This window comes from Ostrinia furnacalis, unplaced genomic scaffold (assembly GCF_004193835.3).
Source record: "Ostrinia furnacalis isolate ACB-3 unplaced genomic scaffold, ASM419383v2 OfSCF0867, whole genome shotgun sequence".
Taxonomy (NCBI): domain Eukaryota; kingdom Metazoa; phylum Arthropoda; class Insecta; order Lepidoptera; family Crambidae; genus Ostrinia; species Ostrinia furnacalis.
The window spans coordinates 264,639-404,886 of NW_021131106.1; the positions used below are offsets into that span (position 1 = coordinate 264,639).

At 36.8% G+C, this 140,248-nt stretch overlaps 10 protein-coding genes and 1 non-coding gene across 17 annotated transcripts; 6 read left to right on the top strand and 5 right to left on the bottom strand.

Annotated features, from left to right (window-relative positions):
* The first annotated feature begins 7,919 nt into the window (after positions 1-7,919).
* On the top strand, positions 7,920-21,821 carry LOC114350327 (odorant receptor 2a-like). 2 transcript variants are annotated; one of them, XM_028301082.1, is made up of 9 exons: positions 8,046-8,201; positions 9,497-9,629; positions 12,698-12,902; positions 12,978-13,229; positions 13,417-13,516; positions 19,906-20,010; positions 20,696-20,848; positions 21,270-21,377; positions 21,557-21,821. In XM_028301082.1, the coding sequence occupies exons 1-8, from the start codon at positions 8,046-8,048 to the stop codon at positions 21,321-21,323; spliced, it is 1,158 nt and encodes a 385-aa protein (XP_028156883.1). In that variant the 3' UTR covers positions 21,324-21,377; positions 21,557-21,821. The 2 variants fall into 2 exon arrangements, with proteins under 2 accessions (XP_028156884.1, XP_028156883.1); XM_028301083.1 differs by lacking the exon at positions 21,557-21,821 and having other exon boundaries at positions 7,920-8,201; positions 21,270-21,323.
* A 2,253-nt stretch (positions 21,822-24,074) lies between these two features.
* On the bottom strand, positions 24,075-24,158 carry TRNAL-UAA (transfer RNA leucine (anticodon UAA)). The gene has a single exon. It is a non-coding gene; the product is annotated as a tRNA-Leu (tRNA).
* A 5,465-nt stretch (positions 24,159-29,623) lies between these two features.
* Positions 29,624-29,986, bottom strand: LOC114350322 (uncharacterized mitochondrial protein AtMg00820-like). The gene has a single exon (XM_028301076.1). The coding sequence runs from the start codon at positions 29,984-29,986 to the stop codon at positions 29,624-29,626; it is 363 nt and encodes a 120-aa protein (XP_028156877.1).
* Positions 29,987-37,774: 7,788 nt separating this feature from the next.
* LOC114350326 (uncharacterized) lies at positions 37,775-40,806 on the bottom strand. Its single transcript, XM_028301081.1, has 3 exons — positions 40,498-40,806; positions 39,817-39,987; positions 37,775-38,012 (listed from the first exon to the last, which is right to left on the bottom strand). The coding sequence occupies exons 1-3, from the start codon at positions 40,544-40,546 to the stop codon at positions 37,798-37,800; spliced, it is 435 nt and encodes a 144-aa protein (XP_028156882.1). The 5' UTR covers positions 40,547-40,806; the 3' UTR covers positions 37,775-37,797.
* A 2,335-nt stretch (positions 40,807-43,141) lies between these two features.
* On the bottom strand, positions 43,142-46,032 carry LOC114350335 (uncharacterized). The gene is made up of 3 exons (XM_028301093.1): positions 45,841-46,032; positions 45,078-45,239; positions 43,142-43,461 (listed from the first exon to the last, which is right to left on the bottom strand). The coding sequence occupies exons 1-3, from the start codon at positions 45,902-45,904 to the stop codon at positions 43,232-43,234; spliced, it is 456 nt and encodes a 151-aa protein (XP_028156894.1). The 5' UTR covers positions 45,905-46,032; the 3' UTR covers positions 43,142-43,231.
* Positions 46,033-51,907: 5,875 nt separating this feature from the next.
* LOC114350331 (uncharacterized) lies at positions 51,908-56,834 on the top strand. Of its 2 annotated transcripts, none has more exons than XM_028301088.1 (4): positions 51,908-52,168; positions 54,427-54,632; positions 55,163-55,377; positions 56,439-56,834. In XM_028301088.1, the coding sequence occupies exons 1-3, from the start codon at positions 52,114-52,116 to the stop codon at positions 55,298-55,300; spliced, it is 399 nt and encodes a 132-aa protein (XP_028156889.1). In that variant the 5' UTR covers positions 51,908-52,113; the 3' UTR covers positions 55,301-55,377; positions 56,439-56,834. The 2 variants fall into 2 exon arrangements, with proteins under 2 accessions (XP_028156889.1, XP_028156888.1); XM_028301087.1 differs by having other exon boundaries at positions 55,163-55,373; positions 56,435-56,734.
* A 150-nt stretch (positions 56,835-56,984) lies between these two features.
* Positions 56,985-60,979, top strand: LOC114350330 (uncharacterized). The gene is made up of 3 exons (XM_028301085.1): positions 56,985-57,186; positions 58,593-58,813; positions 60,706-60,979. Exons 1-3 carry the CDS (start codon positions 57,135-57,137, stop codon positions 60,850-60,852), a joined length of 420 nt encoding a protein of 139 aa, XP_028156886.1. The 5' UTR covers positions 56,985-57,134; the 3' UTR covers positions 60,853-60,979.
* Positions 60,980-62,427: 1,448 nt separating this feature from the next.
* Positions 62,428-68,281, top strand: mtsh (mitoshell). 2 transcript variants are annotated; one of them, XM_028301095.1, is made up of 6 exons: positions 62,428-62,693; positions 63,333-63,480; positions 63,617-63,722; positions 63,791-66,500; positions 66,575-66,718; positions 66,802-68,281. In XM_028301095.1, exons 2-6 carry the CDS (start codon positions 63,348-63,350, stop codon positions 67,048-67,050), a joined length of 3,342 nt encoding a protein of 1,113 aa, XP_028156896.1. In that variant the 5' UTR covers positions 62,428-62,693; positions 63,333-63,347; the 3' UTR covers positions 67,051-68,281. The 2 variants fall into 2 exon arrangements, with proteins under 2 accessions (XP_028156896.1, XP_028156897.1); XM_028301096.1 differs by having other exon boundaries at positions 63,821-66,500.
* Positions 68,282-70,230: 1,949 nt separating this feature from the next.
* On the top strand, positions 70,231-87,303 carry LOC114350334 (uncharacterized). 2 transcript variants are annotated; one of them, XM_028301092.1, is made up of 5 exons: positions 70,231-70,383; positions 81,759-81,937; positions 82,450-82,988; positions 86,562-86,683; positions 87,230-87,303. In XM_028301092.1, exons 2-5 carry the CDS (start codon positions 81,759-81,761, stop codon positions 87,245-87,247), a joined length of 858 nt encoding a protein of 285 aa, XP_028156893.1. In that variant the 5' UTR covers positions 70,231-70,383; the 3' UTR covers positions 87,248-87,303. The 2 variants fall into 2 exon arrangements, with proteins under 2 accessions (XP_028156893.1, XP_028156892.1); XM_028301091.1 differs by lacking the exon at positions 70,231-70,383 and adding an exon at positions 75,976-76,073.
* Positions 87,304-91,730: 4,427 nt separating this feature from the next.
* On the bottom strand, positions 91,731-106,454 carry nmd (no mitochondrial derivative). 3 transcript variants are annotated; one of them, XM_028301078.1, is made up of 8 exons: positions 106,136-106,452; positions 105,533-105,629; positions 103,889-104,033; positions 101,172-101,339; positions 100,286-100,414; positions 98,361-98,500; positions 96,765-96,896; positions 91,731-93,266 (listed from the first exon to the last, which is right to left on the bottom strand). In XM_028301078.1, exons 1-8 carry the CDS (start codon positions 106,306-106,308, stop codon positions 93,102-93,104), a joined length of 1,149 nt encoding a protein of 382 aa, XP_028156879.1. In that variant the 5' UTR covers positions 106,309-106,452; the 3' UTR covers positions 91,731-93,101. The 3 variants fall into 3 exon arrangements, with proteins under 3 accessions (XP_028156879.1, XP_028156878.1, XP_028156880.1); XM_028301077.1 differs by having other exon boundaries at positions 105,533-105,641; positions 106,136-106,308; XM_028301079.1 differs by lacking the exons at positions 91,731-93,266; positions 96,765-96,896 and adding an exon at positions 97,416-98,335 and having other exon boundaries at positions 98,469-98,500; positions 105,533-105,641; positions 106,136-106,454.
* A 194-nt stretch (positions 106,455-106,648) lies between these two features.
* Positions 106,649-121,466, top strand: LOC114350325 (nucleolar MIF4G domain-containing protein 1 homolog). Its single transcript, XM_028301080.1, has 13 exons — positions 106,649-106,926; positions 107,133-107,361; positions 108,472-108,804; positions 108,922-109,247; positions 109,328-109,418; positions 109,823-110,035; positions 110,739-110,860; positions 111,924-112,120; positions 112,632-112,807; positions 116,132-116,313; positions 119,429-119,593; positions 120,402-120,533; positions 121,144-121,466. The coding sequence occupies exons 1-13, from the start codon at positions 106,717-106,719 to the stop codon at positions 121,438-121,440; spliced, it is 2,673 nt and encodes an 890-aa protein (XP_028156881.1). The 5' UTR covers positions 106,649-106,716; the 3' UTR covers positions 121,441-121,466.
* The last annotated feature ends 18,782 nt before the right edge of the window (positions 121,467-140,248 follow it).

Consider the following 140,248-nt stretch of genomic DNA (forward strand, 5'->3'; position numbering starts at 1 on the left):
CATTTATCATTGCTGATCCAACGTGTTTTTTTAAATTATTGCTTTCTTATAATAAACCTCGCTTAACATTTTGGTCTTATTGCTAGACTATTCTTATTTCCAAATCCATAAGGTAGTTTGAAAGTCAGTTCCAGTTCCAAAAACCTTTTTCAATTCACTGGTCAAGATTTTCTTATCGCACAAATACAAACGAAATTGATTTCGAATGGAAAATAAATTGAAGGAACAATTGAAAATAATTCCATCGCTTTTGTAAGACAACGGACGGTTAATTAAAACCCCCGAATGATAGACAAATTAAAAGATACCAATGCTTATTTACAATACAACACAATATGAAATGTAAATTTTATAGCATTCGTCAATTTAAGGAATGTTAGCAGAAATATTGGGCAGATTTAAGTATATCATCTATATCTGTATCTAGAGTACAACGGGTACAAAATAAACTAAGTATTGCACATTAACCTAGCTTTATTTGTTTTGTACCATGGTGGAAAACGATACATACCTAACTAAATAATATAATAGCTAATCACCCTAACTCCCAACAGGACTCGAACCCGCAACCGTACCCGAATAAATCTACTTCTAAACGCAAAATAAATTATTAATCCACGATTAATTAACCTACAGCAAACTTTCTTGTTAATACACGAAGATTCATAATTAATGTTTGTGTTTCGAAAGCAAGAATATAATGATGTTGGTAATAGTTTTCATCGCAAACTAAATGAAACTTCAGGTCTGACTCGAACAACCACAATTTGTGAATACTCGGACAGCGCTATTATTCCGTTAAACTCCTGAAATTGTTTCATCTAGTCGGGGACAATCTCGGAATTGTTTTTCGTGGAGCTTTCATTTTGACGTTTTTTATGCGACTGCTGCCGTTCCTAATCATTGTGAATAAAATGGCATTGTGTTGGTTAAGACGTTCGTTATTCGGCCTTGATTGAATTTTAAACGGTTTATGTGATCTTTGACCTTTTTTTTCGTAAGTTGAGTGGGTACGTGAGTTTGTTTCTAAGATTTAGGTACTCGAGACTTTCCACGTATTAAATCATTACAGTAGATAATACAAGCAAAGACTCAATTAAAGACTAAAATGTTTCCCAGTAAATCCTGTGAATCTTGAGTACAGCTCACAGCGAGAGGGTATTTAGCTGTAATATTCCTTTTATTTTAACTTCAGTCCACGTCTTTGCTGAATGAAATCTTGACACAGACACAGATTAGCTCCTTGATTTAGTTTTTCAAGTTACGTTGTATACTAGCATGGACCGCCTAGTTTATTATTTACTTAATGAAAAGGTGATACATTAAACAGGACAGGTATGCACGAACGAACACGACTGTGGTTCGTATGTGGAAGTACGAGTATAACGATGATAACAAAAATAATACGAGTGTAGTTTAACTCCGAATTAGCTCAGTTTAATCAATACTTACTATCCTACAATATTCTCTACATTGCTACTTACATCTAAATTAAAATACCGGGAACAAGAAGGACAACAAACGTAATAAAAGAAACATCCAAACACAAGGAAGTCAAGGCAAACGAAATCCGATACAAAACATTAACAGTTCGATCGAGACGTCTTTCGAAAGACATCGAAGTGTCAATGTTGACCCGGGGGAACAGAAATCGACACAAATCCCCGTCGTGCTCGTTCCTACGCATTCGTCAGTTGAGTTTGATAGTGATTAACGAAATCTTTTTCTTCGATCGCCTGTCTGGCGTCTAATTTTATGAGCAGCCAGCTCTTAGCTTTATCGAATCGACAGGTTTACGTTTCTTTTTATCGAATTTAAATGTGGGGCTTTTTATTCACGCCTTCAATATTAAGCCCAAACTGGGTCTAATAAAGTATCTCTCTGAAGTGCACCGGAACCCTGAACTGAAGCAGTTGCACTAGAATTTTCATATATTTTCGTATCTATCTATTCGTGATACTCCTATTATAGCGAGATGTTAGTAAGAGTGACAGCGTAAAATAGATACATATTTTATGTATAGTCAGGAAGAGGCCCCGCTGCAAAAATATACACTTATTGTTAAAAGCTTCTACGAAAAACAGTTAACGTAAATTGTCAAAAATGTTCCTTAGGGAAACAAAGTGTCAAACTAAAATCCACGCAAATGCACGCGCGGCGGCCAGGGACTACTTTCGATATTTTTCTGAACTAAAGTTAACCAAAAGGAAGGTAACTATGCACTGACAAACATTACGTATAGACCTACCTAGTTCTGCTGTAAGGTAAAGTTGGCATTTTTGTTGTAGCGCACGTGTAGATAGTAGTCCCATGATGGATTTCCCAAAAAAACATTAAAAAAGTAATGTAGGTAGGTATACCTACAGCAGAACTAGATTTCCGACGCAGATTGGTTATTTCATTCAAGTCTTTTAAGTAAGTACCTTCCTACTTATTTTTTGTACTTACAAAACGTATACTACCGCACCTGTATTTCTAATCACACACATAGAGGTAAGCCAAATTGATCCATAACACTGTTTTTGCTGTAACTACCTATCTCCTACAGGTTCGGATTTCTCCGCACTGATGTAGCGAATAGGTTAAAAAAACACTTTTTATAACATCTCCGTGAAGAGGGGGAAGGCATCGCAAGTGTCAATGTTGACCCTGGGGAGGCAAGGGGGAGGGGGAGGATAAATCGAGCTGCAAATCCCCGCTCATGCTCGTTAGGAGGTTGAATAGGCATCTACAGCCAGGAACAAAAATGTTTGTCTACACACAGATCGATTGAAAACATTTTGATAACGTAAAAATACAGGTTGGAAATGCTATGAATGGGTGAACTGATTCAGTGAGTGTTACATAAGTGAAAATAATTTTATACGTTTCATCGAATCGTCTAGTTACTTTAGCGTCTTATTGGTTCTTATTATTTCACCTACGTGATAATACAAATTAAGGCTTATAATTATTTGCATATTAAGTATTTGCTGGAATGTCATTCTTATCATTTCTTTATGGAGCTACTGTAAACAAATCTTTAATTAGCTTTAAAACGATCCACGAATTTGAATCTATCCCCACCTACAGACTCTACCCAGTTTTCACTGCACTTAAGATCGCACTCGAACTAAACTTCCAAAAGTCAATGACCCAGAAACTAACAAATAACGTCCAAAGTTACAAGCTCAGGATAAATCGTCGGCCGGGTTAGTAATTCGGCTCGTTAAGAGCTCTCCGTAAGTAGACAGCAGTTAAGAGCACTCCTTAAGTCGCAGTTAGATCCGCGGTCACAAATCGCGAACTGCTCTGGAGGCACAATGGAGGTCGACGGCGCCACTTGTAACTTCGATAATTTCCTGCGTCTTGCAATCAATACCTGACACCACTGTTTGTAGTGTTTTTGTCGAACCAAAATTTTACTGTGACTATAATTGCGATAGAAATAGGAAAATGAATCTGTTTCATTGGATCATTAGGGTATCATATCCAAAGAACTTGTTCAGTTATCACCTCAATAAGCACACATTGTCAAATGACAGATAAACATAGATCCATAATAACATAGTACCTACCTACTTTGACATAAAAAACGAATGAGTCGAATCACAATATGATTTCTTTTAGCAGTTATCCAATATTATTACAGTAAACTTATTTGAAACGTAACTCAATATTCGTAGCTATTCCTGTAATACAGTGAATCTCATTCGCTTAATTTTTCTTTTCCTTCTTCGCTTTTGTAATTAGCCAGCTTACCAACAAGATAATAATAAAATTCCGTCGAAATAATTTAGAATTTTTCATGGAATACTTTTTCATCCCTCTGAAAATGAATTCCGTAACAATATTAAGTAAGAGACCGCGAAGATTATCCACTTATAATCCATTTAATTCACGTCCGTGACGTCTCATCCACGGCAATAAAAAGCTTTGTTCCGCAACAATTAGGCCCAAGTTATTGTATCTACTTAATTGAATAAACTCATCACTGGCTCTTAATTACGTATTAATTATAGTGCTGCACGTGGAATTTTAATTGAAAACGCTCGAACTTTTAATGAAGGGAGGTGAAAAAAGTTGCAAATGAAGGCAGGGCGCCCTCTTGTCTTAATTAAGACGAAGTTTTAACTATTTCCCCGCGCCTTTGTTTATTTAAACAGTTTTCTGTTCGCGACGCCTTGGCAGGTATTTGAAAGAGATTTCGCCAGCGATAAGGTATAATGGGGACTTTTATTAAAAACGATAAAAAATATATAACGTAGCTCCTCGCGCGCGGTTATCGAGAAATAAGCTGAGTGAACATAATCTTAGACCTTGTCTGAGTAAACTTTTTTATGGTATTCCCTATTGTGGTTTGTAATACGCCACGCATTGAGGAAGCGAGATAAGTAATATTCCGCGGCGTAATCTGGCGGCTGTGTTTGCTGATAAAATAAAAAATAATTTTCCTTCAGGTTACTCGTTTTAACGCAATATTGCTTTGGTATGGAGATTAAAATAAAAACTGAACGATAGCGAGAATTGATTTAAACTTGTGCTTTTAACCCGTATTGTGGATTTTGCCACAACATAACATTATACGCTTTGGAAATCATTAGAGCAGACTCTTAATTTTGAATCTACTGAAACACAACCGGGTAGCTGAAAACTACTTACCTATTATGAAAGCAGAACAACTTACATATGATTTATTGTATAATAAACTCTTATACTGAGTTTATTACAAATAACAGTACGAGTATATTCGCAAAACAGTATTATGCAAGCAAGAAAACGTTAATTTAAGGCACTAAACATTTTCACTTCTCGATGTAGGTAGATATTTATCTAACTATAGGTACTTATTCAGGTTATAGCTCGAACATTTCTGATCTTAGCCATTATCGACTTGCTATTCAAAAGTTAAATATTAGCACATAATAAATGTTTACTTTGTTAAGCCCTAGTTAGTTCCCGATTTGTTTAAACTCCTGAGCGCCATAAAGCTAAGAAGCTAGACCAATGTATACCTACCGAAGGCAAATAAAAGAGCAATCGATTCTATTGTTAAATTACGAATTCCACTTATTCCAGTTTCTTATGAAACAAAAGACTCGACACAATCCGAACGCAAATGATATGAAAATATCAAAGTGAATAAATCTGTCCCGGGCCTAAGCAAACAGGAGGCCTTTCCAATTTCCCTGGAACGAAACCAAACATAATACTTATTTAAACTTTATCCATTTCCTTCAAGTATCCCTCAAGGGCCACGCGCAAATATAATCTGGCCACCTGAGTGACGCGCGCGCAATTATTTGAACAGGTCATCTCGCGCAACAACGCGCACTCATCAGTCTCGCGATCCACGTTACATCGATACATATCAAAAAGCTAAATTATATTTTAAAATTTACATGTAGAGGCAACGCACATCAAATTAAATGATGGCCTCTTTATGTCCAATAAGACACAAATAACTTACCTTTTTTCAGTTTTGTATGATTAAGCTCTAGCATCGCCTGATCATCCAAAAATATATATGTTACGGTTAATGTGATAAATTTAAAATTATTAATAATAACCGGTTATTATGAATAATTACCGACAGTCGCGGTAAAAGTGATAAATTAATCACATTTAACAGTGATTATTTAGTAATTCAACCTTAGTACTAACAAATTTCATAAAAGAGAACAACATCTTGTGTACATGCTCCTGTACAGCCAAACTTTTGAACGTTTTCATATATCATATATTAATATAATTTGGCATAATAAGTTTGGAATGTTTTTTGCATAATATTACTTTTCCATGATGCCTATAACATAATGTTTTGATTTAAAGTGAAAAATAGGTTAAGGTGCGGCGGGGGTGGCCCTCGGGCCACCCCTAAGGCCCAGTTTTTTGATTCATAGTTAAAATAACTAATAGTCAAATTTGACAGATGTCAAATGACAAGTGGTTAAATATCGGAAAAAAATGTTTTTCGAACAATGGTTAGCTTGACGTTTAGTACATTTTTTTAACTATTTGTTTACATTTTGTTAATATTTAACCATTAGTAGCAAAATTTAACAATTAGTTATTTTAACTATGAATCAAAAAACTGGGCCTAAGCCGCCTATTTAGTTTTATACACACATAAAATGACCTCATATTAATCACATTTACCAAATCATGCGGTAATTATTCATAATAACCGGCGATTATTCATAATTTTCAAAGGACATTGTCAGAAACCGCCTTAGATTCCTGAGCACAGCAGTAATGTATCAAAATTAANAAATGAAAAATACTTGCGGATCAAAAGTACTCAATCATACTACAATTTACGAAAAAATCACGCGTGACGCATATACGTCAGTGGGCAGTCAACTGACATAGACCCGGCGTCTACGAGTGCCAAAGCACGACTGATTTATGCCATTTGATGCACCCGATTTTATAGTATTTTCAAATTAATTTTTCATTTGAAGATTGAAGATGGATATTTTTTCTTTTTCACACAATAATAGTAGGGGAGAGGGGGGCAGCTTTGAACAATTTTCATACTTTATTAAATATCTTCCAAATTTGAACGATTTCATTAATTTTTTCTTCCTAGATAGAGGTCATGGTTATCACACAACAAAATAATGATGTTTTTCTTAATTATTCATGAACGCTTATTAAGATATTTAGATTTTTGCACAGACCTGTAAACGTTCAAAACTGCAACGTAGTCGGGGCAGCCTTGAACACGCCTGGGGCAGNAGTGCTCATAGCACAAGACATGCGTCAACTTCAGCTGCCAAAAGACTTGGTGTAAATATAGATCTAATTAAGAAAACTGTGTGCTGGACATCTGTACGGACATCTGTACGGCTAGCACGAAAAACTTTCGAGTTCAAATCGTTTGCGTATTCGAATCGCCATCAAAAGATTTAGTACGAAAACTGCAACAGCACCCTTGTGAACGTGTCGTAAAGACGTGAACTTTAGTATGAGAAATGGTTGCACGAAACTTATTTTGAGAATCAAAACTATCACGTTATCGTTTAATTCGAAGATTGAGCATCGAATTTTGTCGAATACGCAAACGATTCGAAGACGAAAGTTGTTCATGCTAGAGGTACTGGTTCCAGTGCATTCGCTAGATTTTATAATAGAGAAATATCGAACGATGGTACAGAGGTATTTGCGCGTTCTCTTTGTGGTATAGCCTCAACAATATCAAATGATATGCCTAATTAATGTAGATTGACACATTACATTGATTTATAAGTAGATTCCTTGTATCCATACCTAAGAGTGTTATTTATTGTTATTTTTGCTGTAATTTTTATAATTTAAAAATACATCAGATTGACAAGAAAATGTATTATTATCATTCCACTTCCATTTGGATGCTATTTTGTGCACTTTAAACATCTACAAGTGAATATAATGTAATTTCGAAGGGCGAATCACAGAGTTTAATAGTAAAACAAACGAACTTACCTAAGTGACGTTCGATGATTATTAAACGATGTGATTCGCCCGAAGAAATTACATCCCTCCCTATCCCTGACACAATCGTGTCTTGCCCAGAGAGCACAAAATAGATGTGGATGGGCCGATTGGTCTCAACGTGTATGAAGCCAGCGCAGGAGCGGGATCCGCAGGCAGTTTTTTGTTTTAGTTTACTTTGAACGTGTGTAGATGGCAGCACCAACTCGTGCTACTACAAGTAAATATAATGTAATTTCTTCGGGCGAATCACATCGTTTAATAATCATCGAACGTCACTTAGGTAAGTTCGTCTGATTTTCTATAATACCCGCCGGCGCGGGGCGCTTCGCTGTAGGTAAATTATCGGATGTACCGCGCGGAGTGAGCCAGGCCTTCCTACACATACAATGTTAACTTAATTAAATAATTACATGGTGACTTAACGTTTTTCTTTGTCGAGGTGAATAAATTATGAACTGAATAATTGCACTGGCTATTAACTAAAAAAATAAAAACATTTTTATTCATTCTCATAAAGTAATGGTCAGTTATTTCTGCAATACGATTTTAATAAAATTATTGTGTCTATCATTACTAGGACCGAGAAAATGGATGAATTGAGGCTCAAAGTGATGGTGTGGAGTGGAATCTACAAGTTACATACTAAAAATCGCCTTCTGGGTATATGCCACGACGTGTACAGAGTTCTAATGATATTATACATGTCGATATACACTGCCCAGCATTGCGTTTTCTTCTACATGGTAAGAAAATATGATTTGGGAAGTTTATTTATCACAAACACTGAAACTAATAAATGTATTTAGTAATTACATAATTTTATTTATCGCTTTTTAGTCAACTTACCTTGATGTTACAACTGAACGTGGTCAGTACATTTGTAAATAATGTTCTTACAAAATACAGGTTACTGTGTACTGCAACCTAAAAGTACTTCGACTTCAAAAAGTCGGTTTAGAAAACGGGATCATGTCAAATAGATTAACAAACCTTAAGGATTTAGACACAATTCACGTAGTAAAACGATTGAAATTATTCCGATTCAGGTTCAAAATACTTAAACTCATAAAACTCATTTTATTTTTGCAAGTAGGCTTTTAGAAAGCACTTTTATGAGAGTTTCCTTGATGACAATTTCTAATATTTTTAATTTATTGGAATACCTCAAAGGATGATGGGCATATTGGGCGTTAAACCAACAGAAACAAAAAGTATACTAAATTAAAGCTCAATACTAGTACTTCATTTTATAGTATGACAACAATCCTGAAATACGCGGGGATACGGAGATAGAGGTCGTTGAATATGCAAAGTTTCTATAGTATTTCACATCACATTAGGGTAATAAAAATAGTATTAGGTCAATTACATTGCTTTTATCGATCATATTGAGAGTATTGTATCATATCTTACTATCGATTCTATCGATTTAGTAAGTATGTATACCGAATAAATCATAAACGATTATTCGATTGAAATAATCGATTATATTGCTGAAAATAAGGAATTGAATTAATATAATCAAATGATTGTAATGATGGTAATAAATAAAATCGATTAATCGATAAATCGTTATTTGGCAATATCGATTAATAATCGATCCGTGATCGATTATGCGACAACACTAAAGCTTAACTGGTAGAAATCCCATTGAAACATGACTGTGTTCATTTCATTTCTCTAAATGGTACCTACGAGTAGTTGTGGTCCTACGCACGGAATGTAGAACTTGGACTTATTTTATACAATTTGTTGGCCCCACTCCTTAACTGTTGGACATAATAATTGATAAATAACTTAATGTATCAATGTAGGTATATTAATTGATTATATTTTTTGTTTGCGCAATAAAACACCTATGACTATTATACATTATGTCAATTTCCAAGCAAACCCGGGAGTTTTTGGTAGTTATTTATATGAAAAAATATTTCTGATACTAAGTCCTAACAAATAATAGTAATTACATTTCTGTTGGTTTTACGCCCAGATTCCATAGAAAAGTGCCCATCATCCTTTATTTAGATTATTTTTGCAGAATGTTACACGTGGGGACGTAATTAACTGGCAAGTGGCCGTATTCAGTCTAACAATGTTAAACATGGTTGTTAAAGTCATCACAATTTACATGCACCCTGAGAGCATAGATGAAATACATGATTTAATTAAAGGTGAGTGGTTTTCAATGGTAGTGGTTGACAGTGCAGCATAGGACGTCCACCCACAAGGTATACCGACCGACGACCTCATAAAGATACCAGCAGAGTTAATACAAATGAGTAGGTCATCTTCATAGAAACGCACGGGTGCGGTTTGTATGTGAGCGCGCCAACACGTATGTGGCGCGCACGCACACACTGACAAAATTTAGCGGGGATTAGCTAGCGGGGAGCCAGTCGTGGCACAAGTCGTGGTTGCGCCGAATTTTGTCAATGCGTGCGTGCGCGCCGCATACGTACATATTGGTGCGCTCACACACAAACCGCGCTTGGTGCGATTCTATGAAGATGACCTACTCATTTGCATTTACTCTGGTACCAGGAAGGCACTGGATGCAGTCATACCAACCGGCCATTACGAAAATCATTGGGAGAAGCCTAGGGTAGAGGGTTCAGCAGTAGACGTCCTATGGCTGAAATGATGAGTGGTTCTCCATAGTTTAGATATCGATACCTCTGGGCTCAAAGGTCGTAAAGGACAAAGTACGACTTTTCAGGAGAAGCAAAAAACGTTTTTTTATTTTTTTTATTCGACGATAACTTTTTTGTTTTTTGAGCTATTAAATTATGACTTATGAAGAAAGTGCTTAGAATTCACAACATTTTCCGAAGAGGTATTGAAAAACTGGACTAGACCTGTATTTACTGAGATACATTTCCTTTACGCCCTCAAAATTACAATAAAAAGACCTTTACGCCCCTCAAATATTCGTCCTAGGCAAGTTACTCAGGACGTAAGTCTATTTTTATTTCACAAAACTACAAAACTAAGGTAATAAATGACAATTTACATAGTTTTGTAGGTTTTCATAGGTCGTAACGGGACACCCAGGTAAGGTATTATGAAAGGGTAAATTGATGATTTAGCTTAAATATTTAATATTTTATGGTATTTCATATGTCATATGCCATTTCTTCACATATTTTTAATGAATTATGGTCTTTTAAATGAAATAAAATGATTTCCCGTAGGTTCATAATTTAATGCACACAATTTATGAAACTATTTAAGTAGAAGTTTTGATATCTTCGAACTAGAAGAAACTATTTCCGATATAAAAACGAAATTACAAAATAAATATTATGACGCTTTTAAATAAAACTTCATATATGTCTACTTTATAGGAAAAACTGAAACCAATTTCACTTTATTTATTTATTTAATCATTTTATTGTTTCGAAAAACTACAAATAGCGGACTTAATTCCATAGGGCAGTCTGTCCACCAGTTGATCTTATGATAATGCAGATAGAATAGAATTATTAAGGACAAACGAAAAACTATAATTATTTTAAATTCTAAATAGATTAAACATTATTAATTCATAGTAGTTTAAAATTATGTCATTGTACTTGGTATAAAAGTAGAAAAGTTAGGTAAGAAAGAAAGAAAGAAAGAAAAAAAGTAGGAAGGTTTTCATTTCATTAAAGTACATCCACTTACTTTACTCCTACATAATACCGTTTTTAAAAGCCAATAATTTTTAATAAAAAACTGCATTCATGCTTTTTAGTAGATTAAGTCTCAACATATATTTTCCCATGTTGTGGAAATATTTTTCCTACTAGTTATACTCTATAAGCTGATCCAAATAACTTTAGAAACTATACTAATTTATTATAATTGTAACAGTCAAAGCTCAAAAGTGGTTTTGACCAAGGGCGTTAGTCAAAAAAAAAAACATACATAAAGTCGAACATATAACCTCCTCCTTTTTTGACTCGGTTAATTACTAGGAAATCATTAAAAATAATTGTAAAGTGTAGCATTTGTGTGATTTGTGCATACAAAGAATGACACCTAAGGTACTACAGTAAGGTGACTTTTTTACTCATAATATTTTTAACAAATCTAGCTTTTTCATTTTTCAATTTTTATGATGACTATTTTAACAACTTAATTAGGTAATACGTTATTTAATAATAATAATAAAAATGTTTATTTGGCACGGAACAAGCAATTATTTATATATATTTTGTAGCATGTTTTTATTTTCTTGAATCATCTTTTAATAATTATCTTTTACCTGACAAATACCTAGTTTCTTCAAATATGAGAAATAATAAAAAGCAACATTACTTTACCCGATGTGGGTAGATGTCATCATTTTATATGTACAAATCACATAAACGTTACACTCTAAAATAGTTTTATTACATATTTTTGATGATTTTTTAGGTTCTTTCGTTTGTTCCAAATGCACATACTTAAATACTATAAGAAACGTCTATAAAATTTACCTTCACAGTTATTTTAATATTCTCACTGTGTAGATTTTTAAAATATTTGTTTAGATAATCTAAGGGCGTAAAGGACAAATTATTTAGACGTGGGTATGAAAATGTAAGGTTGTATAGGACAATAGATATACTACGTGTACATTATACGCCCAAAAATTTGTGTTTACTTGTTCTTTACTACCATGGTAACTGTACTAAAAAATCAAATGGTATTTACATCCCAATTTTCACGATAAATTCTGTTTAGCTTATCAAATATGATGGGTCGTAAAGGCACTTTTTTTGGGAATTTCGACAAACTAAATATACAGATCGATAGAGAATTAAATTCTGAGTAAAACTGTATAAATAACTCATTTTCGGTATTTTGTCCTTTACGACCTTTGAGCCCAGAGGTATCGATATTGTAGTATGAAGTATTCTATTTGTAATTGCTTTTAAATTAAGTGTATTCCTAACTGAGATATGTGTTTCACCACTGTAAATCTAATTAGCTACTTTTTACTCAAGTTACTAGAAATTGTAATTAAAAATAAATTTTAATAACTTGCTTCAGTATGGTCGTCCATTTTTCATCATTATGGGTGCTTATTGCATTCGGTTATTTATCAATGGTAATTACCCTTAACCTACTAAGTTTTAGCTTAATTACAATGATAGTTAAGTTTTTATTGGCGATCAAGCTATAGATCCTGGCTACACCGGAGTTGCAGTGGTGGGAACGAGAGGTGGGAAAAGTGCTTGTAATATTTTTATTCAACATTTAATTCCGTTCCTAGATCCTATGTTTGCTGCAACATGTAAGGAAGATGAAGATGTCATCAAGAAAAATGAACATCACATTGGTTTGTATATAAAAATCACGTACCTAGCGGTGATTGCATGCTTGTTTTTTTGGGTGGCTTTAATTATTGTCACCAGAGTTGTGGATGACACTGCTATACCCCCATCGTATTTTCCGTTTGCTACTAATCCGTGGCCACAGTAAGTTTCTTATATCGGACTAAATAGTACTTCGTGTTTTTGTTCTGTTTTTAACCAAATCATTCATATTAATAGGTACATAATCGCTACATTTGTGGAAACTGTGGGATCCACCTTCTGGGCTGGATTCGGGCACATGAGTATAGACTGCAGTGTAGCGTGCTACTACGCCCGTGCTACAGCTCAGCTGAGAATTATAAGATACCACTTGGAGCATTTGTTTGACAACGGTGGAGCTCAGGGTCGTTTTCAATATAAAGATGTTCTAGACAGAAGTTTAGACGAGAAATTCGTTTACTATATTCGGCGCTATCAATATGTCAATAGGTAATTAACAAAAAATATAAATTAAATATAAATTAAGTATAATCCTGCCAATGTATTATGCATGCTAATCTGCAACAAGGAAATCCATTTAAAAATTTGCATTTTAATAATATGTTTTATACATTTAAAGTAAGTAATTTTATGTGATAATTATTACACATTTTCATCTTTAAGTGACTGGTTTCAGGATGATTGATAGCGTGAGTGACGGTTTTAACTGGGGTATAGCATTTCATATATGTAGCGTGACAACCGGCATCAGTATGTGTGTCTTTGTAATGAGCACCGTAAGTACAATTAATTAAAAAAAAACAAGAAAATTAATAAAACTCTTTCAGATGTTCATCTGCCTGTTATTTGAAGCGTAAGTATCTATTACAATAGGCTTTTCGCCTAAATTTCAATAATTAGTTAATAATATACCTTGATGCCTATTTTATACAAATGCGCTCTTATTTTGGAAAAAAATCTCATCTCCAAGGATTATTTTGCATTTTAAATAATATTTGACATAAAGCCCTCAAAAACGCTCACGACCGTCATGGCGTCTTGAGTGACGTCACGCCTTGCAAAACACAGCTGTTTTAGTACGGAAATTGTAAAGTTATTTTTATTACAAATTATTTATTTATTATTTATTTATTATAATTATACGTACCAAACAATCAGCAGATACGTAAAAAGTGGCTGACACTCGCAAGAAAATATGATGCCCATAACAAAATCAAGGATGTATTTTTGTAAAGATCATTTCAATGTAAGATAATAATATTACACAACATAATCTGATATCATGAACTACCTACATAAATAATGAAATTGTTGAACTTTGTTTAAGAATAACGTTAACAACAAAATGAGGTTAGGAATTATTCATGACATTTTTACCAACAAACAAAGACTTCACTTTTTTTTTAATTTCACGGCTCTGGGTCAAAACTTCACATGAAGAAAAGTGTTCATTTAAAATATGATTTACTATTTTTTTTTTTAAATCCTTTGGTAAAATTCCAAACAAATTGATGTGTACAATTTAACCGACTAGGTGATAGTGCTTTTAAAAAATCGGTAAAAAATATAGCTTATTTATACCGAAAAATGTTTCAAATAATCGTAATCCACACTAATTTACGCTTTTAATTAATAAATTAGAAACACTGTGTGATTAAATTTAACAAAATTACAAATTAAATATGCATTCGCAAAAGTTACTTGAAAACACTATAAAAAACTTTTCATAATAAAACACAAGTGTTAATTGTCACGGCAAAAACCATATGGCCAATATTCAATGAATTTAGTTGTGTATCGCTGAGTGTTGCAATTACAGACATTCAATAAATATGAGGGTGGTACAATTTACCCGGCGGTACAATATACCGAACTCTCCCCTATATAATTTAATAAAGTAGATAAGCATGCAGAGCATGCAGCATGAAAGCAAGCATGCAGCATGCATTGGTATCTCCTCGTCTCCGACGCTGCGGGATGTGCAGCCCTTCCGCCCTTGCGTAACGAGGCTCAGGCACGTTTCTGTCACGTCAGTTTTGTGGCACAAAATATTGTCTGTTTTGTACCATTTCAAATTAATTTAATGTTAAAATACGATTTAATACGAATATAGACATCATGATTTTCAGTAATATGGATAAATACAGTTATGAATAAAAAATTTATGAAAAGAAATATTAGGATACATCACATTTATGAATATTATAATTATTTATTCGAATGATTATGAGTTTCGATCATTAGTATATAAAAATATATGAATACAAATATTAGTAAAAATTAAGTGTATGAAGTGTATGATTAGTGATATTATGAATGTGGAAAACGGAACGTTGATGAGTGAGTGAAAGGTTTGAATGAATGTAAGAATGGAACGAATGGATATACCTACCTAAATTCAAATAAATTTATTTATTTAAGATGGCGAGACTCTGATTTTTGCTGCAAAGACGAGCGTGTAGTGTGGTTTTCAAATAAAAGACGATAATATTTTCCAAAATCAAGTGTTCATATTTCGTTCACAAGACGATCCCACAACATTTTTGGGGGCTCGTCCGGGATCTCTCAAGAATATTGGCGACGGTATTCCTTGAGCGTGAACGAAAAGTACGTGAACAACTTGTGCACGACGACGGCGGCCGGCACGTGGTGCGAGTCACCGCGAAATTTTCATTGTGGCGACCAGGACGCTCGATTTTCTGCTGCGACGGGTATCCGGCGACTTCCTTACGATTAAAAACGATGACGACGACGACGACGAATGCAAGGAGGAACCTGTTTCAAGTCGGAGCAGTGAAACCGACCACGAGGACGACCACGCGCACGACGGTTACGACGATTACGACGATCACCAGACGACGATTAGTAAGCAGACGACGACGCCAAGCAAAATGAATTCAGGTGCAGTAAACCTAATGTTCGTGGAAGAAGCCATACCGAAATTCTGTGGCACCGACAAAACCTACTCCGTCTCAAGATGGGCGCAGGAGATTGAAGACAATACTGAAATATTCGGATTGACGTCAACACAGCAGCTTCTGATTGCTAGAAGGTCGCTCACTGGCACGGCGGCAACGTGGCTACGATCAGAAAAACCCTTCAAAACCTACGATGACCTGAAAACGGCCCTAACCAGAGAGTTTCCAGACACCACGAACACTAAAGAGATCCACAAATTAATGGCGAGTAGAAAGAAGAGGAAGGATGAAAAGTGCTACGATTATATGCTTGACATGAAAGCTATTGGGAAAAAAGGCAAGCTGGCCGATTATGTTGCAATCCAGTACATAATCCAAGTTATAGTAGATTCAGAGTCGAACAAAATCATGCTATACGGAGTCAAGACGTACTCAGAGCTGAAAGAGAAGCTACAGCTGTACGAAGCCTTCAAGGAGAAGTCTCGAAACAACTACGCGGCCAATAGACGTCAAGAAGAGCGAGATATGAACGCAACACCAAGAAGAGGGTCGAGTGTACGCTGTTTCAACTGTGGCGAGTGGGATCATACATCGAGTGCGTGTCCTCATCGTTCAAAAGGACTCAAGTGTTTCCGTTATAATTCGTAAGGATATATTGCTGCGCAGTGCAATAGCAACGAGCACCCAAAATTGTGTCGATGTAAACAACAATTTAAAGACTCTAATGAATTATTCAAGGTTTAACTTTTAAACGTTTGCTTGATAGAGGTAGTGATGTAAATTTAATAACATGTAAAGCATTGTTCACTTTAGGAATTACGAAGTTTACCCAAGAAAATGTAATGGTTACTGGGCTCGGAAAGAAACAAGTAAGTTCTTTTGGCAAATTCACTGCACCAATTGAGGTAGACAATCATAAATTTCAATGCATATTTCACATTATTCCCGATGACGTAATACCCTACGATGTAATTTTAGGGTGAGTTCTTGCGAGACGTGGTTATGAGTAAGAGGTCAATCAAGGTTTTTTCCAAAGCTGAAAGTAACACTGACGATTGGTTAGGGCAAATATCGTGTGTTGTAGGCTACGAATCCCCATGCTATGCTTCTAACCCACAGGTCAGACAGGAAGTTGATGATTTGGTAAACAGTTATGTCCCAGTGCAATCCAAGGAGGCACCCATCGAGATGAAGATCATACTTAAGGACGATATTCCAGTTGCTCAGCGACCGAGACGATTATCTGTGATGGAGACCAAGGAAGTAGACAACCAAATAGGTGAGTGGCTCAACGATGGGATAATAATACCTAGTTTTTCAGAATATGCTAGCCCGCTTGTTTTGGTAAAGAACAAAAAAAAGGATGTGGTGCATGCATTGATGCATACAGATGCATCAATGCATGCATATGCAGCCATACTAATGCAACTATGCCCAAACGACGGAAAGATGCATCCAGTTTATTATTCCAGCTGCAAGACTACTGACAGTGAGAAGTACACCAGTTACGAGTTGGAAGCATTGGCAGTTGGTCAAGTAGTGAAGAAGTTCCGCAAATACTTGCTTGGGATTCCCTTCAAGATTGTCACCGACTGTGCTGCTTTCGAGATGACCCTAAAGAAGAAAGATCTGGTCACTAGAGTCGCGCGCTGGGTACTGCTGCTACAAGAGTACGATTACACAGTGGAACACCGACCTGGAACTAAAATGAGGCATGAGGGCGCATTGAGCAGAGTGCAGTACTTCACAGGAATGATAACTAGACAACTACACGAGCGAATCAAGAGAGCACAAGAAAATGATGAAGGGCTGAAGGCCATCATTGAAGTATCGAAGAAGGAACCATACTTAGACTATTATATAGAGAATGACTTACTCTATAAAACTCAACAAAAGCTGCTAGTTATACCAAAAGATATGGAAACTGAAATTATCAGCAAAGCACATAGTATTTTGGCAAAAGAAAGATGATTGATTACATAAGCAAAGACTGCTACATAAACAAGACTTGACAAAAAAGATAGAAGACTTTATTTTAACTTGCATACCATACATTTTAGCTACGAAGAAGGAAGGAAAACAAGAAGGTTTCCTTAATCCTATCCACAAAGAAGGTATACCATTGTCTGCATTGCACATAGATCACATAGGACCGCTCACTGAAACAAAAAAGCAGTACAACTACATTTTGACAGTCATCGACGCTTTCACGAAGTTTGTATGGATCTATCCTGTAAAAAGTACGATAGCAAAAGAAACTTTAGACAAGCTCAAGATTCACCAGCAATGTTTTGGCAACCCCTCGAGAATTATAAGCGACAGAGGTACCGCCTTTACGAGCAATGACTTCAATGATTACTGTGACGCAGAGAACATTCAACATGTGACCATCACAACAGGAGTTCCACGAGGAAATGGGCAAGTAGAGAGGGTACATCGAGTAATTGTGTCTGTACTTACCAAACTGTGCATTGAAGAGCCAGGACATAGGTACAAGCATGTTAGTAAGTTGCAAAGAGCATTGAACTGTACTTACCAGAGAAGTATTTCCACCACCCCATTTGAACTGATGATTGGCATGAAAATGAAGATGAAAGAAGATACACAGATAATAGATTTGTTGGAAAAAGAAAATCATGAAGAATTTATCAAGCAAAGAGAAGACTTAATAGATGCCGCGAAGATACAAATTTTAAAAATTCAGGAAGAAAATATGCGAAGCTACAATAGAAAGAAGAAGCAGAGCAAGAAGTATCAGGTTGGAGACCTAGTTGCTATTAAGAGAACCCAGTTTGGTACGCATTCTAAATTAAAGTCCAAGTTTTTAGGACCTTACAAGGTGGTAAGTATCAAGGGAAGGGATCGTTATGATGTCTCAAAGTTGCATAGCATGGTGGAGGGTCCCCACAACACTTTTAGTTCAGCAGACTTTATGAAACCGTGACCGGAACCTTGATTGATTCTTTTTTTTCATATTCGCAGGTATCTTTTTGACTTAACTTAAACAAGACTTAAAATTATTTTATGTTAAACTAAAGCGTTATTTATATATTTCTCCATAACAACAGTAGTGGTAAGAGTAAAATATCTATATTTGTATAATTTAATAAAATTGCATAATGATGTGTCAAGTGATACTTATCTTGTAACATTTCTACATTTGATAAAATGTTATTGTTTGGTATTGTATACTGAATTAAAGTCGTTTTCGATTTGAAAGGTGGTAATTTACCAAAGTTATTGTATGAACTTACTAATTTTAGTTAATCAAAGTATAATGTAACAGTGCGCAGTAGTAGCACTTGAAAGTAAAGTTTAGTACAATAAGTGTAAGATTGTATAATTGCATTATAGCTTCACTAGCTTTCCGCCCGCGGCTTCGCCCGCGTGGAATTTTGTCTGTCACAGAAAAACTTTATCGCGCGCGTCCCTGTTTCAAAAACCGGGATAAAAACTATCCTATGTTCTTTCCCGGGACTCAAACTATCTCTATGCCAAATTTCATCAAAATCGGTTGCGAGGTTTAAGCGGGAAAGCGTAACAGACAGACAGACAGACAGACAGACAGACAGACAGACAGACAGACAGACAGACAGACAGACAGAGTTACTTTCGCATTTATAATATTAGTTGGGATAAGCATTCTGCAATTGTTTTAGGTGTGAATGACGATGATGAATGATCTGCCCCCCTAGACAAAACGCACTTTTTGATCGAATCGAAAATCGAATCCGTCAAAACTCCATACAAGAAATGGGCTTTTCGACCACTTTGCGACTGGTTTGCGATTATAATTTGCACTTTGTCTAGACCCACTGGTATGACTGAGGACAGTCAGCGAGCAGGATGGCCGTATGTGGGAAACGGAACGTTGATGAGTGAGTGAAAGGTTTGAATCAATGTAAGAATGGAACGAATGGATATAAATTCAAATAATTTAAGATGGCGAAACTCTGATTTTTGCTGCAAAGACGAGCGTGTGGTTTTCAAATAAAAGACGATATTTTCCAAAATCAAGTGTTCATATTTCGTTCACAAGATCCCACATGAATTTCAATGATTATTATGTTTTTAAATATGTAGTTTTTTAAATTTTATGAAGAATGATCATTATGGTTATGAGAAATATTTTCGGACCTCCAATGATAGGAATTGAAAAGTTATGTAAGAAAATTGTTACTTTAGTTTAGATTGAAACATATTTTAAAATTTGATCTGTTTAAATCCTACTTTTGTTTTGGTTTCAGAGAGACATCTTCTCATTGGATATGTTATTCATGGTTACCATATTTGTCCTTCTTCTATTAGGAAATTTTATGTACTGTTACTGCGGAGACTTGGTGAAAAGCGAGGTATGAGCATCTACTTGAAGTTAGGTACCTATCAATAACTAAGTATTATTCCTATGAATATTTAATTTTTGTTTGACAGTGGAATAGCTTTTAGTTTTCGTGTCTTTAATTTTTCAATATCTTGGTGGGGGCACTGCCGTGCCCCCGCCAAGTCCAGGCCAGGAAATCTTTAACGTTTTACATAAATATATTGACTTGGCCATCGCATGAAAACACGTGTAAATTAAATTATTTAGTGCGATGGCCAAGTCAATATATGTATGTAAAACGTTAAAGATTTCCTGGCCTGGACTTGGTATTACATGGATCTCACAACTTTTTACCGTAGAACAACTGAGTTGCGAGACTTGTTTTTTTTGACAAGTATTGTTTTTGATGGGATACCTAATTTCCAAAACCAAAAGACGTCCAATACTGGCTGCTGTTTCATTTATTATTTTTCACATTTTTTTTGTCTGTTTCTTATTATTTGGGCTAAATTCTCCCCAACCCGCCTGGGGAGTGTAGGCAAAATCCTCCATTTGCTGTAAAGTAACGGTCGCTTCGTGCTCTTGCCTTAGTTAGAGACTAAATGACTTGGTGATGGTGATGTTAGTACCTACTTAGAAATTACGTAAAAATTTTTTGTTAAGGTTAAAGAAATGTATTAATATTAATGGTTGTTTTATGTTATTTCTGATTTTAGAGCGATCAGGTGTGCACGTCAATGTACTTCAGTGATTGGACAGTAGTGTCGCCGCGGTTCCGGCGTATGATGCTGATAGCAATGCCTCGCTGGGCGCGTCCGATCGAGCCTCGTGTGACCATTGTACCCATCTCGCTTACTACATTCGCATCGGTATGAGTAGTTTGATTTTTTTTTATTTTACGAATTTATTACCACCTCAACCTAGACAGACGGATTGTAAACCTTTTCTATTTACCTCTGTCAAAAAAAAAGGTTGTGCTTTTGTAGCAAAACTAAATGAGCTGATGGTGATGATAATACATTTGAACAGACTTCTTGATAAGGCCAGCAGTAGAGTACCTAACCAGTGTTACCAACATCAACACCATGCTTCGTAAAAATCTTTTTTTAGTATAATCAATGTCATTGCTGTCTAAATGTTATACGAAAGACGTACCTATTTCTCCAAAATTTCGCCTGTCTTGCCTGTTATACTGGAATAGTTACTGATTTTATATTAAAGAAATAATATCTGCTAAGTGGTCATGTTCTAACTTCAATAACAATTGCTAATAATATTGTTTTGTTCCAGATTTTACGTTTCTCATACACATTGTACACCATGATGAGAACTAGAACGATGTAGAAATTGAGATTCTTAATTAGTATTTGCACTATTAATTTTCCTGATCTATGTATAACTAGCTGACCCGGCGAACTTTGTTCCGCCTTAATGGCAATAAATAACGGGATAAGAAGTATCCTATGTCCTTCTCCTGGCTCTAAACTACCTCCCTGACAATTTTCAGCTAAATCAGTTCAGCCGTTCTTGAGTTATAACTGGAGTAACTAACACGACTTTCTTTTATATAATAGAAGATGTAATCCATGTTTTACATTACCATGTTGATTTTTAATCCTTTCTTTTAATTATAAGGCACATACAATAATACTGAATCTCTATCATAACATTCTCGCAAAAATGCATTCATTTACACATCTTGTATTTTCTGTTCCTGTTTACTCACACTTGAAAAGCAATATTCTATGTACAAATATTTGTGAAAACTTTTTTGCAAATATTAGGTTTAATTTTTGTAATTCTTGTACTGAATAACATGCACAACAATAAAATAAAATAAAAATGTTTTTTTTTTTCAATTCCATACTTTTAGTTTTCGAGTTATACCACTAGCTCAAGACGCTGGTAAATATAAGAGAGTCGTGCTCCTGCAGTGGAGACTATCTATATTATACAGGGTGTTTGGCGCATCGTGTGCCAAAATGATTTGGCGGATAGAATGGGTCATTTCCTATATTTTCAGCCCTCATAACACGTTCCATGTCAGGCGGCTACTTTTATATCAAGTTTTTTAGTAATTTCACCAAAATACCCAAATCGCATCATTTAATTTCGATTTAAAAAAAAACTACTAAGCGTAGCCTCAAAGTAAATATTTTGTTTTGACGTGCATTGATATAGGGTTGCATCAAATCTAAATTTACTGGCAAATATCATCTAGTTTTTTTTTAATTCAGCTTTGAACTTTTCCGAAAAGTTAAAAATGGACTGAACATTTAAGTTTACATTATTTTACACTAGACATGAAGAGTATGGTCTCAATGTACTGCCTACCTTCAGTGGTAACATCAAGGTAATAATTAGTTAACTAAAAAGCAATAAATAAGTAAAATTTTATAAAAAAAAATAAAACCGACTCCAAAAAACCTACATTAAAAAGTAGAAAAATAATTACTAATAATACTTATTTATTAGGACGAATTAAAATTTATGTAGGTATACCAGGATTGATACTTTTGGAGTCGGTGCAGGCAAACTTTACATGTTTCATAATCTTGGCACCGACTCCAGAAGTATCAATCATGGTATACCTACATAAATTTTAATTCGTCCTAATAAATAAGTAGGTTATTAGTAATTATTTTTCTACTTTTTAATGTAGGTTTTTTGTTTCTTTTTGAGGTGCCGAACTGCCGAACCCTAAAAAAAGCTAGATTAAATCGAACTAAGTAGTGACAAACGGAATACCTAATAAAAGCATTGAAAATGTTCACGCGCAGACCACGCGGGGAAACCCTGCCCAAGAATTATTTTTACCGTGCGAACTCGTCACAGAAACACGTCATACATTTTTTATTAAACATTCTTGTGGTCTAGAAAAAAATAAAATCTTTTAAACGGAACGAAAGTAACCTGCGAAAAACGCCAGAGCGAAGCAATATCGGAATTGCAACTGTCACATTTGTGAATTTGTTCTCATTATCATCATCATCTCAGCCATAGGACTGCTGTCCACTGCTGAACATAGGCCTCCCCCCCAGCCCCCCAATGCTTTCCATGTTGCCCGGTTGGTAGCAGCCTGTGTCCAGCGCCTTCCTGCTACCTCTATGATGTCGTCGGTCCACCTTGTGGGTAGACGTCCCACGCTGCGTTACTGGTACGCGGCCTCCACTCCAGAACCTTGCTACCCCATCGGCCGTTAGTTCTGCGTACTATGTGCCCTGCCCCTTGCCACTTCAGCTTGCTAATCCGTCGGGCTATGTCAGCGACTTTAGTTCGTTTAAGGATCTCCTCATTTCTGATTAGATCTCGTAAGAGCAGTTCTACTTCGGTGTAATTTTTAGTATTGTCAAATCTACTTTAGTATTGTAACTGGGATGACGACAGCCCTCGAAGGATGCAGACAATGGCTCTATAAATAATGCTATAGAGTCGAAATTCGGCCAGCATCACTCGATAATGGCTTTGGGGTGAACATGGGGGCTGATGAGGGTTACGTACAAACTCACAGCATAATGCCATAATATTTGGTAAGAAATTCTTATTTATGCTTAGTACATGTCGTGTAACTATTTTTATTTTATGAAGGATGAGTTTAAGTGAAAATTTATTTCAAGTAGGTAGATCCAATGTGCTTGGCCCATTTATAACAATTGCTACGGTAATCGGTGAATACTGTAGTAACATAAGTAGATAAATACTAGGTGTTATTTTGCAACGAAAAGAAGAAAATAAAACTGTCGAATGTACTTACTACGATTGCAATGTAGCGATTGCGAAGCTGCAATGTATTACATTTTACCATACATAGTTAGCTATTAAAATTATATTATTTTATATATACCCGTATATCTGTCATTTATGAATAAAGGGTTAATACTTGACTTTCTTCCCAGTTACAACATTTTTTTTTAATATCACCAACATCTTTTAATTTATAATTCCTGCTAAATTTATATTTGATGGTGCAAAAAAATTAAAAACAAGTTTTCTTTCTCTTAACCAATGCGTATTTATAACTATAAAAACATTATTATTTATCAGCAATCGGCTATAAAAGTAAAAACGCATACAATAAATAAAAAAATAATCGTTTGTCAGGTGTGGGGTTCGAACCCACGCTCCCTCTCGGGAACCAGAGCTTAAATCTGGCGCCTTAGACCACTCGGCCAACCTGACTTGACAAAAGCGGTCGAATTGTCAGTGTAGTTCTAATAACAATACCTTGAATATGGATTAATTCGAATTTTTCAAACATTGGTATATTTTTAACGCTTTTTTCTATGTATTTCATAACCAAGATTATAATTTACCCTTTAACATCAGAAGAAAATGAACATATTATTCTTGGTAAGTACTGGCATGGTTCCTATAGAATTCAATAACCAAGTGTTAACTTCTAATAAAATTCGATCTTAAAACTGATCTTATCCCGTAATTCCAATCTTTGAAACACTATGTTTATGCAATTTAATAAATTATTTATTTAATTTTATCAATGTCACAACAATATAACAAACGCCATCTATTGAGATTTTACTGCACCAACACTGTTCAGCGACACCAACGGGTTTACCTTAGCGTTCATAGATGTCGCTAAATGTAATTTATACGCTGCTGACTTTAGTTTAATAAATCAAACCATTTTATATTCTTATTTTAAGTTATTTTTATTTCATTTTAGTGTTTTTGTTTTTTAGTTCTTTGCTAAGTAGATACGTGCTTTACGGTGGCGGCGCCACAGTTCAAATACGATAATCCTACTACCGCTCATGCTCACCAGATGGCGCTACTGTCTTTGCCATATGCGAGTGACCCCAATAGAGAACAATAAAAACAACATAAATAATGAAGTTCTAGATGTTCATAACAGACTCCTCAATCATTTGAAAAATCTTAACTATCCTACATTGTTGCTACATTACAATCGAAGGACGAATTGGAATGTAAAAAAAAACAACGTAGGTACTAGCTAACGTTTTTTTTATGAGATGTACGGTGACTGGCTGTGTTGCAGTCGCTGCTGTTATAATACTGGCAGTCGCTATATTTAAAACAAAGAGGTAAAAAAATGTCAGTCTTGCTACGTCTGTAATGTTCACGTCATAAGTATGTCCAATGAAAGAAATAAAAAGAACAATGAATCTTATCGATTTTTCCAACGCCTTCAACACAGTTGATCATGAAGTCCTCCTATCGATGCTATCCCGTTACAATTTGTCACCGGTTGTTATGGATTGGTTCGCCTCTTACCTCTGCGGGCGCCAACAGGCGGTACGCATTGATAAAACTGTTTCCCACTGGCGTGACCTTCTGACCGGTGTCCCGCAGGGTGGCATACTTTCACCTTTACTTTTCTCTATTTTTATTAACTCTATTACCCACAATATTGGCTCATCTCACCTCCGCCTCGACAACGTATACACTCATGACATCTTCGACTGTTGTCGTATGCAGCCTCATTTCTCTTTTTATTACTATAAAGGCGTTTTCTATTCGTTGTTGTAGTTCTTCTAATGTTTGAACTTCCGTTACGTACACCAGTTCATTACCTCGTCCCCAGACGTAAAAATCTAACGGAGTTAGGTCTGGGGAACGTGCAGGCCACTGTATAGGACCAGTCTAAATTAGAAGAAGATGTCGTTACTTAGTGTATATGTTGCCGAGGCGGACATTTTGAACAAAATTTGTAATAATTAATAAACGATCAAAATATTTATTTTCGTCTTTAATTTCAAGGAATCCATATTGAAAAACGATAGAGAATAGGTTTTTTACATTGCATAAGATAAATATTTTTTACCTGCTAATTCAGCTTTGTGAATTAAAAAAAAACTAGATGATATTTGCCAGTAAATTAAGATTTGATGCAACCCTATGTCAATGCACGTCAAAACAAAATATTTACTTTGAGGCTACGCTTAGTAGTTTTTTTTAAATCGAAATTAAATGATGCGATTTGGGTATTTTGGTGAAGTCACTAAAAAACTTAATATAAAAGTAGCCGCCTGACATGGAACGTGTTATGGGGGCTGAAAATATAGGAAATGACCCATTCTATCCGCCAAATCATTTTGGCACACGATGCGCCAAACACCCTGTATATGTTACAGGAAATGTATGAATTCTAGGAATTGTATACTATTCCTAGGAAATGTATACAATTCCGAAGCTAGTTAGGAAATGTATAAAATATTGCTTCAGAGATTTTTTAATACGCACATATCCTAGGAAATGTAGGTATACTTTTCCTAGGAATTTTATAGAATTCCAATATTGTATTAGGAAATGTATAAAACTAAGCGGCACAAGCGCGGTCGCGTGGTCGGGTGTCCGCCTAAAATTTCATTTAGCCAAACCACATTGGCCGATAGATACTTTTAACTCACAATTATTATTGTTTATCCTGACAGTTGTTTTCGCACTATTATACTTTGGTCGAAAAAAATATTTGCCTAAAATTTATTGGCATACCTTTCTTTCGGCATCACGCATATTACGCTGAAGTATTGGAAATCCCTAATTTTAACATCTCTTTTATTAAACTATTATTGACATGAAGGTTTTAGTACTCCTGTAGCTGGATAACAAAGTCTCGGTTAGGTTACGTTAAACTTGCGACCTTACACATACACAGCTGCTGCGGCGCCGGAGCGCCATTTAAGTTTCGGAGAACAAAAAGTGGCGTAATAAAAATAATTTTGTGTAAAAAAAATATCTTAATTACATTTCCGATTGCTGTTTAGGAAATGTGTCTAATATAATTTACATCACACATTTCCGGGTGATTTTAGGACTTATACACAATTCCTAGGAATTGTATACAATGACGGATTTCATACATTTCCTGTAACATATATATAAATATATGACCTGATGATGAAGACAATTGCGCATACAATGTTAACTTAATTCAATAATTATACAGTGACCTAAACGTTTTCTTTGTAATATGCGCTGCGGTCGTGGTGAATAATTTATGGGCTCAGTAATTAGCTAATTACCTACTCAAAAATTTTAAGGTTAATAAGGTAACGATCACAATTCTGCGATCGTATTCTAACAAAATGGTTGTGTCTTTTAGGACCGAGAAAATGGATGAATTGAGGCTCAAAATGAAGGTGTGGACTGGAGTCTACAAGTTACACACTAAAAATCGCTTTCTGGGTATATGCCACGATGTGTACAGAGTTCTTATGATATTATACATGTCCATATACACTGCACAGCATTTCGCTTTCTTCTTCATGGTAAAATATGATGTGGGATAAGTACCTATAATAATTGTAAAATTTAGGTTTTTTTTTATAACAAAACCTGAAACATAGGTGTGTTTCAGGTTTTGTTATAAAAAAAAACCTTGTTAGTTAATCAAGTTTTGTAAACAAGTCTGCAACATTATTGTTAGAACTTATATATTTAAGAGATACATTACTATGAGACACCTGATCTAATAAATATTTATATTTTATGNGCTATCACGGCGTGCCCGTCCAGATCCCGTCACTACTAAAAACGTGTCAGTGTTACTCACAACAATTGCCGGTTTTCCCATTAAACTCCATAACGACACTAGTGATATCTGCCGAACTATTTGAGCTTTAAGCGTGGGATTTTTACAGCATGCACTTTTCGCGGAGCGCTGATAGATGGCGTTGTTAACTCAATTTCTCCAAATTTCGTATAGTGACGGTTTGATTATGAACGTGCGATATCTTAGTATTCGTTTCAAACACTTAAATAATGCCATACTAGCACAATGTACATATCTGCTTAAGAATCCTACTGCAACTGACAAGTCAGGTCTAGTACATGTAGCATAAAGTAAACTACCTATTAGACTTCTACAGGTTTTTTCAATATCTAAATTTTCAGACTTATCTCTTTGTAATATTCAAAATTATAATTTTGTTCCATTGGTGTATCTACTGCTTTGCAATTTGACATTTGATATTTATCAAGTAACTTTTCTAAATACTTTTTCTGATTAANACACTTACCAATTTTATTTCGACGCTCGCTAAGGTTTGGCCGCGGAAGATTTTTGCTCTCACTGGCTAAACGAACGCACTCTTTGATGGTTTGCGAGGCGAAAAGTGGTATGGGGAGGTCCCTTTCTATTATACACACTATAACTTTATGCTAAGTTGCTTGTAACATAGTTTTTGGTGGTTTATTATGAAGAAGAGGCTTGTACTTTTAGAAAATAGATTTATTTGCACCGTAAGACACACAACGGAGACAAATATTTTTTACGGAAGGAGGGCCATAAGGTCATCGCTGCCAACATAAAATATTAAATGTTGCTATTATCAAAACACCCCCTCAACAATTAAATTTTATGACTTTACATACTGTTTATTGTACTGTACTACATTTTTACAATTTAGGACTTTTATTAAATGTTTATACAAACTCAACTTTGTAGTTTTATTTTAGCTTTAAGATTATACAATAATAGTTCCCCATATTATTTAAGTACTAGACTTCTAATTTCAAATTTAATACAAAATTAAGTTTCTGAATTTAACAAATAACTGTTTACCTAATGGTTTTGTAAACAAGTCTGCAACATTATTGTTAGAACTTATATATTTAAGAGATACATTACTATGAGACACCTGATCTAATAAATATTTATATTTTATGTCTATGTGTTTTAGTCTTTTATTGCTGTCATTATTAGAAACAATTTTTAGTACACTTTGGTTGTCTTCCAAGACTTCCAATAATATTATATTTGAATAGCCAAAATCATTTAAAAGTTTTTGTTAGAAACATCCTTCCATAACAGTTAAACTAAGTGCTACATATTCAGCTTCGCAAGATGACAGTGTCACACAAGACTGTTTTTTAGTACCCCAAGAAATTGGACAGTTAAAAATATAGAAAATCTGACCAGATGTCGATTTTCGATCTTGAATATCTCCAGCCCAGTCTGCGTCACTGTAACCTTGCAATTTCACATCATCATTCATCTTATATGTTAATTTATATAGTATAGATGACAAATCAATGGAACCTTTAATATATCTTAGTATTCGTTTCAAACACTTAAATAATGCCATACTAGCACAATGTACATATCTGCTTAAGAATCCTACTGCAACTGACAAGTCAGGTCTAGTACATGTAGCATAAAGTAAACTACCTATTAGACTTCTACAGGTTTTTTCAATATCTAAATTTTCAGACTTATCTCTTTGTAATAATTCAAAATTATAATTTTGTTCCATTGGTGTATCTACTGCTTTGCAATTTGACATTTGATATTTATCAAGTAACTTTTCTAAATACTTTTTCTGATTAATTTTAGTAACATTGTTTTTTAGGTCTTGATTAATATTTATTCCCAGATAGTAACTTGCAAGTCCTAAGTTTTCATTTGAAAATTACAATTTAACGCATCTTTGAGACCATTTACTAATTTTTCATTTTGACCAAAATAGAGCAAATCATCTACAAAAAGTAAAACATAGATATAGTAATTTTTAACTCTTTTGAAATACAAACATTGATCATTTTGAGACCTTTCAAATTTTTCAGTTAACATAAAATTATTAAATTTTGAATTCCAATACTTAGGTGACTTTTTAAACCATAAATAGATTTTTGTAACTTACAGATTGTATTATTGGGTAACTTCATGTAGACTGTCTCGTTGATATCTCCATGGAGAAAGGCTCCGGTAACATCCATCTGGTAAACTGATTTACCTCAGCCTGGTTCTGGTTTGCCACAGCCATCAATGTCCTGAAAGTGGTTAGTTTTGCAACTGGTGCATAGGTTTCGTCGTCGCAATTTTTCTGTACAAAGCCTCGTGCTACTAGGCGGGCTTTGTAGATAGTTTTTCCTTCTATTTCTTTTACTTTGAACACCCATTTGCTGCTCACGAGATTCTCTCCAACTGGAACTTCCTTTACTACTTCCCAGGTGTTATTGTCTTCTAAGGTCTTCAATTCTTTTTCAATAGCTTCTTTCCACATGCATTTGTCAGGTCTTTCCATTGCCTCCTCGTAAGTAATTGGGTCGTCGCATCAGTAGTTAGCAAAACTGAAGTCTGTTTCATCCGAGTCTCTGTTCATGTAGTAATCTTCCAGCCTTTTCGGTCTTTGTGTTGTCCTTTTAGGTCTCTCACCTGTCACTACTGTATCTTGTGCTTGTGTACTTCCTTCGGATACATTTTCTTCCAGTATATCTGTCAATTGATCTGACATTTCCATTTGTGATTCATCATGTAGTGACTCTTGATCAGTAGCACTTGCAAAAGTGTCATTTAATTCAGGTTCTCTCTCTTCATAGTTTTCTTCATGATGTTCTTGTATGTCAAATCCGGTAAGTATTTCTATATTATCTGTATATTGTTTTTCAGGTACTCCTTTCAAGAAAATCAAGTCTCTTTTTATATCTACCTCATTTTTATCAGGTAAGTAAACTCTATATCCTTTGATGTTCTCTCCATATCCCACTAAATATCCTAATTCAGCTTTGCTTTCAAATTTCAATCTCCTCTGATCAGGAACATGCACTGAAACTTCAGCTCCGAAATGCCTTAGGTTATTTATGTCATATTCTTGTCCAAACCAGTTCAAATGGTGTTCTTTTCTCTACACGACTTGGACCAGTTCTATTTATTATGAAGACTGCAGTATTTAAAGCTTCGGCCCACAAACTGTTCTTTAAGCCGCTTTCTAATAGCAATGTTCTAGCAGATTCGACCACGGTCCTCATCTCTCTCTCTCTATGCAGCCATTTTGCTGTGGTGTATATGCTACACTTCTCTGATGTTGAATACCGTGATCATTTAATAAATTTTGCATCTCTTTTCCAATAAATTGTTTGGCATTGTCACTTCTTATGTATTTTATTTTGTGGCCGGGGTTTACTTCAGTTTGTTTAATAAATTGCTTAAGGCAGGTTATACTCTCTGATTTATGCTTCATAAAATATACTTTCCTGTATTTCGTATAGTCATCTTTCAACAACAGGAAAAATTTAGCTCCTCCGAGTGAAATTTCCTCCACAGGTCCGCCAATGTCCATGTGGATTATCTCACCAGGTTCAGCTGCTCTGTGCTCACTTGTTGGGAATGGCAGTTTATGCTGTTTTCCTCTCAGGCAGGCAATGCAGGTTTCTTCTTCACCCTTTTCAAATTGTATGTTATTCTTATCGAGGATAGTCTTTACATAGCTGATATTTTGGTGGCCAAGTTTTGCATGCCAATCTTGCAATGACGAGTTGCTTTTCCCAACCAAAGCAACCGCAGTTTCTTGTTTGAACATCATGATGTACATCTTTGCCCTGCCGCTTGGCTACAGCATGGATACTGCCATTTTTCATAAATTCACACTTGTTTGCTGAAGACACCATTGTATAACCCTTGTCTAAAGCTGCACTCATCGAGAAAAGATTCACTTTCAGTTCTGGTACCTACATACAGAACTCCATGTATTTTGGTAGGAATCCATTTTCTGCTTCCATCGCTTGCTTGTAGCTGAATGTCCCCATAACCCACTGCTTTTATGACTGTCCCGTCCCCAATAATAACATCCTTCGGTACTGATAGATTTTTGTAGTTTAGAAAACTGTGTTTTTTTAAACACATATGTTCAGACGCGCCGCTGTCTAGAAACCAGTCAAGTTCCGTACATTTAGAGGTTAAGGCACTGATTGGAATTGATGAAATAAACGCGTTCTGTTTCTCATTTACGAAGTTTGCACTACGTTTTGTAAAAACCCGGTTTTTACCCAATAACACCCATTCTGGTGGGTGAAAACAAAAATAGCGTTTTTTAAAAGTGAGAACAAATACCACTTGTTGCTAAGGGGGCGTTCTAGTGTTACGTAATGCAATCTGGGGGGAGGGGAGGTCTTGAAAAACGTTACAATGCGTTACAGTGGCGGAAGGGCGGTTCGATTTCAAGTTTTTAAGCAGAAGTACTTTGTAGTTGGTGTTGTTATTTGTAACTTTATACCGTAATGTCATCAAAGAGAGAGTTTGGCATCTTTGGCATCGTCCCCCCCCCTCCCCCTACATGTCCTTGCCATGATCACAAATTATTGTGTTCCTACTAAATTTCTTCTAAATCGGTTCAACGATTCTTGAAATAACACCATTTTATAAAATAATTGGTCACATCATCATAACGTGATCAATTTTACGATTTGGCCACGATATAAATGTAATATGCATTGTTAAATTTAACTTATTACTTATTAATCAATAAACTTAAATGAGAAAAATTCAATAAAAATAAAGAAAAGATACCAATTGAAATAATTATAAAATTATTTGTTTTCACCCGGTGTAAACACCCACGGGTGGAATGAAACGGGTTTTTATTGGGTTTTTACCCTCATGTGGGTTTTTGCCCGGGTGGAAACCCATCTCTAGTGCTTTTAGGTTATCTGTTGGGTCGGGGCATGGACGAGAACCATCGACTACTTCGTAAGCACTTATTGCCTTGAGGATAACTTTCAGTTGGAATTTCCAACTCGTCCAGTTTTCTGCTCCATCTAGTCTCAGCCCATTTGAAGACATTGCGTTGCTAAATGGGTCGGCGTCCATTTTGAATGCCACACCGATACGATTTTGATTTCTGCTTTACCACAGAACTAAACCCTGCTTTACCGCAGATCTTATATTACAAGCCTCTTATGGCACACTTATATCATTGGCTCACCAGCGAACTTTGTGAAAGTCGTCCAAAATGAGTAATAGTGGCAGAAAACATTGATGTTGTCAGAAAAATCTAAAAAAAACCTCGTCATGTGACATATCGTAGAATGAGGATCATTTCGATTTTTAGCTGTGAATGCAGATTTATAGGGCTAAGAAATCCTTAATACACAGTGCAAAAATTTTTGTTCTACGACAAAAATTGACGAAGTTATGGCCAAATTACTAAAAAAGTTCACTGACCGCCCGGCGCGGGGACGATGACGTCATTATATCCGATCCGAACGCTGCCGGCGTACTGCGTGGATAGAAAATATTTTTTTCTAGCCAAATTATCAGTTTTAGAGAAAAACTTGTAATGACATTTATTCATCAGAATAAAGTAAGCTATCGATAGGTAATTTGTACCTGCATATTAGTCAAGAATGGACTTAAATGGAAAGAACTTGTGGAAATTAAACTGCTTTCTTTGGTTAATGTATTTGAATGTTGTGCAATTGAATTAACTGACTACAAAATTGCAATCATATGTGTATATCGGGTACCAAACCGAAATAATAATTTTGATGTATTCTTTAATAAATTGGAAAAACTTCTAGTGCATAGTTTAAATTTAAAATGTAATAATATACTCATTGCTGGCGATATAAACATTGACATGTTAAAGAATAATAGAATCACATTGAACTTAGAATGTTTGCTGTCAAATTACAATTTTAAATTGGCTCTAAAGCAACCTACTAGACTTGTTAGCAATACATGCATAGACAACTTTGCCCATAACTATGGAAAACCATGTAAGACAGAAGTGTTTGAATTTGGCTTGTCAGACCATACTGCTCAATTAATAAAATTACCAGTTAAAAATGTAATTAAATTAAAATATTGGTATAAAGAAATACGGGATTATAGCAGGGACAACATAAAAAAGTTTAAAATGTGTATAGGAAGTCTATCCTTTTCCGAAATGTACAGTACAGATGACCCAAACTTGGCATATAAATATTTCTTGCAAGAATATCGTCTGTTCTATAATTTATGTTTTCCACATAAACGAATTAAAATAAATGTAACCAATAAACCAAAGTGGATATCACACGGCTTAAAAATTTGTAGCAAGAAAAAAAGGAATTTATTGTGGAAATATAGAAAATCACCTTCTAGCACGAACAAATTACATTACAAAAAATACACTAAACTCTTTAAAAAAATTATATCTCTGACTAAACTAGCTCAAAATAATTATAAAATAAAAACAAGTGACAATAAATCCAAAACAACATGGCAAATTATCAATAAAGCCCGTTTGAATATCCCAACACAATCCATTTCAAAAATAAAGGTTGAAAGCCAGTATATAACTAATCCTAAACAAATAGCGGAAGCCTTTAATAATTATTTCATCGACAGAATTAAACCATTGCAAGGATATGATAATAAAGCTATCTTAACCTCAAAACACATGCTCACTTCCATGTTTCTGGCTCCGAGCCTACCGATACAAATATATTACATAATAAAAAANGCCATGTCCATTATTTCATCGACAGAATTAAACCATTGCAAGGATATGATAATAAAGCTATCTTAACCTCAAAACACATGCTCACTTCCATGTTTCTGGCTCCGAGCCTACCGATACAAATATATTACATAATAAAAAAACTAAAAAACACAAGTAGCGTAGGTCATGACGGTATTGCAANGGTTTCCATGTGGTCTTCGTAGGCTACAATATTCATTAAATATTTACCTAAACCTAGCAACATTCAGCAGAGAATGACAGAAAAAAGAACAATGAAACAAATGACAGTCTCACTATACGACCCACTTGCTATGCATGTTGTAGCACTGGCAGTCACTTATTTTAAATCAGAGAGGTAAAAAAGAAAAATAAAACAAATGACAGTCTAGCTACGTCTCTTTATTGTTCACATCAGACTCCTCAACCCTAAAATGCCTATTGAGGCCAACGCAATCCACTTGCTATGTTCTGGAATGGTGGCAGCATTGCAGTCATCAGAGAAGCACTGGCAGACAGTTTCCACATAATACTTGAATATGAAACAAATGACAATCTAGCTAACGTTATGTTATAGCACGGGCAGTAGCTGTATTTAAATCTAAGAGGTAAAATAAAAATAAAACAAATGACAGTCTAGCTACGTCTCTTTATTGTTCACATCAGACTCCTCAACCCTAAAATGCCTATTGAGGCCAACGCAATCCACTTGCTATGTTCTGGAATGGTGGCAGCATTGCAGTCATCAGAGAAGCACTGGCAGACNGTAAAAACGTATGATAATTACGATGATATAAGTCAAAAGAAGTTATAACAATAAATTATATGACTAAAATCATTTCGAAATCTACCAAATTCTCGATTTCTGCATGAAAAATGTGACAACGCTCTTAAGTCCGCCTTATGTACACCGTTCTATGTGCATATAAGTTTTAAATAAATAAATAAATGAAACAAATGACAATCTAGCACTTGCTACCTACGGTGAAGATTGTGTGGTAGTCTGTGGTCCCTGGCAGTCGCAGTTAAATCAGAGAGGTACAAAAGAAAAATAAAACAAATGACAGTCTAGCTACGACTCTTTATTGTTCAAATCAGACTCCTCAACCCTATTATACCTACTCAAGGGAGCAAGCCCAACCCACTTGCCACTTGCAATACACAGGGAGTTGAGTTGAGTTACCTACAATCATCAGAGAAGCACTTTGGCAGATGGTTTCCAGGTGGTCCTATATTCCAATCAAAGAAAAAAAAACAATGAAACAAATGACAATATAACCCACTAGCCGATGCACGGTGCCAGTCATCTTCAGTCGCTGTTATAGCACTGGCCAGGTAGTCACTATATTTAAAACAAAGATATAAAAAGAAAAATGAAACAAATGACAGTCTAGTTACGTCTCTTTATTGTTCACATCATACTCCTCAACCCTAAAATGCCTATTGAGGCCAACGCAATCCACTTGCTATGTTCTGGAATGGTGGCAGCATTGCAGTCGTCAGAGAAGCACTGGCAGACAGTTTCCAGGTGGTCTTAGTAGGCTACAATATCACTGGTCAACAAAAAAAAAAATTTTGTTTCCTGTGATTTTTTTTCTGTTTCTATCTCAAATTGAAGCATATTTTTTAAATATGGCAACAGTTTTTCTCTAACAGCTTTTGTTTTTAAGTTATAGCTATCTACCTTCATTTAATATTTTTACTTAGATTTTTGATTTAATTGGACAAAAAAATATATTTTGTTGGTGTTTTCGATATTGCTTCGTTATGAAGATGTCCAAATTGCTTCTGCTATCTTTGTGGTAAATATAATATTTGAAAAATGTCGAAAACCTCTATCGGATTTCATGAAAACTGCGTAACATCTACACTTTAAAATAAATATTTGAAATTAATTAATCAAGACCACAAATGCGTTATTTGTGTTCTGAGAATAGGTAACTTACTTTAGGCCAACACAAAAGTCCCGTTTCATGTGTATCTGGAATAATCGTAACAAACAAAAGCATTGGTTACAAAAATTTTGACCAGTGCGGCTTCCCGCACACAAAACTTTTTGCTTTTCAGCTAAAGTTGATACAAACTATTTTATAAACATGCCTTTAGTTAGCCAAGATCGTATCACCGTATTTCTACCACTTTATATTAACCTCGGCATCTTGAAACAGTCTGTGCATGCGCTTAACAAAAGTAACGAATGTTATCATTTTCTTTCATGAAAGTTTTCAGGATTAAGCACAGAAAACTTGAATGTTGGTAATTTTTGATGGGACTCACATTAGGCAACGAGAATATGATTGTAATTTTAAGAAATCAATAACTGAAGTCCAGTCCTAAGCTTAGAATTCATTTTTTTGGTTATAAGTAATTTCCTAAGCAAAAATAAATTGTTGAGAGCATGCTATCCAACTTGCAAGAGCTAGGGTGCAACATGGGCATAAAAATACACTTCATGTACTCGCATTAACATCGATTTCCACAAAATGTGGGTGAGTTTAGTGAGGAGCAGGATAAAAGATGTCATTAGAATTTTCGGACAATGGAAGAAGGTTATCAGGGCCGGTGGTGATCATATATGAATGGCAGACCATTGCTGGAGTTTGCAACGAAATCTACTCAAACTTTTCTATTCAAAGAAATCATATAAAAGATCATTTGCTAGTGTTCAATAGATATTATATTAACACAATATTATTTTTATGTCAACATAATAAAACTCTATATTTTAAAAAGTAAAGCTGTTGGCGATCTCCCAGTATTTTTTTCATAATCAGGGCCATAGAAATACCCAATAACAGAAAAAAAATTAAAGGAAAAAAAACATGTGTTGACCAGTGTATTCATTAAATACTTACCTATACCTAGCAACATTCAGCAGAGAATGACAGAAAAAAGAACAATGAAACAAATGACAGTCTCACTATACGACCCACCTATTGCTTTGCATGTTGTAGCACTGGCGGTCACTACTTTTAAATCAGAGAGGTAAAAAAGAAAAATAAAACAAATGACAGTTTAGCTACGTCTCTTTATTGTTCACATCAGACTCCTCAACCCTAAAATGCCTATTGAGGCCAACGCAATCCACTTGCTATGTTCTGGAATGGTGGCAGCATTGCAGTCATCAGAGAAGCACTGGCAGACAGTTTCCACATAATACTTGAATATGAAACAAATGACAATCTAGCTAACGTTATGTTATAGCACGGGCAGTAGCTGTATTTAAATCTAAGAGGTAAAATAAAAATAAAACAAATGACAGTCTAGCTACGTCTCTTTATTGTTCACATCAGACTCCTCAACCCTAAAATGCCTATTGAGGCCAACGCAATCCACTTGCTATGTTCTGGAATGGTGGCAGCATTGCAGTCATCAGAGAAGCACTGGCAGACGGTTTCCATGTGGTCTTCGTAGGCTACAATATTCATTAAATATTTACCTAAACCTAGCAACATTCAGCAGAGAATGACAGAAAAAAGAACAATGAAACAAATGACAGTCTCACTATACGACCCACTTGCTATGCATGTTGTAGCACTGGCAGTCACTTATTTTAAATCAGAGAGGTAAAAAAGAAAAATAAAACAAATGACAGTCTAGCTACGTCTCTTTATTGTTCACATCAGACTCCTCAACCCTATAATGCCTATTGAGGCAAACGCAATCAACTTGCTATGTTCTGGAATGGTGGCAGCATTGCAGTCATCAGAGAAGCACTGGCAGACTGTTTCCAGGTGGTCCTCGTTGTCGGCCTTGTAGCAGTCCCGGTGGTGACGTACCCAACCGCAGCCACGGGTTACTCTCACCTCGGAGTCGTGGTGTTTGTGGAAAACTAAAGCAAAAAGGGTACCTATTAGATAAAATCCGATAGAATGATTTGATAGAAATAAAGAAAAAATAACAGTTTATTCAGTTAAAAACAATAGAGGTGCTTTAGTCTTTAATTTTGGTTTCTTTGGTGGTTAAACTATGCCAATGCTCGCTCATAGACCATGCAATCGATATAACGATAAGATGCTATTATTCAACAAAAATCTATTTACTCGTAGTCTAATAATTATGATCATAGTTCTCACTCGTAGCTCTGAACAGCTCTTACAACTGATAGAGGTGCGGAGATGAGTGTTACGAAATATCTAGACTTAACCTGCACTAGTCTAGATTTTACCTGCAGGTAAAACCGAATTTATCTGGTTAGGTAACCTTCCATCACCACGACCTTTCCGCGCCAATAGATGCTAAGTAGGTACCGTTTCATTTTAACAATTTTGTCTTTTAGGTTTTAAACAAATTAAAGAAAGGACACAACGCTACCTTAATTTATACCTCTCTAAAATATTAATAAAAATATTAAAATAAGTCATAGTTATTGTATGTAAAAGTCATTTAAACATACAAACTTGACCTACAAACATGATCTGACAATGACCGAATGACATTCTCATTATCAAGTTGTGTTATCAAAATGTTTATTTCAAGTTCCATACTTCCAGTTCATATTTCCATGCCATCAATCAACGCGATCGACGTGTAAGTGACATGAAAGAACTACCTAGTTCAGTAATGGTTTCTTAATAGGTTAATCTATGTACCTAGGCAGCAAGGTTCTGGAATGGAGGCCGCGTACCGGAAAACGCATGACGTCCACCTACAAGGTGGACTGACGACATCGACCAATCGATCAACGTGGAAAGCATTAGGGGCGGCCTATGTTCAGCAGTGGACGTCCTATGGCTGAAATGATGAATGATGATGATGTACCTATAAGACCCCAACCCTAACTGTAAGACAGAGAGCGTGACTAAATTGGTTTAAATTAAGCGTCAAGCCATTGAGAAATCTCGATCATTAATGTTCAGGCCTCCTACATTCATTAGTGCACGTCCAATTGCTGAAATAATTATGATGAAAGGAAAGTAGTCCGGAAATTCGAAGCCGGCCCCAAAACTTGTGTTGAGTTCACTGTTGTTTTATGATTTGCGATGATTAAAAATAAACAAAGGTCTTACATAAAAAAAACCTACTTGTTCTAGAGAGGGATTGTGTCGAATATAAATGTATTATAAACATAATACATAATGCCGACCATTTGATGAAGGTCGCGGGAAGCACCTGGATGCGGGCATCGAAGTAGGTACTCGTCGTTGTGGAAGCCTTTGTCCAGTAGTAGACGTCCTTTGACTGAAATGGATCATCATCATCATCAACCGCCTCTGTGGTCTAGTGGTAAGACCACTTGCTTCAGACGCAGAGGTCCCGGGTTCGATTCCCAGTGGGGGCAGATTTTTCTGTTCGGTCTGGTTGGTGGTAGGGCTTGTTCTAAATCCCCCTGGCTAGCTACCACCATCTTACCTAAGTCTGTCGCCATCCGGCAGTTAGAGGTAAGATAGCCAGTTCCTCCGTGGTTGAGGATTCCGGGTGAAGCTTGCTTCCACCTTCGGCCTGATCATCACTTACCATCAGGCCAAGAGCTTCCTTGTTGTGGATAAAAAAAATCATTTCAGCCACAAGACGTCCACTGCTGAACATAGGCCTCCCCCAATGACTTCCACATCGCACGGTTGGTAGCGGCCTGCATCCAGCGTCTTCTTGCTACCTTTATCAGGTCGTCGGCTGGATAATAAGTAAAAACCTACTGGTCTGCACGATCTTCCTGCAGAAGAACTGGTGGTTATCCGGCGAGAAGACGCCGCTGGCGCAGTTGGTCATCTTGATGAACTTGTTGAGGGTTTCCTGGTCGTAGCTGGTGGGGTCCAGGCACATCGAGTTGTTGGCGCTGTTGCACTCGTAGCACCGGATCGAGAGACCTGGGTTGTGAGGTAAAAAACAGTGCAATCTGGTTTATTATCTAAATGGTCGCATGACACCGATTTCTATTGTGTCTCGATTCAATGGTACTTGAAGGGCTACTCAGATAACTCAAGAGCATAATACTATTGGACTAAATAATAATTTTCAGATTCCTTCAGTTCTATTAAAGATTTATGTCTGCAATAATGTCCTAACCAAACTATGAGTAGACTAAAAGGAAATGAAACTGTCACCTGCTATCTATATGAAAGGTTTCTAGTTTTCTTATCCCTAATTGAAGAAGGAGGCATTAGTCAAGTGTTTCTTAAATGTTTGTTATAAAAATAAACGATGATTTGAAACTCCATAATTTGAGTTATAAATATTATGTACAATTTTATTGGCTTAAAGTTTTGTTATTGCATTGAAACAAATGACATTGAATCCAGTCGTCAGCAATGATATCCAATAATTAACATAGACGCTTCTAATGGCAATGATACCGACTGACCTTAAAGATAACTCACCCAGAGGAACGCACACTGATAGCACCACCAAAACAACCGCGTATTTCATTTTTAGGCTTTATTTTAGTAATTAATGAATTAAATGTGACAAATTAGCGGCCTGTACCACCGGCCGATATAATCGCACTGTGCAGGGAAATCGGTAAAGCTCATCTGACTGTATAACTACTTAATGTCGAACACCAATGGTACGGCCCTATTCTGATATTGTATATGAACCTACGAACTTTTTGAAACCTATTAGCAAACAATACTAAATGAAACTTCGATTTATTTGTTTACGAACACCAGAGTGTTACTTAAAAGTAGGTACTGCTACGAATGTGTGAATTGTGAGATAAAGTAAGTAGGGTAAGTGCGCTAGTTTTCGTCCAATTAGCGGAGTTGCCAACTTTGTGATGCGAAATGAATATCTTAAAATACCCTTACTCATATGTATCATTATGTCATTTTAGTCCTTATATAGTCTACTTTACGTTAATATTATACGACAATAAGTAAATACCACGGGTTTTTTTTATAAAAAATATTTTATGCAAAAGAGGCGATTTCACTAGTTTTCATCCAAAAAAATCAGTTTTCGTCCTAGAGTACGCTAGTTTTCGACCACTGTGTAGAAAAAAGGGTGCAGTTGAATTATTAACTTAAAACCAATTCTACAATACAGTAACTATGGATTGTGGTATATCATTTGAAAGGTAATTTTGTTAGCTTTCAAATGATATAAAAAAGATTTAAATAAGTTTCTTACCTAAATTTGGGAAAATATTGCAATAGGTCGAAGGACAAATGGACGAAAACTAATCTACAGGAATAGCTAATTTTGGTTTTCGTCCACCCCAGTGCTTGCTCATGACGTCATGGACGAAAACACAACAACGTTTAAAGCTGTTTTTTGTTTTCGTCCACATCTTTTTAACGGTTTTTATGGGTTTATCACTGTTAAAAAGTGGACGTAAACTAAAATGTTTAATGTAACAGCAATAAAGATCATATTGGAAGAAAAAACATTGTATTTTGTAGGTCCATTGAAGTAAAATGATTATTAAAAATATTAACTAGGTGTCAGGGTTTCCGTCCACGTGGACGAAAACCAAAATCTTGCAAAATTGTTATGCTAGTATTAGTCCACTTAATTATCTAAGATTTCTATACAAAAACTTCAATAAACCCTTAAAATAGTGTTTATTATGCTAATAATTAGACATACATGCCAAAAACATTACGTAAAGTAGCTAAAACAGTAATTAAACATACCATGAAAGTTCCCTACCGGCACGTTTTTTTTCTAACTTGACGACGTTTTCCATTCACCTGTGTGCGGCAGCAACTTCCGAAGATTTTTTTGGAGTTATTACTTGTCAAATTACATTTTCATGCAGGCAGAACTGTTACTTAGGGTATCCTTCCGTTTGGCCAAATTACTTTTCGCCAAATTTCACTTCGCAAACAACTTATCGCCAAAGTTTCATTTCCCAAATGAACTTTTAGCAACTGTACTTTTCGCAACTAATTCATTTGGTCAAATTATCATTTGGCCAAATTTTACTTGGCAAATGTTTATATAGCAAATGTTTTATTTTGTCAAATATTATATCCCAAATAATTTTTTTGGTCAAATTGACACTTCACATACCTACTTACCCACCGTTACCCACAAATCAAACCATAAGGCAGATGATCATGATTTTCACAAGAATTTTATGTAAAACAAAGAAATTGCAGAAAATAGTATGGTTGCAGAAAGTAGGTATTGCATAAAATAGTAGGTTAGGTTAGGTTAGAACAGTGACCCTTAACGCGCGAAGGCGAGCGAAGCGTGCCGCGGTAGCGGCCGCCGAGCGCTAGAATCACCTCTATTGTTAATAAATCATTTGGAAATTTCGATAAAAAGAATGAAATATTAAAATTAATTTAAAACAAATTTTATATTAACTACCCACTAAACACAATAATAACCACAAGTTAATTTGTATTCCATTCTACGCACCAATCAAATTATTTTGTAAATAGTGTATCGTGAAATATTTTTGCCAAATGAAATGTTTGCCAAAACATACTTTGCCAAACAATAATTTGCTAAACAATAATATGCCAAAAACGGCATTTGCGAATTAAAAGTTTGCTATAAGTTGTTTTGCCAAATGAGAATTTGCCAAATGAAAATTTGCGAAACGTTGTTTGCGATGTGATAATTTGGGAAACGTTTTTTGGCCAAACATTAGTAATCCGTTACTTAGATATTATAGATTGTAACAAGTCCAAACTTGCACGGAAAGTTAGGTTTGTATTCTAATTTTCCGTATTTGTTTGTGGCAAGTCGGTCAAATGGACGAAAACAGGAGCTGGACGGAAAACCGGCGCAATTACCCTACTAAGTTTTTGAACTTTAACCTAAATTTATTGATAGCTTCCCTAGAATAATATCGTAAAATAAAGAAAACAAGTTAGGTAGTGATATTTTATTACTTTTTCAATTATTATTATCACATGTTTATTGTTGGCGACATACTATATTTTCTAATTTGTACAATGTTACGATTAATTAACAAAATAATGTAATTTGTAAATAAGTATCTCAATCTCATTATTGATCTTTGGTTGAAACCCGAAAATTCTTAGGAACATACTGCGTTAGGTAGGTACTTGTACTTACTTTGTAATTTGTAAATAATAAGTATTGTAAGTTTAAGAAGTTTTTGAAATCATAAAATAGTCCATTGTCAAAAAAGTTTCAAACTTTTCCCCGCCAATTTTGGTAGCAAACCAAGATGGCGGTGAGGGCGCCAAGAACTGTCACTTTGACGTAATCCAACATGGCGGCCGCGTTGCACATGTCTCCAAAGCACTGGCACACGGTTTCCAGGTGGTCACTGTTGTCAGCCTTGTAGCACTCCCGTTTGTGCTTGACCCAACCACAGGTGCGGGTCACTCGGACTTCAGGGGTCTTGTCTATGTGGAGAACTGGAAAAGAAGACTTTATCATCAGGGCATTTAATTTTCAAATTATCAGAGGGAAATGGAGTATGTCAGACTGCCTACGCTGATCAGACGAGTTGGGGAGGCCTGATCATTCTAGCATCTAGCCTAAGCATTCTTCCTTAGTCGCCTCTTACGTGATGCACAAGAAGATTGGGGGTGGTGGTGAGTGACTGAACTACATGACATGTCCTCAATAATGCCATTTGCAAACAAAACGTGTTGTTCTACAGTTGGTAATTTTTTTAAACTGTTGTAGGACACCAAACCAAACTAGCTCGAAGAGCTGATGGCCGCTGGGGCAGGAAAGTTCTTGAGTGGCGACCACGAGCCGGAAGACGTAGCGTGGGCAGGCCTCCCACTAGGTGGACCGACGATCTGGTGAAGGTCGCGGGAGGTACCTGGATGCGAGCGGCGCAGGACCGGTCTTTGTGGAAATCCTTGGGGGAGGCCTTTGTCCAGCAGTGGACGTCTTTCGGCTGAAACGAACGAACGAACGAAGGACACCAAATAATGTAAATTTTATATAATGAAAGATAGCACTAAGAAAATGTTTAAGTAATTAAGTAGGTACAGAAGGGAAGTACAAAATCATTCGCAATTTCCAGAATACGGCTGCATTTTCACGCACTGCTAATTTCAGTGGCTTTTTTATAACCTTTGTGAACATACAATGTTTTTGTCCAGGCCAACGTGCAGTTAGCCGACTATGAGACAAAAAAAGTCATTGAGGCTGCATTGAAATGGAGCAGCGTGCGGCCTTTGTGCCGGAGGTATTATGATTCTATCGTAGTACGTTTGGAAATTGTAGTGTATTTAGGCTTATAGTAGCAACATGTACCTAAAGCTTGTGGAAATGAGTCATTATGCCTATTAGCAGAAAGGGAAAACGAGGACTGTTATATAACAGTCCTAATGCCTATGCATTGACTGGATGTTGATCTTCTTTTATCGTGTGGACTATACTTAATCACAATAGATGTGAGGCGAGCTCGTTTCTTTCAGAAACCATTCGTAGTCAAATATGAAGAAAATTAAACTAACTAAGAGAACAAACAAGGCTTGATAGCTTTCCTCGTATGCCTCCTGTGGTAATCAGAGCTGATATCCCATTAGAAAATCAGCTTCAGCTATTTATAACGTTGCATTCTTGCACGTTCTCGTGGGCGAAATTATTTTAAGCCAACAATCATAATTCATTTAAAACAAAAGCCATAATAAGTTTACACATGTGCTTGTAGAGTAACCAAGAGCATTCATCAAAAGAGTTTGACTTCTGACTGAAGTGACTGATTCCACGTGGGTATTGTCTCACTGGTCTACGCTATAAGAAGCAGAAGAAGTCTTTGCTGGTATCGTGACTATTTTGACTAGTCTTAATTGCATTTTTATTTGGTACTAGCGGCCGCCCGCGACATCGTACGCGTAGACCTCGTTTACACCCGTTAGATAGGTATCATATTGATAGATGGCATTTTACGGCTTCCCCCGTATGAATATTTACGAACGTCAAAAACAGTAGTTTGTCCAGCCCTGTAGATTTTAACCAATGACTCTTTTTAAACACGTCTTATTTATTTATTGAAACTAAGTATGCTTACTGGTCTGGGTGATCTTCCTGCAGAAGAATTCCTTGCTGATGGCGTTGGGGACGGACTGGCTGCAGTCCACCACCGGCACGATGGCCTGCATCCGAGGGTTGTGCATCTCGAGACAGGCTGAGTTGTTCGCGCTGTTGCACTCGAAGCACTTGATGGCCGAACCTTGGTTTAGAAGATTACAAGTTTGTGAATATTAAGGATTAGGAAAATAGGTATTAGGATATTCATCATCATCATTTCAGCCATAGGACGTCCACTGCTGAACATACGTAGGCCTGTGGCGGTGGCGGCCTGCATCCAGCGCCTTCCCGCTGCCTTTATAAGTTCGTCGGTCCACCTTGTGGACCTTTTAGGATATTGCAAAACTTTAAAAGGAGTAGGCTCTGGATGAAATAAATGCATGCAAACAGTGCGATCCTTTACTATCCTGTCAAAAGAGGCCTAAGGCCTCCCTTTAATGGACATCATTGCAATGCACAAGGTGCTAATTCCTAATCGCCAAGGAGAGACATAACCTGCAGCAGGAATGCTTAAAACATTTCCCCTAGTAAAACGGTTATTCATAGGTTAGGATTTTAGAGAGTATCTGAAAAGCCTTTTGAATTCATGACTCCATAGCCTTTAGTTAAATAAGTGATTCGAATGCATTTTAACCTACAGGCGCTCACTTAAATGCCTAGAGTAAGAAAGTAGAACTTAGGTAACAAGAGGAATATGTTTACTGAACGGGCAATTTTAAGTTGAGAAAGATTAAAGTACTTACACGTTGAAAACAATGCTGGCAACAAAACTGATAGCACAGCGTAATTCGTATTTTTCACAGCCATATCAAACTCCTAGCGCTTTGGAACGGCAATATTTTTAAGTACCTCACAAAATAGCTGAGTTAATTCTCAGGCGTTCTGCGCTCACTATTACGCACAAATTTAGTTAAAAATATTTATTAAAAACTGTATTTTTTGTACTTTTTATGTTTTAAAATTCGTTTCGTTGCGCCTCTGCTAATATACACAGTTGACTGCTTATTGTATGACCTAACATGAGCTTATAACTCAATGCTCCTTTGTGAATCAGTTGCATACCACAAAGGGAGAAACTGGATTCATTCGGTTGTAAGACTCTGTAGAAAGGTAGCTGAGATCGGGAAAGGAAGCATTAATAAAGTTTAAGTGGAGTCTCAAATGTGTCACGGCGTGGACTCGAAGGAACCGATCTGGTACAGAAAATGTAGGATATGTATCCTGCTCAGGTAGGTACTGGTATGTTCTTATGTCTGGTTGTTGTCGATTTGTAGAATAATAAAGGTCAAAAAGGGCCCTCTCTTCCCGAAATTCAATTAGCCCTGGAAAATTAGAGGCCCTGTTTAGGTTACATGTATGACTATTTAAAATAATTTTGTCGCCGAAGACAAGAAATTGACAAAATGACAAATCTTTACCATGCTTGCTGATGATAACGATGTCATCAATAAAGATACAATAAATGCTAAACTGAAAGATCTGAACAGCACAAGACTCGAGGTTGGACTGATGATGATAGCCTAGGTCAAATCAAAACTAATGAAGAGCAGCTCAAAATAGATGCAAGGCCGAGGAACACGAAATAGGTAAGCAATTGAAATGATTATCCAATAAATCATTTTAAGCAGAACTTTTTTGAATTATATTGTTAACTAGCTGACCCGGCGAACTTTGTTCCGCCTTAATGGCAATAAATAAGCAGACTTTTTTTTTTAATTTCGAACGGGATAAAAAGTATCCTATGTCCTTCTCCTGGCTCTAAACTACCTCCCTGACAATTTTCAGCTAAATCGGTTCAGCCGTTCTTGAGTTATAAGCGAAGTAACTAACACGACTTTCTTTTATACAGGGTGGAAACGATAAGTGATCTCACTCGATTATTTCTAAACTATACAAGATATCCAAAAACTGGTTACTGATCCTGAAAGTGCTTCACGAGTTCTATCCAACGGTATCAATAATAGGTTACAAAATAAATTGGATCTATCTGAAAATTCAATGTTTCCAGCCTCCATACATTTAGTAAAACCACATAATATTAAAAACTAAACAAGATATCCAAAAACTGGTTACTGATCCTAAAAGTGCTTCACGAGCTCTATCCAACGGTACCAATATTAAGTTATAAAATAAACTGAATCTATCCGGAAATTCGATGTTTCCAGCTTCCATACATTTACTACTGCCACAGTCATGGCACTCATGTCTTGATAATATTATAGCAAGTAAAGCCTAAAACCAATGTTTTCCATGAATTGTTTTAAATAAGAATGCAATTTACGAGTTAATTTTAAGTGTTTATGATTAAAAAAAAACAATTCTAATATTGTTTGGCTGGCATTAGTGGCATACATTTAGTATGGAGGCTGCAAACATTGAATTTTCGGTTAGATCCAGTTAATTCTGTAACCTATTACTGATATCGTTTGAAAGAGCTCGTGAAGCACTTTCAGGATCAGTAATCAGTTTTTCGATATCTTGTATAGTTTAGAAATAATCGAATGAGATCACTTATCGTTTCCACCCTGTATACCTATATAGATTTTATCCCTAAAATTCAGTCTCAGTTTTTAGTTGATTACTTATACACGTAAAAGTTTTTATTTACAGAGTTTCGTAACATTTTTCTTTTAATCTTAGCATTGACATGACAATTTGTTAGCAGTAGGCATCCAAGTCAGAAAAGAAGGGGAGAATATTAAAAATGATGAAAGTTACCAAATATCAAGTAATAAACTTATTTATATCCTACGCCGATTTTACACTTCAACTCGTAAAATGCAGCTATTAATATACATCAGTGCTTTAGTTTTATGGAGCAATAACAAATGTTCTTAGACTGGAACTGAAGTAGGTAATAATCGTAAGGAAGTACGAGTAGTTACTAAGCGAGAAAATTGTTCGGTACTTATTCATATAGTCCAATGTCTTTTACTAGGATAATCATTTGCTTCTGCCCGCGGCTTTGCCTGTATGGATTTGTATAATAAGATAGGTTTATAAATTATGATTGTCATAAAAAACATCAGTTAAAAATATCATTTTCTTTAGCATAGGTTTGTATTGTGCAGAACTTTCGTAATTGCTTTGCTCATGCACTGCTCTTTTAAATTACCTACGTACTTAATCTATCTAAGATTGGTCAACTTTTTTAGCTTAGGTATGCTTAAAAAATGCAGCTTTTATGAATCTTTCAAAAAAACTAACTCCAACAAGAACCATAGGTACCATTTGAAACCTACTCGAAAGTGCTTTTAACTCATAACTTCCTTCGGTCTGATCTGATGAGATCTGAAAGTAGGTTTCAGGAAGTGTGTCCAGCTTATCAGCGGAACCCGTCAGTCACAGAATCTTGGCATTCCATAATAATGCCAAGATAATTCCTATTCCTATAATAAAGCCAAGATTTATCTAGCCGAGGCCCAGTAACACGGGAAGCCCGCGCGCCGCAGATTGCAGGAAGTCCTGCGTTCTACCAATTGCCTCGGAGCTGTATAAGCGAGGATACACATGGATAACAATTTCGGGGATAAACACTCTTTTTAGGGTTCCGTATTTCGAACCATTATCCTCTAGGAAGTCTAGTGTCCATGCAAATGCTTTTTCTATCTGTCTGTCAAGATCCTTATTTAAAGAATGGTTACTTGGATACATCAGGTTGATATTCCTTGCATCTATATTTTACCGGTTCAAAAAGTAAACATGCAAACCTATAAGCAAGATGATGGATCTTTGGTAGAATATGATGATAAGATTTTTTCTTGTAAACCCGAAGAAAACAGATGTTATTTGAAAACTACGCAAGCTTTAAGCTTACTCAGACTTAAAGTTTTCGCAGAGAGTGCTTTTTGGACGACAAAAGTTTATTTTGCTATAGTCCAAAACAGGACTGATGAGTAAAAGTTAAAATCAATGGAAAATGTTAGCATTGTTGTGTTCCGGCAGTTAGAGGTAAGTCTGCCAACTCCTATGTGTTTGAGGATTCCGGGTGAAGCTCGCTTCCATCTTCGGCCCGATCATCACTTACCAGCAAGCCTAGAGCTTCCTCGATGTCATACTTATTGAGTTATCAGTAGCCTAGTTAAATACCCACTGGAATGAAAATAAATATGACGTTTGTGATAACAATAAGTGACCCAGTGTGACCGATGCCCAAGCGCAGGATACAATGGCAATCAGGCGCGCGGGCGGATGGTGATGTCGCATTGCCTAGGGAACAGGCCTTGCGCAACCGCAGCCTAGGCATCGCAATGGAGTAACACCAGTAACACGCATGTCTTATGAACTCCTAGGAATGTGAAAACTCTACTAATATTTTATTGACCCCTTTACAACATGAGGAATGTAAAAAGCGCGCTGACATTTTTTGTCAGCTGCCGGCAATATTTTCAGTCTTTGTTTTACCTTATTCCGTTTTAAACGACATCAAAACTTACGATACTATCGATTACAATAATGTTACCGCAAATGTTGATAAAAGTCGCGCACAAATAGATAAGTAGTTTTTCTGAAACAGTGCATTAGCTAAAGTGAGTTTCTTCAGCTAATTGTTTAGATCCAAAGACATCTCAAAAGATGTTAGGCTGACCGCTGACATCACACGGACTGCAACACAACAACCGCACGCAGTCGCTATATTTCAACTACTTGCCGTTGTCTGCTGACTTTGTCAAAGAGACAAGGTCAAAATATAAAAACTATCATGAACTTTGTATGGGAGGTCCAAATATTTTTCATATTTCGACCCACGTTTTTTTAAACAAGTTGTTTAGTATCACAGTTTGAAGCTCTTAAGCCTTGCAAAATGTAGCTCATTTTTACACCATGTATAAGTAAAAATTAAAAGTTGTTGTAATCTTACCAATTGCATGTTTTTCCTTATTACCTATTCTTTTCTGTAAAATTTGGTATCATTGATTCGCATACGCATTAAGCCCAATCATTATTGCGCTTTATTTTGCAGAAAATAATAATAAGGAAAACTGTATGAAACATGTCAAAACACTAATGAGAAACTAATAAGGCAGAATTTGGTATCATTGATTCGCATACGCATTAAGCCCAATCATTATTGCGCTTTATTTTGCAGAAAATAATATTAAGGAAAACTGTATCCCATCAAAAACAATACTTGTCAAAAAAACCAAGTCTCGCAACTCAGTTGTTCTACGGTAAAAAGTTGTGAGATCCATGTAATACCAAGTCCAGGCCAGGAAATATTTAACGTTTTACATAAATTATTGACTTGGCCATCGCACTAAATAATTTAATTTACACGTGTTTTCATGCGATGGCCAAGTCAATATATTTATGTAAAACGTTAAAGATTTCCTGGCCTGGACTTGGTATTACATGGATCTCACAACTTTTTACCGTAGAACAACTGAGTTGCGAGACTTGGTTTTTTTGACAAGTATTGTTTTTGATGGGATCTCATTTCTTTTTGTATTTTGTAGACAGCAGTTATGTATCTAGAAAACTGGACCGAAATTGAAAAATTTTACTCGACTTGGCGGTTGCACTACCGTGCCCCCAAATATTTTAGTTTTTCCTTGATTCATACACCAAACACTACTTATATTCCAAATTTGAAGCTTCTAGGTCTGCTAGAAGTGCCTTAGAATTTTGATGATCGGTGAGTCAGTCAGTGAGTCAGTGAGTCAGTGAGTGACAAAATTAAGTAACTTTGACCCGTTATAATTCTTAAACTACTGGTTCAAATTGAATGAAATTTTAAATATACCGTGTCTTTACAATGCCTGCATAGCTAATGAAAATTCAGCCTTCTAGTTTTATCCACAACGAAGTTACAGGCAGTCGAAAATGGACTGAATTGCTTCGAGAAAAGGATGGTACGGCCGTGCCGCTTTTTTGCTCGACTTGGTGGGGGCACTGCCGTGCCCCCAGATGACATGTCAAAACACTAATGAGAAACTAATAAGGCAGAAATCTACTGCAAATATTTACTACCTAAGTAGGTATAGTTGGTTTGTATACGGAGACAGGAGCCGACACCAGTGGGCGGCCTACGTCAGCAATTGAACACAAACGACAGGACATGACCTCATAATGCTTCTTGGTCGATATAATGCTCATCATCAGACTATTTGCTCTCAAAACAGTAGGTGCTGTTGGTAAAATTGATTATAATTTGTTTGTTTTACTTCAATAAATACGATCTTTGATTATTATTTATATCTTTATTAAGAATTCCCGAAGCCATTTTTACGAGAGACCTAGTTACGACAGCATTTTTTCCGCATACACGTAGGTAATTACGAATTTAAGCAAGCTAAAATTCTGTAGGTATAGCTATGTAATTATTATTGCTATTTTGGCATTCCTGTATTATTAAGTGATGACGGAAATAGTCCATTACATAGCATTGTGCATCCAGATCCTAATATACAGGATGTATGAAATTGAAAGTTAATTTTTATTTGGCTCTGAGTCTGCGTCTGACCTCGATCTCACCTGACTATGAGGAAACTTGCCCAGTATTTACGCAGTCTAAAATAAACCTAGTTTACAAGAGTGCAGAAAGTTTTGGAGTATTACATTCCCTTGAAGTTTAAAGATGAAACCCCGGAAAATTTATCTTACAATTATTTCATGATGCTACTAAAAGCACAGAATGAGGCTTTATCAAATTGAATTATAGAGTTAAATCTAGAGACACTGCGTTACATGTCTAAGTTTTTCCAGCCTTACACCCTGTACATTACTGATTGCTTTTATCCAGTAATCATTGATTGGGCGCCAATAAAATCCAAGTGTAGGTCAAGTTCTGACCGGACTTTGGCGGTCCAGGTTGACACTGAAACGTTTCATGACTGCCAGCACGGCCGATACTCGTGCAATATCCTATATCACAGGCAATTGCCTTGGAATTACGGCAATTGAATAAGTGTTCAGCTATGGATAGATACGGGCGTGGATTTATACCTAGCCAGGACTCAGTATCGCGTAGTCAGTGAGGCGGCGTGGTGTGGTGCGGTGTAAACTAGATCGACAAAATGGGTTTCGCAGTCATTTGCCTTTTGGCGGTAATATGCAGTTTGCTACACCAAGGTTTGTGGATATTTTTTTTGTGTTGCGGCTGTGGGCGTGGTGGTGTAGGGTTTCTAGAATGATTCGGCTTTTGCAGCGAGTTCTTCGCGAATCTATTGCTATTTGCAGAAGTCGTTTATACAGGGTTAAGGAAAAGTGTGATTGTTAGAAAAACATAGCAATATGACACAACAACATTTACCTAAATCGTGTTACACTAATTCGCGCGACTGTGTTTTAATATAAAAGCAATAATGTATTCCACGTCTATATCAATGAATGACATGATGAATGCATATTATATTTATAACACCCTGTATAACGATTCGATATCTATTTGGGAAGAATAAACAGTTCAATCGAAATCATGTGAATGGAAAAGTAAAAGTTCACTTTTTCATACTAACTAGGAACTTATTTGTAAGCTATGAAGAACTATGGTATAGGTTTTAGCTGCTAAGTAAAGGTGTTTAGTTACATTCTGAAACTAATTTACTTAAACATACCTACTACAGCACATGAAATAAATGTCTTATTTTAAATATAATAGAATTCAAAATTGCCAAGTGGAACTAAAATACCTTTTTTAATCAAGGCTTGTCTAAACACCGCAGTTTCCAAAATAACCTGCACCAATTTGTACATTTGATTAACTAGTTCTAACACCTATTCTATAATATGTGTATGTTTGCTTTTTAATAATGTCCCGTCATTCCCTAACACTTTTATGGCTACATTAGAAATAGAAGTAATGTTGTTCGCGATGCACTGAATGTATACATCTCGTTAATTAAAATAAGTCATTAATCTTGTCCATTCACATGAACTTTGAAAAAATAAAATAAAGTATCTATCTAAATTAGGTTATCAATAAGCAAGAGCTGCTTATTATTCTTTGAGAAAAAATTAGTTTGATACTATTATCACTATTGTTCATAAGTGCCACTTGTGATCTAAACTGAATAAATATTTTTGATTTTGATTTTGATTTTATTCTCGATTATCAATAAATTGATATAAAATTTGGTAGTTTTGTGACCTAATATCAAGATTTTCTTGCTAAAAATGTAGAGAAACATTACTATTCATTTCAAGAGTCACGAAGAAAAGCTATAACTAATAGGCTAGTTGCCTAAAAAAATTTTTTTAGTCCGTAATGTTTAATATCAAAAAATATTGGACACGTATAATTTTATTTGTCAATCTAACAAATAATTACATAGTTATGGTGCGTTGAAGTTGCGCACGACGTCACAACGTGCGGCATTTTTAAGCAAGCGTTGACGTCACGGGCCTCTTCTTATGAACTTTGGGGCGCTTTATCTCTTTAAATTTTCATTAGTTTGAAAAAGTGAAAAATACGTGTAGAGTATTTTTTGATAAGTTAACTGACGGACTAATTAAAACTCTTGCTTTTTGACCCAGGCAACATCCCCATTGTGTATGCTGTCATAACTTCAGCATTCGTCGTAAACCTGCTCCTAACCTCCAACTACATTTCGGCTTTATCGTATACATTATTATAGGTTGTCATTTAGGTAAATTTTATGGACTAAATTTATGGAGAGCCATCGCGAATGTCTCATCATAAAAAAGACAGAGGTACCTTGACAAGAAACAAAGTAACTACTTATTAACATCGGACGGTATACGTTTACGCAAACTAACTACAAAAGTTCTACAGAAAATAAATATGCTACTAGAATGGTAATAACTTGGTAGAGCCAAGCCCCATCCAATCTTCAGTTGCAATCTATTGATTGTGTTTTATTGCATCGCCATCAGCCATTGATCAGCTCTGAATGATACTAAATAGGCATGAAATGTACAACAGAATGTATGTACCTACACCGAATGCTATATTGTCAGCAGCTTTTTTCCCGAATGGTAGCTAGCCTTTTACACAGACAATCAACTTTGAAATTGAAATAAATTATCTGAGCTTACTGAAAACCAACTTTAAAAACTGACGACAGTGTTTGATTGATGTCATTCCCTAATGTCTTTGCTATCCCTCTCACTCCCACCTTCAATACCTTTGAATTCCAGAGAATTCATTTCTCAAACCACTGGACCAGAGAAGTCTTACTATGTTCTCTAAAGAAGTTGCAAAACCGTGCCATAGTCTGCCTTAATGGCCTCGACGTTTCCTATTTTGAAAGTCAAAAAGAAAACATAAATAATGACTTTCTTTCGATTTCCTTTTTCCCTAGGTAGACTTAGATCACATGACTACCAATGCTTATGAGTTTAACTAATTGAATGTCCTTCTTCTCTAGGTCTAGCGATCACATGTTACCAGTGCAACAGTCACAACGACTCCCGGTGCTTGCTGGACAAGCTGCCCGACTCCTTACGGCTGCCGTGTGGACCCAAGGACACCATGTGCAGGAAGATCTCACAAGTGGTGGAGTTCGAGATGAACGGCATGCCGCCAGACAGCAGGGTCATCAGGGGCTGCGGATGGGATGAGACCAGTTACAAGGTGAGTTGAGAAAATGGTATTCGTAAAGCTCTGGTCTTTTGTAAAGAAGAAGGAGAGCAGTTACAAGGTCAATTGAGGAAAATGGTAATTCGTAAAGCTTTTGTAAAGAAGAAGCATTTCCTTGAAGCACCTGTGATCTAAGGAGACTGGACACAATGTGTGTAACGAAGATTTCACAGATTCTAGTTAGATGAAAGACATGCCGCTGACAAAATAGTTATAAGGGAACAAAATGAAAGTAGATACAAAGAGTGTTGGGGAAGTTGGCAATTAGGAAGTTCTCGTCTTTTGTCAAAGTCACTGCTAGAAACCCTTGTGAACTAACTAACCCTTGCAAAAAAGTCTCGCAGATACATCGAATACTAAAGAAAAGCTGTTATTTATGAATGACTCTATGTTCTTAGATCCTGTACGGTTTACTTGCCGAGACTTGCGGAAATCTCCAACAATTTATACCAATGTCACCCACGTAAAGTAATGAGGCCATAACTATTTGCTGACGTTAACATCCTCTTCTGATTACTCCTCAGGGTCGCTGCTACCAGAGATCAGGATTCGGTGGCAGACAAGAGGTGTGCTCGTGCTTACAAGATGGCTGCAACTCCGCCACCATGCCAGTCGGGGCGACCGTCCTCATGCTCCTCACATTCGCATTACTGAGGTTCTAGGGTCCCATCACTCATAGTCAACCAAACCCATGTACTTGGTGAGCTTCGGAAAACTTAGTGAATTGGATAGGCTTTAACCCATTTAGACCGATAATTATTTTTGTAAATAAAAATCGATTTTTTAGCAAAAACTTATAAAGGGAAGCCTAAAAATCATGAAAAAAATATTTAAAAAAATATTCCATAAATAGGGGGCCGTGGGGAGCCCGTACCATATAGGGTACAGTAGGTCTATAAGCAAGCAAAACATAGTCGTTGTTCAAAGAAGATTTTTATTTATTTTTGTATGATATAAAACAAAAATAAAATCACATAATCACTAGTATCACACTTGGCATATCTTGTAAGACGTTTTCTGTGATACTAACCACATTTGGTTCTTTTTCCTACCTTCTCCGAAGTTAGTGAGGATAGCTGAAGAAGACCTGGCTTCTTCTGATTGGTTAGGTTTAGTGCTATCCATAATCGCATTTAGCAACACGACGATGGAAATTTAGCAAATCCATCGAAGAAAACTCTGAGGGTTATTATTTACATTGACACTATCTTTATCGCCTAAATCTTCGTCAATCTAATCATCATTAGCGGTCATCTGACAAGACAGCAGTAGAAAAATACCAAGATTTCTTATGTTTGCTGAAATTATCAATTTTTTCATGAGTTGTGGTAATATAGTGAAGCATCAATAGCCTAAAACAAATAAAAATAATAAATATTATATTATATTTTTTCGCATGATTTGCTCATGCATAGACCTACTGTACCTTATACGGTACACCTATTTTAGACTGGAATAAACCGTATAAAAATAATCTCAATAATATTTTTTTTGTAGTCATGATATCTATTGTACTCTATTTTTAAAATAAAATTGATAAATAACATAATTTACCATGAATAATAAGAAATTATACCTTCTTAAATACATTGTAAATATTTTTTTTGTTTTCTGTCGAGGAATTTCATAAATATTTCCGAAACCACTTATTAAAACATATTTTTAAATATTTTTATGTAAAATAATCACTTTAAGCTTACTGTCACAATCCTTTTTACAAATTAACAACAGTTTGGTACTTCGAAATATTTTCGAAAAGATACCGTACCACATAGGGTACGGTAGGGCTAAATGGGTTAATGAAGCTCTTTGTACCTACACGTAGATTTGTAGACCAGTCATGATTTGAATTATGAATATCGAAGGGAATAATGATAAATAATGTATTAGAAATAACGAGTATTTACTTGTTAATGTGTAAGATAAAGATGGTCAGCACCTTAAGTTAGCGCCATGTTGTAAATAGATGTTAATGTTCACAATCTGGCACCTCAGCCGTTGTTCAAGCTAAAGTAATACTAATTGTAAAGCGTCGTAGGTCTTAATCTAGTAAACGGTGACTGCCTTGTGTGGATGTATGCAAAGAATGTCAAATAGTTACCATATCAGTAATAATTGCTGTGAATTTGTTTAGTACGCCGTAACCTTTTTTGTTGTGTTTGTATTTTGCGAATGTATTTATTAAAAGTTTTTCTTATTCATGCTTTTTATTGTCACCATCACCATTGATATCTATAACAATTGTCTTTTGGTTATTGGTTCCAAATTGGTTGAAATTGAAAGAAGGAATTAAATGAACTGGTTTAAACCTCAAATTGTGTCCATCCGTTAATCCTTGCACGATTCAATGAGGCGCTTCCTCTATTAACCTCGCATGACAAAATACTCCACAATAGTATTGTGCTAGGTACCTTTGGAACATGGCCGAAGTGTGGTCAGAAGCTGTGAGTACTTGACGGTAGGCTGAGGTCTCAAATCCTGTGGAGATAAATCAGGATGACCAATTTTGGGATTACGATTATCTTTCTTTGCGCCATCATCAAATACGGTAAGATAATTTTGATTTTTTAATTGATTGAGGCTTAATTTGATACTGATTTAATAATGGAACCATTATCATTAAAGTAATTTGATATAACAAGCTTTTATTTTATTAACTAACGTCATGTGATACTCACAGTAAAGATTTTTATATTCAGTTATATTCGTTACATTGTTAGTCACTAGTTACAGTAGAGCCACCAGCACTTCAGGCTGTACATTTTTGTTTCAAAATTGAACTTATTAGCACTACATAAGGTGCCACAATATACAGGGTGACTTTATTAAGCTCTTTAGAACAATTAAACAATACAACTTTAAGTTAATTACTTTTAATCGTGGTATTTCGCAAAAAAAAACACGATTAAAATAAATTCTAAATTCACGGGTGCCCATAGTATTTTAAGTTTTAAAGGTTATTGTTTATTTTCACTCACGTGAACCAATTCCGAGTCGCTACTAAAAATTTAGACGCTGATACCCTGTATACAGGGTATCAGCATTAAATTTTCGGATAGATCCAGTTAATTCTGCAATCTAATATTGATACCGTTGGATAGAGCTTGTGAAGCACTATCAGGATTAGTAACCAGTTTTTCAATATCTTGTATAGTTTAGAAATAATCGAATGAGATCACTTATCGTTTCCACCCTGTAGATAGATGTGCCATACATTCTCCGCTTAGTTTGGGGCTAGGTAATGGGTGTGAGAGTTGAATTTTATTTTTGTAATAGATTTAAAAAAATTTTTACGATGTTACTAAAGATTTCAGAGCTACTACGCACAGTATTCATATTTATTAGTGAAAGTAAATAGGAGGAAATAACTTTGCAAGTACTAACCGCAAATTGTAAATCAATTTTGTGTTCCGAGAAAAAATATTTCTCTGCCGGATCTGATCTATGTGAAATTATTTATAGTCCGTTTTATTGACTGGTGTATTTGGATAGAGATGATGGAGATGTAAACATTTACAATATGTACGTATCTATATTAAATTCAACGTTCTCATTTTTTACTGAAGGAAATGGGCCAAGACCTTGAATTTTGACTCTATAATTTAATGACATAAGCCAATTGGGGGTTGGGATTTTAGCTGAAGAAAGGTCTTCCTATCTAAATACCCTAATTTGATCTTAATTAATTAATCTGATTACGCCTGCTGACTACCTACTTAGTCACGATCCGGCTTAAATTATTTCAGCTGTACTCGACCGATTTCTGTGCTCGATTTGAGTCAAAAAGAAGCTGCACAAGGGACTTTACTATATTATTTAATGTAGTATTTTGTATTTTTCTGACATGTTAGATCCCTTTACCTGTGAGGTCTAAGTGTCAAAAAGCTTGCCGCCAGAATTTAATCATAGCAATTACACCAGCAGTTCTCAAATCCCTCAACCCAAAATTTCCAGGCTCATCAATAATGTGCTACGAGTGCAACAGCGCGACCAACTCGTACTGCGCGGACGCCGTCCTGCCGGACAGCCTGAAGAGGAACTGCTCGGAGCACGACCGAGGAGTGACTCATACGCTGTGCAGGAAGATAGTGCAGCACGTAGAGTTTGGCATCAACGGGCAGCTGCCTGCATCCAGGGTCATTCGCAGCTGCGGCTGGGACGAGACCAAGTACAAGGTAGTGAGTAGATGGTTGTAGACGCCCCCATAGTCTATAAAGTTAGAGAGCAAGACAAGAGCAATACAAGGTAGTGAGTCGCGCTGCGCTAAACTGACACCAGTACACACCAGATCCAACAGAACAGCTGAACTAGTCTTGATTGTCTCAATTACTTAATATGACAGCAGGTTTATTAGTTGATTTTGTGACGCACACGCTGTGCAGGAGAGATAGTGCAGCACGTAGAGTTTGGCATCAACGGGCAGCTGCCGGCATCCAGGGTCATACGCAGCTGCGGCTGGGACGAGACCAAGTACAAGGTAGTGAGTAGAAGATGCCCCAATGGTCTAACTTGTAATTATAGATAGAGAGAGCAATACTCTCTATATATCTCCTATACAATCCTATGTTCTTTTGATTACGTTCGTTGCGGATCCAATGAAAAGTTTAATTTTCCCCCGGGACAAACTTGATCATCACTGGTTGGGTTTTTATTGACGGTCAAGCTGTAGAACCTGGCTACACAGGAGTTGCAGCGTTGGGAAAGAGAGGTGGGAATTGTCCCGATCCTAAATATAAAATAGTGAGGAACGCTGCGCCCATACTGACACCGTACTAAGAGCAGGTTTATTAGTCGCTTTTGTGACGCACACGCTGTGCAGGAAGATAGTGCAGCACGTAGAATTCGGGATCAACGGGCAGCTGCCCAGCATCCAGGGTCATACGCAGCTGCGGCTGGGACGAGACCAAGTACAAGGTAGTGAGTAGAGGATTATAGGCCCTATTTAGTAGTTAGAGAGTAAGACTCTCTCGATCCTTTACAAGTTGTGCGGAACGCTGCGCCCATACTGACACCGTACTAAGTGCGCTTATCCATAGGGCTGTGCCTAGATGCACCCAGTCTTCATGATCTTAACTGCTTGATTTTAGCAGGTTTATTCTAGACACTTCTATGACGCATACGCTGTGCAGAAAGATAATAATAGAGTTCAGCATCAACGGCAGCTGCCGGGATCCAGGGTCATACGCAGCTGCGGCTGGGACGAGACCAAGTACAAGGTAGGGAGTAACGCTGGGAACTAACACCAGTACACACCAGATTCCAGTCTCAGTCATGATAAACTCACCTCCAACTAGGTAGAAACCTCAATGGTCTACGAGTAGTCACCGAAGAGAAAGAAATAAGAATGTGTTTCTATTGACCGGATTTCCTAACAGACCTTTTAGATGCCCGTTGCTCTCGATTGGAGAAAATACAGGATAGCTTTTTCCTACGGATAGTGAACAGTAGAGCACAAAATGCTAATAAAACCTACATAAAGAAAAATATCATACAAGAGGTCGCGTTTCATCTAAAATATGAGTTTCATCCATAGAGGCAAAATCATAGACATTTGTTTGGCCCATACCAACCTCCGAGTATCTGACAGAGTACCTACATAGAGCCTCTATGCTCAAATCATTCATTGCTAGACTAAAGCTGGGTACTCATCACTACGAAAGTCTGTTCCCAGGCGTTACTTTTATGCGATTTTCTCGGCACTGTGCTGCTGAATGACTTGAAAATCGAACATGATCATTAATAACTTACATTAATTGGATATGCATATGCATTTGGATATTTTATTTTATTAAGGTATACAACAGTGGGGGAAGCCTTTGTCCAGCAGTGGACGTCATTTGGCTGAAACGAACGATACAACTTTACGAACAACACAAAACAAATGAACGATACAAATAGTATCTTTATTCAAAAGCTCTCTACCTGGAACAGATGGCTAGTGTAGTTGCAAAGAGTATTCAATTCTTCAATTCAAATTCAAATCGCCAGGGGTGCCAACTGTTAAGTATAAAAACGATAGCCCTCATTGGTTTATCACTTAATAATAATTTTTTTTTTCGTCTTCCAGGGCGCCTGCTATCACCGGTCAGGCTACGGCGGCAGGCAGGAAGTGTGTTCCTGCACCAAAGACTTCTGCAACGGCTCCCAAGAAAACAGCGTCACCCTCGCTCTTCTGATCACAGCGACTCTACCTCTTCTAGCCAAGATTTTATGAGTGACTGACCTGGTTTAATTTATAAATTAATGCAATAGCTATAGCAATATTGTCATGACTATTGAGATTTGTGCATAGCTTCAACCACACCAACCCGTGCAGATTGCAATCGCCGGCGCGATCACGGCGCGATCATAGGCCAATGACAGGTCGCGCGGACTGTCATGGGTCGCGCGACCTGTCGTTGGCCTATGACCGCGCCGGCGATGGCGTGGCGTGTGGTTGAAGCTTCAAATATGATTGTTCACTTAAAAAATTGACTGCCTCCGGTGGGATTTGAACGACCCTTCGCTTGCTGGGCGACCGTTTTGAGTACTGAGCTAGGCGACATTGTTTCACGATGTACACCAGTTTCATTGATAATGCAGTTATAACCACCTGAGTTAGATTTATTAGTGAAAAATCTTGTTTATAATAATTTCCACGGTTTTTAGTTCGCATTTTTACGATTTAAATTGTAATTAATTGTAGGTAAAGTATTTTGAAAAGGAAGAAAGATTAATGGAAAAATAAGGTTGTTGTTTTTTTACCCAACAATTTCCTACAGGCCCACAAAAAGTTCGTACGACATTCATTAAGTGTGACTGATACATTTTGTTAGTTATCTAATTTAATTTAATAAGAATCCACTGACACACGTCGATGTAAGAAATGATTTATTATTGTACCGGTGACAGACTTTTCCTGAAAATATAATAAGGAAATGAATCACTTTCGATTTTCTTTGTCAAATACCAATACTGCATTTGTGCGTAATTTTATTAGTCATCGCCTTTTTCTTTCTTCGTTCGTTTCAGCCAAATGACGTCCACTGCTGGACAAAGCCTTCCCCATGGTTTTCCACAATGAACGGTCCTGCGCTGCCCGCATCCAGCCTCCTCCCGCGACCTAAAGGTCGACCTGGTAAACCAGATCGTCGGTCCACCTAGTAGGAGCCCTTCCCACGCTACGTCTTCCATGTTATTGTTTCCAGCCCTTTCTTTCTTACAAAGGTCTTACCTCAAAAGAAGATTTCGATTATTTTGAGAGGCCTAGGCTACTCATACAGTAGATACCTAAAATTTCAATATACTACCTTCACTATTAGCTCGATTCTAATGTGTACAGTTAATGCCTTTGTGGGACATAATATTGAATTATAATGTAGAGTCATTTATTTCAAATATATTTGGAATTAATTTGGAAATAATTTGATAAAACAAAATACATACGAGGCGTAAAAGGTAAGAACCTCAATAGGAGTCTCACACGAACACCAATACCTTTGAATTGATGACAAAATTGTGGTTTTAACATTGATAACATGAAAAATTCATGACATAACTGATGGAATGATTATTTTCGTGCCTCATTACGAATAATTCAATAATTAAAATAAATATTATAGACGACCAGGGAGTATAGGTACGAGGATTTGCAATCATGTAAATAAGGCTTAGGGGTAAATGAAACAGCAAGGAGTCTAAATGAAAATGGAAAGGCAACTTTATCAACCTCCAGAAAAGCAAAAATGGAATGACAGAAACAATTGAACCAAATCATATGGTTGGTTTCAATTATTTGGCAGCTCACACATTGTCCATTGCACATCGAAGAAAGTGAACATGAAAATAACTTTCTACTTACATAGGAAAAAATAGTTAGAGAATAAGGTAGATAGTAGTGCCCCCAGATCTTCCAAATCGAGTGAAATCATTACCGTTACTTCGTAAGAATAAAAATAATTATTTGATTAAAAGTCACAAGATTCTTTTGACAAGCATTACTAGGTGCCTGATTTTTTTATTATGTTCTGAAATCTGGACAATCAACCTTAGCAGGGATACGATACCACATCAAAGGTAAGAATTCTGAGGATTCTTTTATATGTAGTACTTTTGTCATATAGTTGTTTCATAGTAGAGCATTTAGAAGAAGTAAAACGCAAAGTAGATGCTTCAAAGTAGATCCACGCTAGTCTATTCCTAGGAATTTCAAGGGAAATTGAACGTTTTTATTTGGGAAAAAGAAAAGCTACCGTGGGCACCAACTAGATCTTGTACAAACTAATGTCAATTATGTCTCTCGTACAATGAAAAACTAAACCAAAACTCTTGCAAAGTACTTTTCTATTTCATTTTCTGACAAAAATAAACTTCTTTTTGATTTATCAACGAAAATTATGCAAAAATATTTTAATTTTAAGCTTTTGCGAAAAGCTTAACGAGCACAATATTCTAAGCTATACTTTATGAACTTATTGATTGTCCTATAATTAAAAAAGATTTTTTGAAAAGTTCTAAGACTCTACCTTGCTTTTACTTTGAATTAGCTTTAGCTTAGCTATTTCTGAAGACTTGCCGACTTGCATGAATTTTGGTTCAGAAAAAAGGGTTGTAAGGGATTAAAAATCATATTTATCTTAATATCAAAATCTGTAAAAAGTATTCAAACTAATATAGTCTATACTAACTACTTAATTGCATATTTCGTGATTGTAGACGACCACGAGCCAAATGCAAGAATATGGAGGCGGGGGATCGAGCAAGACGGCCGAATACCGCGAGGGATATAGAGAGAGGAGTGCGCCCCACCAGGAGGGCTACCAGGGCTCGCACCAGTACGCCGTGATTCAGTCCAAGAACTATGGTAAGTGTACCAAAGACATGGTTATCAAAGCTTTTTCTGTCTCCTTTTTCTGACTTTCCTCTGCTGAATTTCAGTTTAAGAAAGATTTTATTTATTTTTGTAAACTTTCATTTTAAACCATTCTTCATTGAAACAGGGTGCTCCAGTAAAGACCTTACCGATCAAAACATGGCAACATACTGCCGGGTCGCAACTGGCATCTACGAAGCCACTGCATCCAGTCAACAGTATCAGAATTCAAGGTATAAAATTCCATCAATCAATTTGCTTGTTTAAGTTTTGCTTACTAAGTTAGGCTTGTTTATTTCAGATATAACAATCAATCTGCTCCTACCTTCAGTTCGCCGCCCAACTCTCCTCTGGTGGGGCTAGTCTTTGACCCGTCGTCGCCCAACTACGGCGGGCCTGGAATGTCGGGCGACCGCAGCGTGCACTCGGACAGGCGATCACAGAGCTCCTGGTCTATATCCAACCAGGAACCAATCGGAACCGGAGCTAAAAAGAAGATCGTCAAAAGTCAGGATAAACGCAACGCCTACAGTGCCGATCCGAGATATCACGAGAGGTACAAAGAAACTAGCGTAGAAACGGACCGTCAAAGAAAATCAGATCGAAACCTCACTTCAGAATCCACTTCGAGTCTCGATTTTTACGTCGAAGGTGAACGTATGGTCTCAGAACTCTGCAATATTCCCGATACGAGCTCCAGGACTGACTCCAGTAACCAAAAGCAAAATCAAAAGTCATCTAATCAAGAAGAAGATAAAAGCAAGCCTTCAGGATCGTCGGATGTTTTGTTAACTGCGTTGGACAAAATTGTTATACACGATCAAATTCCAAATCAAATTGTTCAGTTGGCGATCGAAGCTTGCACTGATGCTGAGAACATTGCGATTGCCCACCATAACAGACCATGCTTCAAGAACATACATTCCATCTGTGCCAAGACTAGATCTAATGTGCAGAAACCAGACAGCGCGGTCGCCAACCTTCATTCCCAAGGCATTCCATGGGTTATCAAAAACTTTATATTCTCATTTGTGAGAATTTTAGATGGATGGAAAGGAGTAAAGGAGCTACTCAGTGAGAAACATGAAACATTTTCTAGAATCGAAAATAAATATTACAGTCCTAACATCAGGGAATGTTTCGTACAATGGCAAGCCGTAACTAAAGAAATGCTGACTCATATTTATAAAACATTTAAGTGCCTCGACCACGGTTTTACAATGGAGCAGAAGAGCTTTTCTCATAACTACTATGCATCAAATTCGGCTGCTCCGCGACATCAAAATCAAAGTAAATTTCAGCAGTCTAAGCCACACGCTAGCACTCCGCGGCCAGTCAACGCTTCGCCGCAGCCCTTCAACGCCGTCCAGCCCCCATGGGCTCAAACCCAAAGTCAGTCCACTTCTCAGAACTACAGTGACGGGCCATGGCCACCCAGATCAAGTGTCACGTACAAAAAGTTTCCTGTAGTACCGCCTCCGAACTCTCATAACTTTTATCCGCTCAATGATCAAAGTGATTTGGAAGGCTTCCAAAAAGTTCAATACAAGTGTGACCCTTGCAGTCTTCGTGAAGCTAAGCCTCGTCAGTCTTGGACTATTACAAACTTGCCCGATTTTCGGACTCTCGAAGGCATGTGTCATTCTGAACAACGAGAGCTTTATAACCAACTCAAGCACAAAATGGATGCGGAACTCGGAAAAGCTCCAGGTCAGCCACTCTTAGGAAACATGCCTTGTGACTTGTTACAGCGCAGAGAGATGGAGCTGAAGGCTAAGATGATACCCTTGAGTCACGTAGAAAAAACCCTCCTTCCGAGCATGGCCACAGCAGCCGAAATGAGAGGATGCTACATACAGAAAAACAACAGCTGCGGTGACACGAAGGAAGAGAATGATTTTTTTGCGGCGTGGGGTCAGATGGTCCAAAAAGAACCTAACGATTATATAACTCATCACACTCACAATATTCAGATTCCATCGAATGTTGTGACGATTTCTAATAATATCTCTGGCCCCGTGCAATTCATTGATCCCGAAAATGATGAGTTTCACGAAATGTCTAAAGTTTACATGAAACCTGGAAGTTACAAAGTTCCAATAAAACCTGCAGATCCAATATCTGCATTTGTACAAGGCGCGTCTCCAGATGTGGTTTTTGAGAGTCCTGTGGTAGATGAAATAGGCCCGATAAAAATGAAGGTACCATTTCCTCAAGTGACATTGGCTCCTCAACCTAAATACAACATTGAGTCCTGGCCATGTTTGATGTCTCGCCGGGTGGATGACGTCTTCGGTGAAGAGCACAAACTGATGCCAAGACATGGTATGCCCTGTTTAGACATGAGAACTGCCGATCCTCTGGAGATACTCACATCTATGACATCTGATCGTGCTTGGGAAGCGGCCAAGCAATCTGCCCCAAAATTAATGGATTTCATCCATGAAGGTTCCAATAAATCAGATGCCGCTAGGCTATACGACGCGTTGGGCTTGACAGCAGATGATGAATTTCCTGATGATTTGAAGCAAGTAAAACTACGCATGGACCAAGCGGATGTTTGGCCCTCTGCACTACCTTCCAATCATTATATGTCAAAGGAAATGGCCAATCTCTGGGGCCCACAAGTGTTGAATAAAAATGATTACACTTTACCCAAAAATCGCGATCAATCCATTTTTGCAGACGATATTGTTAAGTTGCTTGATTCTGATACGAAGCAACCGGAGATTCAAGAAGACCCAATTGACGTAGGACCCAATGCCAAAACGGAAGCATCAAAAGAAACTGCTCGTTGCCCAAGTTTTGATCAAACAGGAAATTATGTGCGAGATGAAAATCAAAAGAAATCTAGTGGGAAATCTAAGGTAGCAATATCAGGAATGTGGTATCATCCTAAAAAGAAAAAGCCGTTACCGGCTGCCACTGTCAAGAAATTTGAGACGATCATTGATAACTTGTCCCAAATTAGTGAATCCGCTTTCATTCAGCATGATATGGATATCAAAATGGTAAATATACCTAATGTTTTTATGTGGAAAAAATAGCTTATTATGTTCGGCAAATATAAGAAACTTTTTTTCAGGCTCCAAGATTTTATGAAGTAGTCAAATATCCGATGTGCCTTCACGATATTGCGACTAAGCTGAAGAATTCATCCTATACAGAATACGAGCAGGTGGTTCAAGATTTCAGGCGAATTTTCAACAATGTTCGTCTGTACCTAAAGGTAGTTTTCTTTTTGCACTGTTCTTATTTCTATTACTGCGTTATTATATGGATTTAATACTTTAAGGTGACGTTAATTTTCAGAGCTACCCTGATTCTACAATGAAGAAGAACGTAAATAAAGTGTCTGCTGATTTTGAGAAAATGCTTAATGATGAATTTCAAAACAAATGGGACTCCAAAACAAAATCACAAGAAAATACCGATGGTCAAAACAATACAAACACTAACAAGAAAGATGAAAAGGAAAATGATAACAACAATCCTGAAAGTCGAAATGACGAACCAAATAAGAAAAATGACGCCAAAATCAATGCTGACGAAAAAAAGTAAAGTACATTATTTATTTTTCATATTTTTGGCAAAACAAAACTCTCCATTTTGAAATAGCGTAGGTACCTATCCCTCAGTGTAAATCTTGATTCATAGTAACTCGGACTGTTTTAGAGTTCTATTTTTGTATTTAAAGTATTTTATTTATATATTTATTTGTTTCGATGACTAAGTCTCAATGCGATGGTCTGTTTGCGTAAAATCTGTTAACAGATATTTAAACGAGTATTCCGAGTCGATGAAAATAGTTAAAATAAGAAGCATCTAGTCAAACGCCGGAGTAATTTTTTAAACAAATGTCAGTGGTGTTATCAGAACTTATAATTCATAAGATTTATCAATTTAATGTGTAAGTGCTTGCCAGTTTTTTGAATGGACTTTATTAGCTTCTCAAGGGGGCAAACTTGATTGTTTCTCTAATTCATGTCTTCTTTCCTTAGATTATAATTATTTGTTTTACATATTTCGCTTTCTTCGCTTCGCACTTTTTCTTTCTCCGTGCACTCGTGTAGGCTAAAACAAATTTATGTTTTAATTCAATAGTCCTTAGTTTTCTTAAACATAGACGCCATAGCAAACCTTTACCAATTGCTAATTACACCTTCCTAGATGTTAATTTTTTATGCCTCTATCTGTGATGTATCTTTAGGTAAAAGTTGATAATTGGAAATCATTTATCACGCTTAATTACTAGGTTTACGATTCGATTGGAACATGTATATAGACGATTATAAAATAATAGATAACTTATAAATAAATTGAAACTAACATTATAAATGTCTACGTATACAATTGTCACGTCAGTATGTTTATCCCGCAGGAAGTTTAACGAATATACCTATGCGTTCCTTTATTTAATTAATAAAAAACGGTTTTAAATAATATAATTGATTTGATTTAAAATAGCGTTAGACTTCTTGCAACATTTGACTGCTCTTCTTTATAAACTGCAATTTTATTTTTACCTAACACCTCATTTTCTGTTCCACGTTGGTAGATACATATATAAATATTTTTTTAAATAATTTTTGAGTCCATTTTACCTGCCATAGTAATAAGTGAATTGCCTACGACGTCAATTTTTGATTTTAATTTGGGAGAGTTTTCTCGTAGCGAGTCTTTGTATCAAAATTCAAAATTTCAAATTTTAAATTTGACGGCGTGCGAGTTAATTTTAAGTATTCATTAAGTTGTGATTTTATTATTTAACTTATTTACCTAAAATTATGGCAAGGAACCCCTATGATAATAAAAGAGTTATTTCATATTTCTTGCGTTTTATGTTCTTAATCCCTCTCTAAAACACAATTTATTTTCTTCTTGCTACTAACCTCCTATCATAGAGAGCCACACAAATTAGTTACTTTACATACACACACATTTAGAAATATTTTATAGGAATACTAGCTTTTGCCCGCGGCTTCACCCGCGTGATATTTAGTTTGTCTCATATCGTCATAATAGCCTTTATGTTATTCTGGGTTATAAAAGGTAATACTGTAAAGTTTCATCAAAATCCGTTCAGTAGTTTTTGCGTGAAAGAGTAACAAACGTAGGTACATCCATCCAGACATCCACTCTCTACTTTACTTTTTTTTTTCAATTAAAAGTCGTTCACATAATATCTAACACCTACGTAACGTACTTATCTAATAAAGGGCCTACTTACTTTCACAAATTCATTTATAGATTCTGCATAACTGAATAACTACTAGATAATGCATTTTCACGGTGCCACCGGAGAGTTCCGCTCTCCCAATTTATGGCAACCAACGGTGGCAAGTGTAAACAAAGTTTATGATATCTATAACTATTATACACTAGCTGACCCGGCGAACTCTGTTCCGCCTTAAAAGCAATATAAATAAGCAAATCTTTCCTTATTTGCTCACCGTTTAGACCTACCCTGGACTACGACAAACATTTTAACACCAAAATCAGCTCAATCGGCCCAGCCGTTCTCGAGTTTTAATCAGACTAACGAACATCAATTCATTTTTATTTATACAGGGTGTTAGGTAAATGGGTATATGAGCCGACACTAGCTCATGTTAACATGGTCATATAAATGGTATGGTGAAGTCAGAAATGTAATATCATCATTTTAATTTTTTTTAATTAAATAAATTAATTTTCATACAAAATAAATTTTATAAAATCCGATTTGTATGAAAATTAAAATAATTAAAATGAAGATATCAATTTTCTGACTTCACTATAATATCATTTATATGACCATGTTAACATGGGCTAGTGTCGGCTCATATACCCATTTACCTAACACCCTGTATAGACATTTTTATTTATATAGATTACAGAAACGTCGGATTGTATATTTTAATTAAATAAAACTCTACTAAAAGAGATCACCACACTGTTCATGTGTTTCTAGGACGCGTGCGCAATTATACTTTTTTGATAAATACTTACGAGCAAAAGTATGGAATCACGCCGTTGTGTTTAGTTCCGAGCCATCTTAAGAACTGAATGATTATGTATGTATTTATATTATCAATTTAAAGTGTAAAACATTACCTTTAAAATGGTACCATTTTTAATTATCTTCTATTAGTCATTTAGTTCTTACGATCGCTCGGAACAAGTATGGTGATTCCATACTTTTGCTCGCGAGTGTAGTTAGTCTTCCTAACAGAGGTAGATAAGACATTTCATACAGGATGTGCAAAATTTTCCGCGACGTACCAATTTTCAGGTTATCTAGAGAGATACTATAACCAGTATAACTAACATTCACTTCAAACATCTTCAAACCATAAAAAGGCACGTAATACGTTTTACAACGATAACTTTTGGTAGTAGAGGGTGCAGATGCACATCAAAAATTTCAAAAAAATCCGGCGTTTAAAATTAAATAAAATACTATAATTTTCATATTGTCGAAAAACAGTTTGTCCTGAAAGTTTTGCGTGTTTTTAATAAAAGAAACCCAAGTGGTAATGAGAACAGCTCATCAGAACAGTCAGCTGGAGACACTAGTTATTTCGGAAAACCATCATAGAGCATTGGATGCAAGTACTCCGCGTCGAAGCCGATGAGGCACAGTTCGCGGCTTGCCCGATTTTGAGAGAAAGTAAACAAATCGACAGAGAAAGGGCAGAAAAATCCATTTTTCGATTAGTGCGGCGCGGACCGCGACGGCCGACGACAACCGCAACAACGATTGGGAAAATAATATTTTTTCGCGCGCCTGTGAAAAAAGTTTTTGTTTAAAATGAGTTAAGTTGGCAACACTGTGAAGTTTACCATCCGCGCGGCAAATGGTGCCGGCGATTTACATGAACTATATTTTGTGATAGTGATTTTGGATACATTGTAAGTAAACACTGTTTTATTTTAAGTTCTATAGAATTTTCGTTTCGTTTCAGCCAAATGACGTCCACTGCTGGACAAAGGCCTCCCCCAAGGTTTTCCACAATGAACGGTCCTGCGCTGCCCGCATCCAGGCTCTTCCCGCGACCTTTACCAGATCGTCGGTCCACCTAGTAGGAGGCCTGCCCACGCTACGTTTTCCAGCCCGTGGTCGCCACTCGAGAACTTTCCTGCCCCAACGGCCATCGTCTCTACGAGCTATGTGCCCCGCCCACTGCCACTTGATTTTAGCAATTCTGCGAGCTATGTCGGTTACTTTGGTTCTCCTACGGATCTCCTCATTTCTGATTCGATCACGCAGGGAAACTCCGAGCATAGCCCGCTCCATCGCCCTTTGGGTGACCTTGAGCCTTCTTATGAGGCCCATAGTAAGCGACCACGTTTCGGATCCATATGTCAACACTGGCAACACACACTGCTCGAAGACTTTCGTCTTGAGACACTGCGGTATTTCGGACATGAGTATATGGCGAAGCTTCCCGAACGCTGCCCATCCGAGTTGGATTCGACGATTGACCTCTTTCTCGAAGTTGGACCTACCTAACTGGACTGTTTGTCCCAGGTATACATAATTGTCGACAACTTCGAGTGTAGAGTCTCCAACCTTCAGAGGAGTGGGTGCAACACGGACATTAGACATGATTTTTGTCTTGTCCATGTTCATTCTGAGGCCCACTTGTTGAGAGGCTCTACTGAGGCCATCGAGCATTGTGCCTAGATCCTCCAAGGTCTCAGCCATGACTACGATATCGTCNTTAGACATGATTTTTGTCTTGTCCATGTTCATTCTGAGGCCCACTTGTTGAGATAGAGTCTATAGAATACTGAAGTATTATAAAACCAAAAATTTTGAAACTTTTCAATAACTAATATATTTTTAATGAAAATTTAGACCTAGGTAATTAGTTAATTAGTGTTTTGTCATTTAAATTATAAAATCCTTACAGTTTTTGAACAGCCTGTAGAAGAGCATGGGTAATTAATTGCGATGTTATCAATAACTTGTAGTACACTGGTACACGTTATCACTTGACATCGGAACTACTGATAAGAAATACTGATCGTAATCTAGACCCGGTTCTAATTATTTCTAATCTAAATTAGTAATATTACATTATAAATAAAACTAGGTCATTGTTATAAAATCATAAACGTGCATAATTAATCCATGTTTCGTATTCAATTTTTATCTGATAACACTTATTGTAAAGGATTGTTAATTGTTTGTGTATATTTACCGACAAAGATTCCTGAAAAGCACAAAATTAATTATCTTTTTCGTTAATCAAATTCATGAAGCCTAAAAGTACTAATTAAGCTAGGATACAATTACACACAAAGAAAAACTACAAAAAGGAACTTGTGTGCCCCACATGGGAATAGAACTCTAGACTGATAGAGTCACCACAAACCACTAGACCACGGAGATCTAATTAACTCATTAGTTGAGCTACCGCAGTTGACAAATACAAGCGCGCGCGCATTCTCAAGAAAACTGGTAATAGTTTAACTGGAGCAAAGAAAATTATGCGGAAAATGTGGAGTCAACCACTGAATATTGTTTGCTCTTCTTCTTTCGTAATGGATCTGATGCTTTCTATTTGTTAATTGGACGTTATAATTTATAAATAGGAAACCAAATTGTACAGTCGACAATAAACTTGCTAATACGCATCGAATTACAAGTAACGTAAGATGTTTGATGTTTTAATTGTCGTATAGCGTAGTGAAGCGGAATCGGTAATGTTGTAAAAAATTGAAATTAAACATTATTGCTAAAGAGTTAAAAACGCAAATATTTGTGTGTTTTTTACGGTATTAATTAGTGTTCATTGATTGGTCTATTGTCCAAAAGCGTTACAATTTAGTTGTATTTCGTAGTCAAATTCGAATCGATGGCGAATGTCACGTACCTAATCTACGGACAAAGCTAGTTATTAAATGTTACATAAAAATATAACATAAAATGCAGTGGCATTGATGTTTGAATGATTGTAATTACATTAGTGTCTCGTTTATTAAGGTACAAAGAAAGCATGTGAAATGGAGAGGTAGGCCTAATAACTTTTCTTTACAGAAAAGTGCATCAACAACAAAACTGTTCATACAATAACAGTTTTCTTTAAATTTCCTAATAAGTGATGATATTTTTGACATTTTCAAGTTCCAGCTACGTAAATTGATAATTATTTTTAATTAAGACGCAAATCTAAATTAACTCGCACACAATTAATTACTGAACATCATATTTTACTGTTGATTAGTTGATATGACAATTAGTCATGTATTCATTTATTTATGCAAGACGATTAAAAAAGTGACGTTTAAATTGAATTAACCGATATATAAAATGTAGAGTTAAACAAAAAAGAAAATAAATAGCTAGGTAGGTATATTGAATATTAGATTCTACGATTTATGACTAAACTAAACTTTTTATAGTTTTTACCACTATTCTAATAGTAAGTTCATAGCCTTCATCACACCATCCGGAACCCATTAATAACAGAAGAACAATAGAAAATATCTAAACAGTAAGGGGATGACTAAAACTGCTGAATATTATTTTCACAAATTATAGAGAGCAGTGAAAAGAAAAGGCCAATTTACATACAGTGAAAGTGCTCAAAAGTCTCTCCACAGTATTTCTTATAAAACCCAAAAAATTCAAATGCCTATTTGTCATCATGACAAGTTATAAGCAATTTCTCTGTACAGATATTTTTTATGCTGACTGTGCAAAACGTTTACACCGTTAATCCGTACTACTAATAAAATGCGAAGTTAATTTTGTCTGTCCGTTTGGATTTTAGCTTTTACCTTTTTGCGATGGATCACTGAACAGATTTAATTAAATTTGGTATAGAGTAAGTTTAAGACCCAGAGAAAAATATAGGGGTAAAAGTAGTGTTTTTCTCAGTTTTTGAAATGAGTCCACTGCCTACGTGCTCCATAATAAATATACGAGTATTTACCTAATTTCATATTTACATTAAAGTTCATTTTAAAGTTCATAATTAAATTTATCTGTGACATACAAAAATTAACTCGGACGAAGCCACGGGCAAAGCTCCAACAAGCTTTATTATCTGTAGTACAAACGATACAAACCCTTTGTTGAAATTAGCAAGCGAATCACAAATCGTAACTACGCACATACTGCATATTTCCATATACAAAAATGTACATTGAAACGTTTGTCTGTCTGTTTGACTGTCTGCGGTGAGTGAGTCACAGACCCCAGTCGACAATACTTCATGTTTACTATCTCAGATCATAGAAGGGAATAGATGTGAAACGGGGGCGTGGCGCGTGTCTCCGCGATATGCCCAGAAACAAACATCACCCGCGACGCCAGGTTAGTCGCGATTCAGTCGTACTGAGGAAATGTTCTCCGATATTGTTGGATAATGCGTCGTAACGTGCAATAACATAAGTGAAACGAAGAACTACAGGAACAATGAAGTGATTTACCACATGTAAGTATTGCAAATCCATTGGTATTTTGCTTATAAATAAAAAAAACTAAACATTTTTACGAACGAATTCAGTGCCGTGACATTTACTGCGATATCGAAATTAGTGGTGATAAAAATTCAAACACGTTGTACATTGACGATTTAGTTAGCAACCACTTTATGTCATGCGTAACTACTGCGCAATGTATTTTATTTCTTCCGATATCCACTGACGCGTGAAAATACACAGTACGGCCGCATGTGCCGGTCGTAACATAGTGCAGGGCTCGTGTTCTAATACGGTTTCCTATTATCGATAAATAGAAGTAAATTATTATTTTCTATTTTCTAATTTTGAATGAAAAAATCATGAGTTGCTTGCGATTTTTAAGTTTTTACAAAAACAATAACAATAGTAGAAGGGATTAGTAACTGTCAACTATGTAATTACTATAAGAGCTAGTTGAAAGCCTAATATAGGCATTATTTTTGATAAACATAGGCGGTACGAATTTCGCCATAATTAAAAAGTTAATGCGCGATAGTAGTTAATAATAATTACAGTGATCCTGTTATTATTATTAAAGTAAATAATAATATATTACCAATATTGTAAATACTGGTAAAAATCGCAAGTACCTACTTAACCCATGACTTTTCATACAAACTTTGTCAGTCTATAACTTCTATACTCCATCGATAACGACATTGAGCTTTGGTTGGGGTAAATTAATATAAGGTAACTTCATTTAGTCCCAATAATTGATTCTGAGTTTTTCGTCCATACAAAATGGAACTGACTCCTTTATGCAAAAATCGTTAAAGAACATAATAATAACGTATAATAATAAAAAGGTTTTCATACAAGCATTTTTTAAACCAATTTCGAGCCTTGCCCCCAGGATTTAAAGTATCGATATCTTATCGACTCCATTTATCTTTTTTCTCTCTAATTGCTTTTTTCAAAGTGTTCGTCACGTCACTCTGCCATTGATTGGCCATATGGCACGCCTTTTGGCCAATCACAGCACTTTTAAGCCGGTTGCACATGTTGTCGTAGACTCTCAGTCGCTTTGTTTTTACACAGTTGAATGTGTGTGTGGGAGCTGTGGTGGGGGAAATGTGGGGACACTGGTTCTCGTTGTAGTTACGCGCGACTTCATATCTATCCTCTTTCTATGATCTGAGACTGTGTCATATTTCCGTCCTTTACTAAGCAAACAACTCCATCATTATACAAACGTGAATCAAATTCCATTGAAAGCTTATGCTTAAAGCTTATTATGGATTTGAAAGTTCTCTCATAAATTAATACAATTTTCCATTTTTCAATCTCATATCTTTGCCGCTCGAATTTTCCAAAATAATTTAGTTGGGCATACCTACTTATTGAAATAACTGCCTAAGATATACTTAACATAACAATACTTAACTTTGAAACAAGTGTTCCAATAGTTGTAAGACCAAGATTACCTTCATCATTATCATCATCATCATTTCAGCCACAGAACGTCTACTGGTGAAACACCACAGAATAACATAAACCTTACCCAATGATTCCTTCAGTTAGGTAAAACCAAGATGATTAATAGAGAGATATTGTAAGAAAAGAAAGAAATACACAAAAGAGACGCCACATTTAGGCGGTCTTATTGCCATGAAGCGATCTGTTTCAGACCACCTACGGAGAGAACAGTGGTAAGATAAGTAAAAGGGGTAGGGTGATTGATGCTGTGAATAGGTAACGCCCGTATTCACAAACATTACTATGAGGTCTCACAGTGCGCGTGGACGCACAGAGTCATACACGAACGAATCACAGAGCTCTATTCAACGCTGTGCTTTCGATTTGCTGCTTCACTTAAACAAGCATCGTTTGTGAATAGATACGGGTGTAAGACGTATCTAATTTTACGTTACTAATTGAAATAATTTTCTTAATAGACAGATAGACCCACTTATATCCCATGTACCTAAGCGTCGGATAACCCACTTCAAATGTATGACTATTGTTTTGATTGCCGTTATCTTTTAATGAGATCGTCGATGATAAGCCGAAGACGACCGAAGTATAAATCGGAAACGCTGAACGAATCGAATTCAATCAAAGTTTCCTATCTATCAAGCTAATTCGTTTCTAACAGTTCGGTTTTTTGGTGATCGAAATTTATAAAGGTAAGGTTCATTTATTTTCTGTTAAGTGATTTGTAAAATATTCCTTTTAATTTGTGTTGCCTCACCAAGACTCCAATAGTCCCATGGGTAATGGACTCCTCTGGGATCCATTTGATAATATTGAGTCGCATACCTACTTTGCTGCTTTGTGCCTTACATAGGACGTCGCGAAGCAATGGTGAGAAATTGTATTGCCATGTTACAATTTCTAAAAACTCTAAACTTCATTTAAAATTTAACTTACTTAATTTAAAATTCAATAATTTTTTAGCCAAAAGCTTTTTAAATAGAAAACGAAAAGGATAGAAAGTCATTTGTCCAAAAATTTGAGTACCATTCATTCATACTTGTAATACGACACAGTGTACAAAGATGGAACAGTAGTCTCTCATACGTGTTCTACTATTCCTAGGATTAAATCATTTCTAGTGCAAATCTGTAACCTATCAATCATAACATTGTGCGTTTTTATACCGATACCTTCAGGTTCAATTGTCGTATAAACCAAAACCCTACTTTTCAGGAGAGCCAAAAAACGATTTTTTTTTTAATAAAAAATTCGTAACTTTTTTATTTGAGAAGTTATAAAAAAATGTCCAAGAGAAAACATTTTTCAATTTTTGCGATGAAAAAGTCTAAATATTTAAAAAATGGGCATCTTCAGTAGTTTTAAAGTTAGCTTGGAGTTACGTCGTTGAAAAAGGCACTCGGTGGTTTATACGACCCATTATATTTGACCTAAAAATAACTCTTTACGTCGTATTTGAATTTTTTGTAAACACGAGACTGAAATCGATGGCTTAAAGACCATTAGAAGTATTTTTTTTGGTTTATATACCCATTGATAAAGTGATTTATTCAAATGTATTATTAAAACTATGTATGTAAATAATGTATTGTTTACTATTTCCAGGCTTTTGTTGTTTAGAGAATTTGCACAAAGATATTTAACAGTGTAAAAACTATATTTGGTTGAGGTAGAAATAATAAATTTGCTTGCATACGAAAAATAACATTTTTTTTTACAATTTTGCAGGAAAATTATGGCAAAACAAATAATATTTCTAATAATTCTAAACAAAACTAATCACCATAAATTTTGAACAAAAAAATATAATTACAGCAAAACATTAAGACAGCTTTCCTGGTTCTCTGCTGACGCATATTGATTTCGTTTGGTTATGATAAATTTTGCATGAAGAGAAGAGCCGCAGTATGCTCAGGAGAAGGATTTGTAATTTTTTGAGAATTTCTCTAAGGAATTTATATCTTTACAAGAAACCCAAATTTAAATTACAGCTAAAAGTAACCACTACTGGCAATAATTAAAAGTTGGAGTACTTGTAAAGTAATAAACTATTACAGAGCATCTCAAAAGGGTATAAAATGAGCACACTATGGCTCGTTTTCTTTGTTTAAAAGTCTTGAATTCATCACATTTAGTCGAGATCAATAGGCTAGATGACAAAATTTTAATTATTTGTCCGTCAAACAGATAATTAGAAAATATGAGACTCATATTTTTTATTTTCTTTCATAATTTAATAATATCAGTGCTACATCGAGTTGAAATGGCGCGATACGTCACTCTTGAGTAGAATTTTTACTCAAAAGTGACGTCACCCGACATTTCAACTCAATATAATACAGTAATTCTTCGATTATGGGAAAATTTAAAGTATGAGTCTAAACCTGGAAAGCAACCTTATACAGGGTGTTACTTTGCATTCTTGCCATATTTACAGAGGTTACTATATTACTGATACTGAACACAAATCCGTAAAAAAATAATGCCCGAAAAAAATTTTTTTTAATCTTGATTATTTTATTTTATCGACAATCTGTTAAACACACCACTAATTATCGTAACGCATGCACATCACTTGTTGGCGATGGCGATGGAGACTTTTTTACTTTTTATTGTATTTTTAAATATCTATTGCAATCTATTGTCTTTAAAATGTCTTTTTGACACTTGTAAAAAACTGAGAAATTCATCAATCACAAATCACGTCATAAATAATACAAAAATGTCTGAAGCGTATTCAAACAACGAATAATTTAATCAAAATGGTGCTTGGAGTGTCTGCAAAACGTCTTAGACGAAATGCTTGATGACGTACCCTTAGCGTTACACCAAATGCTCTACTACCAGCAGGATGGTGCTCCCCCACAATAAGGACGTCAAGTGCGCGAATAATACGTTTGGTGAACAGTGGATTGGACGAGGGGTCCAGTAGCTTGGCCACCACGATCCTCGGACCTGACACCAATGGATTTTTGGAGTGACTTGAAACGACTGGTATGCGCAGAAGAGATAAACAGTGTAAACGCGTTACATGAAAGGATTGTTTTAGTGAAACTGTGATACAAAACGTTTATGTGTTGCGAAAACTAAAGCGAAAAACCTACGCTTCGCCGTGCTAGACTGTGCCTTCATCAGAACGGAGGACACTTTGAACACTTGCTTCGCAGTACGTAAACTTTGTAAGTAGGAACTTATGAATAAATAATTAATTGTGAATAAGGTGATTTCATTTCATACTTAATTTATTAATTTGTAAAAATAGGGTACAATGTTGTAAATTAATTGAAACCCTATTAATTATTACGTATTTTTGACGGTCCTAAGCCCGTAAAGTAGAAAGGAAAATCTGAAATCAACTGAAGAGTATTTTAAAATAGTTATTATGACTGGATAAAAAGGCTGGTACCCAAAGCCATAAAATTAAGAACTAGGCCACGCCCACTAGGTTTATTCCACTTGCACCTGTAGAACGTGCGAGACAAAATTGGTTTATTCCAATTTGTACTGAAAAACCAAATTTACTAAAATCTTAGTGTACTTTCTTTATGGGAGTCTCTTGTTTATCTTAAATAATAGGTATTGTTACCTACTTTTATCTCTGTGAATATGGCAAGAATGCAAAGTAACACGGTGTATATCTAGTTATTATCTTTAAAAGTAGAAACAATCAACTTTCTTTAACTTTATAAATAAGAAAAACTTACTTACTGTACATACATACATATTTTATGTGATGCAATAAATAAATGAATATGAATATGAAACAGATAATTACCATATTGAATACGTGGATTTACGACGTTGAATCTGGACATAAAACGCCATGTCTTTAGGCGTAAAAACCATTTTCAATTACGAGAGAGTTTTACGTCCTGGCTTAAAAAAATGTATGGTTGATACATCTTAACAAAAATACCAAAAACAAGCGTTCGGTTTTTACACTGTTTATAAGGTATTTATTTATCTTTTACGCTATAGTTTTTTGGGGCGTATAAAAATTTTTTTAGCGAATTTCAATATTTCGAATATACAGCTCGATAGAGAAAAAAATTCTGATTAAAATGGTATATATAACTCCATTTGGCCAAAATGGTTTATACGACAATTGAACCTGAAGGTGTCGATACTATTACTTAACTCTCCTTGTTTCCCCTGCTGCAACTCCTGTGGAGACTACAGTCGATCCGCAGACAACAAGCCAAGTTTTTCCCAAGGAAAGTTTAAAATATCATTGTGTCTACAAGAAAATTAAAAAAACGGAGTTTGATATTAGGGGCTTCTCTTCAGTGCAAAGCGGATGACAATTGACTAACAAAATAATAGACTAAGAGTGAAAAAAAGCCGAAACTTAACATAAAAATTAATTATTCCCAGATCAATTATAGCTCCGTCCCTAATAATCGCAAATTCAAATAAAATCATCACACTTCACTTCACACACTTCCCATTCCCACATTCTTCCCACATAAGTATGTATATTTTCTCATGCTCAACGACATCTTTTAGAAAAACTATACAAAATAATGTTTTTGATTCAAACTTAAGGTAACGGTACGGGGGTACCGAAGGTGAATGGCGTTTTCCCACTAGCTTCACTCCATAATTAGATTAGAACTGATGCGCTCTCTACATTTCACATTGCAGTCAAAATAAGTTACTTATTTCACACATATTTTATCTCCTCAATAGTGCAGGCAGAGATAGTATCCGCTAGGTGTACACATCCCAACACATTATCGTATCTCGAAGGGGCCTCTTCATGTTGGATACTGTATCCCCATGAACGCCTTCCAAAAGAACCGGCCTCCGTGCCGTGATTATCCACAGGAGAGATACAAATAATAATAACGTTTATTTAAAAAAATTATACAGTTACCATTACAGTTAATTTTAAAGTTCGTGTTTCAGATAAAAAGTTAAGAAACGTTAGCATGATAGAGTCATGTTAGAAACTTAGTACGAAACTTAGTGGAAACGATTTGTGACCTACTACTATAATTACCTACTCCATCCCACTAGAGTTCAGAAGAAGAAGTTAGGCTTTTTGCACTGTTCAAGAATTTTGTGGGACTACTGAACTATACCACACTGTATCGCGTACAGTAAGTTGAAAGTTATTTGCATACGATGTTTATCATCAAGAGCACTTCATTCAATTGCAGATCCTATGCGTAAGTGGTTTGGTGATTCCGAATGCTTATCTTTTCAATTAGATTTTCTTAGAATTATATTCATAGATTTTGAACTACTTTCTTCTGGTGACGTAGGAAGGTAGGTATTATCTACGATGAAAATAAATAAAGTACTATTAGGTATCCATTTTTAGCCGATTAAAAAAGATAATGGTCATTTTAATTTCAGATGTAACCACGAAGTTAATAATATTTGTGTTTGTTGTGTTATTTAATTACTTCGATTTTTATCATAATAATGTTTGTCATTAGGTAACCGCGAATTAGCTAAATCATAAAAAATAACAATGGAAATCTTTTTTATTGATTTTCCACACGATTTATCGCTTAAAAAAACTTACGCAATCTACTCACAGGTCTACCTTCCTAATTTAAGTTATCGTGTCTGTTCTGTAGATTGGAATTGATTGATTTTTTTCTAATGTTATGTTTAGTAGGTTTAAACGTAATTATTCGGACTACGAGTACCTACCTACGTGTACGTACCTAATTGATTGGCACGGAAATGTAGAGCGTCTCCTCAAAGATCGTTTGGGAGTGATTAAATCAAAACGACCAATGTTCAATAGGCAAAAGTTGGGGAAAAATCTTGGACGAATTACTTATTCGTAAGAGAAAAAGTGATTTTATAAGTTTACTTTAGATCGGACACCAGACAAGACCTTCCAGCCGTTTTCGTGTTTAGAAAATTGAACTCTCAGACGATTCGGATTTTCTGACCCTATGTTAGGTTAGGCACCTAGCTACGTAGGTTATAAAATTCTGATACTGATACGAATAAAATCATCTAGACTCTAGAGCATTGGTTCCCAAAGTGGGAGGCGCGCCCCCCAGGTGAGGCGCAAAGACTTTTAAAGGGGGGCCATCTGCGTACCTACTTAAGTATAAAAAACCTGTGACCGCTGAGAAAATACATTCCAGACTGCTCGATGCGACCAATAAATAATCTTGACTGGAGGAAGGGGGGCGTGTAATTTTTTGTATGGTCGAAAGGGGGCGCGTCTCAAATAAGTTAGGGAACCCCTGATCTAGAGTTTAGCTTGACATCATAAATCATCATCATATCAAGCTAAGCTCTGTGGGAGGATCTTATGTAGGTACCTACTTAGTTGCAATAGGTGGTGTTTTTCAACAAAAGTGTAATACATCTAAGGTGCCATCGATAACTAGAGCTGGTTTTTCTAGATGTTGCTGTTTCTCCTGGCGTTGTCGGCGGTGGGCCAGGTGCGAGGGCACGGCAGGGTCCTGGACCCGCCTTCCAGGGCCACAGCCTGGAGATATGGGTTCGATACGGAGCCCAACTATGACGACGACGGGCTCAACTGCGGAGGATTTTATTATCAGTGGTCGGTTAACGGTGGAAAGTAAGTAGGCTACTGTCAGCTCTATCCCTTAGGATGAAGGAGAAGCGGTTCTTTTACTCGCACGAGAGTTAAAGTAAACTATCAAACGCTCTTAGATTTTTCTGTTAACTGGTCCCAGTTAGAGTTTCACATCGATCAATGACGTGGGACGTCTACCCACAAGATGGACATTATAAAGGTGACATTATAAAGGTAGCAAGAAGGCACTAAATGCAGACTGCATCCAGTCAGCCAAAGTATAAATCATTAGGGGAGGCCTACGTTCAGCAGTAGACGTTATGTAGCTGAAATGATGATGCTCTATCAAAAACAGCCTAATCACATGAAAATTCGTTCGTTCGTTTCAGCCAAATGACGTCCACTGCTGGACAAAGGCCTCCTCTAAGGTTTTCCACAATGCACGGTCCTGCGCTGCCCGCATCCAGGCTCTTCCCGCGACCTTTACCAGATCGTCGGTCCAAATTCGTAATCTGACTTAAATGGTAGATCAGAGTAACCCTTCAAACTTCCAGATGCGGGATTTGCGGCGACGCGTACGACTTAAAAGAGCCCAGACCTCACGAGCTGGGCGGGGTGTACGGCACCGGTGTCATCGTCAGCCGGCACCTGCCCGGCGCGCTTATCACCACCACCGTCGAGCTCACCACCTCCCACCAGGGCTACTGGACCTTCAAGCTCTGTCCAGACCCCAACAACAACCACCAGGAGTGCTTCGACAGACATATCCTCGAACTTGAAGAAGGAGGGACGCTGTACTACCCCAAAAAGGGTAGTATAAAGTATGAAGTCACTTACAGACTCCCTCCAGGAATAGTCTGCGACCACTGCGTTCTTCAGTGGAGGTACACAGCAGGGAACAACTGGGGCGACTGTAAGAATGGCACCCAAGGACTTGGTTGCGGCAACCAGGAGCAGTTTGGGGCCTGCTCCGATATCTCCATTGGGGTATCGAGGAACGAGTTGGAAGACAGCAAAACTCCTCAGGAATATGGGGAGATTCCTTACCCCTTGTTGTATTACCTGAAACACGGCTACTTCGACTCCCAGCAAGGTAAGGAAGTTGAAGAAGTAGACGTGGACAGCAATAACCTTGGCGCTGATTGAGTTTAGCAAACTAACTGATAGTGCACTGTATATTAATTAACGTAGTTACCTTTTAGTTCTAGTTTAACCCAATATACTAATTAGTTCCACCATTTTTTGGGGAAAATTCTAACAAAAGGTAAATTAATTTATCAATTAAGTGTAACTTTATTATATTTCCATGAAAATTGAAATCATATTTCACTACATCATAAGGTTTCGTTGAAAAACCTTGAAAATATTACAAAAATTCGTTAATTTCTATGAAAATTAAAATATTACCTGAATGTTTTGTAGCAAAACAACATAATTGCCTATTTTCCTGGAAATACAAGACTCATGTTCACTTGATGTTAATTTTATTAACTTTGATTTCACTTAGCAATTCTAGCTAATAAATAATCGTAGCTAGCAACTTTATAATTTAATAATGTAGCCTGTTACAGTAGCGTAATTGATTAATTGTGTTGTCAAGTATTTGATAGATTTTAACAGATTCTAATGTAAGTACATATTATGTATCCAAAGAAAAAAAATATACATAGGAGGTGTATCAAATTACACAATTTGTATCGTGATGTTACTTTATGAACCTAGTTCTAAGTCAGTAAACTGACATATTATTATATTAGATAGACAGACATTATGCAATAGAGACCTCTACAATTAATGGTCAAAAACTGAAAATAAATGTTATTTTACTGACTCGGAATAAAAAATTCTTATTGATGTATTTAAAAACCTGTGATTTAAATAAGGGATAATTAAACATAAGCTTTGTGCAGTAATGTATTCAGTTACTGGCATGAAGGAAGTCAATATTTAATAAATATTTAGAAAATGTAGAGTTTCTTTCTTCGATTGAACCCACGCGTTGTTTCACTCACTACTAGATATTGATGAAGTAGGTATTAACATAACTTTTACTAGTAAGTAGCTAGTTGAAGAAAAGAAAGTGTAGCATAGTTCACAGTGTACATAGTAACTAGTTAACCAGAGGCTGTATATTATGTATTTAGTATTTACGTCTAGGTACACAACTTGCTTTCTAAACTCTACTCGCCGACTAATTCTGCATGTATAGTGAGTCTGGGAAATTTGCATCTACGCAAAATTGATTTGCACAAAAGTAAGTACCACTTTATGTTTCATTTTTCTATTTAATGATCCAAGGAGGCATGGCATATTTCAAGTATAAAAAATTAACAATTTAATCTTTTATAATTTAATTTGTTATTTTAACCATACTTACTTACTTAACGTTATGTTAGAAAGTCACTTTGGTTTTGTACTTTCGACCCTGGTCCCAGGTATTAAAGCTATGGTCAGAAATAAATATAATTGATATTTTAGAGTTAGAATTATCGAGTCGTATGTGGAATAACTGGTATGATAGTGACTGTAGTAGTAGGTAGTTTACATTTAATGCTGTTTTCAGTCAATTTAAAGTAGAGCGTTTTGTTCAGGTGCTACGAAAACAACCTACTTTCGGCTGACTGTACATTGGTAGTACCTATTGGTACATTGCTACGCGCATTGTCGCATCACCTGTTACATATTAATAAATGAATCACGGTACATCGCAAGGAATTTTAATACATGATTTACCACACACTCGGATCTGAAGTGTCATTGTATCGTGACGCACAAAGAGCATTTGATAATGTCTCCGTACCCCCATTGTTTGGTTTGGACAAGGACCGACTTTCGTGGCAAACAAAACACTCGTTAGCTTAAGCTAAATCGTGGAATAAGTAATTAATTTATTCGGTTAGAGCCTGTCTACGGCATTCGTTCAGAAAAAAAGAATTTTATTACCGTAGCATCAAAGGAGCTTTCATAAATGAAGCTAATTTTCGTGACCAGTTGAAAGTACTTTATTGTCTGAATGTAGATTCTTTAGCTCAAGCCTCAATCAGTACCTCTAGTAGGAAAAACTTTCGAGTTCGTTTCGTTGCGTATTCAAAGTGTCATCGAAAAATTTTGTATGAAAAATTAAACAGCGCCCCCTAGGGCGGCTATAATATAGGGGGCGCTGTTTAATTTTTCATACAAAATTTTTTGTTGTTTAATTTTTCATAAAAAATACAACGAAACGAACTCGAAAGTTTTTCCTACTAGAGGTACAGTACCTCTAGTACGAAAAACTTTCGAGTTCGTTTCGTTTGCGTATTCAAAGTGTCATCGAAAAATTTTGAATAAAAAATTAAACAGCGCCCCCTATATTATAGCCGCCCTAGGGGGCGCTGTTTAATTTTTCANAGTACGAAAAACTTTCGAGTTCGTTTCGTTTGCGTATTCAAAGTGTCATCGAAAAATTTTGAATAAAAAATTAAACAGCGCCCCCTATATTATAGCCGCCCTAGGGGGCGCTGTTTAATTTTTCATACAAAATTTTTCGATGACACTTTGAATACGCAAACGAAACGAACTCGAAAGTTTTTCGTACTAGAGGTACAGGTCACTAGTGCTAGTACTGCCGATACGCGTTTTTTATTACATTTCTTTTCGTTCAAACGTGGACAATCGGTCGCCTAGGCATATTAAATTAACCTTACCTCGAGTATAGGAAGTGATTAGTAATCCACGAGGATTTAGGCTAAAAGTAGTTACAGTTAACAGGTAGGTACGAATCTTCGGGATATTACCTACCTAGTTTACAGTCGTTAATTATAAATGTTACCACCTTATATTATGTATGGCAGTCCTAGGGGGTTCGTTATTGTCATGAACTTGAACGATCTCGTGTTTTTAAACGCACGTATGATGGGAATATGACCTAAAATCGGTTAGTTGAGACAGCGTTTTCATAACTTGTTTTGCCCTGGTTCAGCCGGTTATTTTTATGCTTCCCTTCGTGACCCAGTCAGTCATAAAAGATTATCTATACGATCATGTTCGGGTATGATGATAAATGAGTCTAACCCGGTTTTTGGTAATTTGACTGTCCGATGCTGGGTTACGCCTCCCAGTTTTTGGAGATTTTCATTAAAAATTACTTGCTCTTCATATGTAGGCACAAATCAAGTGGCAGTGGGCGGGGCACATAGCTCGTAGAGCTGATGGCCACTGGGGCAGGAAAGTTCTTGAGCGGCGACCACGAGCCGGAAGACGTAGCGTGGGCAGGCCTCCCACTAGGTGGACCGACGATCTGGTGAAGTTCGCGGGAGGTGCCTGGATGCGAGCGGCGCAGGACCGGTCTTTGTGGAAATCCTTGGGGAGGCCTTTGTCCAGCAGTGGACGTTTTTCGGCTGAAACGAACAAACGAACGAACATGTAGGTACACGGTGATCAATGTAGGAACGGTTGTTATGGCCTAGTACCACAGCTAATACCTACTGCACGGACTTAACATGCTCGCCGAAGCACGGAAATCGTAGGTACTTTCCTTTAGTCGAACGCCAGTGTAAACTCACTTTTCTCCAGTTTGGTTAGGACCAGTTACGACATTGTTAGCGTACTTCCTCGTTTTTTTATTTTTCGCTTGTTTTAGAGGATTTTTTCAGCCAAATATATAAAGTTTAAACCTTGGTACCTCCAGGAATCCTGCACCTCATACGTAAGACCCCAGTGAGGAAACAGCCGCAGAAACAGCGGCCCAATAGCAAGTTCACTCGCAGACGGAACAAGGGAAAGAAGAAAAAGCCAAGGAAGAGAAAAAAGGTTCGTGACTCTATAATTGTTATAAAGAGAAATATTTTTCATTGGTTTTGAACCATAAAAACATCAAAATATTGGTGATATCAAAGCCACTAATTATGTAAAGCCAAAGCTCCTCTTTTGATATCCTAATGGATATCAAAAGAGGAGCTTTGGCTCAAAAAAAACAAAAAAAACAAACAAAATTTTCGCACTTATCTAATGATAAGTGCGAAAATTTTGTCAAAACTGAATAAAGATATTTCATTTGATTTGTGCTTTCAACCAAATTAACTAAAAATCCTTCTACCCGCGTCTACTTCGCCAGTTAAAATTTTTTGGTCTATCAGAAAGCCTATAACCGCTATAATAACTTGATTTAAATATGTATATGAATTTTCAGATTCATTTACCTACTCATGTAGGGACCTCAAACTTCCATTTTTTATTCTCATTGTTATTTCGTGCACCAAAGATAATATTGATCCTTTGTCCAATTATTTGCACCAAACAATTATTTATTTCTATATGCAATGTTTATGTTTTCTGTTTATAATTTCTCTTTTCCAGGTTTTACATTGGAAATAACATTTAATGACCGTTGACAAACAGAATTGCATTTAAGAAGCTGGAGTATCAAAAACTGTTAACAGCAAAAGTGGTATATTAAAAACCGAAAATAGCTATAATTAAAATTTCATATACTTTTGCCGTTATCGGAATATAGTAAACCCCGGTCGAGTTAAGGCGGTTATCACACTGCGCCGCGCTCCGCCGCGGAGCGCGTGATTTCATATAAAAAATCCCGCGCGCAGACGCGTTGTCAGTGTGAAGTGCCGCTCGTGTTTTCTATACAAACTGAGGTATTTGCATACAATGATTAAATCTGTCGTCCCGCGTACCGCGGCGAAGCGCGGCGCAGTGTGATAACCGCCTAAATGCGCACCCGGCGGCCGTGACGTCACATCGACGCTTTGGACGAACGCGAGATGTACGGATGAGTGCGAGGGAGTCGCATTCTAATTCGAGGTGCGCAGTTAACTCAACCGGGTAGTAAGTAATTATACAAAAAATAAAACAAATCTTCGAACTTTAATCCTTTTATTTACACAATAATTATAATCGCGTCATCAAATAACGACCTAATGCTTTTTACAGATAATAAAAGTTGCAAACTTGTCAACTAAACCTTTAGGTTCCGAGTTCCCATAGTTGACTAACTACAAAGCAATCACATCACTATAACGACTACTACTAGTTGCATCCCTATCTTTCCGATTACGTCAGAAAGAGATGAAATGAGTGCATCACTCTTGTTTTAATAAAAAGGCAAACAAAAGCTCCTAATATCACGAATTGCCTTTACAGGTAATGATTTAGGACAACAGTAATAATAAAAGGCCTAGACATTACCAACAATTCAATTTTTCTCCGCTAGATGGCGTTAAATCATGATATTTGAATAACGACAAATATTGGTAATTTCTAGACGTTTTAACATAATATTAGAAAATAAATACAACTTTAACAAAAAAAACTTGACCAAGTATAAAAAGAAAACAAAAACAAACATGTAAAAGCATGAAATCACTGGTTATAAATTGTAACGACACATTTATGTTCACAATTTTATGGTTCATAGACATAACCAAGAATAAAACGAAAAATATTGTTTTCCAATTTCTTGAATATTCGTGAAATGTGCTAATGACTTGATAACAGTAAGCAATAATTTTAAGGCATAACCTCAAAATTACATAGTAAGAATCTGTACTTATGTATTTTTCAATAAGCTACAAGCTCCGATCTATGTTGACAAATATTCAAGAATTTAGGGATCAATACATTGGACCAAGTGATAATAACAATGCCTATTTCAGTGAACTTTAATAATAATCTCTCAATGTGGTCTTAGATAAGTGATGAACAAACGATATTGTCTAACTAAGATTATACTCTAACTGCATGACAAATCTAGGTAAATACAAATTTACAAAACATACAAAATATTTAACTTAACAATTTTAACACAGCCCGCACCAAATAGTCGAAAGCTAAACATACAAATGCACACAGTTATAAGACCAGTTAAATACATAGATATTTACGTAACGCAACCAACATTACTACATATTTATTTTGGGAAGCAACAGCACCTAGATCAAATACTACCTATAACACCTTTTTATTCAACTACAGTTTGTATTTAAGTTTTATTTAGTTGAGATATTTTTACGCTATATACAAACAAAGACAGCTGTTAGATGAATAAGTATATGTTTCATATTTTTATTCTACTTATTGATGATAAATTACTATAAATTACAGCTTGTATGATACTGGGATATATATTTTTATTATTATATCTGTTAATTTTAGATCATCTACAAACACGAGATAAACGATTTGATTTTATTCATTCATAATTTAAAACTTCATAATATCAATTTCTAATATCTTTTTTTTTAAATATAACTTTCAGGTACATATTCAATCGCGGTTTGACCAAATATCTAATATCAAAATATACACAACAAAAGTATGTGAAATCATTATAATTTAGTATCTGTTTATGATTAATAACTATATTTTAACAATCAATTTTCCAATTATACAGTTAAATAATATGGTCGAGCATAACTTGGTTTCTCTAGGCGCTGCGAATAATATACAATAATATATTTTAAATAAAAACAAATCTAGCAAAATATTTACAACTTTGCAATTTCATTTTGCGTTTGGAAAACGCCGTATAATTTTACATCAGTTCTCTGAATCTACTGCTGATTTATACACTTATTTTTCAGTGACGTTCAATTGGTACTAGATTTGACATCATTAACTGGATTAACATTCATTCATAGCTGTTATGTTCCAGAATATTTATTAATCTAAGAATCTACACCCTATCTACTTTAGAATCCAATATCTTTGTCATTTCATTCATGCACCCAATAATATTATGTCCTATTGCAATTTATCCCCCGTTTTTTATTTCAGCATCAGCTATTGCTAATAGTAATTGTCTATTGCCTTTTGTGTGTAATTCACATTTATGTCGTCATTGTGTTTAATGCAAAAAAAAATCCATTTTGCCACACTATCATCTTAGTAGTTCGTAATTATTATATTACACTAACCAGTCTGAAAGTAAGGTTCCAACAGGCGTAACAATGCTCAATCACACAAGAAATAGTTTTCGGTGGACGCAGCTATTTCGGAGCAACAAACAAATAAATACATTTTTCACACAAAATCACTTCTGATGGAAACTCACTTCAACACTGGTCTGAACTTCGGATATTCACGGTTGAATTACTCAGATAATTACTGTGTTTCACAACAAATCACACTTTTCTAAGTACCAACACATCACACTCACATTTTAGATATGTATTTAAACATAACACTTACATTTACTGGTAACAACGAATATTGCTCCATATTGATATTTTCAAGCTGTCGAAGCAGTGATTTTGAAGTTTTAAATTACTATTTAACAACAATTTCATGACCATTTCGTGCCCAAACAACTGCACGATGGAAGATTTTAATGAAGTCTACTGACAACGCCACTCTTGTGGCGGAGTTTTAGGCTGCCACTGTGTAGGTTTGTTGTCGACGCGACAAGAAGTAGAACAATTTCATTTCGACTATAGACTCTTAAAGAAATAATTTAAGAACCGAATTTCAGCTTTAAGACATTTTGTGCTTATATGATCCAACAAGGATACTTCTTCATCATCCAAAAACTACAATGCCGATTATAAGGCCGCAATCAAACTTCAAGATTCGCCAACTAAGGTCACAAATGAAATAGGTCAAGATGATCGTAAATTATATGATTCATGGCCTAGTAAATCTGTAAAAATCTGTCTCATGCATACATGTTAGTGATTTATAGTACAAATATTAGGCATAAATAGTGCAGTACTAAGGAACTTTGGGTTTATGAGTTGACCACGATATACGATAGGTTATGACGTGATTCCAAGCCAACAATTTACAGTATTGCTACACTCAAAAATATTTTCTCAAAACCGTTATTCCAACATGGCAACACTGTTATACCATAGATCTTCTAATCCCAAACCAAAAACCGGTACTTTAGCATGGCAACAATGACGTCACGAGACAAAAAAGGCGAAAAGAAGTTCACTCACACAGTTATCATCAATCCATTCGACTTTACACAAGTTACACTTTCACATCGCATTCCAAAGTCGACTCTATTTCCTGGAGATAGGATCTTAAATCAAGTACTATAACTACAATTGTGTCCAAACACATGCCCATGGCGTACCAAAGTAGACTTTATCCCCGAGGATAGGGTGTAGTTGAGTTCTAAGTTACGAATAGACAGTTTGACACCATACCCCAATAATTCGAAACCACAAGTTTTCTAAAAAGACCCTTCATTCTGGTCTTAAAAACTTAATAAATTTTAAATTACCTGTAAATTACAATTTTTGTTCGCATTGTAATTGAAAAAAATATTTTGATTGAGTTGACAAAATAGTGACGTCACTTGCTTGTAGTGCCATACAAAATCTATGGGAGAGTTTCGTTTTGACAGTTTTAAACAGTACGTCAATTGATTGGTGGTGTCAACATGTCTATTGTGGTGCAGTCTCGTACCATTCTAAAGTCGACTTTATCATCCAAGGATAGAGTCTAATCGAATACTAAGTTACATGTCACAGTCCCATGGCATTCCAAAGTCGACTCATCCCCCAAGGACGGTCTATGCAAATACAAAACTGGTATCAGTTCCATGCCGTTCTAAAGTAAACTTTATCCACCGGGAAGAGAGTCTAATTGAGAACTAATCTAGTAAAGTAATATACTACAGACGTGTTACAGTCTCACGGCATTGCAAAGTCGACTCTACTCTTCGGGAAAAGAGTCGAATCTAATCGAACTAATCGAGTACTTAGTTACAATACTTACAGTCCCATGGCGTTCCAAAGTCGACTTTATTCCCCAAGAAAAGAGTCTAACTTGGTTTACACAGTTCCACGGCATTCTAAAGTCGACTCTACTCCCCGGGAAGAGAGTCGATTATCTGAGTAATAAGTTACAATTCTTACAGTCCCATGGCGTTCCAAAGTCGACTTCATCCCCAGAGGACAGAGTCCATACAAAACTTGGTACACACAGTTCCATGCTGTTCTACAGTAGACTTTATCCACCGGGAAGAGTCTAATCGAGAACTAATCTAGTAAAGTAATATACTACAGACGTGTTACAGTATCACGGCATTGGAAAATCGACTCTACTCCCCGGGAAAACAGTCGATTATCTAATTGAGTACTAAGTTACAATTCTTACAGTCCCATGGCGTTCCAAAGTCGACTCATCCCCCAAGGACGGTCTATGCAAATACAAAACTGGTATCAGTTCCATGCCGTTCTAAAGTAAACTTTATCCATTGGGGAGAGAGTCTAATTGAGAACTAATCTAGTAAAGTAATATACTACAGACGTGTTACAGTCTCACGGCATTGCAAAATCGACCTTACTCCCCGGGAAAAGAGTCGATTATCTAATTGAGTACTAAGTTACAAATCTTACAGTCCCATGGCGTTCCAAAGTCGACTTTATCCCCAGAGGACAGAGTCCATACAAAACTTGGTACACACAGTTCCATGCTGTTCTAAAGTAGACTTTATCCACCGGGAAGAGTCTAATCGAGAACTAATCTAGTAAAGTTATATGCTATAGACGTGTTACAGTATCACGGCATTGGAAAATCGACTCTACTCCCCGGGAAAACAGTCGATTATCTAACTGAGTACTAAGTTACAATTCTTACAGTCCCATGGCATTCCAAAGTCGACTTTATCCCCCGGGGACAGAGTCCATACAAAACTTGGTAAGTAATATGCTACAAACGTGTTGCACAGTCCCACGGCATTGCAAAATCGACCTTACTCCCCGGGAAAAGAGTCGATTATCTAATTGAGTACTAAGTTACAAATCTTACAGTCCCATGGCGTTCCAAAGTCGACTTTATCCCCAGAGGACAGAGTCCATACAAAACTTGGTACACACAGTTCCATGCTGTTCTACAGTAGACTTTATCCACCGGGAAGAGAGTCTAATCGAGAACTAATCTAGTAAAATAATATACTACAGACGTCTTACAGTCTCACGGCATTGCAAAATCGACTCTACTCTTCGGGAAAAGAGTCGAATCTAATCGAACTAATCGAGTACTTAGTTACAATACTTACAGTCCCATGGCGTTGCAAAGTAGACTTTATTCCCCAGGAAAAGAATCTAATCGAGTACTATACTACACTTGGTTTACACAGTTCCACGGCATTCTAAAGTCGACTGTACTCCCCGGGAAAAGAGTCGATTATCTAACTGAGTACTAAGTTACAATTCTTACAGTCCCATGGCGTTCCAAAGTCGACTCTACCCCCTTATTATAGGGTCTAGTCAAGCTCTATCCGCATGTTTGGAGGGAGAGTGCCGCAGTGCAGTTTGGACTCCCTTAGTTTTGCCAGCGAGAGGCGGAGGTCTTCCATGGTGATTGGGCGCACGGCGTCTACGTATTCGTCGTCGGATTCTGTATGGTTGGATTTCTGGCTGGTTTTGCTCTGAGGAGAAAGAAAATAAGTATTTATTAGGAAACGCAACTGCTAAGTTGTAACGTTGCAGTTCAGCTGTTTTTCACAAATTGATTTTCTTACTCGATATTTAAATTTAGGATACCACTAACGACATCTATTGGCGTGATTTAGAAGTAGTTTACAATAGATGGCGCTTTTGCTCAGTCAATTCAAATATACTATTTTAATGAAACATAATTCCTAATCGACCAAAATTCCAAAGTGATTTGACAGCTCAACTGACAGTCGCGAGTCCATCGACATCGCGAGACGTTTCGTTTCGCCGCTTAAAAAAGTAAATTATGTACTAATGAAAAACAATTTCCAGAACACTGAAAATATTCTATTTAAAAATAGAATAATCAAAATAAAAAAATTAGGAAATGTTTCATTAAAATAGTATATTTGAATTGACTGAGCAAAAAGCGCCATCTATTGCAAACTGCTTCTAAATCACGCCAATAGATGTCGTTAGTGGTATCCTAAATCCAAATATCGAGTAAGAAAATCAATTCGTGAAAAACAGCTGAACTGCAACGTTACAAAGTTTACAACGTAAAATGTACTAAAATCTCGTAACAAATCAATTAGTCTAACTACTACTTTTGCAACCGATACCTCAGGCATAATTCTCAAAAATAGCCAGGGATAGGCCACCAGAGACCGCTGCACACAGTTCTTTTGTTGTAAAGTTACAGTTCTTTCTACCCGCAAAGTTTTTCAGTATCCAAATACGAGGGGCGGCTGAAAAGTTTTGAGCCTAGGGTATTAAAAATGCCGATAGAAAAGTATAAAAAATTTATTTTTTTATTTAATCTCCCTCTACTACAATGGACTTCTTACATTTGTGTAAAAGAGCTTTTAACCCACTGAAAAAAAATTCGCAATCTTTGCCTTCGAAATGAGCCTTTAACACCGCTTTCATTTCTTTGTCACTCAAAAATTTATGTTCCTGGAGGTCTTTTTTCCAATTTGAGAATTAGACAAAATAGCTAGGGATTTGGACTAAACTGTGTGGTGGGTAATTAATTTCTTGAAATCCAGTTTTACCCGGGGCAAGCCATGCAAAATGCGCGGTGTGCGCGGGCGAATTGTTTTGCAATAACAGATTTCCTTTCGCCAGTTTGCCTCTTAATATTTCAACAACCACTTGACGCACTTTTATCAGCAGTACAGCATAATAATCCCCGTTTATTGTAGTTTTTTTAAGTAGGTAGTCAATGAATGAAATTTGTCCACAATCCCAAAAATAGTGGCTATGAGCTTGGGTGTCGATCGCTCCACTTTGAATTTCCGCGGCGGCGTTTTCCCTTTTGAATCCATTGCATTGACTCTTATTTTGACTCTAGATCGTACTGCCGGATCTATTATTTATTAATAGTGACAATGTGAGAAAAAAATTTGTTAGGAGTATGGCCAAAGATGTCCTAAAACTCCTGCGAAGTTGTGACTCGACGCTGGTTGTCGAACGGCGTGAGCATTTTTGGCACCCATCGCACGCACCCCTATTTCATGTGCAAATGAGTATGAAAAATATCGCCAATACGTTCCTTGTTAATGCCTATGGCTTCAGCTATATGTCACAGCTTAATTCACTGATCTCTAAAGCAATATTCTTTAAATATTCATTATTTTATTCGATAATGGCGAAATCTGGCCGCTCTGACTTGCGGTCATCTTTTAGCGACTCCCTGCCATGCTTGAACTATCGGATCCAATCTTTCATGGTGGCAAATGAAGGCCCAGACTCCCCATAAACTGTAGACATCTCTTCAAATGATACCGTCAGCGTTTTGTTCCTCTTTTTGAGGTATTTTATGACAACTGTGTACTTCAATTTCGTACATTGCGCGGATGACTGAGACATGATGTTGTTTACGGATGAATTACTAAAAGACTGATGACGCTAATGAAATGAAACTTTGTACATATACTAAGGAGGTTATTGGCAAATTAATTAAATTTAGCGCGAGTCCATAATAACACTTGAAGATACTTAGGCTCAAAACTTTTCAGCCACCCCTCGTACATAGGATCTCAGAGCTAGTCGGTTTGTTTGTCAAATCGCGAGCGCGAATTCGCACACTGTAATAAAAAACCGGCCAAGTGCGTGTCGGATTCACGCAAAAAGGGTTCCGTACCATTGATTTATGAAATTATTTTTTTTTTAATTTATTTGTATGAAAGATTACGCGGTAATAAGCGGTTTACGATTTACGAGGTATTAAAAAAAAACTACTTACTAGATCTTGTTCAAAACAATTTTCGTTGGTAGTTTTTATAGTAATGTACATCATGTTTTTTTTAGATTTTTCATTTTCTTATTTTANACCAACTATTTTCCACTTTGGAAGCGTCTGTCACGCAAACTATTCGGTTTAGAAAAAAAATATTTTAGAAACCACGATATCATTTTTGAAGACCTATCCATAGATACACGTATGTGTTTGATGAAAAAAAAAATTTTGAGTTTCAGTTCTAAGTATGGGGAGCCCCCAATATTTATTATTATTTTTTTATTTTTGCATCAAAATCTTAATGCGGTTCACAGAATACATCTACTTACCAAGTTTCAACAGTATAGCTCTAGTTTCGGAAAAAAATGGCTGTGACATACGGACGGACAGACGGACGGACGGACGGACGGACAGACAGACATGACGAATCTATAAAGGTTCCGTTTTTTGCCATTTGGCTACGGAACCCTAAAAAGGTTTGAGTCCAACTACAACTCGCGCGCACTCGCGTTTCACAATGCAAGTTAACGAACAATTCAGCTAGCCACAACTTCTTGAATACCGGTTTGAGTAAACTTAACTATGATGTTACCGAAGCCCGATCTAGGCAAAGCATAGGATAGGCTAGGGCTTCCAATCCCGCACCCCATGCTCGATCCCGGTATTGGCGGGAGTTGGAATTCAAATCCCGCGGGATCCCGGTATTGGCGGGATCCCGCATATAATTATGAAAAATATTATGTGAGGCAAATAAAACAATACCTACATTAATCAAATTAAATCAACGTAATTTCACTTTAATTAACGTTAAATGAGATCAATCAAATTACACTTCAATTACTGAGATCAAATATAAAAATATAATCAAGTACAATAGAAAAAAACAGTTTCAGCTGAATGATAAGAATTATTTAGTTTCTTTCATATTTTTGTTATCATTCAATTGGAAATATTTGCGAAGAAAACATAGTATGTCTAAAGTGTTGTCTGCCAAACTGCAGCGTATTTTAGAGGCAATATAGCCAGCAGCAGAAGAGGCTCTTTCGGCTTCCACACTAGTCGGTGGTATTCCTTTTAAAGAATTATATGTAAATGTGAGATATCTTTACAGTCCCGCAAATCCCGCGGGATCCCGCACCCGTAATCCCGCAGCACGCGGGACTAAAAAATGATGCGGGATCCCGGAATACCGAGATACCCTATCCGATAGGCAGGTGTCATATAAAAGGTGTTTCGTGTGTATACACACCTGTTCGTTGTCGCGGCGCATCTCGTCACGTGCTAAGTCCCGCACTCTGTATACAGCGGCCTGGCGACACAGTTCATGTAGGTCCGAGCCCGAGAAGCCTTCTGTGGCCGACGCTAGGCGCTTAAAGTCGATCTGAAAGGAATATTTTATGATGAAACGAGGTAAGTATAATGGGACTAGTAAGAAAATCGTCGATAGAAAAAGACACGATAAACGTTATATGCAAAATATCGTCCGTTCGTTTCAGCCAAATCATGTCCACTGCTGGAAAAAGGCCTCCTCCAACACAAAAATCATGTCAAATTGTCCGTGTTGCACACACTCCTCTGAAGGTTGGACGACTCTACACTCGAAGTTGTGGACCGCTGGATCGCCTCGTGCAGGTCCTGCATGACTCACGTCGCGCGCCACGGGCTCGGAGCGCAGGATGAGCTGCAGGATGCGCTCGCGCTGCGCGTCGCTCGGCATGGGCACGTGGAAGGTGGCGGGCATGCGGCGCTGGATCGCCTCGTGCAGGTCCTGCATGACTCACGTCGCGCGCCACGGGCTCGGAGCGCAGGATGAGCTGCAGGATGCGCTCGCGCTGCGCGTCGCTCGGCATGGGCACGTGGAAGGTGGCGGGCATGCGGCGCTGGATCGCCTCGTGCAGGTCCTGCATGACTCACGTCGCGCGCCACGGGCTCGGAGCGCAGGATGAGCTGCAGGATGCGCTCGCGCTGCGCGTCGCTCGGCATGGGCACGTGGAAGGTGGCGGGCATGCGGCGCTGGATCGCCTCGTGCAGGTCCTGCATGACTCACGTCGCGCGCCACGGGCTCGGAGCGCAGGATGAGCTGCAGGATGCGCTCGCGCTGCGCGTCGCTCGGCATGGGCACGTGGAAGGTGGCGGGCATGCGGCGCTGGATCGCCTCGTGCAGGTCCTGCATGACTCACGTCGCGCGCCACGGGCTCGGAGCGCAGGATGAGCTGCAGGATGCGCTCGCGCTGCGCGTCGCTCGGCATGGGCACGTGGAAGGTGGCGGGCATGCGGCGCTGGATCGCCTCGTGCAGGTCCTGCATGACTCACGTCGCGCGCCACGGGCTCGGAGCGCAGGATGAGCTGCAGGATGCGCTCGCGCTGCGCGTCGCTCGGCATGGGCACGTGGAAGGTGGCGGGCATGCGGCGCTGGATCGCCTCGTGCAGGTCCTGCATGACTCACGTCGCGCGCCACGGGCTCGGAGCGCAGGATGAGCTGCAGGATGCGCTCGCGCTGCGCGTCGCTCGGCATGGGCACGTGGAAGGTGGCGGGCATGCGGCGCTGGATCGCCTCGTGCAGGTCCTGCATGACTCACGTCGCGCGCCACGGGCTCGGAGCGCAGGATGAGCTGCAGGATGCGCTCGCGCTGCGCGTCGCTCGGCATGGGCACGTGGAAGGTGGCGGGCATGCGGCGCTGGATCGCCTCGTGCAGGTCCTGCATGACTCACGTCGCGCGCCACGGGCTCGGAGCGCAGGATGAGCTGCAGGATGCGCTCGCGCTGCGCGTCGCTCGGCATGGGCACGTGGAAGGTGGCGGGCATGCGGCGCTGGATCGCCTCGTGCAGGTCCTGCATGACTCACGTCGCGCGCCACGGGCTCGGAGCGCAGGATGAGCTGCAGGATGCGCTCGCGCTGCGCGTCGCTCGGCATGGGCACGTGGAAGGTGGCGGGCATGCGGCGCTGGATCGCCTTGTCCAGGTCCTGCGGCCGGTTCGTCGCTCCTGCAATGCAAGTCAACTTCAACTTTATCCCTTTACCAAGCCTAAAAAAAAGTAATGAGGGTTTTCGCGAATGAAAAATCCGCCAGATAGCAATACGTAGACGCGAGGTCCAAATGCTGCATGATTGGTTATTTTTGACATGACATTGACAGATATGTCAAAATCCACCAATCACGCAGCAGTCAGACCCTACATCCACGTCCCGCCATCTAGCGGGTCTTTCATTCGCAAAAACCCTCATTGGTTTTTAATAATATCTTCACAGTATAAGGTTCAAATTGATGTGGTCTCTGTGGATACCAGAGCCTGGTTAAGGGTTAAATTGCTGGGATAGAACAGATTATTGTGTGTATTGGCTCCTAAACATTAGAAGAGGTTTTTGAGTACAAACTGTAGTGTTTCGAATCATCATTATCCGGTCATTAATCTTCACTGTAGGAGCACGCCTTTCTTCAATTTACCAATTGCAAGTGGGGGATTCAGCCTACACTGACCAGATTTATAATTTTAGCAAGCTAATTAGCGTGCGTTTAGTTATAAAATTATAATATTTTTGTTCTTCTTTCACACAAAAACAGATTTTCTGTGAGCCTTCAAGCAGCTTTCTAAATAAATAAATAAATTGATGAAGCTTAACAGTAACGGGCAATCTGGAAACCATTGGAAGAAGCCTATCCTCACAGCGAGCACCCTTCGGGAGGAGAACGCCCTCTATAAAGTGAGTGAAAAGGCGCGCGCGCTTCAGAGCATCCGTCTTCAATTCGCGAAAGTAGAGGATCCCATGAGATTTTAGTGGCTGAAAAATTTAACTCCGACAAACGTTACCTCGGGGTTAGAAAGGATATTCGCCTTTGTCTGAGTAGTGTAGTGTCGAAGTAAAGTCCTATTGTTATTCAGTAGTGTCGGAGTAACGTAATGTCGAAGTAATGTTTGTCGGAGTTTACTTAGGTAGCCGGTTTTAGTAGATAAGCCCCGCCCCTCTGAGAGTCCCATATAACCGGCTGCCCTCGTGGCCCGGGGTATATGCGCAAAGCATTTCCTCGTGTAAAATAGGCTTATATTCTGCAGTGGACGTTCTGTTGCTGGAATGATGATGAACACTAAGTGCTTGTTCACGTAGGCACGCGCGGGCGCGGGTAACGTCGCGAGCTCGTGTTCATATTGACGACCAGGCGTTCGCGCGATTGTGACGTATTGTCAGAGGTCGAATTATGGACGACGATCTTTTATTTTTAACCGAAAATTCATACCTAAAGTGGGAGATGCTAAAAATTAGAATTGGTGTTTTGTAACTATAAGGTGAGTTTAAAAAAAGATTTTCTTAGTAAGTAATTTATAATTTTCAATCAAAATCAAATTCAAACAAGGTTCCTCTTTATTATTTAATTTAATTAATATTATCGTTATCAACTAAACAACATTTCTGTTCATATGATGACTTACTTTGCCAAATAGGAGTTCTAGCCTGAATAGCACTAATAAACTCTTCTGTATTGAACGACATGATAAAAACGTGCTATCGTTTCTAGCGACAAGATCAAACTGGTTGAACTTACCTGACGTCGCGAGTGAAACGCGCGCGCCGCCGCTAGTTTGACATGAACACACACAAACATCTTCACGCGTTGAAATTACCGCGAGCGATCCGCGCGCGCCAGTCGCTAGCTTGCCCGCTAGTTAGACCGCACGTGCGTTTCGTATGTGAACACTTGGAATCACTACATATGTTTGATATTTCGTCACCGCGCCCGCGAGTCAACGTGTGCAAGCACTAAGTTTGCTCACCCATGATGATGACAGTGCAGGCGGGGTCGGTGATGAGCCCGTCCCACAGCGACATGAATTGCGTCTTCATCATCGCCGTTGCCTCGTGGTCGTGCGCCGTGCGCGTACGCAGAAACGACTCGATCTCGTCTGCAAGCGATTATGATCCTTAATGTGGTGGCAATAAGGTACTTTTTTAGTTGTGTGATTCGAAATATGATCGAAAAATCCATTCAATAGTCTTTTATAGTACTTAATATGGTAGCAATAGGGGACTTTTTTGGTTGTGTGATCACAATAGGACCCAAAAATCAAATCAAGTCTCTCGATCTTGTCTGCAAGCGGTTATGATCCTTAATCATGGTAGTAATAGGGTTCTTTTTTGCTTGTGTGATCAAAATAGGACCCAAAAATCAAATCGAGTCTCTCGATTTTGTCTGCAAGCGACAATGGGGCTTATTAACACGTGCAATAAGGTGCTCTTTTGGTTGTGTGATCAAATGGATCCAAAAATCTAGACAATAGACTAAACTGTTGTAGATAATAAACAAGTGTTTCTAAACATAGAAACATAACAATACGAAATGATGTCAATAAAATAGGTACTCTTTCGATCGTGCGATCAAAACCTCAAGCGAATAAACTATACTACTCTTATACACTTTTCTTATTACATGCACGCTCAAAACACAAGTCACAATTTTTGAGTACTCAGAAACATCCTTAATCTTTATCGAAACAAAACCTCAGAAATCCTGTCCCAGTTCAGTTCCAGTTGCCTGTTCATTTTCTGTTACGTCAATTTCAATACCAATTTAATCAAGCTGTAGATCCTTGCTACACAACAGTCGCAGCAATGGAGCAAATAGTTCTTAATGCTTAAAATCTGTTGGAAAAGACAACTCACCAATAAAAACAATACACGGCTGCAGTTTAACAGCCAGACTGAACACGGCAGCGGCCAGCTTCTGCGTCTCGCCGTACCACTTGTCCGTAAGCAGAGATACGTCGAGGTTGATGAAGCTCATGTTCGCCTCCTTGGCCGTCGCTTTGGCGATCAGGGTCTTGCCGCAACCTGCACACAAACGTAAAAATAACTATTTACATCTTTTTATAACATAAAAGAGACCAGTCAGTAACAGTAAGGAGTCAAATGATCTAATCATTCGTTTCAGCAAAACGTCCACTGCTGGATAAAGCCCTCCTTAACGAGACTTTTTGTCGGTCGATAGTTTAGTCGGCTTCCAATTTGTATGAGGAATCGGTCGATATCGATGTAGTGTGCGCACTTCCATACTTATATGCTTATACTGATCAAGAGCCCGACCAAACTATCGGCCGACTAAAAGTCTTTAAGGTGTCTTAAGGATTTCCACAACAACCGGTTCACCTGCTGCCCACAAACTTCACCAGATCATCAAGTTACTATCCAGTTACAGAATTTGTTAGCTAGTTAAAGCCTTTGGCACACGGTCAAGATCGTTTTGTACATATCTCGTATGAGGTAAGGTACCATACATGTTACGTAACTGCTCAGTGATTTTGGTTTACGATACCATTGTACTAGCGGCTGTGAAAATCCTTGACAGATGGAAAAGGAACGCAAGTAAACGTTAGTCAAGAAGCCAGTTGGAATAGTTGCCCCCACAAGCAGTGGATGAAACTTTTCATTCATTTCACATGTTCTTCTTCTTCTTCTCCTCTATGGCTATTGTGTTTCCACGTTTGCCAATGTCACGTGAGCATAGCCATTACACGGTATAAAAAGTTATAAACCTTGGGTTTGAGTGCTATTAGGTATAGTCTAGCGTGCACACCTAAAACAGACAAACACAACGGCACAGATAAGACAACACAGTTAGTATAAACATAATAAAATCACAAAAAAACAAGGGAACAGACAACAAGGTGAGTAGTAGGAGGGAGAAAGGGAAACAAAATAGTTAGTGGAGAGGGGGAGACGTGAACATTTATTATAGTTTTATTTTATTAATTAGGATGAATTTTGATAGAATGTCTAAAATAGGGGAGTTAACAAGACCGAGGATTGACTTAATGTTTCGACGAAAAACTAAATTATGAAATGTCAAATGTGCATGCTCCTCGTCTATACATCAAATACTTGCATGTATAGAGGATGTATAGTTTATATAAATATAGACCGTGACCTTTACAGGCTAATTAAATGAAATATTATTAATATTCCAACAGTTACGTACGTCACGCAAATGCCAAGGCATTCAACATTAATTTGCATATAAAAAAATAGTTTATAAAAGACACTTTTTCGTAAAATAAGATAAAAACTAATTTCGGATGCTGCTATTTCAAAGCGAGGCGAGGCGAAACAGTAGAAGATATTTGATATCGCATCACATTTGAGAGATTGGGTTGTTTCGAGCCGTCGTCGAGCTGTCTACGAGTGTTGTTATACTTCTATACTAATATTATAAATGCGAAAGTATCTCTGTCTGTCTGTCTGTCCGTCTGTCTGTCTGTCTGTCCGTCTGTCTGTATGTCTGTCTTGCTTTCATGCCTAAACCACTGAACCGATTTTGATGAAATTCGGCATAGAGATAGTTTGAGTCCCGGGAAAGGACACAGGATAAAAATCCCGGTTTTTGAAACAGGGATGCGCGCGATAAAGTTTTTCTGTGATAGACAAATTTCGTGATGAAAAAACCACCCGGGCGAAGCCGCGGGCGGAAAGCTAGTTTCCTTAATAGCTTTGTCCCCATGTCCAATTTCTTCCCAGTTGTCACCTACGTGTTTTTTTCCCAATCCCTACCGAATCGTATCAGAGGAGACCACTGGTTACATTTCATCATCGCCTGTATCACCGGAGGGTGACAACAGCCACGATTCCTTCTCATTTGTCCACTCCTATGTCAAGATAGTACCAAAAAACGCGGCGTGAGACGTCCACCAAAGTGGACTGAGGATCTTATAAAGGTAGCAGAAAGGCTCTGGATGCAGGCCGATACCAACCGGGCAATATGGAAATCATTAGGGGAGACCTATGTTCAGTCTCTGAAATGATGATGATGACCAAACCACCTCTATGGAAGGTTTATTTCCGCCAATGTCGAATTTTAGGTCTTTGATCACCTGGCTTTGATGACCCAGGTGATCAAAGTCCACTTCCAGTGACAATTTAGTGTCCTTTGATCACCTACTGATAGTACTGATAGTATTGTTGCTCGTGAAGAATAAACTATCGATAGTATCGATACTATCTATAATATCGATAGTATTGCACATATTCAATAGTATTGCCTCGTTTTGAGCTATCGACAGTATGTCGATACTATCGATAGGCCAATCGATAGATAAGGCTTTTTCAGATGAAAACTTTCGATAGTTTTACTATCGATAGTTCGGCTCACCGATTTGAACAAGCATAGGGACTTCTTTACACCATATTAAATATTTTTCAGTTTTTTTAACCCCTAATTGCTGTTGCTTTAGTCTCTAACGCATGATGTTTTCACCTATAATTAAGTTTGCATTTTACAAGTGACATTTTTTATAGTTAGTTTTGTGAAGCCTCAATGTAACCTTGTTGGTGTTCAAATAAATAAACACTAGTAACAATAGCCACGATCCTTTCCTACGACATCATACCTGGGGGTCCATGCAGCAGCACCCCCTTCGGCGGCTGCGTGAGGCGGCTGTCGGCGAACAGGTCGCGCTTCTGGATCGGCAGGATCACCGTCTCGCGCAACTCCTGGATCAAGTTGTCTAGGCCGGCTATGTCTTTCCAGTTCACCTGCAGAGGTGATAAGCCAGTTTAGTTTTGAGGGGCTATTGGACAAACGATAGTATGGAGGCATGGAGGTTGCTACACGCATAAAAGGTCCAGCATTAAAGGCGGGGCAGTAGCAGCGCAGTTTGAATGCGGGCCCGCGCAAGTTGTAATACAAGAAACTCTTTGAAGTGTGTCACACCAAATTTGAACGCGGGCCCGCGCTCCAACCGCGCCGCACTGCAACTGCCGAACGACAAACCAGGCGGCGCGGGTGCAGGACAGAAGCGGCGCGAGCGCGGGCCCGCGCTGTTGTATTACTATGGCGGCCATATTAGCATGACACACCGGAGCCAGGGCGGTAACAGCGCGTTGAAAGCGGTTTTCGAATATTTAAATTTTTGACAACCGCCCGCGTTGCAACTGATTTGAAACTGCTTCTGACCCGCGTTTGGTCTGTGGAAGCCTTAATCGGCACAGTTGGGCGTTAAATTCAAACAAGTTGCAACAGTGCGGCCTTAACAGCTAATGCCTTCAGAAAATGCTCGTCAAATAATAAATAGCAGCGCGACATCACCGCTCCGGTAACCAACGGTTTCGATAAATGTAGTGGACAAGTGTTTAGTACGAAATGATTAGCAACACGACTGTCGCACATTTGTCGCCCTGCTAAATTCACTAAAGGTGAAAGTGCACTAAACATTGATTTAATTTAGTTTCTGGTATAATTTGAAGCTTTCAATGACAACTTAAATTTTCTTTTCTGGTATCAATATTTTCACATGGGATTAAGATTCAAATGGGTAAGTCAGGTAAAGTAGACCGTTACAAAATGATAACATTTTTAGTAGCATTACAAAATTTAGGGTGGCAAGTTATTTGAACAGGTGATAAACTTTACTTTGATAAAGCAGATTTTTTTTTACTATCAATCATTTCACCATAAAAAATATTATCTTTATTGAAGTGTAACGATCAAAATATTTTTTATTATCATTTTACGGTTGGCAAACCAATGCATTATAAATTGTTGTGATTGAATAAATACAAGTAGGTAGAAAATAGGTTGAAACAAAGTCACACTACAAAAACTTACATTGCAAAATAGCATCTATTGTAATAACTAAAAGCTTGTTATGATGTTGTTTACATAAAAAACATTTGGCTTTGGACCATTTCATAACCTGAGGCAAAAATTTCCTATCTCATTAGTAAAAATAAATACTTGAACACAACTCAAAAACTATTTAGTTATTCATAAACTTTGAATAAATAAGCAGGCTTGAATTTAAGTAGGTCTTATATCAGGCGTATTTAATCTTAGCCTAGCTGCAGAACACCGCCTTTTAGTTGGTTGACAACTATCAATTTATACCCAATTCTAATTTGTGTGAAGAATCGGCCGATACCAAACAATATGCGCATTTTCATACATCTCCATACAGATCAATTACTATCGGCCAACTAAAAGTCGGTGGTCTGCGCCTAGGCTTAGTCTGTCAGTCAGTATACTATCAACTTACATTGATCTCATCGGGCACAACCAGCTGCGACGCGATGATCATCTCGTGGTCGGTGAGCTTGTCTAAGGCCAGCGCGTGCTTCCCGCTGAGCCCGGCTCTGCAAGACACCCTTAACACATGCAACTCTATGTAATGGCTGCTCCGATAAAGATTGACTGGATATTTGAAAATTAAGTTAGTTGAAAACAAACACATGATGTATTGTGATTTTAGTGGTGATAAATTAACATTTGGGTAGAATCCATGATGATAGATTAGACTCACATAATTAAACAACACAGCCACTCATAGAGTTAAGTTTATAAAAGCAATATCCAATTAGAATCCAATATTTTTTCAGTTAGAAATTATTAAAGGCCAACTTTAATAACAATTAAAATGAAATTATTAAAACGGTATTGCGTATTGCACGTATTTATATACGTATTGTATGTATTGATGATATTACACGCAAAAATTTAGGTTACAATAAGAAAAACATTCAGAATTTAAAAGGTTTATAAATTTGTAAACAAATATTCATTCTTCTAGTCATTGGTAGAAAGATATTTTGAATTTTCCATGTTACAATGATGATGGTGTAACATCCCGATCGATACTTACTTGCGTAACTGCTCCCGGGCTCTTTCCTCGGCCTTCTTCCGGCTCTTGGAAGTCGGATCGATCTGGTTGACGAGCCACTTTATGGAGAAATATGTGACTGCAGATACGAACGCCACACGTATAGCCATTTGGAACACATCGTTCCGAGTAAATGCCGAGCCCTCCACCATCATGCCGTATTGAAAATTAGTAGTGTGTCACAGTAAAAGTACGGGGCAGCTGTCGAAACTATTAAGCTCTTGAATTTTTCAATAAATAAACTAATAGAACAACTTCATCGTCATGCTTCTTTTGTGAATTTTGGTCAATAGACAATTTCAATTTTTTTCCTATTCTGACAGATTGACAGCCAATGATGATTTCATTGTCTATGACTGTAGAACGTAAATGATTGCGTTGATATCTATGAGCTCATAGCTCATGAACTTATCAGTTGCGTACAAGAAGGGTTAAAAAAAGAAAACAATAACAGCTGTCAAAATGACAGTAGTAGAAGATTGTCATGTGAGTTTATAACCTAAAAGTGTTTGTTTGTTTTGTTCATTTGAAACTATTTTAATATAAAAATCAAAGCTTTAACCATGACAAAAGCTAAAAAAAACAAGGCTAATAAGTCTGAAATGTTCACTAACACAAGAAAAGCATTGCGCAAACAAAAACGGCAGCAGAAGAAGGTTCACCGTCAAGAGCATTATTTGAAAAAGAAAAACACCGATGAAACCCCTAAATATGTAGCTGGTAGATTTGTGAGGCGACCACCAGATGCTCCAGAAACAGAAACAAATGTTAAGGTAAGTCTTTAACATAAATTTTCTTGTGTTACCATGGTCAAAATCTAAGGATCAAAATGCACTAAAATTGCAATGTGGTATTTTATTTTGGTTCATTCAAACCAATTAGGCTTTAATCATTGTATAAGTTAATAAAGTTTCAGCTATTATCCTCTTATTTATTGCCTTAGTCTGCACAAAATATGTTCAATTCAATTTCTTTGCAGAAAAAGAAAAAGCAAAACCAGCCAACACCACAAGACATTATCTCCAAAGAACGGCAAAAGGATTTGAAAGAAGCTGAAGAGCTCAAGTCTCAAATGGAAGAACGGAGAAGAAAAATGCTTCTACAAGCTAATGAGGATGAAGATAAAGTAATCAAGAAATTGGAGAAACAGCTGGGCTTGAACAAGTGCAAAAATAAGAAGAACTTCTTCTCTGATGATGGACTTGACTGTATCCTTTTTTACTTATTTTTGATTTTAACAATAATAATATTGAAATTACAATTACAAAATTGCACACATGGCACTGTATGTGATTATGTACATATCACTAACTGTTATTGGTCTTAGTATGACTGATTCTTTATTTCAGTACTTATTTTCAAGAATGAAGCAATTAAACTTAAACTAGATTTATTTAATTCTATTCATAAGAATTATAGATTTTGTAAAATATAAACTATTATCACCTTTTTAACAGCTTTTAGGTGTTAAAAACATAAAGAATAACATTTTTTTTTAATAAATTTGTGCTATTATTATTATTGTTTACTAGCGGCCGCCCGCGACTTCGTACGCGTGGATCCCGTTTTACCCCCTTCATCTATCTTACGCGGTTTAGATTTTTTCATACAAATGTTTTTTTCCGCTAACTCCCGTTCCCGTGGGAATTTTGCAATATCCTGTTGTAACTAAGCTTTAAATTTACTAAGGTACCTGCATGCCAAATTTCAAGCGTCTAACTTAAGCGGTTTAGATTTTTCATACAAATGTTTCTTCCCGCTAACTCCCGTTTCCGTGGGAATTTTGCAATATCCTGTTGTAACTAAGCTTTAGGTTTACTAAGGTACCTGCATGCCAAATTTCAAGCGTCTAACTTAAGCGGTTCAGATTTTTCATACAAAACGATTTTCCCGCTAATTCCCATTCCCGTGGGAATTCCTAAGTATCCTATAACCTGCCCAGGAGTATGAAGAATAATTGTACCAAGTTTCGTTAAAATCCGTCCAGTAGTTTTTGTTTCTATAAGGAACATACAGACAGACAGACAAAAATTTTACTGATTGCATTTTTGGCATCAGTATCGATCACAAATCACCCCCTGATAGTTATTTTGAAAATATACTTAATGTACAGAATTGACCTCTCTACAGATTTATTATAAGTATAGATGGTGTTTGAATGATAATTATATCTAACAGCACAATAATTATTGCTATACAAGTGGTACAGTTTAGGTTAGGAAGTATGTGTGTGCTCAGTATTTTAGTGTTATGGTATAGTCACATAGTGTAATTATATCAATAGCTATTAAAATATATTCCTGAACCAAAAACAATAGATCTTTTAGAAATTTGCGACAGAACAACCAGTGAACAAATAGTAGCAGCTGAAAAACATCTGGCGAATGTGGAAGCAGAATCAGACTTCGAAGAAGACCTGGCTGTTGTCACTGGAAAAAAGGTTTCCAGTAAAAATAAACAAAAGAAGGTTAAAGATTCACAATCTGATATTGATGAAGGAAGTGATGATGAAGGCAGTGGAGAAGAATTAGATGGGGAATATAGTGATGAAGAAATGGATGTAGATGATGATGAGGATTTAAGTGATGAAGGCAGCGAAGGATTTTCTGATGATAATGATGATGATGGAATGTCAGATAGTGAACCAGAAGGTGAGTTATAATAACATAAACAAATGAACTTCTAGATTAAGACATGAATTTAATTATTTCTGTGACATATTAGTGAAATAGCTACACTGTAAAATAAATCTAACTTTTTTCTTTCAGAGAGAGAAACAAAATCTTCCAAAGCTAAAAAAGATAAACAATCACTGAAAAATATAAACTCCAAAGCAGAAACTGAGAAGAATAACAAAAATAAAAAACTAGAAACTGTAAAAAGTAAAGGCAAAGAGAGAATTATACAAGAAGATGATTTGAGCAAAGTGTTCAGTGATGATGAAGTGTCACATCTGTCTGATGATGATGATGAAATGGAGGGTTTCTCTGATGATGGCCCAGAAGATGAAAATGATGAAAAAAGTAAAGAAAAACCTGATGTTTGGGAAGATATTTATGGAAGGAAGAGAGATAAGGAGGGTAATATTATTAAGGTAGGTTTTGTAAACAATAGTGTCTTTAAAATATTAAAACTAAGTGACCAATCTATAAACTCAATATTGACTTATTGCAGGAAGAGAAAGGAGTTTATATACCGCCTCATTTGAGAAATAAAGACTCAGGATCAGACAAAGAATTAGCACAGTTAAAACGGCAAATCAAAAGTAAGTTGAAATGCTTTTTTTTACATATTTTTTTTGGGTAACATATAAAACCAACCAAAGTTGCAGCAAACTGATTTTCGAATACATTCGCCCTGTCTCTTTCATGTTTTGAATGGAGAACCCTGCAAGTTAGACTACGACTTTAAGGAGGTAACAAAGACACGAATGTGTGACACCCCTTTTTATACGTCCAGCTGTGCCATAAGTAGAAAAGTAGAAATTATTAATTTGTGTATCTTGTAACTAAAGTTATATTAAAGCACATTAGCACTTCTTTTTTTGTATTCGACCTGCCTGTAAAAGCATTTTTTAAAAGCTTTATTGCAAAAGATAAATTATTTTTATGACTTTTTATTTATGTTGAATGGAAATGCCTAACTTTTTCTCATTTTATATTTCTCCAGGCGTTCTCAACAAACTGGCTGGCACAAATCTCCACTGGGCGTGTACGTCCATAGAGAATCTATACGCCAGCAATAGTAGGAACTCAGTGAATACGGCGCTCACTCGCCTATGGTTGGACGCGACCGTCGGTCCATCAGCCACGCCGGATCGAATGGTGGCAGAACATGCTGCTTTAGTGTCTGTGTTGCACGCCAATGTGGCTACTGAAATTGGTAAGTTTTAGCCATAATAAGGCTAATATTTTGAACCAAATTCGCTTGTTTTAAAGTTCAAAAATAATGAACACTTTGAAATTGTTATGTTAAATGTCCGAACCCGTCTATAGACAGAGGAGAGTGTAGGCAGAGTAAATACAAATGAGTAGGTCACCTTCATAGAAACGCACCGAGCGCGGTTTGTATGTGAACGCGTCAATACGTATGCGGCGCGCACGCACACACTGACAAAATTCGGCGCAACCATGACTGTGTGACGACTGGCTCCCCGCTAATCCACGCTAAACTTTGTCAATGTGTGCGTGCGCGCCGCATATGTATTGGCGCGCTCACATACAAACCGCGCTCGGTGCGTTTCTATGAAGATGACCTACTCATTTGTATTTACTCTGGTGTAGGCCAAATTCTCTATTTGCTTCTGGTAGATTAGAGAAAGTTGAGCTTCTAAAGTGGAGACTAGATAAGATGATAATGATGAGTTTTAGACAGACGTGTTTGAGTGGTTAAAATTATCTACATAATACAGTTGACGTTACATTTACATTTAGATTGTTAATATTAATGGTTGATATTTAAGATGGCTGTTTTGTGTCTCTTGTGTCCCATCAAATAAATGCTATTTCATTTCATTCGTTTAGTGTATTTCAACGATATCTTGTTTACTTAATATTCATATCTACCCTTATGTTGTGATTTTCAGGAGCGCACTTCTTGCAAGAGTTAACCACGAGGTTTGACGAAATGATGAAGACGCCCCAACGTGTAGAAGACAAGACGCTGGACAACCTCGTATCGTGTTTGGCTTATCTGTACAGTTTCAAGGTCAGTAAGCAGCAAGAATGATTTAGTAAATACTATAGTACAGTAGTCGTCAAATAGTTCGTGTCACCCAAAGTGCGCAATAAGTTCGTAACATGTCTTTATTGCAATTGAAATAAGATTGGGTAAGTTAGGTTAGATACGAAATGGCGTCTGGTTACTTGTATTTTGATTACTCTCATGTCTTTAAAGACACTAATAATATTAATAAAAAACGGATCTATTGACGTAACATAATCAACAAGGCGTCCCTCTACAACGGATCACTAGATCGTCGGTCCACCGAGTGAAATGCCTACACTACGCTTTCCAGTCCGTGGTTGCCATTCGAGACCTTTTTAATGCAACACCGGTCATCAGTTCTACGAGCTATGTGCCCTGTTTACTGCCATTACCACCTGATCCAGCTAACTGCGCACCTCACTGGAATTCGACTCACCCTCCCACTTACCCGCACATCTCCCTGCGCTCGCCCTGTCCGTACCTAGACTAGGTTGAAAGTTAGGCCAGGCCTGTTCATCTCAGCGAGTTTACATCGAAAACAAAACACGCACGATGGCCCACCTACAGGATACTATTCGACAAGGCCTCACATACGAGCGAACATTGACTCACGCACGCGTATTCTTGTGTATGATGGAAGAAAATAAAGAAAATGGTGTACTAAATACTGTGCAGTATTTAACTGCCTAAATAATAATAAAAACACAGAATGTACTTTTTTAAGTTGCCTCAATACACTGAGAGGTAAATAAGTAGTTAATATTATTCATGATAATTTATGCTAAATCATGTATTTCCTCCGCCATTTTCCGCAGTTTGGCACCTCACGTCACATCATTTTACCGAAGTCAGCCCTATAGCTTCGGCGCAGTGCCGATCACTGACGTTTGTCAACAAAATGGTGCTTGACTCTTGAGACAGGCTAAATTACACCATATTGTTAATGTCATTGAGCATACATTTTTTTAAATACCTTCGCGAAGTAAAACTTCTGTACGTAGTAAGTACTTATTATTATTCTGTGGTTAGGCACACACTTTGACATCTTACTTATTTCTTCCAGATCTACCACGCTACGCTCCTCTACGACATATTCACTCGCCTTTTAGAGGATCTCACTGAGAAGAACATTGACTGTGTGCTCGTAGCTCTTAGGAGTGTAGGCGGAGTACTAAGGAAAGAGGAACCATTGGCGTTGAAGGAGTTCATACATGCCACGCAGGCACGCGTGGCTAAACTCAACGAAAAGGCAGCTGATGGGTAAGAAAACAAACATTATCATCATCATTTCAGCAACAGGACGTCCACTGCTGAACATAGGCCTTCCCAATGAATTCCAGATTTTTCCTGCATCCTTTCCTGAAGAACACGGAAAGCACCTGGATGCCAGCGGCGTATGATCAATCGTTGCAAAAATTCTTGGGGAAGGCCTTTGTCTAAGAAAGAAAGAAGAAAGAAAGAATAATTTAAGAGTAGACATCTTATAGTTAGACTTGGAACAAATGAAGAAATTGAGATTCATTCATAATCGTTTGTCACGTGTCACGAAAATGTTCTTTGACAGACTGTTTCTTTTGGTTTTTTGTTTTTTCTTAAGGCCTGGTTCCAATAACCGATCTCCGTTCAGTTTTGGTACGGAAATCTGATTTCTGGTTATTCTGATCTCCTCCGCAAATATGTCTCCTTTCCGCTTCGGTGGAAATCAGGCCTAAAGCGAAGTAATATCAATAATCACAAACTAACACCTACCACCTTATTCTCCACTCCTCAGGTCTCGCATAAAGTTCCTTCTAGAAGTTCTAATGGCGGTAAAGAACAACAATCTAACAAAGATCCCGGGTTATGAGCCCACGTACGCCGAGCAACTCAAGAAGACAACACGAGGCATTATAAGAAAAGGCAACTACATCACGCCGCTCAATATCAGGCTGGAAGACTTGTTGAAAGGTAAGCAAAAATAGGTCTTATCTTAATGGTAATAAGGATAAACAATCTTACCCAGATCCCGGGCTCCAGAAGACGATACGAGGCATTATAAGGAAAGGCAACTATGTCACGCCGCTCAATATCAGGCTAGAAGACCTGCTGAAAGGTAGGCAAAAATAGGTCTTATCTTAATGGTAATAAGGATAAACAATCTTACCCAGATCCCGGGCTCCAGAAGACGATACGAGGCATTATAAGGAAAGGCAAGTACGTCACGCCGCTCAATATCAGGCTAGAGGACTTGCTCAAAGGTAAAAAAAGGAGCTAACTTCATATCATAATGAGGGCTATTGTTTTTATATTTAACAGTTGGCACCACAAGCGATTGACATGACACTACTCCAGCGGTTCCCGAATGGTGGTCCGCGGAACCCTGGGGTTCCGTGGAAAGGTCGCAAGGGTTCCGTAAAAAATATTATCCCACGTTTCGTGACCGACGGTGTTCGCTCGCACCGACTTGTTTACGCAAAAGGGAGGGGCAGGGCGTGCGGGCGGAGTAGTACGGGGGTTCCGCTAGGAAAATTATAATCAATTAGGGTTCCTTGGAAAAAAAAATATTGGGAAACCCTGCCCTACTCTACAGTGGCGCCACGCGCCATCCCGGCGAATGCAAATGCGATAGTCCTCCTACGTTTCAGAGATATTCTAATTAAAGTTTAAGACAAACATTATTTTAATTAATTAGTGGACACCCGCAATGTTACACAACTTAAATACTACAACCTTATATATATATATATACAATACTATATATACAATACTACAAGATTGAGCTAACTGCACACCTCGCTGGAATGAAACTCCCTCCCATTTACCCGCGCACCTGCCTGCGTTCTGCTCGTCGATGTGACGTCACTGCTGCCAGGTGCGCAGTTAACTCGGCGGGTTGTATAGTTCCAAAATACTGGACTGTCCTGTCGATGACATTGACAGTGGGGCGCCACCGTCAATACCGGATCGCTGGTTCAGATTTTTGCCATGTTGGAAACCATATAGTTGAACGATGGTAGCGCCCCCCTGTCATTGAGTTTGGTGGGACAGTTCAGCGTGGGTCATCTATACTTAAATTGGTCCCCATCCAAATAGGAAAGTACACTTAATACAGGGTGTTAGGTAAATAGGTATATGAGCCGACACTAGCCCATGTTAACATGGTCATATAAATGGTATGGTGAAGTCAGAAATTTGATATCATCATTTTCATTTTTTTTAATTTTCATTAGAGATGAAACGGATATCCGGTAACTATCCGGTAGGCCGGATATCCGGCCTAAATTTACTATCCGGCCGGATACCGGATAGTAGCTCACTATCCGGCCGGATACCGGATATTAAAAAACTACGAAAATTTCCTATAATAAAATGAAACACATTAATCTTTAAGTTAAATATCAATAAAATGGCTTATCATAATTACGGTTTTTCTTTAAGTTAATATCAATAAAATGGCTTATAATAATTACGGTTTTTACCTAAAGTTCAAAAAGTTACAAAAAAGCCATATTATTATTAAGGCCTTTCAAAAAACTAATTTCTTTTCTGGACTATTCACTCTAATGACGGATACATAAATAGTAAATATATTTTAATGTCGAAATATTGCCAAATAAAATAGGCGATCTTTTTTTCACTGATGGTCTGATGACGTACAGGGTGACTTTGAAATCGTTGGCATCCTTTTAAGAGCGTTTACGTCTAGCGTGGCATGTCAAGTTTAGGTAATTTCGATGCTATTTTTATTCACACTAAAATAATTGTGACTGTGTGCGTGTTCTCACGCTCTATAGTCAAACCAAAATACTTTGATCCACCATCGTAAAAGTGTGCCAGGCTGTCAAGTGACAGCCCAAAGAAACTATAAAATCTTCAAATCTTCCAACACCGAGTCTATAATTATAAATAATGGTATACATTAGTCCTAATCAATAATAAATACGTAAATTCTTTATCAAATAGTAAATTATCAAAGGTTTTTTACTATTTTGAGAATATTTTATACAGNAAAATGCTTAAATCTAAAAATTTTCTCAGATAACTATTTGCCCAAGGATCTATGCTATAGGATATAAATGTTTGTTAAATCGTTTTCACAGTATTTTTATAAAAATTTCAGCTTGTAAACTGACGCTAAAGTGGAAATTTACAAAACCTGTGTGGACTTATCTTGATATAATTCTTGAATACTAAGCTAATCGCAATATTTTCTCAATTAACTATTTAGACGACGAAATTGCCTAACTATTTATGCCTATAACATATTTGTAGTATTACTGGTTAATGATTGTAACGAGTTGAAAAAGTACTGTTTTTGCGCCAAACGGCGTAAACGCTCTTAATATAAGAATACTCATGATACATAGTGCATTCCCCAAATATGAGACAAATCCAATGAGATTTTTTGACATTATTTTAACTATGTATGTATTTGTATTAGTGTGCTCTTAAAAAGAGTTTAAAACTATTGTAAGTACACTCAACAGCACATCATCCCATACAATTTGTTGCAAAATAACACTTAATACATTGAAATAAGATGCCACAGTATGAATATGAAGATTGATGTGCTGTCATCTGTACAAGATTTCAAATATTGAAATTTTAATTAATTTGATATGACTCATATTTGGGGAATCATGAGTAGTCTTATTTTAAAAATAATGCCAACGATTTCAAAGTCACCCTGTATAATGCAGTTCAGTCAGATTACGCAGCAAGTAAACTAATTGAATTTTCGCCATTCAATGACATACCTACTCACGATGGCAACCGAAATCGTCCGAATTAATCTGCCCCTTCGACGAGTGGCAAAATCTGACATTCTATTCGAACGAATTTGATTTTCGAAAAGTGTGTCTTGTCTAGTCTACTAGACCCACTGATCGCGTTCGAAGCACCTGTGCGGCGCTAAACACGTTACGACATGCAACATGACAATGGGACAACTATCCGGCCGCCGGATATCCGGCTATCCGGCCTAGCAGCTCGCCGGATATCCGGTATCCGGTATCCGGCCAAACAACTATCCGTTTCATCTCTAATTTTCATACAAAATAAATTTAATGAAATCCGATTTGTATGAAAATTAAAATAATTAAAATGAAGATATCGATTTTCTGACTTCACCATACCATTTATATGACCATGTTAACATGGGCTAGTGTCGGCTCATATACCCATTTACCTAACACCCTGTATAGTGAGATTCCCTAGTCCCTATTTTTATTTTAAGCCTTTTTTTATAGCGGAAGAACGATTTTTATTAATTTAATCCTTATTTCTAAATAGCGGAAGAACGAGGCAAATGGTGGGTGGTGGGGTCGGCTTGGGAAGGCAGCCGCGTGCCGGAGACCAAGCCGGCTGTGGCCAACCTGCCTACTACAGATCAAAAGCTGCTGGAACTAGCTAGGAAGCAACGCATGAACACTGACGTGAGAAGAAGCATATTCTGCGTCATTATGTCTGCCGAGGTTAGTCATTTTTATTTATTAACTAGCTGACCCGGCGAACTTCGTACCGCCTTAGCGTAGAAATTTTCTTTATATTTTTTTCCGTAAAAACCTTGTACAGAGTATTAGAAAACTACAAAAAAAAAATCTTTTGATTTGATTTGATTTGATTTGATCAGCCAAATCGGTCAAGCCGTTTTCATGTTATGTCGTGACAACGGAAAACGGGTTTCATTTATATACAGTCGTGGTCAACTAATTAGGGACAGATAGAATACTAAGCAATACTAAGTGTTCATATCCTATTATTGTGAGCTTCATTCAATATTACTGGCTGTTACTTTGTTAACATATTGACTATCAAGTACTCTATTTAACAGAATACAATAACAACAAAAAAACTTACTAACTTAATAAAAAAATCTTAAATCAAATCACATGAATCGGTAATTATGGTACGGACGGCCTGGCCACCTAATTAGGGACGGTTAAGTTTTTCCTTCTAAATTAAAAAAATAAAAAGTAATAACTTTTATTCTGTTCGTTTGTAATTTCGGCGTCAATTTGAAAAGCGATATTCTTATCTTGCGAGTTAAAAACTCATCAAATTATTAAAGGTAATGGGCTGAAAGAAAAGCAACAATGCGCTAAGTTATAATCAATCTTTATAAGTGTGGATGGTCACACCGGTAAATTGCAGATCATCTGAAATGTTCCAAAAACATGAATCTACGATGCAGTGCCTTATTTCAAAATCATGAAACCACAGAAAGTATGCCTAGAAGGAAGAGGCCAATAAAAACAACCCCACAAGATGATCGCAGAATGGTCACTCTCGCAAAGAGTTCGTTCTCGTTCTCGGTTTCGTTCTGATCAAGAGCGAGATTTTTGGACCAGAACCGACTGCTGGAGTATCTGCGAGGACCGTCAGAAGGAGACTGGTGGAGGCAAATCTTGTAGAAAGAGTTCCTCGAAAAGTTCCACTACTGAAGATGGAACACAAAGAAGCAAAATTGGCGTTTGCAAGAAAGTATGGACATTAGGCTTTTGCTCAATGGATAAATGGGCTGTTTTCTGATGAGACCAAGATAAATCTTATTTCATCCGATGACAGACAATACGTGCGACGACCTGTAAAGTCCGAAATGATACCAAAGTAAACGAAGAAGCAGGTGAAACATACAGGCGGCAAAATAAAAATCTGGGACTGTTTTTCTGGACATAGAGTGTAACCTATAAAAAGAACTGAAGTTAAACTTGAGCAATTCCAATACAAATAAATATTGGAGAAAACGATGCTATCATATGCTGAAGAAGTCTTACCAGTCTCATAAACATTTCAACACGATAACGACCCAAAACATACCGCGTACTCAGTTTAATAATTCCTAGCGCAACAGTCAGTGACGGTACTAGATTGGCCCGAAAACAACTCAGACTTAAGCCCTATAGAGCTTATGGTATGAAACGAAGGAAAAAGTTGCAGCTCAACGTACTGGCACTAAAAATCAGCATTTCGTGGCATTTAATGGTATTTGGAATAATATTTCTTTAGAAACCTGTAATGATTTGATTGCATCCATGCCGCGCCGATGTCAAATGGTTATAACCAACAAAACCAACCATATTGGTTATAAAAATACGTTTGATGATTTTGTTTTGAATTCTATATTTATTAATGAAAACTTTTTATGTAATAAACACTTAAATAAATTCCAATTTATTTACATTTACAGTGAAAGTGTTACGTGTCCCTAATTAGTTGTCCATCCCTAGGTCAATAAATGTGTAGGTGGCAATGATTTATTTATTTTAAAAATATTGATCGCAACTAGCTAGTTTCTTTTCTGGCCTTTAAATATTTAGAATACTAGCCAAATTACTTGTTATTAATAGGCACAAGCTACAAAGCCTCGTGAAGATTTTTTTTTGGGACTGGAGAGACGGTCTTGTGTTTTAGTCATATATCGTCCCTAATTAGTTGACCACGACTGTATATATATATAGATATATGTATCTATTTAGATTCCCTTGCTGATTACAAAGACTAAACGGGACTATTCCCACCTCTCGTTCCCACCGCTGCAACTCCTGTGTAGCCAGGATCTACAGCTTGACCGCCACAAAAACCCAACCAATGAAGGTTAAGTTTGTCCCGGGGGTAAGTTAAACTGTCATTGGACCCGCAACGAAATTAAGGTTCGACTTCCCTCCATTGCAAAGCGGATGACAGGTGACAAACAAAGGTTTAAAACCTTTAAGAAAAGATTATGCACCACGGACAATAAATTAAGGGCTTGACTACAAAGACTAGAGTAATCTTTTAGGTTCATTTTTTTTCCTATTTAATAGAAAAAAGTCTAATGCTGGACAAAAGATAGGATTAAGAATATCGACGAAGATCGGTCCTGCAATATCCTCGTTCAAACACTTCCCGTCACCTTCATTAGGTCGTCAATCCACCGAGTGCTACGTTTTACTGTACTTGAGAACTTTTCTGCCCCAACGGTCATCAGTCATCAGTTATACGAGTTATATGATTCAGTGTGCATTGTTGGTTGCTTTAGTCTCAATCTTCATTTCTGATTCGATCGCGAAGGGAAGCTGTGAACATTTGGGTGACCATTGAGCGAAATCCTAAAATGTATTATACAGTGTGTCCCAGAATGGGTGAATCAAACTGCTAGGGGAGGTAGATCTACTAATGTACTATCCCTAAAAAATATGAAAAAAAAAAATAAAGCGCATAAGGACACAAAAAAAATATTCAAAAGTGAAAATAAATTAGCCTTGCCTAAGTATCTGGCTATAATTGCTGCGTTTGGAGTTTATTTGTACTTTTTTCTTACATTAATTGTACAATGATCGCTTCGTTTATCTGTAAACAAATTTTTGAAAATAATGACTAGATTTCGAGTTTAGAGCACTTTTTTTTCCGAACTCAATTTTTTTTTCATATTTTTTAGGGACAGTACATTAGTAGAGCTACCTCCCCTAGCAGTTTGATTCACCCATTCTGGGACAACCTGTATTTAAATTTACCATGAAACAAAAAGTTTGACATGTCTGCATGTGATTTCGTAGCTCCTGAACGACTGAAGCGTTTACCAATCAATATTTCTTATTAACCCCTTAGGACTACATGGACGCGTTCGAAAAGCTTCAACACTTAGGCCTCAAAGGGCAGCAGGAGAGAGAGACGGTGCACGTGCTAATGGCTTGCTGCTTGCAAGAGAAGACGTTTAACCCGTACTACGCTGTGCTGGCGCAGAAACTGTGCGACTTCGATAGGAAATATCAGGTTAGTAAATAATACTATAGTTTTAACGATTAACTCAGTCTGTGCCTGAGGTATAGTTCTAAAATACTGAACTGTCCTATGCATGACATTGACAGTGGGGCGCCACCGTCAATACCGTATCGCTGGTTCCGATTTTTGCCATGTTGGAAACCATATAGTTGAACGATGGTAGCGCCCCCCTGTCATTGAGTTTGGTGGGACAGTTCAGCGTGGGTCATCTATATCGGAGTGGCACGGAAAGGGTGATTTTGACATATTATGACGTGACAGAGCATACAAATCTGAAATCTCGCTGACATTTCAAAATGAAAATTAAATATTTTATTCAGCGACACAAAACAGCATCAAATAAATATGAAACAAAAGTAAAACTAAATAGAGTAGGTAATGTGCGTGTATTGCATTTGACGTAACAAAAAACACCCTCCTGTGCCCCTCCCATACAGATATCTAAACAGTTCTGATAGGTACTTGGATCAAAGACAGTTGACTACAATCACCCATCTATTGATTACAAAGAAAAAAACAAATTGGAAATTACGAGTAATGTGGACTGAAATAATTATGACCCAGTAACTTTTTATCTATTCATTATGTCATCCCAATTTATGTGGTGTCCACACTGTCCACTCTTAAATATAATCTGATTTTAATCGTAAACCCTTGAAATAGACTAATGGTCATAAGACAGTCTAATAACATTTGATCCCAAAGTAATAAATCCTGTTTGTGCCCACAGTAGGTGGTAGAGCCTCTTTTTAGACTGATAACTTAGTGTTATTTAATTTATTAATGTTTCTTTTTACAGCTTTCAATACAATACTCGACATGGGATAAAATAAAGGAACTGGAGAATTTGCCGAAACACAGCATGGCCAACTTAGCGCAACTACTGGTGCACCTCATTATGGGGAAAGGCTTGGCGTTGTCCGTTCTGAAGGTAAGATAATTTTGGTCAAGAATTAAGTCTCGCCTAAATAATAATGAACGACCGGGACCAAGGTAGCGGATTTTAATTAAATTCAATAAAATCCTTCGCTGAAGTGTTAAATACTTCTGTCGATTGTCGATTCATCCGATAAATATTTACCCTTATTTTAAATCCAATAAAGAACATGCATTCATTCTTTTTATTGAACCTCAGTCATTCCAAATCTCATAGGCTGAGTTGCACCACCTAACTTTAATCGTGACTATAACGATAACTGAGCCCCGATTACGGTAATTTTTAACGTCTCCAATCCAGACACGCTTCTCGATTCTGCGATACGGTTGGTCGTTCAACAGCGTACGTGCTGACGTACGCTGTTGAACGACTGTTGTTGTTGTTTTGACCAATCGTATCGCAGAATCGATGAAGCGCGTCTGGATTGGAAACGTTAAAAGTTACCGTAATCGGGGCTCTGGTGTATTTTGTATGGAGTTTGACAGATTTTTGACGTTTGTTAAAGTCAAAGTAAGATGGTGCAACCCAGCCTTAGTCTATGCTTGAATTTCATATTTTGACCTTTATTTTGTTATACTCGTATCAATAAGCTATACATTTTCAGGTGATCCAATTCTCCGACCTGAACAAGCAGTCGGTCCGGTTCATGCGTCAGATCCTCCTAGCCATCATAATGAACGCTGACTTCCAAGCCTCCTTAGAAGTCTTCCACAGGGTATCCAAACCTCCCAAACTGCACATGTTCAGGGAAAGCATACGACTGTTCATACAACACTTTCTGATAAAGAATGCTGGCAAGAAAAACAACGTTCTAACTGAAGAAGAAATGGCAACATTGAAAGAAAGAGCAGTAGAGGTTGATAAAATATTAACTATGCACGAATCTAAATTAAGGTTTTAATATTAATAAATTTTATACAACTGTTATTTTTGGATTTTATTTTAAACTAAGCATAAATAAAAGTGATGGATTAATCCATAATTATGTTAACTAGACTGTAATTAGGATACATAAATTAATTCTAGCAATGCAATAAGCACCTCCCTACAAAATAGGTGTCCAAAAGTACAGTCGATAACAAAATGTGATTACTGATTTTAAACTTCTCATTTATTTTTACTTATTAAAACAATTCTTTATAACTACAGCTAGATTTCATGTAGGGCTGTGATTGCTATCATTGTAATAAATTATTGTGATTTTATTGATTCCAAATTTAATGTTGCATTCTGACGACTTTTGAAGAAGACTTTTATAAGTCTTCTTCAAAAGTCGTCAGAATGCAACATATAATATATATTTATATATTAACTAATTCCCTGATAGATCCTTATTTCTAAATGTTATTGTATTGAAATTAGACAAGCCACTTTTGTTGTCACCTGTACCTCGTTGCCAACAACTAACTACCAAAAAAATAGAGAAGGGTCTATAAAAGACGGCATTTTTATGAACATAACGGCTTTGGGAAATGGCCCATAATGTACTTAAATTAATAAAAGCATTATTATAATTATACGTTACTGATATTATGATTTAATCAATGTAGTGAGGGCTCTTGCCCTATTATATTTTAAGTGGTGATAATAATTTGTCCAAGTGAATGAAAAATATACCGGGTGTGCTCGTACATTTACATACGAACATAACATACCTACCTAGTCTACCTACACGGTTTAGTTTTCAACAGACAACTGTCGCCATACAGGGTGTAGTGTTCAAAGAGGCTATTTATCTTTATAAACCGCGATCCCATACTTGTCAAAAACATAAAATCTGTAATTCCTCAGGTTGAGGAAAGTTTATTATTTGAAAAAAAAATCATTATGTGTATCCCTTAATCAGAAAGCTCTTTAGTATCTTTTGAAGTTATAAAAGATTGAAACCAAACTGCAGTCGTGCTATATGGTATCCATTACCTAAACCAGTTAATAACAATGTATGTTTTTATTTAGTTCAGAAGTGTTCAAACTCTACTTTGTATCGAAACCCAAGTAACGTTACAATCAACGTTGTATTTAAACCTGCATTGGTTGTGGCTAAACGACCCAAACACCCTCGAAAATAACCTTTTGATCGAGATTAGATAACACGTGAATTATCTGCAAAGTGCAACGTTAATATGGGTTTGAACGTAAATTTTATCGAGGTCTTTAATTACCATAATTAGGACAATTAAGGGGCACACGTAAGGATCTACTATTCACAATTTTTGACCCAATTTTAAAGTGAGTAGGTACAAATACTTGCAGCAGGGAACTTTTTCTTCATTATTTAATTTTCATAATAAGTTACAAGTTTAGGTACAGTTATCAGTAAGTAGATCAGGCTGGTAAGGAGAGGAGGAACATTGGTAGGTAATCGGCTTATAAAGAAATATTATTTCAAGGAATAATAATCAGAAATCATATAATTATTACTGCATTTAGATTCTTTAGACATTACTTATGTAATAATGACAACGAATCCACAAGTTTTAAGCATGCCTACTGTATTTATGGTGGTTTGCTAACGTAAGACTCTTAAATCATTGGGGTGTGTAATTTAGCTGTGGGCTTTAAAGAGCAGAGTCACGCTTGTTTGCGGTCACAACAAGTCACAACAAACCTGGCTTGTTGAGCCTTCCATTCGAATAGAACTAGAAATAAGTACTTTTAAAAAATAAAATAAATAGTAACGACGATCAATTTTCAGAGAGAAAAAATGTCGCCTTAACTTTTTCTCGTGGGAAAATTAAATTATACAACTCATGCACTATGCTACTCCAGCCTTCGAGCGTTTTAGAATTTGATCTAGCAAAATTGATTTTCACTCGATAATTAAATAGTTCAAATAAATCGTGATTTGTGTAGGTAGGTATATCGATTATGATCTTTATTAATCTTTGCATTAAAATCCCTCACAGATCATAGAAAGGTTGCCTAAAGTATTTCTATGTTCTGTAGAATCGCCTCACTCAATATGTTTTGCTATTCATGATACTCTCTAGTCGTATTAACAAATAGTACAGCAGCTTATGCAGTAATTTAGGTAGATATCGAAAGACCTAATTCTATTATACCTATTCCGATTATTAACAGCATTTTCCCAAGAGCTCAGGGAAATTCAAACAGTACGCTGTTGTTAAGGGCCTTATCTTATCTAGCGATCCGTCTGCAGGACTGTGCTTATCGCTATCAATGGTAATGTGGTCTACACCTTTTGATAAGCTGATAGGATGCATAGCGACTGTCACGAGGACAGTCGGAACCAGATATTGTCCTACTTGTGGGTATTTCGCCAAAAATGGTCAATTTTGCCTAATTTCCTTGGCACGAATTTTATTTTTGTTTTTAACTATTTTTTGTTTCCCAATGCATTAAGTAGTAAAAACTAAGCTAATATATCTAGAAGGGGTGTCATAATTCGTTTTAGAAACAAAGTTATGAGGTCATAAATTTTTGGTAGCCAAGGAAATTATTATAAATATTTTTTTCTCTAAGTTTTCTTCTGTGGTTTGCTTTTTTTTTGTTCGCCCCATTTTTGTGTACTTTCGCAAGCAAACATGCCAATGAATATTATATCATTACGACCTTTTTACACAACTAAGGAAGATAAATGCAGTAGATTGAGTTAAGAGTTAAAAACAAGTTTTTCTTTATCTATTCTGATACCTGTTTCTTAAAATGTAAATTTTAAACTTATTCCAATAAAGAAATACTCAAAATTTGACTTTACGCCGAATTATTAAAGGTCTTTTATAATTTCCTAGGTCATTTTATGCCAGGGAAAACAAGGAAATTAGGACCAAAGAAATTAGATTTATGCCTAAAAGACACCACAGACAAAAACCTATTTACCCTATGCATTTACTATTTAAATCATGGGTTTACCCCTACAGACACTACATTTGTGTAAATAAACAATAAAATTAATCCATTGTTTAGCTGCAAAAAACCGTCCAAAGAAATTTACTTTTTAGTAAACAAAAACCCAAGGAGGGACCTGTTTATGCAACTTGTCGCGAAACTGATCAACGACGCACTGTCCTGCCGCAATGGCCTCTTGGGATGAAATGGCCGAGTGTAGTGGTGCAGTGCGTTACATTCTAAGTTTTTTCGTTTCGTTACAACAATGGTCGAAACGAAGACCCAGGGAAATTATACTTTTGACCTGGACAAGAACTTAACTTCACTTTATTTTCTTCCTATAAGTATTTGACATTTAAAGTTTTTATTTTCCGATAGCCAAACGTTTCTCAAATGTAAAGAGAGTGCTATTAGAATTAAATTACGCTTCAATTTTTTATAATGAGCCTTCATTTTGGCAAACAACAGTAATGGACATAACAAGGAAATTAGAAAAACAACTTTTGATCAAGTTTTTCTACGGTATTATTTGTAGTTTCTGCTATTGTAATAGCAAAAACAAATAAAACTTTTGATGAACTTTCCCATAAAAATAGTTTTATACAGATAGATATAAAAAAACATGTGTTCGCCTGCCTGGACACAGAAAATTTACTGTTTCGGCGAAATACCCTTGTAACATTTTCCGGGTTGTCGATCGGTCTACTAGTAACAGTTTCAGGGTACAATTTTCACTACCGTTTTCTAGCGCTTGACGTAATGTTTGGCTCTCTATAATTCTATTTGCACTGTTTTTTTTTATTTATATCTGAAACTGAAAAAGCCTCGCTGAATATTAGTTGTCTGTTAGCTAGCAATCGAACCTGAATATAAAAAATCTTACTGGTTTATAAAATAGTGAAAAAATTGACTAACCAGATGGGACCTTGTGAATACAGAACAAAGGCCTATGAAAAGAACAAAATTAAATTACTTTTAGAATAAATTACCTAATATCAAACTAAGTTTAAGTAAAGTAAGTAATTGTGCCTTCAACTGTACCTTACTAAACTACTACACACACCATACCTTTTTCGTATCGTATCGTCGAACGATTTGTCACCTTTTTGTTAGCATTAAGTATGTGGCTTGCACCTTGTGATTTCCATTTAGGTAAACAAATGTAAACAGTATGCAGATTCTAAAGTCCCGAGCACAGTTGTCTACTTACCTAGAGCTTTAAGATCACTTCTACATTATAGGTAGATACAAGATGCATTATTTCTTCTACTGTTGAATAGTAAGATTACCTAGTAAGTTAAAGTTACTGCAAAATTAAAGTTCACACATGAACCAAATGGTTGGGAAGTTGGACCCTCGCGGTTTTGCGTTCGATTCCCAGGTGAAGCAGGCAAAATTAAAACCACTCATTTGACATTGGTATAAGTCAGTACCCTACATATTATGTTTCAAAATCCCAACTAATATTATAAATGCGAAAGTAACTCTGTCTGTCTGTCTGTCTGTCTGTCTGTCTGTCTGTCTGTTACGCTTTCCCGCTTAAACCTCGCAACCGATTTTGATGAAATTTGGCATAGAGATAGTTTGAGTCCCGGGAAAGAACATAGGATCGTTTTTATCCCGGTTTTTGAAACAGGGACGCGCGCGATAAAGTTTTTCTGTGACAGACAAAATTCCACGCGGGCGAAGCCGCGGGCGGAAAGCTAGTTATCTTGTAATTTTCGAATTCTAACGGAATAAATTAAGTCTAATAAAGTCGGTTTCAATGTGGCCTACTTATAATAATTATTATGTTTGTGATTTATTAAAATAGTGACCTTCTCCAAATCTAAATGGACATCGGCCTTGAGTACCTAAGCAATTTCAAGTTATTATTTCTTCAAATAAAGATTTAAGTTTTGTACAACGTTTATTATCCACTTTTCTTTACATGATAGGTATTATCTACCTATCTCATAGGTACATTCGATTGCTTACATTTATCTAATCTATAGAAAGCGAACAAGAAAATCGTGCTTCGATTTAAATAGCGGGCGTGCGTTTGCGCAGGATGGGGCTGCCATGTAACGGATGGTTTCACCTGAAAATGGGAAATTAGATAAGCACTTATGTACATAAATAATGATGACATTATTTCTAGATATTTACTGAAAGTGAGGATTTGAGGAATAAAGAAATAAATATATTTTTTAGTAGTTTTAACAAGTTTAAGCAAGTGTAACGCTAGTTTCGAATAGTAGTTATTGCTACTAATCGCTAAGGCTACTTATTTTTAGACAAGTTTCTTTTCTTGGTGGCTTATTTGTGAATATGTTACGGTTAATGTGATAAATTGAAAATTATTTAATAACCGGTTATTATGAATAATTACCGACAGTCGCGGTAAAAGTGATAAATTAATCACATTTATTTATTTTATTTATTTATTTATCTTTATTTATTAACAGTGATTATTTAATAATTCAACCTTAGTACTAACAAATTTCATAAAAGAGAACAACATCTTGTGTATACACACATAAATGACCTTATATTAATCACATTTACCAAATCATGCGGTAATTATTCATAATAACCGGCGATTATTCATAATTTTCACATTTATCACTTTGACCGTAACAAATACATTATAACATTAATGTGGTTGTCTAATAACATAAAATGTTCCTTTATCCTACAGCACAATGATCGATTGCGTTTTTTAAGCTGTCGTTGGAGAAACGTCCTTGGAACTGGCAACACAGACACGGTAGTAGGGAATTTAGTGCAAGAACCCCTCCACTTTGGTATAGAAGGCTCATTTTTGCAACAGTGGTTCTTTGGGTGCTCCTGAGTGGATTTCCGTCGGTAGACATCGGGAGCCCCCCCTGTGGTAGCAGGGGGAGGGGGGGCAAGTTTCCTTCCGCCGTGCTTCACTTTAAGGCCCATATCTTCAAAACTATGGGTATTAGGGCAAGTGTGGTATCATTTTCGGATAATTAAAGGATGGCGAATTCATTTCTAGAACAAACTTTTTGCCTTTTCATACAAAAAAATTGAAATATTGAGTAAAATTCACAAAAAATACGAAAAATATCAATCACGAAAAATAAATAAATTCTCCGACGGGAACTTACCTCATGTGTGTTATTTTTATTTATTCATCAAGAAATTATCGTGGATGCATTTTGCACCACCCGATTTGAAATAAAAGGAATTACATTCCCGAAAATAATCAAATTGCGGTTGCGCACGATCGACAAATTCCTAAGTGATTTGGCAGCTCCACTGACAGCCGCTCTGTCATAGACATCGCGATACGTTTCGTTTCGCCGTTTGAAAAAGTAAATACTGTACTAATAAAACCATGATGAAAACAATTTCCAGAACACTGAAAATATTCTATTTGAAAAATAGAATAATCAATATAAAAACACTAGGAAATGTTTCATCAAAGTATATTTCAATTAACTGAGCAAAAAGCGCCATCTATTGCAAATTAATTCTAAATCACGCCAATAGATGTCGCTAGTGGTATCCAAAATCAGAATATTGAGAATAAATATTAATTTGTGAAAAAACAGCAAACGGCAACGTTACAATATTACAATAATAATGATGCGAGCGGCGCAGGACCGGTCTTTGTGGAAATCCTTGGGGGAGGCCTTTGTCCAGCAGTGGACGTCTTTCGGCTGAAACGAACGAACGAACGAACAATAATAAACCATTGTTCGTTTCTGAAAAGATCTTTCACCATTTGGAAGGTACATTAGACTAGCTGTTGCTCGCGGTCGCCCGCGTTAAGTTTTGTCTGTCACAGAAAAACATTTTATCGCGCGCGTCCCTGTTTCATAAACCGAGATAAAAAAAACTATCGTATATGTCCTTTCCCGGGACTCAAACTACCTCTATGCTTTCATCATAATCGGTTCAGTGGTTTAGGCGTGAAGGCATGATGACAGACAGTTACTTTTGCATTTTTATCATTAGTAGGGATAGAAAGAAATAGGCTACATTAGGAGCAGGCACAGACGAGACATCAAGATAAAACATGTTGTATTCAGTTGTAATAGGGACGAATTTGCTACAAAAACGTGTAGTCTTATTACTGAATCTCCAAGAGGCTCCAAGCCTTGAGGACGCAAGTAACGAGCGCCGCCATATTTGCAAGGCTGTCAGGACATTATTATTTTACATACAGTCTATTTGTCTCTTTCGTGCCCGTCACATAAGTACGCGTGTCAAGATTCTTCTTCTTTGACCTTCACGGGTTGGGTTATTGGCGGTCAAGCTGTAGATCCTGGCTACACAGGAGTTGCAGCGGTGGGAACGACAGGTGGGAATAGTCCTGTACTTTTTTCTTCTCATTTAATATTATATTATTCTTAAACTAGCGGCCGCCCGCGACTTCTTACGCGGGGACCCCGTTTTACCCCTTAGGGGTGGAGTTTCGTAAAATCCTTTCTTAGCGGATGCCTACGTGCCAAACGTGTACATCTACCTGCATGCCAAATTTCAGCCCGATCCGTCCAGTGGTTTGGGATGTGCGTTGATAGATCACTATGTCAGTCAGTCAGTCACCTTTGATACTTAAAAGTGAAAATTTGAGAATAGATGGATGGATCTTTCATGAACACTATTTGAAGGTTCTTTTTATGAAAGTATACACTATTTTATAAACTTTTAACAAATGCTATAATTTTTAACGTAAAATAACGATTAGCGTCAAGTGAGTCGGTCTCCCTGTGACGTAGTTACTGAAATACTGAAGTTCACGCTGGTGAATTTAGCACTGTATGATATTTATATAGCAATTCAGCCATTTCCGTATGTTCATCTAGACTCCGATTAATCAACCTGGAATTTAGCACAACTCTAAATAATTAAGCGACTTCTGGAATGCGTCTAAAAGTGAACGTTTCATGAACTTCCGGAAGTCCAGAAGTCGAAACATTCCAGAAGTGATTCATGTTTTTTTTAAGTTAGTTATGAGTTCGTTCGTTCGTTCGTTTCAGCCGAAAGACGTCCACTGCTGAACAAAGGCCTCCCCCAAGGATTTCCACAAATGAGTTCAATTAGTAACTTTAAAAGTTCACAAGTGATTAAAAACTTATAAAATTAGTCCTACTATATAATAATAATAATAATAATATCCTTGGACATTTTTACACTGCGCCTCTAGTCCCAAACTAAGCAAAGCTTGTACTATGGGTACTAGACGACGGGATAAACATACTTATATACTTTTTTTTTGTAAATACATACATATTATACATAGAAAACACCCAGACCCGTCACAGAAATTAAAATTCATCATTTCAATTTCTGCCCGGCCAGGAATCGAACCCGGGACCTCTCGGCATAGTAGTCCGTTCTGAACCACTACACCAAACGGCCGACTGAATATTTTCTCCTAAATGTAGATTTCTATTTATTTATTTGTTACTAGCTTTTGCCCGCGGCTTCACCCGCGTGAACTTTAGTTTTTCACAGATCGTCATAAATTATAGCCTATCTGTATGTTATTCTGGGTTATAAACAATAATACTGTAAAGTTTCATCAAAATCCGTTCAGTGGTTTTTGCATGAAAGAGTAACAAATATCCAGACATCCATACGAAGTAGGAAAATGCCTAAGATATCTATTTTTTTCCGAAAACGAATCCCTAAATGGTTGATATTATGTTCTTTTTTGAGATTCTATACCATAAAAAATAGTGCTACGATATTTGTCGTGTAAACAGAACGTAAACAGAGATCTCAAGTTTGTCTCTGCCCCAATTACACAGTTGATTTGTGAGTCAGTCACAATGCACTTACTGCAATCATTCTGTTTACCGCGTAATCGTGTAGGGCTGGCTAGAGTTAAACTTTCAAGCTTTAAATTCCAATCCTTAACTAAAGGCCCTAAATGTGACTTAAAAAGACCTTACTTTGAGCTCACCTGTGGGATCAATTAGACCAATTTTCATGGTTATAAAACTAAACAATGATCTCACGTGTCCTCTTTAACAGATGGATAGCGATTAATCCCAACTTAACAGTTTTATAGCCATAAAAGTTGGCTGAAGCGTAACAACTATTTTTTGAAGAAGTGACTCTGGATCTTCCTAAAGACACATTTTTGGGGTAAAAACCTTTCATTTAATGAAATGAAGTTTAGGACTAGGCTTTTAAATGGTGCCAATATTGGTGGGAATTTAAGTGGGGATACATACGTTTGAAAGTGCTTGTCGCGGGAGGTGCGATTTATTTGATGTCGAGGTAGTACTATACCTGGATCCTGCAAAAACACTTCCTGCAAAAAAAGTTAACTAGAGCACTTTTACACAGACACATCCCGGTCTCTGTGTAAAAGTGCTCTAGTTAACTTGTAGACAAAGAACGACCCCTACTGTTCCCGTGGATCTCGTAAGAGGCGACTAAGAGACAAAATAAGCGACCATCAGGCCTCCACAACCCGTCTGGCCAGCGTGGGGAGTGTAGGCCAAATCCTCCATTTGCCTCTGGTAAATTAGAGTCATGCTTGGAGATTAAATGACTAGATGATGAAGAAAGGTCACAGAGTATTATGACATATTGACAAGACAAGAAAATATAATATATTGACAAGAGGCAACCCTACAAATGCTCACGTAACCCACAATAAAGCTTATTTTAGTATCGTTTCGGTACAAGAATAACTTTCACTACATTTGTTTACTTGTTACAATATCTCTGTTTTATCAGTATGTACCTATTAATACAGGGTGTTAGGTAAATGGGTATATGAGCCGACACTAGCCCATGTTAACATGGTTATATAAATGGTATGGTGAAGTCAGAAAATTGATATCTTCATTTTAATTATTTTATTTTTCATACAAATCGGATTTTATAAAATTTATTTTGTATGAAAATAAAATAAAAAAATGATGATATCAAATTTCTGACTTCACCATACCATTTATATGCCCATGTTAACATGGGCTAGTGTCGGCTCATATACCCATTTACCAAACACCCTGTATACCTTTACTAAAACAGTTTTCTCAGGCTGGTTTTAGTGTCACGCGGACCGTCCGATGCGGACCCGCTCCGCACGGTTAATCTGTATGAACTTCTAGGGAGCGTTTTAGAGTAATGCGGTCCGGAGGAACCGCTCGCTCCCTAGCAGTTCATACAAATCGGCTGTGCGGAGCGATCCGCACTGACAGTCCGCGTGACACTAAAACCAGCCTCACAGTCCATTTTTGCGAGATTCTTCATTACTGGTTCCCGTAAAACTGGACTTGTATGCTCATACAGCAAAACCGAGCTTGCAAAAACGGAATGTCGCCATGGGAAAGAACCCTAACAAGGACATCGTTATCGTTATAGAGTTAATATAAAGTTAACCGGCAATTGAAAAATCAGCCCTTAATGAGCAAGTCCTACTAGTTTTTCAGTCTGTCAGCGAAAGACATTCTCGTCCGTGTTTCCCTTCCAAAAACCGGGATAAAAAGTATCCTATTCCTTCTCTGGGGTTCTCATAATATTGTCGCATTTAAGATCCGAACTGGCTACAATAGGTACTCAGTTGGACCAAGCCAGGATACCGTCTAAATCAGTGTTTCTTAACATTTGCTCCACGGACCCCCAGGGGTCCACAAGCATATTATGTAACTATAGGAGTCCGCAGCCTTAAGTATCTGGACCATAAAGACAAAAAACGACAATTTATTTGATTTTTTTTAGTCTGTAGTGGTTAACAAAATGCAAACTTGCGCTTCAGGGCCGATTCTCTAAAAACAAATTGAATTAGAATTGTTTGAATTTCAAACTGTTTTGAATTGATTTGTCAGAAATGAATTGAATTAAAAAATATACATATATAACAATCATAATAATGTCACCAAAAGTCTCGTAATCTAGTGAAAATTGCTACTTTTTTAGTTAAGGGGGTCCTAAAAATTGTGCTTGATTTCCTAAGGGGTCAGTGGACAATAGTTCTAGATAGTTATAGTGACTTAGTTCGCCAGTATGTCGTATCAAAAGTCTCTACACAATACCATAGCAGGGTGTAGAATGTAGTTATACAATAATATATTATTATCATGTTAGTATACATAAAACGCTTTTAGAACACACGGGAGTTGAACCCGCGACCCGCCCACAACTAGAATGGCTGTAACTCAGCCGCGGGGCTATATTGCAAATGCGAGTGCAAAGATTAGGTATTATACAGACAGGACTTATCAGTTTAGTTTCTGCCTAAGCGACGGTAACCAGTTAGTGGTAGTTTTCGTTCTAAGGGCAATTTCAAATTAAGACGTTTTGAGCTGGGCCTGGATGTTAGTCGTCCATTTGCAGAGCCGCACACGGAAAATTTTATGACAACTGCGTTGGAATAAAAATGTCAATTATAATGCAGATAGTGTGCGATCTTGCACCTCTTGTATAATTTGAAAGAGCTTTCTAGTCTGCCGTCTAGCTACCACGATGTTAGCAGTCTTTCGCTATAATAATAATAATGTTAGCAGCATTGTTGTGTTTCGGCAGTTGATGGGTAAGTTAACCAGTTCTGCTGTGGTTGAGGATTCCGGGTGAATCTCGCTCCCACCTTCAGCTTGATCATCACTTTCCATCATGCAAGAGCTTCCCCGTTCTGGGTAAAAAGGCAAGAGCCAGTTCTTCTGTGGTTAAGAGCGTTTACGCGAAGCGCGGCGTTTCAAGGGAAATGATTCGCGCGCGGCGTTTTTTAATAGTTTTCAAATGTTTATAGCAAAACAATAACAATGAATTATATATCGTTTCAAAGTAAATATTTTAAAGAAGATGTTATTTTATTATATTAAGCTATTTTTATGTTGAATTAAAGAAGATTAATGGTGTAAAAATCACTTTTATTTTTGGGTATTTCACGTTCTTTGAATTTGTGATTTCTTATTGTAAAATGCTTAAATCTAAGAATTTTCTCAACTAACTATTTGCCTAAGGACCTATGCTATAAGATATAAATGTTTGTTATATCGTTTTCACAGTATTTTTATAAAAAATTCAGCTTGTAAACTGACGCTAAAGTGGAAATTTGAAAACCTGTGTGGACTTATCTTGATATAATTTTTAAATACTATACTAATCGAAATATTTTCTCAACTAACAATTTAGACGACGAAATTATCTAATTATTTATGCCTATAACATATTTGTAATGTAACTGGTTAATGATTGTAACGAGTTGAAAAAGTACTGTTTTTGCGCCAAACGGCGTAAACGCTCTTAAAGCTCCCTGGAGTTCTCTTGCCAGATTTTGGCAAATGCACTCTACGTTAACAACCTTGAAATGTATGGTAAAGAAAACTTGCCTAGCACCTTTGCTGCGGCAGTAACTTTCTAATACTTTCCATTCCTTCGGTACAAGGTCAGTAAACCTGGTATTAAAACTTACATTGTGGCGGCACAAGGCTTAAAGACCTTGTAATATTTAAGATATATTAATGTTATTTTTGGCTTCATGTTAATAGATATTGTGTTTTTTTTCTTTGAATATTAATAATAATGCATTTATTGACATACACCTGAAGGCGTTCGTGAATAACTTGTTTAGTATAAAAATTATAGCTATATTCAAAATACAAGGCTTATGCACCCTGTGCCGCACTGAAGTAGGGAAGTTTGGTGGGTATTCTAGGGATGTGAAATACAAATATCGATAGTTTAAATTAAGTTTTAATAAAAATTTAAAAAAGTAACAAACAAAGATGTTTTAATAATTTAGTCTAAATATTTTACAAATAAGACATACGTGCATAAATACTTAAATAAGCTATATTTAAAGAAAACATATTATTTAATAACATTTAGTTACAACTTCAAATGTTTGTCACGAAAAACATTATTTAAATTAGCAATAAATCGTGTAGCATGTTAAATTATAATCAATTTGCAGTTTTGATTTTGTTTGTTTCTCTTGACGCCATGTCGACATGTGCGTTTCTTACGAATGCGAGGCAACACTGGCTGCACGAAGCTAGCGTGGGGTGCGGTACCAGGTGCGCAGGGTACAAGGTGCTTCGACCTGGTTTCGCATTGTGAAGACATTTTATTACTTCCGTGCGGTACCAGGTCTAAAAACCTGGTATTAAGGTAGGTACATCATTAGATTCTATTTTAAGAATACATCATAGATATATATTCATCACTTTCCTACACCGGACCCAATTGAAGTTATGCCTTTCGCACGACAAGGAAGACTATAATTTTCTTAGCCGCACGGTAAGCGAGACGTACACAAGGTCTATAGACCTGGTTTCGCACTCAACGTGCTAGAAGATGCCTGTTCTCTCGCGGCTTGACGGCTTTAGGATGGTATGAGGTCTAAACGGGACTATTCCCACCTATCGTTCCCACCGCTGCAACTCCTGTGTAGCCAGGATCTACAGCTTGACCGCCAATAACCCAACCAGGTGAAGGCCAAGTTTAGTATGAGGTCTGTGACATATAGGCAGAAAACTCAACTTCTTAGCACACATTCTAAAGTCGCTTCTGTATTAACTCTTTAATCTTTGCCCTAAATAAGATAAAACAAAACGCGGATCGGTTACAAGCTATCGGTTAGCGGCTCGTAAACATCTGCGCGGGTTCGACTCCCCGGTCGGGCATTGTTGTCTATAAATTCCACTGGGACATTGCTTTATGTCTTTTTTATACTTAGTAAGTAGTCTTGTAGGTATTTTTGTCTTAAGATGAGAGATTTTAACTTGATCTTGAGTTCTTGACCAAACGAAAGAAAAACCGAAAATTTAAATTTTTCGTCTCCAAAAGACCATAGATTGGTTCATAAGATTTATGAGCTACAGTTGGGCTTAAATTGTTTACTATAATGGACTTTAAAAATTAGTTTGTCAAAAAATGCATAGTTTTCGAAGTTGTAAAGTTTACACTATCATAAAAATATTATTTGCGAATAATAGTAGGCGCACACCGTTGATTTTTAGTTGGCCGATAGTTGTGAGTTGTGCCCAATTTTAAATTGCATGAAGAATCGGCCAAATCGAATCGGCGTAGTGTGCGCACTCCCATACATGCCCATACTGATCAACTGCCTGACTAAACTATAGGCCGACGAAAAATCAACGGCGTGCGCCTACTCTTAATCTTTCTTAGCGAATTAAAATCTTAACAGAAAAGTCATGTAATTAATTTAACTAGCGAAATATCTGACCAAATATGGCCACAAAGTTAGTCCACCAAAAAATAAAACAAAATGCTGCACTGTTAAGTTTTTAACAGGCTGTTGACTCAATTATTCCTGCCTGTTTCGCAGCCGAAAAATGAATCTCTCCGTTCAATATTCAAACGTCTGCCCAATTCGAATTTCAAATTTCCCGCGCGACGGCCATTTGCAGAACCTAATTTATCACTGGCCACTTCCATTTAGTTCGAATGAATTTACAAAATGCAGCCGTGCATTGTAGACTTTATCACTAACGTACGAGAGTGCAAATTTTATTGGCGTTGAACGTGGTTTTTGACAGATTTTAAGCGTATTTTTCGTTTATAGGCGCTGTCACTGAGCTGGAAGCGATGGGTATTAATTCAAGCAATTTTTCCTCTATAAAAGGCAACTACAATTTTTCATGGAACTGCCTATCTGTATGATATTGAACACAGCTTTTGCCCGCAGTTCCAGCCTCGTGTATTTTAAAGGGTATCAAATTATCAAAAAGGGGATTTTTCAGAATAGGTAGAAGGTTAGAATACGACAGGGAAAATACAATAAATAAATTGGAAATAAAATAAAACTTTCTTAGCTATCTACAGCAGTCATAAACAAAACAATTTTTCAAAACTTTCTTACGGTGATTTTATGTAGTTTTTCTATTTTTTATTTGGCTCGTTCTTTTCTACTCTCATGTCTTATTTTTTTTACACTCATGTTAATTTAAATATATTTTTTCGTTAAAATGACTTCTTCAAGATGGACTCTTTTTGCAAGGGACAACTTGTAAAACAAGATTCTGATCATTACCTCTTTAATTTTTTTCCAAAACCGTTTTGTTCATTAAATAACCAATGAGCTTTATTTATTAACTACGGTCAAAACAACATAAATTGCTTTCTTTTTAAAACAATAAATTATCTGCCATATTGACAGCTGTAAAAAACAAAGAATTATAACCTTTATGCGTTTTAAAATAAGAGTAAGTAATACTTAAATAACATACGGGAAAAATATTAAATCAAAAGAAAGAAGTCTTTATTGCTATTGTAATACGGATGACGTTTTATGGGCCGTTTTTAATCTGTGGTTAATTTTCCCGCGCACGTAGATGCAAAATGGCCGCATTTATTTTTATTATCTGGTTATTGATGATGATATATCATTTACTACTGTTTTAATTTGTTTTAGCATGTTTATGGTAGAAAAAAAAACATTTTTCTTTAAAATATTACTTATGATGTGAGTGGTTTATTATTTGTAAACCCCATGGTCCCGAGTTTTTGAAAGCGGGACACACGGTGATAACAACTGTCTACAGCATTTTTGCGCACGGGTTATGCATAGCTTATTTTTATTGCTTTAATACCTAAAAATAAGAATAACAACAAAAAATTGTTCTGAATTTGCTTTTATGTGTAAAAAATAGAAAAAATCATATCAATGAATGTATGAAACATGAACATAGAGATGATTTCATTTGTTGCCAAATATTTTTTTTTCTTTCTTTCTTTCTAATTATTAAAACATACCAAACATCCATTTAAGATTCATTCTCACAAGAGAAAATTTAAAATAGAGTCCAAATATTGATTAAAAGTGAAAAGTTCTAATTTGCTGTCATGTTCCATAGAAGATTTTTCTCATAAAAATCTAACCCTATCATGCTTTCAGTTTACTGGCCTTGGTAACGTCGTCTCTCAAATCCCACTATATTTTGATGAAAGCATGCCCCTTGTTCTTGCGAATAAGCCCCCATAATTATCTATAAATATATCCCAATGAGAATGTGACGTGCATCTTAGAGACATTCTACTATGAAGATGGAAAATTCAAATCGCTATAACTCTTTAAAAAGCAAATATTTTCGATTGTTAATCGCACTTTTTTATATAAATTTGCGTATATAATCAGAATATAATAAACAAAATCCATGCGCGAAAAAAAAATTTTTTTTTGTTGACCGGTGTAATCTTAGATTAATAAAACCTAGATGGATAGTCTTCATACAAACGCTTCGTCAAGAGTGAGGCAAAAATCTTATGTCATTAGTGTCAATTTTGTTGGGGAGTGTAGACAGTGAAGGCGATTTTCCCGAAAGTAGGGAAATTTTTAATACGTTTTTAATTATTTTATAACTAACAAAAACAAAACGCATCATGTAGGTACTTACTTATTTATTGAATTCAAAGTACCTACCTAATTACAATAAGATAAATCGACTGAAAAGTCTCGATTTCATAAAAAAGGAAGTGTATTTGTACGGCGAACAATTGGGAAATAAATTTTCTTGTTACTGGTATCATTCCCGTATTTAATTTTTGAAAGCCAAATTCAAGCAAAATACGCGTCGAATCGTAGTACTTAGGTACTTATGAAATGTAACACTGGTCACTTTCTTTAGTTTTTCTGATGTATTTAGATACCCTTTCACACAATGATATTATATAAAAACAAAAGCAGATATGTTATAAGCGCTCGCGCTGTGAATACTCAAATACTCGTGTGGCCTGCGTCGTGCGCAATCGCGTGCGTACCACACCATAAGTTCCTGTTCTTACCAAAATAAATAAAAAATGCCATCGTGTGTGTTTCGAAAGTGTACCAATTATGACTCTATAGTAAACAAAATACAAGGGATCTCTTACCACATGTGATTATGCAAAATTATTTAGTATTTATATTTTCAATTATTTATGCAAACAATCAAGACGCCATGCGCCATGTTCAAGTTAAGAAAGAGAAAGCGATCTTGTTTTGACGTTAGAGCGATAAGGATGCGTGCGCTGCGGACATAGATTAGTTAGTGCAGAATCGTTAAAACTATAGCTATCTCTTTCATTTGCGTGCTATTTCGTATCTTTTGTTTCACTTATCAGTTACATTTGTCAATGTGTGCAATTTGGAATAGCTCGGCACGGATTCAAATCGTAATTTCTATGAACGTAACATATCTATAGTTCTTTAATATCATTGCTTTCACAGCACAAACCGTCTTAATTAATTAAAAGTCGTCGGACGTGTTTACCAATTTTTCACTTTGACAGTTCATGTGACGTTTACGAGTAAGCCATTCTGGCTTACTAAAATCTGCCTCACCTTTCGTGCACTGACTATCTATCTAGGTTTTATTAATCTAAGGTGATAATAATGTTTTTCAGTGACATAACTTGCAAAAGCTAATAAGGGTTTGTTGTTCCCACGGAGACGTCCCTTTTTTTGCAGGAACTGTATTTTGCAGGATACCGTTTAGTAACATACGTGTTTTAGTACGTTCACACCTCAGGTTCACACGAATATCCCGTTTGCAGTGTCCCACAGAAAACCGATCCATTCGAATTTGTAGTTCGAATTTTAACACTAGAAGGGCCGGGCTGCATGCTATACCTTCAAAGACCGCAGCGGTCAATCTGACGGTACTAGAGATTAAGTGAGAATATACATATATGAAATTATTACAGATTTTTAATAAAAAAATTAAATAAAAATAATACAAATTTAAATTTTAATAGTAGTAAACAATTAAGTTAGTAACATTTGTAACAAGTAATAGATTTTTTAGACTCTTTTGTACATTTTCCACAAACAATTTTTTTACAGATAGTGCAGTTTTCACATGTTTCATTTTTTTTACAATTACTATTGATTTGACATTGCCGCCTCTTATTGTTTGTAGTACATGGTTCACTTGTTTCAGAATTAGTTTATTGTCTCTGAGTCGCAGTTGAAGTGGATTTTTTTCACACATACTCTTCACGTAGTTCGCTCACTAGTTGAAGGATAAAATCATGATGAGAAAATTTTATTCCTGTGACTTTTTGATATAGAACCACGAGTCTATAGCTGCTGAATCAAGTATATTGTAAAAAAAAGTGAACAGGCCATCTCCGACTTCCAGCTCTTACGGGGTATTTGCGTGCCATTTGATCGATGATGTCTACACCAAATTTTGTAGCATTATAAAATTCAACTGTTTCAGGCAGATTTTTTTTATCAGTACCTATGCTTACGTTGGGGTGTAGAATATACTCAAAATAATAACAATTTTTACTGGTTTTCCTTGATAGGTAGTAACGGTTATATCGGTCTCGGTTTTCATTATGAAAGTTTCATATCTTATAGTAAGAATACCTCTACAAATCGGTGGTACTTCTCTTCTTGCACGCCGCATTGTTCCAACAATACTAGTCTTTTCGACCATTAGTTTTTTAGCCAAATTTAGAGACGTGAAAAAGTTGTCAGTGGTTACGTTTCGGCCCTTTTGGAAATAGGGTTGTACTAGTTTCGAAACCACATAACCACGACTGCTCACCGAACGAAACCAATGTCTACTGTAAAATGTAGGTAAACAAGCTAGGCAGTAACAACTTACTCAGAATTCAATTTAACATAAATAAAAACAAAAGTACCCACATTAGTTTGAAGAAATCGTTGTTTACTAATCTTATCGCCGCCTTTGTATGTATGCCGCCACATTGACGGTGTGCGGTCTTAGTAGGTATTTGTCATCGAAACTCATATACAACATAATATTGTTATTTTCTTTAACTATGAATTATTTGAAACCACAATGGAAGAGGTACTTAGAAGAGTGTGTAATAGTTCAAAGAAAGTAGTTGTATGTGGAGACTTTAATATCAATATAATAGAAGATTCCTCTCTTTCAATACGGTTTTTAAATTTTTTCAAATCTTTTAAC

Coding starts and splice junctions, on each gene's coding strand:
- LOC114350327 (XM_028301083.1), top strand. CDS start 8,046: ATGGATGAATTGAGGCTCAAAGTGATGGTGTGGAGTGGAATCTACAAG. Junction 8,202..9,496: donor ATTGCGTTTTCTTCTACATG/GTAAGAAAATAT, acceptor TTATTTTTGCAG/AATGTTACACGTGGGGACGT. Junction 13,517..19,905: donor GTGTCTTTGTAATGAGCACC/GTAAGTACAATT, acceptor TTTTGGTTTCAG/AGAGACATCTTCTCATTGGA.
- LOC114350322 (XM_028301076.1), bottom strand. CDS start 29,986: ATGGAAAGACCTGACAAATGCATGTGGAAAGAAGCTATTGAAAAAGAA.
- LOC114350326 (XM_028301081.1), bottom strand. CDS start 40,546: ATGAAATACGCGGTTGTTTTGGTGGTGCTATCAGTGTGCGTTCCTCTG. Junction 39,988..40,497: donor ATCAGTGTGCGTTCCTCTGG/GTGAGTTATCTT, acceptor CTCACAACCCAG/GTCTCTCGATCCGGTGCTAC. Junction 38,013..39,816: donor CAGGAAGATCGTGCAGACCA/GTAGGTTTTTAC, acceptor TTTTTGCTTTAG/TTTTCCACAAACACCACGAC.
- LOC114350335 (XM_028301093.1), bottom strand. CDS start 45,904: ATGGCTGTGAAAAATACGAATTACGCTGTGCTATCAGTTTTGTTGCCA. Junction 45,240..45,840: donor GCCAGCATTGTTTTCAACGT/GTAAGTACTTTA, acceptor TTCTAAACCAAG/GTTCGGCCATCAAGTGCTTC. Junction 43,462..45,077: donor CAGGAAGATCACCCAGACCA/GTAAGCATACTT, acceptor CTTCTTTTCCAG/TTCTCCACATAGACAAGACC.
- LOC114350331 (XM_028301088.1), top strand. CDS start 52,114: ATGGGTTTCGCAGTCATTTGCCTTTTGGCGGTAATATGCAGTTTGCTA. Junction 52,169..54,426: donor ATGCAGTTTGCTACACCAAG/GTTTGTGGATAT, acceptor CTTCTTCTCTAG/GTCTAGCGATCACATGTTAC. Junction 54,633..55,162: donor GGGATGAGACCAGTTACAAG/GTGAGTTGAGAA, acceptor ATTACTCCTCAG/GGTCGCTGCTACCAGAGATC.
- LOC114350330 (XM_028301085.1), top strand. CDS start 57,135: ATGACCAATTTTGGGATTACGATTATCTTTCTTTGCGCCATCATCAAA. Junction 57,187..58,592: donor TTGCGCCATCATCAAATACG/GTAAGATAATTT, acceptor CAAAATTTCCAG/GCTCATCAATAATGTGCTAC. Junction 58,814..60,705: donor GGGACGAGACCAAGTACAAG/GTAGTGAGTAGA, acceptor TTCGTCTTCCAG/GGCGCCTGCTATCACCGGTC.
- mtsh (XM_028301095.1), top strand. CDS start 63,348: ATGCAAGAATATGGAGGCGGGGGATCGAGCAAGACGGCCGAATACCGC. Junction 63,481..63,616: donor GATTCAGTCCAAGAACTATG/GTAAGTGTACCA, acceptor TCATTGAAACAG/GGTGCTCCAGTAAAGACCTT. Junction 66,501..66,574: donor ATGATATGGATATCAAAATG/GTAAATATACCT, acceptor ACTTTTTTTCAG/GCTCCAAGATTTTATGAAGT.
- LOC114350334 (XM_028301092.1), top strand. CDS start 81,759: ATGTTGCTGTTTCTCCTGGCGTTGTCGGCGGTGGGCCAGGTGCGAGGG. Junction 81,938..82,449: donor TGGTCGGTTAACGGTGGAAA/GTAAGTAGGCTA, acceptor TCAAACTTCCAG/ATGCGGGATTTGCGGCGACG. Junction 82,989..86,561: donor CTACTTCGACTCCCAGCAAG/GTAAGGAAGTTG, acceptor TGGTACCTCCAG/GAATCCTGCACCTCATACGT.
- nmd (XM_028301077.1), bottom strand. CDS start 106,308: ATGATGGTGGAGGGCTCGGCATTTACTCGGAACGATGTGTTCCAAATG. Junction 105,642..106,135: donor GCCCGGGAGCAGTTACGCAA/GTAAGTATCGAT, acceptor GCATGTGTTAAG/GGTGTCTTGCAGAGCCGGGC. Junction 96,897..98,360: donor CCGAGCCCGTGGCGCGCGAC/GTGAGTCATGCA, acceptor TATTCCTTTCAG/ATCGACTTTAAGCGCCTAGC.
- LOC114350325 (XM_028301080.1), top strand. CDS start 106,717: ATGACAAAAGCTAAAAAAAACAAGGCTAATAAGTCTGAAATGTTCACT. Junction 108,805..108,921: donor GTCAGATAGTGAACCAGAAG/GTGAGTTATAAT, acceptor TTTTTCTTTCAG/AGAGAGAAACAAAATCTTCC. Junction 116,314..119,428: donor GCGTCATTATGTCTGCCGAG/GTTAGTCATTTT, acceptor TTAACCCCTTAG/GACTACATGGACGCGTTCGA.